We start from the raw sequence: 144,179 nt of genomic DNA, 5'->3' as shown, positions 1-144,179 counted from the left end.
TCAGGCCCACAGTTAATCAGCACTCAGCACTCCCACATCTTCAGGTCGAGTTAAAAGTGACTCATACCATGTCCAGTGCTATGTGGAGGGATATGGTTTTGGCTTGGACTCACCTGAACTCTGTGGGTTCCTAGCAGACAAATGTAAGCAAACTTCATGAAGGTCTCCATTATTGGTGTGTGGCTTTGATGTTTTCTGAAGCCTAGAGACTCCAACATGGAATGGTTATTTGGCATCTGAGCTGCCAAAAAATCTCAATCAGCATGCTGACTGGATCAGAAATCACCCACAAAAAGGACATTGGTGTCAAAAGAGGAACAGCTAACTTTCATAGAAAGCAACAAATTAATTGACAGTACGCTGGTGGCAGAAAAGAAGATTTTTAAAAACGTATTAGAAGCCTTGTTCACAGGAAAAGAGAGGGCAGTAGAAAGGCATCAGACAACTTGCTAGAAAAGCCTTCAGGGCCCCAAGGAAAAAAGTTACCTTTTTCCTTTTTGCTTAGAATTGAGAGCACCATCTGACAACATCAAATCTGCCTGGGAACTCTAGCCAAGAAAAGGGGAGACAGCCAAAAAACTCTAAAATGTTCTCTTTTAATAAAATAAAAGAAGTTAGGAGAACTTCGACTTTACTCATGGAAAATTTATAAACAGCTGGGGCTCAACCACTGTACAGTGTTGCTCAGCTTCAACCTGGAATTATGCAGTGAGCTGAGGTTATGGCAGAAAAAGGAAAATGTCTGATTTCCAAGTGTGTTCAGCTTAATGCAGTTTGTGCTACTTAAAGCTCACTGCACACCATGAAGTCCAGCTAAGGAATTTCTCAGGGGACCATTGGCAGAAAAGGTCTGGGATCTGTTTGGGGATATAAACCCTAAAAGGTCTGCTGAAAAATAATCAGCTGAACAAATTTCTACATGGTAGATATGGGTGTGACTCCATCCACTGTCGTTTCACCACCCTGTGCACATTATGCAGAGGTGTATCTGGAGTTTTCAGGGGAATAAAATTAGGATAAACCTACATGGCAGCAGAAGGAGCTTTTGCTGACATGGCATTGCTTGTCAAGAAGGTTGCATTTGGTAAATATGAGTGCATTGCTTATCTAAGCTAGTGAAACATTTTCACTTTGGCAAATACAAAGCAAAGAGTGGCAAGACAGTGTGGGGTTTTTGTGGCACTGATAGAGCACAGGCATAAACAATTTCTCCTGACAAACTGCACCTGTACTAAGAGGGATTCTTAGCAAGAGTTTGCTAACCTGCTCCTTGGCTGAAAGGTGTCTTCAGGATGATGGGCTTGTTAAATGCCACCAGTAACTACAGCTCTGGGGACTTTTGCCTGTTAGAAGCACGGATGGTGTCCTATCACACATTTATTCCCTTGATGGAAATCCTGTAACTGTAGTTGTTTTTTAAAGTTTTCCTGAGATTTATTATATTTAAAATTTCTAGATGTTTTCCCGTGAGGGGGCTCCTTCCCCAAGGGTTTCTGTTATGATCCATATCTGGACATCTCCAGCTTCAGCAGCAGAAGCAATTCTGGAGAAGTGAGGGCTTCACTGGCACCCTATTTCACCTTCCTCTTGCCTCTGCAGCCTCATTTGAGGGTCTCTTCCCCTTTGCCAACCTTTTCCTTTCAACAGCTGGGCTGTCTATTTGAGACAGTCCCTCTCTGGGGGGAGTTTCTTGCTGTTACTGAAAATCAGTAATGAAAATGTGTTACAGACACCACTGGCAATAAGCAAGGTTCACTTTCACTCACGATTGGTTTTAGCTGTTCCATTTTCAATGAAAATAATCTTCTCAAGCAATTGGATTATCCATGCAATTGAATTAAGGATCTGACTTTCAGTTCATCATTTAGTCTTGAAGATATTTTATTGTCTGCTGGGAAAATATTCTCTTTCAAACAGTACATACTTTCAAACTCTCTCACTGAAAGAGCATCCATAATTAATCTTCTTATATTTCATGGCATAAGATTCTTTCTCCATATCTTCTCTACTATACTACTACTAAAAACTCACTTTTGTACAAAGTCAGGTCCTGCTACTTTAAGTCAAGTGGTGTTTTGGAACTTTTATGCAATTTTTAAAGGTAGTTTATTACACCTAAACTTATCTAAATTACTTAAATGAAACTCCCAAATATGTCAGGATCTGAAGAGCTAGCTAAGAAGTGGCAAGGAAATAAAAGACTTACATTTACTTTAGATTATAGATAGGAGCATATTTATAAGCTTGCATAAAAATGGATTTGGTAACAGAAGAAATTCAGGATCGTTGATTCTTTCTGTTTTTGATCCTGAAGCATGCAATTCCCTGTGATCAGGATCAGTCACTTAATGAGACAGAGCATTCCAGGACAAAGCTAGAGTAAATGAAAAATGCCTTGGGCAGAGCACATCCATGTTTGGTTTTAATAGTAAGATGTTTTGATGGCCAATATGAATTACTAGTTCTGGGACACCTAATTGCACTTTGCTCTAGAATTCATAATTCCATCCTCAAGAGTTTATCATTCTGATTTAACAGTTCTTTATTACAATCAATCTCTTAATGCTAAAAAATTTTCTGCAGCTTTCTTGCCCAGTATAACATAAAATTGTTCTTGAACTTTGAGACAAACACTGACAATCTGAACATGTTCAGAGTTCAAATTCCAATTTATTTTCCTACAGACCTAAAATCCAGCCCTGGGATCATTACAAAACCAGCATATGGGTCAGAATGCAGGTGTATGTATGTGTGCATGAGTGTGTCAATACCTCCTGGTAAAAAGGGGAACTATTAAAAGATTAAGAGTAGAAACAGACCCATATTATTAAGTAGATTTCAGAAATTCTTGTCTGAAATGACTAAATTCTCATAATTTTAGTAGTGTTCTAAATATTTTAAGGAAGGGTTGAGTGGAAGCATAATAATATGAAATTAGAGGAGAAAAATAATGGTCCTTTAAAAACAAAGTGAACACTGAAGAGTTTCTCTTTTATTTGAAAAATATCATGCAGCACTGATATATGTTGTGGGGAAGAAAATAGGAGTTAAAACTTGTCAGGAGTGAATAGTAAAGAGACTTGAAAGGAAAACTTCTGTCTTGTTAAACAGCAGGCCATGATTTCATCACTTCCTTTGTTATGTGATCATTATCACCTGGTGCTTTGGAACAGCCTTTACTCATTAGTCAACAAATGATTATTAGCTACACAGAATTTTACAGGTATCCTGTAAACTTTCACCATATTCAAAGGAGGGTCAGTTTCAAACCATCAAAGCTTGCAAAATGCCACCACCAGTTTTAAAAGATGGTATGTTCTGTCAATATTCTCACTGGGGTCCAGATGATTCTTGTCCACGCACAGATGAGCGAGCACTCCAATGCTATAGATTTATTTGAATATTTTTTAGCATAACCTACTATCATCATAAAGTTGTTTTAATGTAGTTATTCATACTTTCTAAATTTTCAGGTTCAAAGTTGCCACATGAATGAAGTGAGGTTGAAAATATGTCATATAAGCAGTGGAACAGAATTTTGGGCAGAATCTTGCTTGATTTGGCAGCTCATTGCCCTTGCATAGATCCAGCATCAGGTTTCTGTAAATATTTAATCTTCTTGAATATCACATTTTAGGCATGCACTGGTGCAGTCTGCAATGCTTTTACATTATCTATAACTTATTAACTGCTGCAAACAACAGCCCTTTGAACAGATATTAGCAATTCGCTGCACAAATTTTTCATCAGGAAGCACCCTAATTTTGTGCAGAAGTTTGGGAGTGCAAACTGAATCACAGAATCATGGAATGTTTTGAGTTGGAAGGAAGCTTAAAGATCACCTAGTTCAAAACTGCTGCCATGAGGTTGCTCACTAGGCCATGTTGCTCAGAGCCCCATCCAACCTGGCCTTGAACATTTCCAGGGATGTGGCTGGTCTAGGGCTTTTTCCCAACTTGGTTACTGCTGTATTTGTACCCTAATCTCAGCTCTGCTAGAGGCCCTAAAGGATAAGGAGGGAAGTGAATAAACCCCCACACCTCAATATATCCTAATTTAAGGGAAATAGACAGAGAGCAGCTACTAGAAAGTTTAAACTGACCTGTGTGACAGTGACCACAGCCTTTGGTCATACACCCAGGATGCACTGTCCAGGGGCACTGACTGACCCAAAAGATCATCATTCCCAGTTTATTTCTAGACTTTTTTTGTGTTTCTCTGTGACTTCATATTTTCCTCTGTCAAAGAACAGCATGATGTTACAAAAGCAGATATTTTCTCCTGCTTCTTGCCACTACCTGTTGAGTTTTGCAAACTCTATTTCAAATAAAGTTCTTCACATTCTTGTGTGAGCAACAAAGGCCTTGGGATGAGAAGGATACTTTTAGCTCTTGTTTGTATAATCCTAAAATTATAGGATCTCTTGAAATAAAATTTTATTATTATTTCCTATATCTGAGGTTATTTGTCAAACAGAAATTTGAAACTGAACTTCTCTAAATCTTCCCAGGATCTACATGAAGTTAATAGCGAATCTCATGCATGTTTAGAAGAATTCACTGTATAAATAAGTGGAAGATAAAAAAGGCAATTGTTTCCTTCAGACCCATGCCTTGGACCATGTGTTTTGTTGTTCAAGTGAATTTTGTTGAAAAAGAATCCAATTAAGAGATAATCAGGAGTCCATTTTGGGAACAACTTTACAACCTTTTTTGTTGTCAGCAGTAAATATTTACGTGCATTTTTTTCAAAATATCCACATAACAATATTTTGAGAGGTTAGTTTCTTATCTATCCCAATATAGAGTCTGTTCCAACTGACCCAAGATACTAACACCCCAGGTAATCAAGATAAAGTTTAAGATCTGCTTCAGAATGAACCAGGTGAGGCTACACACATGCTTGAGTACATTATTGAACTGGAGCCTAACAAATAGAGCCATGAATTGTGAATTTCAAAACTAGTTCAGATCATTAGCTCTGTGGACTAAAAGTATAAAGAAGCACCCTAAAACAAGATCTATGGTTCTTGCTTATGTGCTGGTGATTTAATTTCCTTAGCCAGTCACCATTCTCTGTCAGGGTAAATATATTCAACACATTTTGATTTTTAAATCCATCAGCCTAGCAATGTACTCAGGGAACAATGCCATCCCTTTTGTAGGAAGCAGTTTTCATTTTGTAAGCATCTAAGATGAAAGCAACACATAACTCATTTAGGTAATGCTGCAGACAGACTCAGGTTAACTACAAAAGGCAGCTTGGCGTGTCACCCACAGTCTCCTGAATTTCTTGAGCTGCCTGTTTGCAGCCTGAGAGGCTTTGTAAACTGTGGGTGAAAAAGGAGATAGACAAGGATAACAGAACATTCTGTAATGCTGGAAAAGCACTTTAATAATGCTAAAGAAAAATCACAGAAAAATAAGAATGATTTTAACCAAAGTTGTCACTGGACAATTACATCACAAGGTATGCTGGTTGTATGTCACTTAAGCTATCTCTACTTCCTCTGCTTCCAATAATCTCTTCTGGCACAACAGAAATAGTGCAATTTATTTCACAGACCCCATACAAAACACAAATCCAAGTCATTACAGTTTGAATCTCATATGAGATAATGTTACATGCTAAATTCTCCTCACACCACAAATATGATGCCAGCTTTAACATAGTTTAGCTATATTCCCTTTTAATAGATCATGTGCTAACCATACATCAAACTTTCTATGGAGTTTTGTGGTAGATACTTGGAAATAGACAATTCTTTATGCATATATACTGCTCCTATTTTAGTAAGAAATTAAATAAAATTTCCTAAAGAATAACTTTCCTTTTGCTTCTGCAAGTTATGTGTCTCCTGGTGTTGTTACTGATAGTTGAGAGCAGAGTTGTGTGGGTTGAGCTCTAACTGCATATTCATTTGGGCTTATTATGCCACAGAGCAGTGAGTCATGGCTGAGGCTGATAAAGGCAGGTGCTGTACCTTCCTTTCTGCACTGAGATTAGTTTACATTTTAATTATGTTTTGACAGTATAGTTGGCCTTTCATTAGTGTTACAGGGCTGTAACATCTCCCAAAGGAGGAACCATAGCACAGTTTCCATCACATGTGGGTTTCCTTTGATATTGCTCTGACTGCACCATGAAGGAACTGAATTCTGCATTCAGGTTGTAAGGAGCAACCCAGCTGAGCTCCACAGGGCACTGCCTTCTGACAGCCAACTGGTGCTTTCTCCATCCCATTAAGGCATAAAGGGGTGAAAAATGCAACCTAAGCATCTGTTCAGGTTATTCATATGCAGACTGTGCTGTACATAGGTGCTGGAATAGTCACTTGCCTCAGCTGCTGAGCTCCCATCAGGTGCAGGAGCAGCCAGAAACTTGCTTATATATCACCAGGAAAACAAGAATAGCAGAACTGATGAGATGGGGAGAACTATTTGCTGTTACAGACAAGTAGCAGTACTGCTTCCTCTAGGTCTACAGAGAAAGGAGGTGATGCTCAGAAAGTTTTCCCTCTCTGGACTTCTGCTATGCAATATTTTTAATGGGGGCTGCTTTAGTACTGAGTGATCAAAAAGTCCAGCTCCATTTGATCAGCCTTGCAAATCTTAGAGTTTTTGGAGGGAGGAATGGTTCACCATATATGTAGATCCCAACTTTACAAATCCCAACCAACTTAATGAAACCCTCTCAAAAATACTTTGTTTTCCATATGTTCAAAGTAAATATCTATACTCTTATACTTGTATGGCATTTTCCTGCTGAATAATGCTCTTTCCCATCTTCCAATAAACATGTTGAATACATGACAGACAATTTTGTTAAGGCTCAGGGATTTAGATGGCAATACAACGAGGCACAAAATTATTTTCCTTTGCTTCATACTGCACTTCAAATTACATTTGATTAGACTGGATTTAGAGCTAAATACTGTGAGTTAAAAATTCATTTTGGAGAAGTCACACTCAATGCATTTTGCCCTTCTAAAATAATCTGCCATCTGTTGAATGCGTTATTAATAACTTTGGATTTAGGGTGTGATTTTTAACAATCGGTTGCAAGGAATCAAATCACAGCAGAAATTCCCTGACGCAATCTAAACTGCGAGCGGGACAATGGAAATCTGCATCTAACATTTGTCAGCTTGGACACAGGCCACCTATTGTTTGGCTGCCTGCACAAAGTTTGTGCTAGGCATTATGCAAAGCCTGGTTGTTACCAGCTGGGCTATCTGCAAAGCAGATTCTTTTTAAAGTATGCTTAAAATTTAAATTAAAAAAATGTGACTGAATTGGAAACAACATTGTGTTTGCATGAAAGCTTTGTAGTAATGCAAATTATGGCCCCTTTCAAAGGGTAGTATTTGCCAATTAAAACAAATTCTGTATTTTTAAAAAATTCCAAATAGTTTTCATTCTGAGCATGAACTAATATATTAAATGAGAGAGAAATTACACAAAAAACCTCTGCTCTCCTGAAGCCCTGTAAAATAGCTAATGCAGAAGAGCCACAATGGTGTAACAGGAAAATTGCAGCAGATCAGTGCACAGATTATACCATGCACCCTTACCTTCTCCCATCTTGCTCAGTGTTTCCTGTACAACTTTAAAAGGCTAATTGAGAAGGATCAGCATGTAGGAGGAAAAAAAATTAAATTAGTGATGACATATATGTAAGAGAAAAATATTTGAAATATCTCTAAGGAAAATAGGAACTGCATGCTTTTCTTCCACTGTCAAAAAAAAAAAAAATTAAAAAAAAATTGAGCAGTAGACACCTAAAAATGGAGAAAGATGAATTACTGCAGAAGAAGTACACAATGCTGGAGAGGGAAAGTATCTGCAGCAAAAATCAGTACAGCAGAAACAAAACCCCACACAATTAACATCTGCTTTTGCTTGGGCTTGACACCTGTCACAATATCAAACTCAAAATTAACATGAGAAATCAAAGGCAGTTGCTGTCTAATAAGAAAAGATGTGCAAATGAATGACCAGTTAGGTACCAGGAAAACCAGGGATTATTTTTATCTGTTCTTTTTGTAAGAGTTGTGAACAAATGACAGACTAAATCTTCAGTCGTTTTTTATTGTCTTTTATACCCACACAAAAAACATTGCTAACCCTACTGGCAAAATGGGAGGAGAGCCTGATTGAAAATAACCTGTTGACATATGGAAAAGGATGGAAAAAAAATGCTGCTGAGAAGCAGAAGGAACATCTGAAATGAATCATTTGAAAGCTGAGCATATGTAGGTGGATCTGGCCAAATTAGACTTTGCTAAAAGGGAAAAAACCACCCTTTGGGGGAAGGAAAAAAAAAAAAAAAAGGAAAAAGCAGAATGAGATAATTGTTAGGAAAGATAGTGCTGCAATACTTACAGAGAATGGAAATACTTCAGCTTACAAAGCAAAAGGCACGATTTAGTAGCCAGAATAAAATCTTCATCAGGAAAAAAAAAATAAAAAAAAATCTAGCAATTCTTTCTCTTGATCTTTGCAATTTTATTAGATATTTTTTAAAGCATATCCTGGTTAAGGTGAGGCAACCTGTTTGCAATATATTTGTCCAAATGTAAATTCAAAGCATGCTGTGTTGCATGCAGGAATCATTTAGTCAACTGCTCTATTAACTTGACCAGGTGACTGCTGATGCAACACTGGAGCAGCTCCTGGTTCCATGCCACAGGTGACCACCAGTGCCTTCAGCACCAGAGCAGCAGTACTGTACTTGACCACAGATAGAAAGATTTCCTTCTGCAGTAACCACTACAAAAAACTGTAAGACAACTGACCTAATTTTAGTTTCTAAAAATTCTTATTGGGTTGTTCTGAGAAAAAAAAATCAGCTGAGCATATATAGGCAAGGATATATTGGTACATAAATATTTTTGGCCAAATTTACTCACAAGGTGTCAGCTAATATGAAATTTACTAGAAGGCAAGAAACAGGATTTTTAAATTATTTCGTTCAGTTGAACTTAACTGTATGATTTTTTTTTGGTGAAATTTTATGTAGAGATTAGGGCAACTTCACATGTACTATGCATAATAATTTACTGAGTTGGAGCAGCAGTGATTGCAAATTACACAGCTACAGAACCTCCTAAGAATCCAGTTTGGATCACTGCATCTGGTTTCCAAAACAGTGGACTCTGAAAAGAAATAAGTTTCTTCTTGTGCTGTTATTTGTTATAAGTTCTCTGTAATTTGTTTAGAAAATTCCTTTCATACTGGCCCTAAACATTTATGACACCAAACAACATCCCTAAAATTAGCAGAGCTAAGTCTCATTTTCCAGACATGAAGCATCTGCTGCAGTCCTGATCTCTTCTGGCATCTTGAAATGTAAAATTGTTATCTAATGTAGTCTTGAACCCTATGATCTGACAAACTAGAAACTAGATCCTTTGAGGGTTTTTTTTCATTCTAGAATAAGGTCTCTAGATATTACCTAGCTAGAATCATATCCTTACCCATGTTTTGCATGGATAACAGATTTCAGGAAGGTGTCTGGTGCCAATTTTTTTATTATGATGTGAATTATAATCGTCTAAACCATCTGCACCAGTTATAAATTCTAAATATCTCTTTCTTTGAGATTTTTCTTCCACCTGCATCATCTCACAAGCTTAAAGTGCGTTGGTTTTGCTAAGCTCTCATGTGAAATGCAGAATGTTATTCTGTGCAAGCCTTAACTCACATTTTGAAATACCCAGGACTTGTCACACTATCTAATTTTTTTTTACAGTGTGAAGTATAGTTCTGCAGCATATGACAATTGAAAGACTTTCCATTTGGACTAGGCTTTGCAGGTCTGGTGTAGTCTTTGATCTAGTAAGAACCACTGTTCCTCTTGGAGGTCTACAGGGAGATTTTCAGAGGTCTCCATCTCATAGCAGCCATGTCCTTTTACAAAGCTGCAATTAGACCTTGCTCAGCATTGTTTGAGAACACTGATCAGCATTCTGCAAAGTGGGTTTGGCTCCAGCAGAAATATATATTTACACCAAAATTAATACAAATCCATCTTTTTTATATTCCACAGAGGATCACTGAGATGATCATAGCTCATGGTCTTGAATAGCTATTATGGTCATTAACTTGCTTCTAGACATCTGCATCACAGCTTTGGTAGATCACAGGAAGTGGTGACTGACTAAATTTGCTGGAGTGAGCATTCTTTCACATGCATTTTACACCAAAGCTAAGGTATTTATTTCCAGTTGAAAAACCCATTATGTCTGATAAACTCCATGAAAATCATTAGCACTGCACAGCTATACAGGAGAATTTTTAAAATGCATAAAGTATTTCAGGAAAAGAGTGAGTAGTTAACAGTCAGACCAAATTCAGCTCTGTGGTATAGTTCTTTGTTCAGAAACAGGCGTGACAAATAATCAAAATTTATAAATATCTAAGTTGATGATGCTTCCTCTACCACAAAATCTTAGTTTCCAAAATTTCAAATTGACTATTAGGAAAAAAAAAAAAAAAACTGTTCTTCCTTAATTCTTGGATAGGCAACACTTCACTGTCCCAGATGGAGCACTAGGTCATGCAACAGGGTGTTGGACTGTCTTAACAAGTACTTTTAAACTTTAACAGTGTGCATAAAGACTCTAGGCTCTCCTAAAAGTGTGGGAAGAATATGTCATATCTATCCCAGGAAATCCTAGCTCTCAAACCAGCTTTGCTTGCAAAATTTTTGTGGTATGATACCCAACGTGCACACATTGGAATAGTTTTGACCATGGCTGCTCCAAAATACATTAGTGTGGTGAATTCTAAATGACTGCCTTGTATTGCATTATTTATGATGAAGATTGTTTTCTAGCAATATTTGCTGGTTTTTTACAGGTGTTCTAGGTGTAAATCTCAATTCTAGTTGTCAGAGTAAATCTTTATATCTCAGAAATAATTTTGTCTTGCCTTTCTCTAGACCTCACCATAGACACTGAGTTTTCCTCATTCAGTAGTATTATTTATTTTACACGTTCCTTTATTTCTTTTGCTATCTTATTATGGCAGTATCTCTAGGTACAGAGCATGGCAGCACCACCCTGGTATCATTGTTACTGTAAAAATACAGGGTCACAATTCCAAAGCCAAAGTGGTTTTGATATGAAAAGGATAAAGACAAAAAAGTAGGAAACCTTGTTTAAGCAATAAAGGCAAGCTTCACATATTGTACATATTTACATCAGTGGATTGCCAGAGAAGACTCCTTGTGGTTGCAAAGAAACAGATGAAGGACATTACAGAAGTAAGAAATGTGAAAGGACAGAGAAGGGAATTAGGTGCTAGAAAATGGGCAGCAGAGTGGACAGAGTGAATGAGACTGTGCAGCTGAAAGCTGGGAAGAAGAAGCATCCAACAGCAGGGTCAGTGGCACAAATATTGAAAAGCTGCAGAGTTTTTCCATGCCCAGAGGTACTCAGCCAGGGAGCAGTAATGCAATGCTACATATGCAATTCAAATGGAAGGATCCTACAGGTAACATGAACTGACAAAATGTGTGAGGAATGACTGGTAAGGAGAAAGATGCTGTTTATTTTCCCTATCAATGACATCCTTTAGCTCTCTCAGTGGAAGCACAGCCACAGAGCTGATGCTTTGTGTCCTGGATTCTCACAGTTTTTCTGTATCTCAGTAAGACATTCACATAAACTTCTTGTGTTTCTTGCAGTTCTACTTTTAAAACATTTTGCTGTTAATGTTTCATCCAGGAAATATTTTATAAATCTCTCACATACTTTCAGCAAATGCTTGTGTACATTGGCTGGCTTCCTGGAATAGTTTTAAATATAATTCTTCTGAAGAGCATCTCCTTACAACAATAAAACTTCAATCTTCAGTCTTACCTTCCTAAAGTATCACATGTTGATCTCACTTTATTGATTGGCAAATCCCAAAAGGGCAATTCCAGAAGGCTCACCGTGCTATAGAATTATTTAAGAGATAGTTAATGTAGCATTGGTTGCTAAGATCTGCCACCTTAATTTCCAGTTAAAATATATGTTTAAAATTTGTTTTTCCTGGTTAGACACATCAGAACCACAGTTATTGCATGACAAGGACCTGGAAACCTGCCTGTAAATAGGACTTGAGGCACAACCTAAAGGGCCCTAAATGATGCAGATGCATACAAGTAGACAATCAGAATAATTCTGTGCCTTACTGCAGCCAGGACTTTGGAGCATTCTCAAAATTATCAGACTTACTACTTTGTACTGTCTAGCTCCTGCTCCCATTTCTTGCTTTATTGAGGAGCATCTGGGAAAGTGGCCAGGAACAAGCTGGTTTCTCCAAAAGAGACATTCAAGGAGCTCTCAGCTTCTGCTGGCTTCCTGAGACACAGGCAGGAAGAGGGCTGAAGGCTGCACACCTTGCTGCAGTCCTCTCCCACATAACACCTTTCCTGAAAGCTCCTCAGCCTCTCTCAGAGTCTGCCCAAATGTGCATTCATCACTCCTGGGTCGGGTGCAGTGACCCAAAGCAAGATCTGTAGGAGTCCTAAAACTAAACCATTCAGCAGAGGCATTTTAAAATCCAAATTACAGGAAAATAAAGGACTGAGACTGAGAAATTTCAAGCCCAGGAAGAAAGCATGGAGTTGTTAAGGTTTCAGCCTCCCCTCCAAATCTTTCCATGGTAGTCCAGTTCATGAGGAAGCTGTGTTTCAGCAGAGCCCCTGGCTGCTCTCACTCAGTTTCTCTGGTGCCAGTGAGTGTGGGTGCACATGCACAGCTCAGCCATGATCAGGACAAGCCTCCCAGACACTGGCTCTCCTGGCCATACCTGCAGGACATCATCATTCCAAGAAACTCAGGTAAAAGTTAACTTTGCAATGAAGTCTGCAACCACTGATCAATCCCCCACCTCAGATATTACATTTTTATTTTGTAGACATAAATTTCAGGTTGAAACTTTAAACTTCTTTTGAATATGGTCAGACCTTAAGAAGTATCATAATTGTAGGTGCTGATACAGAGCTAAAACACCTCAGTCAAGAATAATTTTTTCCTATGTTGAGTCTGTGCCATCTGCCTAGTCCTGGCAAAACTTGGCTTAGACAGGAGTCACTGGTGAAATTGAGCACATTGGAGGTTTTGGAAACAATGGTCCAGGTCTTTTACTGGAAGTAGAACAGGGTGGACACCACAGCTGTGGCTGTACCAGTCTTCATTTATCCACACCAGCTTCTTTGAACAAATGAATAAATTTCATAGAATCACAGAAATGCTGGGAAGGGACCTTAAACATTTTCTAGCTCCATCTTGTTTGCCATGGGCAAGGACACCTTCCACTAGACCAGGTCACTCAAATTCATGTCCAAACTGACCTTAAACACTTCCAGGGATGTGCAGCCGCAACTTCTCTGGGCAAATCCTTCCAGTGTCTCACCACTATCACAGGGAAGAATTTCTTCCTAATATCTAATCTAAATCTACCCTTTTTCAGTGTAAATCCTTTATCCCCTGTCCTGTCATTACATGTCCTTGAGAAAAGTCCCTCTCAGCTCTCTTGTAACCCCCTTCAGGCACTGGGAGGTCTCCCCAGAGCACACCAGCTGAGGTGCCCTGGATGGCAGTGTCCATGTCACTGACACAGGTGTGACACAGCACTGACCCCTCAGGAACAGCACTTGTCCCTGGTCTCCACTTGGATATCGAGTCATTGACCACAGCTCTCTGGATGTGACCAATCCAGCCAATTCCTTATCCACTGCATTCATCCATCAAATCCATTTATCTCCAGTTTGTGCAGGACAGTGTCAAATGCTTTGCACAAGTCCAGGGAGATTATGTTAGTTGCTCTTCAAGAAGTTGTGTTTGCTGTCACAAATTGCCTCCTTATTTTTCACGTGCCTTAGCAGAATTTCCAGGAGGATCTGCTTCATAATCCTGCCAGGCACAGAGGTAATATTAACCTGTGGATCCCCAGGTCTTCATTATTTTCCTTTTTAAAAATAAGTGTTATGTTTCCCCCTTTGCAGTCAGTGGGAACCTCATGGGACTGCCATGACTTCTCAAATATTATGGATATCCTATCAGCTTCATCTGCTGGTTGACTGAGGGCCTGCAGACTGATCTCATCAGGTCCCATGGCTTGTGCACCTTCAGGTGCCTTAGATGGACTCAACCCAATCTCCTGCAGTGGGTGGTTCTTCACTCTCCCAGTTCCTGCCTTTGCCCTCTGCCTTGTGGGTGATGTGCTTGGAGCAGTCGCCAGCAAAGATTGAGCAAAATAGTAACTGAGCACCTCAGAGTTCTCCATATCCCAGGTAACCAGATTTCCTTCTGGGGAGGGCCCACATTTCCCTTAGTCTACCTTTTGTCATCAACATACCTATAGAAACTTTTCATGTCTCTCTTCATGTCCCTGGCCAAATTTAATTCTATCAGGGCTTGAGCTTTCCTAACCTGATACTTGGAGGCTTAGACAATTTCTCTGGATTCCTCCCATATCATCTGTCTCTGCTTCCATCCTCTGTAGGTTTCCTTTTTGTATTGAGTTTATCCAGAAGCTCCTTGTTCAGGCATGGAGGTCTCCTGGCATTTTTTATTTACTTTCTCTTTGTTGGGATGCATTACTTCTGAGCTTGGAGGTGATCCTTGAATATTATCCATTTCTCTTGGGTCCCTCTTCCCTCCAGGGCTTTATCCCATGGTACTCTACCAAGCAGGTACCTGATGAGGCTAAAATCTGCTCTCCTGAATCCAGGGATGTGAGCTTGCTGTGCACTCTCCTCTCTGCCCTAAGGATCTTACATTCCACAATTTCAGGGCCACTACTGCCCAGGCTGCCCTTGAGCATCACGTTCTTCACCAGATCCTCCTCCTCCATGTGAACAAGGTCCAGAATAGCCCTGCTCTCGTTGGTTTTTCTGTCACTTGGAGAAGGAGGTTATCACTAACATACTCCAGGAAAGCTCATGCTAGAAATCAAGGGCTGCTTACAGCTATGTCTAGCAATGCAGCCCAGGAAGGACACACATGTGGATGTCACTAGTGGGAGGAGGTGAGTTTCCTGCAAGCCTAATCAAAGAAAGAGAAATCACACAATGTGATACCTATTACACTTGTGTGCTGTGAAACAAGGAAACACATATGCTTTGTACTCAGAGAATGATGTGTGAGCAGAAACAACTGTGCTGCAGCTCCTTGGTGTCTGCTCACCAGGATTCTGTTCAACACAAGATGATAACAAGTTAATAGGTATTTCCTGCTTAACAATTACATGAATAAAAAGCAGAGCAGCACATGCCAGACCTCAGCCAAATGTGGCCAGCTCCCAGCCAGGGAAATTTACCCTAGCAACAGATAATAAACCAAACATGAGAACAGCAGCACTGGTGACCAAAAAACTTTTTTAAGTAATGGAGACACTCTCTGTAGTCAGGTGACAGACAACTTCAGGATAGCAAGTGACTCCTCTGCACCTGTCAAACCAGCTAACTGAAAACCAAGAGAAAGAAAACATTATTTTCTCCTTTTTCAGGAAGAAGTACTATCTTAAGATACCTTAAGTTCAAATGACTACAGATGGGAGAAAACAGCTGCACCAAGAAAAAAAACAACTTCCATTCAGCCCCAAATCAACCAGTCCAGCACATCAATAATATCATCCTGGTCTACCATTGTGATTTATTTTTTGGTATCTTCAATACATCAAAGAAGTGATTTAAGAGATAGCATTTGCTGGAGAGATTGCTGCCAGAAGATGCATTGAGTGCTCTCCCTTAGACTTAACTGAAGCTGCAGCAGAGCCTGAAGCAGTGTTTGGAAAGGTATGAGTTGCCTCCCCTATGGCTGCTCAGTGAAAATGCTTGTGATATTAAGTGCCATTAACTTGTCACAGCTTAAATTCTTCAAAATGGCAGAGGGGAGATGACAGGAAGGGATGGAGGAGCAATCACTGCCCTCTGTCACTTAGGAAGATGGGAAAACTCCTTTCTGGATCTGTGAAAAGCTTCAGCTGAAAAAGTTTGAACATTTTATTTCAAGAGACTAAAAGTAAATATTTTGATATTTCATTTTGAAATGACATATTTTCTTTTGATAAAGGCTTGTGTCTTACAGGAAAGAAAAACATGCAGAGCATATCAGTAGGAAACCAAAGCATTATTAAAAAATGCTTCACTTCAGTTCTGGGGGGAAAAAAAATCACTACACGTCTTTTCATTGACATGTCTGATGCAATACTGGATATTATTATTTATGGGTTTTGTTGCAAAGAAAAGTCCTGAATATTTTTAAAGTTAAGCTCAATTGAAAAAGTTATTTCAACTATCTCCTAATTTAGCAACATGTCCATTACTTGCCAGATTTTAATGGAGACCTGAACAGTTGATTGTAGTGATATGTCACCTAAGGCATGCACATTTTGAGAGAAATGCCGTTTTCTTTTTTTTCTTTTTCTTTCTGCCTGACCTTTTCTCAGAAATAAATCCCCAAGCAGACCTTACAGCCCCTCTAATGTGTGACCCAATTTGGATAGCAAATCCCATCACTCCCATCCATCCTGCCCATATTGTCACCCCAGCTGGTGCTGCTGCTGAGCTGGGTGGCTCTGTGCAGAGCATCTGTAAGCAAACAGGTGGCAGGCCTAGGTGGGCTCAGCCCCCAGATTTCTTACCAGGAACAGGCAGAGCAGCAGGTCACAGTGAGGGGAGCAGCAGCAGCTGGGTTCAGTGGAAAGCAAGACCATGGTGCCACCATAAAATACCAGGGCTGCGTCTTCCAACCTGTGTTAGTGCTCCAGGGCAGGACTGTGTTTGATAAATGAGCTTGACAGACTACCACTGTCCTTCCTTCCCTCCCAACAGCTAAATGTGCAATATTAAAAGGACAATATAGAGGAAAGTAGGGAAAACAGAAAAACAAATAAGAGCAATAAAACCCCAGCTGATGTTCTTTGCTCAGGCAGAAGGATCCCCAACCACCAGTTTTCCTGCTCTGCATTCAGGTGTCCAGCTCCTTCCTTTGTGCTCTCTGGTCAGAAACAAAGCCAGTAGGGAGGACCCCAGTGAGACAGAGCAAGGACAGCACTGAAGTTACCAAAATGAGACCTTGGAGACAGAACCCGCTTTCGGTTCACTCCTAAGCTTATGAGTGGCTGCAGGCAATTTCCCAGGTCTTGATTCATTAAAGTCATTCCCCAGGAGCTGAGCTTAATTACTTCAGTGGGATTCATCTATGTTCTTAAGTATTTTCCCAAATCAGAGCCTTAATTGCTGTGTGCCTTTGCTGCCCATGCACCATAGGTCTAACGTTCGCTTTCTGCCGCGCTCTGACAATTGAGATTCGCCTGCTCCCAGCCCGAGCCTGCCCAGGGGTCCCTGGCTCTGCAGCCCTTTGTCTGATAAGGCTGAGCTTGCACTCGAGCTATTTTTGGGCCTTGTCACATTTCACACGTGTAGAAGCCATGCTCCAAAACCTGGTGGCCTTTGTGTGGCTTTTGTGTATCTAAAAGTGATAAAATAAGTTGATTGTTGATTTGGGAGCAAAGCTGCAAGTGTTTTTTTTTTTTTTTTCACTTTAACACCATCACAAATAGAATAATTACATGGCACTTTGAGACAATTTGCTGAAGATGTTCACACATTTCAAGAGGGTAAAATTACTTTATCCAAAGCAATTACAAAATAGCTAATTAGTGAAACTGACTGTGAGCTCTTACAAACGTGCTTTGTGGAGATGCTGCTTTTAGTGCCAGACAGCAAGCCTCCAGTTTATGAGTTATTTTCAGGTAATGAAGAAACTCTTGCAGTGCAATAAACATGTTCCTTTTTCTTAGCCAAGGTGTGCATAGATTCCAAAATTAATAAGTCAGTGCTCTTGCCACATGCCTTCCCTGCAGCCTCGTTGCAGCTTTGTCAGGTGAGCAGCAAGATAATCACTGGAGCAGCTGGGCAGGAGCTTTGTGAGAGGAGGGACAGGCACCTCCCAGGTGAACATGCCCTCTGCTGCACTCTCCCCTGTGTATTCAGGACCAATGGACACAGAAAACAGCTTTGGAAGAGCTTTCTAACTCTAATATAAGTTATTTTTTTCTGTCATATCCCTGCATGCTGACAAGAGACCTGTGGGTAAAAGGAGTTATCCTGGACCTGCTGGCTTTCCATGTGAGGCAGTGGGATCCATGAAAACAAAAGAGACTTCATTTCTGTGATTCATGTTTAGATTCTACGAGCTGATACAAGATGAACATGGACAAAATGTGTTGGCAAAAATACTGCTTTAAAATTCTACAGGGAGAAACAATTGCGTGTGAAGAAAAAATCAGTTTCTGGGTTGTTGGAGTTTTATTTTCATACATACTTATGTATGAAGTAATTGTTGCAGGCTGTGAAAATAGTCTTAAACATAAGTGATGGACAGGAGTGACATAGTTTTACAGAATTAATAAAATACAAACTGGAGAGAAAGTGAGTCCCTGGGTTTTTCTTTTTTTTCTTTTTTTTCTTTTTTTTTTTTTTTTTTTTTTTTAGAGAGCTGTTAAAGCAATTGCCAGCAGAACATTACACCTCAGTGTAGATTTAGGGACATTTTGCAATAAATAACTTTTATAAAAAATTCTGGTCTATGAATTTAGCACACAATTTTAAACCATCTGTGCACTGTCACTCTAAGACTGAGGTCTTACTTATTTGTGTATTTTACCCATATAATCTGGTGTAAGTGGGAATAGGAAGAAAACACTAAAGACCCTCCTAAAATCAAAGATAACACAGATATGCATTTTATTCTTTGTGGATATAAAATTTCTTTCATTTAATTTTAAAATCACATCCACATTTCGGGTCTTCTTCGTCTGTGTCATGAAAGCTAGAATTTATGTTTATACAGCTACAAAAGCATGGATATTTTGTGTATTAAACTTCATAAAGTAGAAAAATGGACAATTCTGTTCCTTCTGCACATATAGTTAGGGATGAAACTGGAATATACACGTGTGTTTTTTAGTTATAACTTCTGTTTTACAAATTAGCTTTGGATTGATCTTTCTCTTATAAATGAATGAAACTGTAGCAAATCTCTTTCAAGACCAAATGCTTTCCTGTGGCTTACTCTGTCACTTACAGGTATCTGATAGCACTGTGTTAATGCTGTAACTGAAATATAATATCATTATGCCAATCCAATCTCCAGATAGATAGCAAACTCATATTCTTAATAACTGGTAACTCCAAATGTGACCCCACATTTCTGAATACCCAAATTATAAGTAGGCAATAGATCTAAAGTGATTCAGTCTAGGAAAATAGAATGAGATGAACTAAAAAAATAATGGATTCTCAGGCATTACATGTTAGCTCTTACCAATGACATCTTCCTTTGCTGGTTCACCCATTGCTCCAAGCAGTTATGTAGCAACGTTGCCTCCATTAAAACATTTGGCTACCTTGGGTAGTCTCTGGACTAGTTTAAAGTTGATACATCTATCTTAGGCTGGAATGGAATGATTTTTGCCACCTGTCCACTGTTTTCATAAATAAGATCTCATTCCTTATTTTTAAATGTGTCAAGCAGCCATTTAAAAAAATATTTGGCTAATCAATTCAATCAAAATTTCTCAGTCGTGATGCATTAATGACTACATATTCCCACATATTTAATATACTCTTCCAGTTTAAAATCTTTTGCAGGGAGCTGGCCTTCACACCTGTCACAGTTAGAGCTACATCACATAGCATAGCTCACCTCTATTGACAACCACAGCATGATTTCCAAGCAAGACAAGTTGACTCGTAGACATCAATAGCAAACTATGGTCTGGAGGATTTTCCTCCCCATTTTCTTAATGTCTTGCCAGTTTTTTTAACAAGCTGTTGATAAGAAGCAATAAATCTACTCAAGTGCTGACAGGGACAATCCAGACAATTGTTTCTCTCTGACTGAGGTAGAAGAGGTTTTCTTGGTTTGTTTATTTGTTGAACATTATCTAACGCTTATTCTCTTCTGTATGTGAGAAATTTACTGTGTGTTGCCCTCTGGCAGATGTTTGAGACAGTGTCATCCTACACTAAAGCTGTATATTTAGGCATACAGCAGAGTCTAGACTTGGTAATCATCATTAATCTATGTGTCAGCCTGTGGTTTATGTGCTGCTCCAGCATAACAGATACTCTCTCCCTCAGATGGGAGACCCACTTAACCCTAGAACATCACTAAATTACACAGATGCTGTACCTGCTAGGTCTTTCCTGTCAGTCCTGGAAAAGATATAGCTCGTGCAGGTTTCACTAGGCCACCATTCCTGCCACCCTCTCCATAGCTGAGACTCCTTCCAACCCCTTTTCAGGTGGCCCCATCTTGAGAAAGACAGGTGGTAGCTGGAAGAAGCATCTCTCAGTGCCTTAGCCCTGACCAGCAAATGCATACCTCCTCAACACCTCTATAAATGCTGGGACAGATAAAACCATTCAGACTGAATGGTTTTTGTTCAATATGTCATTAAAATTATATAGCATCATGCAGCTACAGCAAACTCTGTCTAACAAGTACACTCAAAAATTACTCTAAGTTTCTACTATCAAAGGTAAGTAGAGTTGTTCTTCACCACTTTTAAAGTGTACATCCATTCTTGTGTTCCTGTGTTCATTATATTCTCTGATTTGTTGTAGTTAAACTTGTTGCATCATGGCCTTATCTGAGTTCACTGCCAAACCTGACCATCCTTGTGTCCTGCTGCCTCATCCTCTTTCTGTTTCCCACCACTTGCCAGAATGCACTACCATGGGATGCAAACTGGCATGAAAATGGTATGAAAATACACTAAGAAATAGACTCCAAATTGCAGATGCTTCTGAGAAGATAATTAAACTACAATGACAGCTGAACACTGAGAATAGACACAAAAATAAAGATGGCACTCTTTGACTTCTGCAGGAAATAAGAAACATTTTCTGCTTTCATTTCAGAGCATTAGAAAACATTCTCAAATATTTTGGAATGAAAGGCTGTTATTTCTTGGAGGGTGATATTTTCTCCTTATTCTAGGAGCCTGACTGTGCTGGGGAAAATCACATGGAAGGAGAGACTGCCTGATGGTGAGATGCCATCCAGACGGTTACACCTCACTGCCAGCTATGTAGACACTGTGAAATCTAAAAATGGGTTTTCCCCAAGTGCCCTGTTGGCTGCTAACCTCTTCTCTGGTGCCATCAAAGTGTGGAAGTGTTTTAGATTTACCAGCAAAGCCCACAGAGACTGAATTTCCCGCTGCTGCACACAAATAAATTGCCTGGAGGTGTGACAGAATTCAGATGGGTGGCCACCTCAGCCTGGTGCTCATCCTCCCTGTACTGGGAAACCCTGCACACACCAGACTGACCTGCAGGATGGAAGGCTGCTCCCCTCCACTGCTACATAATAGAATAGAATCATAAAATCCTAGTGTAGTTTGGGTTGGAAAGGACCTTTAAAGGTCACAGAGTCCAATCCCCTGCAATGAAAAGGGACATCTTAAAATAGATCTGGTTGCTCAGGGCCCTGTCCAACCTGATCTTGAATGTTTGCAGGCATGGGGCATCCAATACTTCTCTGGGCAACTTAATTCCCTACATTTGAAGGCTTAGAGCATTCAAAGGAGACTTAGGAGACACAAAGACTTATTGCTTTGTAATAAAGGGATTAGTACTAAATAGAACATTCATTAATATGCAGGTCTCTCACATCTCAGATAAAAGCTGTCCTCCCAGCTGCAGATTCTTATGGGCATTGACCCAAGATAGTAATAATGAATATATAATTAATCCATACAAAATGAAAGAGGGACAACAACCTGCATAGCTACACACCAGCAGTTAGGAGGTAGCAAAAGGCAATGGGAAAGACCAAAGGAAAAGGGAGGTTTGAACTTGAGTTCTTCTAAGGAAATGACAGAAATCTAAAGTTTTGTAACAGGAAATGATGATAATAGAGAAGATATTTTCTGTCTGCATTTTAAAATAAGGTCTTGGTAAGAGGTCTAACCCCTAGGCAGGAGGCACTTCTGAAAAGTGGAAGTCTGTACTCAGAGATGTGACTTTCCAGAGCCACTCTGTCCTCCACAGCATTTCTCCCTCAAGTCTCTAGGAATGATATCTCCTCCTTGGTCACCTTGCAAAGTTTGTGTGTTTTGCCTTTGGTGCTAAATCCTCCTGTACTCTGTAATAGCCTGTTGGTCTAAATTTGTCTGTAAATTAAACCACAATCAGAAAATTTAACAGGAAGGTGCTGCCATAATTCAAATAATAAGGAGGAGCTATCCCAAAATATAATTTCACTCTTTTTTTTTTAATGAGAATGCCTAGTTTTCTAATACCAAAGCTTCATAGCTGCAAAACCTAATTTATTTTTTGAATTGGTGATGATGACATAGTTTCATTTTCTAAATTAGCTTAAGTCTGTAGCATGAGTTCTACCATTTTCCTGACCATCCAAAGTACCATAGAACTAGTCCTACAAAACTGAACAGTCAGCAGCAAGGTTTAACCCCCATGCAAAGGACTAGCAAAGCATGTACAGTATTGCAGAATTTGCTATCACAGACAGGTCATCTCTTCTAAGTCGACCTTTTTTCTCTGTTTCTATGTACTGCATTACTGTCTCTCTCTCTCCAGAATGTGATAAAAAAATAGAGCAGCTATCCTCTATGAGCTTATTTCCTTTCTAGCTTAATCAAGAACAATCCTATTTTACTTTCCTTTTAGCTCAAATAGCAGCCTCAAGCTCCACTACTTTGTCATGCTGTCCTATAGCAGTCTAAATACTAAAAAACACAATTATTTTAAAAATTATTTTAGAGCTTGATCTTTATTTTAATAAAGAGTATGGTTTGGTTCCTATTTTTCACATAAATCAACTGTTATGATTTCCAAGTTTAATTTTATTTGGTATATTTACTTTTGAAAATACCACAGTGAAAGCAGATCAGATATCAGAAGCTGCATTCTGTTTCATCACCTTATAAATGCCAACTGCACATATGGATGTTCCATAAGCTGCTATCACCAAAGCAATCATCTGTAATGGGTTGCCTTGTAAACACAAGTTGTGTGTATTTTCCTTTCTGAAGTCAGGTGAAGTTCTTTCATCTCAATTCAGATGTGGTTTACTGTAAATAACTCTGATGTTGCTAAGAGACAAATTTCAAAACAAGTCCCAACTACAAAAGGATTAATATTAAAAATCTTAAATAGGTGTTCATAGTTTGTAGAACACACTTTAACATCCTTTGGTAAGGCCATGTAAGTTTTTATTTGTGGGAAGCTGATTTACCAGCACTGGCAGGTCAGAGGGCAATAGGTCTGACATGTTCCATGCTGCACCTGTCACACACCCCAGGGACCCCTGCCCTCCAGGAGCTGTTTCTCTGTGCCTGAGTGCAGGCTGCTCAAATCCAGAGCACTGATTCACTTGAGAGGTCTAGGGGAGGATCTTTTCCTACATGTAAAAATCGCTTTGTCTTCAAAAGAAAACATTAATCTCATTATTAATGTGGAGGATGATTTGCTGCAACGAGGCAGTTTAACAGGAAATATGGGAATTAGACACTGAAAATACATATATACTGAAAAAACAGACACTGAAGTCTGTCTGTTGCAAGGAGAAAAATGACACTATAATTTCCAGATGGGGGCATTATATGTTGCTTTTTGGTAAACAATCTTAAAAAGTATCCTCCCTCATTTTAGCCCTTCCTCCTTTTCCAGTATGCATGCAGCTTTGCCTGACCTGGGTAGGGAATAAGGAAGCACCTTTTGCCTGCCTTGGGGTAACAATGTAGATGCTATTCAGGAAGGAACAAACAAGCTTTAACCCTTGAATAAGATGCATAGTGACACACTGGTGGGAAAGACAAGAAAAAGATGAGTGAGTAATCTTTCTAGATGTCTGTGTGAGAGTCTTCAAGTGACAGTGCTTTATCTAACACCATTATAATAAGTACCATTCTTTGGTACCTTAGCACTAGTTGAATTGACATGGATGTGGTTTCACAAGACACTTCTTTTAATTTATCCAAAGGTGGTATTTGGTTCTCAAGAGAATGAAAAATTAACTTATCACCAGGGATTGGAAAGAGGATTGAGGCAGCAGAGTGCTGAGAACCAAAGGAGGTTTCCTGAAATCAGGCTGTGGGCACTTCAAAACTTAACAGTCCTGATATGCCGCAGGTTTTTTTGGAAGATGTTGTTCATGCTTGACCTAAATTTCAGACACAATTCATTTCACCCTGTAACTTTCTTCACAGAGTATAGAATTTTAACTTCAGAAACACAAACAGACATTTCAAAATTAACATTTGTGTTAGTGCTGGGGCCAGGCAGATAATATGGATGCTGGCCAAGGGTGGATGCAGATGCAACCAGGAGACCTGGGAAGACTCAGTTCCCCTGTTGTGAGAACAAGCACAGGGAAAAGGGTGTAAAGAAGCTGAAGTGTTCAAAGTTATGAGAAGGGAAAAATAATAAAAGAAATATAAAAAGTGGAGGAATGGGAGGGTCAGACCTTGTTGCCACAATTTTAATAACCTTGTCTATGGTAGCAGTAAAATTAATTGGCAGTGCATGAAATTCATGATGTTTGGATTGTCTTATGCCTAGAGAAAATTAAGGAGAGGAAGAAAAAGTGTATGCAATTTTGGAGTGCTCAAATATCACTACAAAAAGTACCTGGAAATACATGAGAGGTACATTCTCAACTTTTTTACTGTAACAACAAGCTTCATTTATAGTGTTCAAGTCAGTTGTGAAAAATGAGAATTTAATTAAGCCAAGTTAATAACATTGGATAGACCTGCTCGGAGAGACTTTCCTAAGCTTTAACAAACTTTGGTGAGCAGGTACTTGCAGCCACAGTGGTAGAGTGCTCACTACACTGAAGTCTGGTGTACACCAAAGTCCTTTGGCAAGTGCTCCTCTGCCATATGAAATGTTCAAGCTGTTTTGAATGAACAAGATTTCATGACAATCAGAATGAAACTAATTACATCTGTTTGATGGTAGGACCTACTTCAAGATAATTTGTAACAAGCTCCCTAGGGAAGTTTCCCCCTTTGAAGTGCTTCTTACTCCAGGGTTGCCTTTTGAAGTAGCTCCCCCTTTGGATTGCTTTTGAAGTGCTTTTTTCCTTTCTTAGGTCTTCTTTGAGTTCTGCTTTGTTGTACCTTTAACATTGGAGGTTAGCAGCTGAAGATCATTGAGTAGAAGGAGAGACTTTGATTTAGACCAGTTTCTCTCTCACACTGTGCAGGAAGACCTGCCTTCATTTCCCCAGAAGTAACCATACAGGGAGGATTGGGAAAGCTATTCATTCACTCCCTCACTGGCACCAGCTTCATATGTAAACTGGCCACCATCCAAACCAAGGTGGAAAAATGTCTCCAGCTGTCTAAAATGCTTTTTTTTCATGATTTCAGGGAAAAAAAACCTTTTTTCCCCCTTTCCTTTCTCCTATCAGCTTAGATATCTGATTTTCTCCTCTTCCTTGTGTGGTATAAGCCTCCACTTGCCAGCTGGAAAGCCATTAACTCTGAGTGAGTTTGTAAAGCCATTAGCTGTGAAAAAAATGGTTTGGAAACAACATTTTACTCTGGCAGTGAGAATTCCCATCACTAGGAAGGTATCAGCTCCCACACCAAGCCCTGACTTGAGGGCTTGGAAATGTTATGAACAGAGAGAAGTAAGCAAAGGTTTGAGGCTGCAGAAGGTTTTTGGGTCAGATAAGGCTGAGATAAGGGTGAGGTTGGGAGGCCTTAGCAGAAACACATGAGATCTACCAATGACCTGAGAGGAAACTCTCTATCCCTCCAAAGAACCCTGTCACTCTTCACTACATGCTGTATGCCATACTGTGGGGACAGATTGAAAGAGGAGATATTTAGACAAGGTATTAGGAAGAAGTTCTTTACTTCAGGGGTGGTTAGACACTGGTACAGATTGCCCTGTGAGGGAGCAGTGAATGCCCCAGCCCTGGCAGTGTTCAAAGCCAGGTTGGACAAGGCCTTGAGCAACCTGGTCTAGTGGAGGTGTCTGTGTCTATGGCAGCAGCATTTCAGACTAGATGATCTCTAAGGACCATTCGATCCCCTTAGGGTTCTGTGATTCAGTGATTCCATGCTGTGGCAGGAGCTAACAACACTTATGTTCTGCATGGCGTGTCCCACCAATTCTTATCCCAGCCTTTATGCCCCAGTGGTTTTGGTTTCCATAGTTTGGAAACCCCTTTTGTCTCCAGATGTCCTGGTGTGCAGTTTAGAAGCCTGCATCTACTTTCATCTCTCAGAGTATCAGCCAGCTGTGCAAATCACTGTGTCCCTGGGACCAGACATGACCCCTGGCTACCACTGAAACGGGGTCTGGAAGAGTTTGGCACTGCTGCTACCCCAAGGCCAGAGGAAACAGGGTATTTTTGACATGGCCAGAGATTGCTGAGGCAGGAATTGAAGACAGCTCCTCATGGTTGGGGTCTCTCCCTGGTTCATCTCAGGAAAGCAAGGGTAGGTAGAAAGGCATAGAGGCTGAGCAGAGATCTTGGACAGCTGTCCCCTAAGGCATCACTTCCCTTCTTCTTCCCCCCAGCCCTGTACTGCAACCTCCTGAGCCATTTCTCCCTCTTTGCACAGGCACAGGTGTGTGGTACTGACCACCCAACCCTCCACCACAGCCACACACTGTTGTGAGGGAAAGGTCTCTTGTGGTGCCAGTACAGGAGGGCAAGGTTAACCATGGAACTGGACCAACACTGCTGACATCAGGCACACTGCAATCTGGCCAGAAAGAAAGTATGGAATAGCAATGCACTTCTTAAAGAAAAATTACTCTTTTAACAAGACAGTGAGCTGACCACGTGTCAAAACAGCAAATGTTCTAGGCATTCACTAATCACACTTCCCCCAAGTAGTGCAGGCAATATGGAATTGGGCACAGCAGTCCAGGCTGTAGGTGTAAGAACACAAAAAGCTGGCTAACGTTAATTTAAGAACACAGTGCTGTGTAAACCAGATTTTTACAACTTACAAAATGTTTTCATTTTAACAGGGTCATAACTGAAACAGAAACAAATGTGGCCCATGAGCAAAGCAGTCCAAAAGAAGTGATAATTGGAAATTTTTTTGGCTCTGCAGAAAAATCAGGTTAAATTAAATCAGCAAAGATGAAAATACTGAAACAAATGGTAAAGAGAAAGATTAAGTAATATTTAAAATGACATGAGATCAGTGGCAATTCCTCTGCAACAGTCATTCTCATTATCATATTAGTAAAATACTAGTCATGGAAATGCCAGGGCCTTTGAAACACAGAAGGATCCTGACAACACCACACTGTGCAGCCTTCCCTTTTTTGTTATGCTGCTGTCTTCCATAACTCAGAACTGAGAATCTTCTAATTTGTCTTGTCAGAGACAATAATTAGCATCAGTATAAAACTGTAGATAAGTTGTGATTTTTCTACCACCATAATGACTATTTATTAGTTATTTCTGTGTTATGTCGTAGAAAGTTTAGTCATTAAGACACCTGGATTTAAACTGAAGCTTTAGTTTCATGTTATGTGTTTCCCAGTACTAGTGCTAGTGTCAGGAAAATATTTGCTCCCTGTCATTTGCTACTGTCCCTGCCTTTATGCACTCTCACTAGGCTGGAATGAAATATTTGCAAGTCCACAAGAAAGTCAGTGAAGTAAACTGATGCTTTTGCTTTGGGGGAGTCTGAAAAACTTATCATTCTGGCAACATCTCCAGAGAAAACTTCCTATGAATCCATAGCCTCAGAGATTATTCAACACTCTCCATCAGCATTTGTCAAGCAGGGATACATGTGTGTATTATGAATGAATTATCTGTTGTCAGGGAAATGATAACATTTTCTGGGCCACCCAGGCTGAGGTAGAGTTTCAAAAGCATTTTTGCATATCAAAAGCTAACATTGAATCAAGCAGCTTTTCACTAGCAAGAAGATCATAAATTGATAGCCTAATTAAACCAATTTTTAAGTCTTTAGGCTACAGGAAACTCCCAGTGTGGCATTTGCACACTGTTGAATTCCCAGGGAAGGCATGAGTTCACTGAGCTGTGCCCCAAGTCCAGGGGGATGGCAGTAGAGGATGAGTCTGTCAGGAGCAGGGCTGCAGGTGCCTCTGGGCTGGTGCCCAGCTTGCTGAGCAGAGGAAGGCAGGCTTTGTCCATCCTGCATCCATCCTGCGTCCATCCTGCGTCCATCCTGTGTCCAGCACCATCCCTCCCTGCTCCCTTCCGCAGCTCTGGTATCTGTCCAGCTCTGGACATCCTGCCAGGCCAAATGACCCAACTGAAACTTCAGACCACTCTTTACTCCCTTTCCTCCTTCTGGGATTAGTTTTCTGCTGCTTTAGTAAGTTAAATCAGCTCATGTAAAGCTCGAGGTAGGTCCAGAGCTCATGCAAGAGATGCACAGATGGGTGGTCAGGGGCAGACATGCAGATGGGGTATGCTCCTTGAATATCCTTGAAGGATATGCTCCTTGATTCTTTGCAACTGCTTTCCAAAACTAGAACAATTTTAAGAACTATTTCTAGCACAGCACAGTAAAACTTGTTTTATTTTTTCACCTCAGCAGGATAACCAGTGAAATGCTGCAATGTCACCCTGCACCAGGAGCGATGTGCAAAGAGGAATCCTCTGAGGAATGTAAGCCTTATGTACTCAAGAATTTTCCTGCCACTGAGGTGACAGGATCTCCTTAGAGGTCTCCAACACTGACAGCCAAGCTGTGGGGAGCAGACCATCACTGAGATCACTTAGGCAAACTCAGTGGCATGAAATCAGAGGACAGGGATGAGCAGCAATGCCGAGCATAAGGATGTACCAACTCACCTATGACAGCACCTGGTCAGCTGACAGATTGCTCAAAGTGCTGCTGTTGGCTGTGCATGCTGTCCTGGTGTCACTAATACATGATGCTGGAGCTGTAACAGCAGGAGGAAGAAGGACCACAGATCTTTCTGACTCACTGGCTGGGACTCGCCTCAAGTTCAGCCCTTCTAGGGTTTAGCACCAATTTCCTTGGCTTCCTCAGTCACTGAGCCATGGGCTCTTGCATTAACTGCTGAAGGGGCCTTGGGAGGCAGATCAGACTAGAGACCTGCCAGAGGTGCCAAGGAGAAGATCTATTTCCTGCTGATTCTCACATTTATTCCCATTCTGCATCTTCAGAACATCTGCACTGCAACACAAGACACAACAAAAGCACTAGTTAAAAGCAGCGAGTTTCAGAGCCAAACAAAGAGATCCTGGATATTTTCCTGATGATGAAATAATTGGAATTTATGAATTTGAGTTATTTCACAAAATGGTTCAAAATGCATTTGTTATTTGTCTCAAGGCATTGTGAATCAGCGAGCTGCTGACACAGACCCTGGGACACATCATTCACCCCGGCCATAAAAAGCTGCAGAACAAACAGCAGTGCTCATAAAGCATATCCACTGGGCTCTGGCCAAGCAGCAACTGTGATAAGGGAGGTGACTGAGTGGGAAAATTAGTTTGATTAACTTTATCAGCAGGAAGGTGAGGAGTGGAAAATCCCTTAGCAGGAGAACAAAGGGGCAGAGGTGATAGAGCAGCAGCTTGAAGAGCAAAGCAGCTTTGGTCAAAAAGCAGGAACAAAGGCGGGTGCCTTCATGGACAGGGCTTTCCTCCCCTCCAGCATCAGCCAAAGAAACAGGGAACTAGCTGGAGGAGCTTTTCTCTGTGCTTCAGGGAAATGATCATGTGGAGGCTGGGGAGAAGGGGTGCAGAAAGGGAGATGAGGGTTACTGGCCTTAGTTTTCAAACACATCTCTGGATTTTCCCACATGCCCACTTTCACTCTACCCAGAAACTTTTTCAGGAGAAAGAGTGAACTTTGTGGTCTATTAAATATGTCTGGCCATGTAAAGAGAAGGACAAAGAAGACAAATAATGCTAATGGAGTTGCCAGGTGTGTGTAAGTCCCAGGCACACGGCCATCACACAGGACAGATTGACTACACAGCACATAAAAAGACACTGGGGTCTCCCAGACAGTCTGAACTTCACAAATAGGCTCTGTGTGGTTACTCTGCCCATGAACTCACCACCAGCACAACTCATGCTCCAGTGTGAAGGTACCTTGTATTGTCCTGGCAGATCCTTGCAGGCTATTCTAAAGGATGCTCCAGAAAGGGGCAGAATTCCAGGTGTTGAAATCTGTTTCTCCTGTGCAGTCTACAATCAAGTTGAATTGTGCCAGAGTCCTTAAGGGAGCCTGGGTGCCATCTCATATTTCAAATTGCTTCAAATATATTTCTTTACACACCAAATCAGAAGTTAAACTGTAAATTGAAACACTAATGCTATTTCTTTGGAAATTAATGTTTTTCTGTCAAGAGTGCTGTGATGTGACTTAGGATGAATAGAGCATAATGGTCCATTTTTATGAAGACAAAGAGCACAAAGACTGTGCCCAAGAAGTATAAGAGAGAGGCTAAGAAAAACAAAAACAAATAGTGCCTCAGTGCACCTGCAAGCATGAGAGCACATAGCTTGAACATTCTCTCAGCAGACAGCAGGCTGACAGATAATTAGGAGGGGAAATTGTGTTACAGCTTAGCTAATTGCCTTTCATCAAGAAATATTAAATATCTCTTCCGACATGTGAGGAGCATGAAGCACAGAACAGGGAACAAACTCCTCCAAGGTGACCCACTAAGTGAGATAAGAATAGACTCCTCATTCCAAATTCTCACACAGACTGACCTGCAAAAATCCATCATGCAGTCACCTTAGCAAGGCTAAGGACATACCAAGGTTACTGTGGGGAACTAAAGGTTCAAGGGCACTCGAAAGAGAGTACTGTGACTATTGAGGCACCAGGCTCATGGATTTTTCAGACATTGCCATGGTAAAGGAGATCTTGATAATCATGATTAAAACAAGAGTGGACTGTAGTGCACTAGCATAAAGAAATAAATAGAAGCATAAGGAACAAATGCCCTGGGGAGCATGAACTTCTGTTAAAATGACCTAACCTGCCACAGGGGAAAGTGTGGCACTGTCCAAGGCAAACTCCTGCTCTGACAGATGTGCTCTGTCCCAAAAAAACTTTTCCCAGGCAGATTCCCCTTCTGAGGTATGTGGTCAGTGATGCTGCTAGGTTTTTTCAGCCAGTTGTCAGGAAAATATTTTTGTCTTTTATCCCGTACAAATGACCACAGCATTGCAGCCACTTTATTTCAGTACTTTTGAAAAGACATTTCACCCCTGAGTAGTTCTTAACTGGCCATGCACATACCTCACATCCGTTCCAGCTTGCATGTTGTTCTACAAAGAGAGCTTTTTTTGGCATAGTTCTGGTTATACAGAATAATAAATTCTGTACTCTGCCACTGCTAAGGGTGAATCCTGGCTTTGGGGACTGCAAGTTGCAGATAATTGGCAAAAATGTGATAGAACAAGCAGTAAAAGCAAGAATATATTCAGGACTAGGTAGCAAGACCCAGCAAGCAAGCCAGAGAAATACAGATGGGCAGGGTGCAGTTTACATCTCTGTGGCTCCTGAAGTATGAAGACATCTGAAGTACACATAGTTGCTCTCTGGTTTTGACAAAATGGGCATTAGAGGAATGTAAAAGCATCAGAGGATTGTAAAGGAATGTCTCAGGCTGGACCTTAAAGAGAACAAGGACAGCAGAATGACAGAGACAAATGAGAACAGTAAATGGCTGGGTAGAGCTGGGGCCTGTCAGCTCACAGGAGGAGGAGATGGGGTTTGCAGTCTCATACTGCTCATCAGATGTGGTGTGCACTGATCTGCAGCTCCAATCTGTTTTTGTAAATGCATTGCTCAGAGAGATTGTGAGCACATACTGCAGAGAGGGAGAGAGATCATTTATTCCTGCAGTGTCACTGCATGACACCACAAGGATCGTGTTCCTGCAGCACAGCCTCTTTGCAATACCTTTCTGCTATCAAACATCATAAATCCTTTTGATGAAGGGCAAGATATTAAATGTGGGGAGCTTAGCTAGAAATGCACTAGAAGTGCTTGGGTGGTGCTCCCTGCTTCCTGAGTTCTTTCCTGGGATGCCTGTGTAACCTTTCCTGGTGTCAGCTTTCCTTCAACCTCACGGTATCTTAGCAGTAAAATAAAATATTGTGGGGTGACTTCATTCAATGCCTTTTGCCTCTGGGAGTCTACAGTGAATTTCTCTCGAGTCTAAAGATGGCTTTCTTGGTGGATGGATGGAGAACAGGTGTACTAAACCACCCTGTTCTCCTTTATGTGCTTCATCCTAGAGTTGAAAGTGTTCAGCTTGGGGCTGTATGTCAACATCTCAAACCACGGAAATCTGACAGTCTGGGAATCACACACGCTTCCAGAATAATTGGTTAGCCATGGGGATTAGGCATGTGCTGTGGCTGGGAAAGGGACATACAGGGACAGACTTGGGGAAGCACAGATGATTTTCCAGGAATCTCTCAAATGCACAGGATTTTGTTTTGGGTAGCAGAGCTGGTGCTAAAGAAGGAAGGAATTTTAATGAAAGCATTGACTTCTGAGACTGTTCAAATGGTGAGTCCAGAGTCTTGGCTGATGCATCACTTGAGTTACTCTGGATTTGTCCAAGTGAGTACACAGTTGGGAATGCAGTCTTACCAAGAAGGATGGGAAAAAAATATTGTAAAGTAGTTCTTTCAACCTCTTTCAGTAATCTTAATTCTTGTGCAAAACCAAATATATTAGCATAAATCACTAGCACTTTCCATATTGACCCTTTCAGCTTTGCACTGGGCTGAAATAAATACAACTGAAAAGAGTTTTCAGAGGAAATTTCTGCCCCATGGCTACTAGTGGCTGAGCTTTAGCACACCTTGCTGTCCAGACTGCACATGAGAAGTTTTCCTTTACAGGCTGGCATTTTGCTGATGCTTGGCTCCTGCTTCTTAGCAAGCACCACAAAAGCAGGTGGCAGAATTGGAGTTCAGATGTTGAGGAGTTTGTTTGGCTTCAAATTAGCAATTAAACTGGGGCTTAATCAAGAGAGTGGGCAACCCTTTCACTTCCTTTTGTGCTCTACAGATGTGTGTCATTAGCAGGGATTTGTGTGAGGGAGTTGGGCTCTTGGAAATGGAAATGGAAATAAATAACTGCAAGTAAATTTCAGCCAAACACAAAATAACACAACAGAGCTCAGAAAATCCTGCTTAGAGATCATCTTTTTGTTTTTTCCCTAAAAATTAAATGAGATACAATGGGTCCTTTAGGGAATCCTTTCCTAAATGTAGCTTTAAGATTACTTCACCTGCATTAAAAGAGGTCCATACCTCCACAGTGGGCCAGCTCTTGCCTGACTGACAGTGAATAAGCTGTGTGGCTGTGCAGGGGTGGGAAATCAGGGATGACTCTAAGCCTTCAAGATCAGCTCAATCTTCAGTATAGATCAGAGAAGCCTGTTCTGATCCTGCTCAGTTGATCACCAGGGCATAGAAGTCACACACGTTTTTATCTTGAAATTGAACTGTGGGGATTCATTCTATTTGAGGAGAGGCAGAAAGCCGTCACCCCTGTGGCATTTAGAGACCTCTAGATAAATTTACATGTCTAGGTAAATAATTTAGCTTTCTAGATAAAATAATTTAAAGATTTACCAAGAGTAAAACCATCTGCTCATGTCTGATAAGGTCACACACATTTGCCTCATCAATTTGGACAGCATATATTTTTGAAGAGGCACACAAAAATTTTCATTTAGAACCAGCCACATTTAATGTAAGACTTAATTGCTTACATTAAATTTTCAAATGGGAGCACTTGAATTGAGTAATATTTTGAATGTTGATTTTCAAGAAAACTGAACTGATGTGACAGCACTGTTGTGCAAAAAGGAAGATGGCTAAAAATAGCTGTAGCACTATATCTGTAAATAAAAACCATGTGCTTACCACCTCCATGTCCAGCATGACTGTGGCAGTTCAAGCACATTTCAATGCCAGATGGTCTGTGCAAGCACAGCTTGTGCTGAATGAGGACTAGAGTCCCAGAGGTGAGGGAAGCCCACAGATGAGGGTGGAATTGCACTGCAGGAGACTGAGAGGAGTGATTTGTGCAGGGAAGGTGCCACTGGAGAGCAGAGATCAGCCCCTGCCAGGGAGTGAAGACAGTCACACAGAGGTGGGGAAGGCAGTGCTCACCCACCACAGACAGGTCTGACTGGGAAGAGGATGGCTGGAGCTCAGCTCCTGGGGTTTTGCTGTCTGTTCCCATGGTAGATCCTCCATGTGCCTTGCACATCTTTGGGATGTAGAACTCCTTGCTGAGGTGGCTCAGTGTCTCACAAAACAAGAGTAGGCTTTGTCCAGCATCAATCACCACCACACCATCCTCCCTCTCTACAACAAGAGCTGACAGTTTTTTCTTGCTTCACATCACTCCTAAGTCACTGAATTGTTTTAGCAGATGTTCACATGAAGAATGTTCACATACATGTAGAAACATACACAGACAGAATTGTGTTCATTACAGTGTTTGGATAATATGATCTTTTAATGGGAAAACTATTTGATTTCAGTTTTATTTTCATGTTTCCTTCTCTTATTGCTCACTGTTCAGGACATGACTAAGCCACCAGACTGTTTAAAATACTAAAGAGTTGTATGTCATATCTAATGATCTAGTTAATGATCTAACAAATAGATAATTAAAAATCCTTGCTGTACACATTTGCTTTAAGGAGATGGAAATTAGAAGCACCACCATTTTCATTTTTTGTTTTGTCTGAACTGAAAATATTCCACCTTCTCCCTCCTCCTCTTTAAACACCAAAGGAAAAAAAAACAACCACATTTCACTGTGTTCCTCAAAAGTCCCAGTACCAGAGAGTAAGGGAAGTTAGCTTCTGGTCAAAACCAGCTTAAAAGATTTATGTCATCAAATATATAAAGAGGGATCTTGGGGCAAGAAAATGATGAGTTGTAGGAAAGTGTTGGTTGTAAGAAAGTGTTAACACATTTATTATAGCTCTAGGGAAAGGTGTATTTTACATTCTTATCAGACCAGCTGTTAAACTACAAAGGCACTAAATTTTGCAACAGGTTTTGAACACCCAGACAGAGTCACATGACTGACACAATACTGAGTTGATCAGATATATTTTTAACTATCAAACATCTTGTTGCATTAGACACAAAACTGAGGAGTGTGGTCATTATGGCCTGCACACAACAGTGGTATTTCAGCTCGTATTAATTTTGTTGTCAAAGATACAGCTGTTGTAGGAAATATTTTGAATTTTTAGTACCATCTGGTGTGCTGAAAGAAGGAAAAGTGCTTTAAACTTGGCATAAATCCATTTTCTAAGTGGGTAATATTGGTGCTTTGAGAAAGGGGCTGTCAGAGCAGGAGATGAGAGGAGTTGTTTATTGGGGCTGTTTTCATTGCTCTATCACACTACAAACCCTACCCCACCCCAATTAATACAAACATGTTTATGGCTCTTACAGGGTCCTCAGAATGATTTGTCATTGCTAACTACATCTGCATTATCATCCTTTTTTCTCAGGGTACAGCATTTAGCTGTCCTGGGAAATGACAAACATGGGGATTGCAGAAGGCAGCAAATGGAGAGAGCTGAGACTGTACACTGAGGCAGTTTTAGCAGCCTCCCCATGAGATGGATTTGATGGCCCCTCTGTAGTGCCTGTACCTCTATTTGCCTCCACACCCTGTCAAGGCAAACAAAAATCTTACTGCTTTAACCTCCTCTTGTTGTGCAGATAACTGACAGTGAGATTTACCTTTGCCATATAATCAGAGAGAAGTAACTGAGCACCTGTAGGAATGTTAGATGTGTCTCCATTTAATGTCTCCTAGCCAGAGGAATCTCCTTTGGGGATGACTTGGCTCAGAGGAGGAGCAGCAGCTCTGATGCAATAGCACATTTCCACATGGGAGCCCTGAACTTTTCACTCACAGGCTCTCCAGGGTAACTGTGAACACTGAGACAATGTTATAACCACGGAAACTGAAGACAACACAAGTTAAGCAATTTGTTCCAGGGCAAAAAAAATGAGATGAAAAATCCCACGTGCAAATATTTTCATACAGTCTTCAAAAGTCCTTTTGAGCAAAACACAGACCTCAGTTTCCAGGTGATTAAATCTCTAGAGTGGACATTATAAGTGTCAGTTCAGTAAGGGGGATTTGGCAGCTGCAGGCTGTTAGTGTTGCATAAATCCTACAAGGTTTTGGGGAAAGTTGCTATAAACTATGGAGATCAGGAACCATGTGTGTGCATACTGCAGCTCCACTGTGGGCTGCATGTCTCTCTGTCCTGGATACTCAGAAATTGCATCACCCAGAGCAAGGGGAGTTAATGAGATCTGACTGCTTCTCTGTAAAAAAAACCCAAAAACCAACCAACCAAACAAAAAACCCTATTAATATTTTTTTAAGAATCATGTAAAAATTGTTTTCTTTCTCTTTCTTTCTTTCTTTCTTTCTTTCTTTCTTTCTTTCTTTCTTTCTTTCTTTCTTTCTTTCTTTCTTTCTTTCTTTCTTTCTTTCTTTCCATAAACTACTGGTTTTGTATAATATCACCTTGTTGCACCATTAATCTTGCCAAAATATTACTTTTTTTCCTGAAATACTACTAGAACCTGTTAGCATCATCTCTTGGTATTCTACAAGGGATTCTTTGTGCAGACAACTGGTTTCCTGAGACCAGACTTAACATCCTGCCTCTCTGTGGGATACTTTCTCCTTCACCAATACTGGGCTGTAATTTAACTTTATTGAGTCTACAGTTCAGAGAAGCTTCAACACTTTATGGTAAGCATATATTTTATTTTCATTTCTATTCCCCTCCTTTACAAAGCCATACTTTGGAAACACATTCTTCTCACACAAATTGATATAGTGGGGGCAGAGATGTTTTGAATACCACTTCTAATAAGCATTAGAACTGGATGCTCTTTCTCTCAGTTTTCAGTAATTTAAAGACTACCCAAATGAGAGCTCTATCACCACACCACAGAGTGGAAATAAAGCTCCCTAAAATAGGGCTGAGGTTCATCATAATTATCTCTCCTTGGAAAAATACTTGGTCTTGCTCTGTAGCAGCAGGAGACTATCTTGTGGTGATATGCCCTTCCACCAGCATTATCACTTAATTCCCTTCTTTTTGAAGGTTTTTATAGGGATTGGGTGCAGCTGTTTTTCATCAGTCCCTTCTTATTAGAATTTCTAAGAATCCTGATTAATTTAAAGCCTGTTTCTACTGCTGCTCAAGGAGATTGAACATTTTGGCCTTCTTTCACAGTAGCATTTAAAACATTGTGTGCAGTATTACAAATTTCCTTTTGTTGTTTTTGTGCAAATATATTCATAAATGTATTGCTAGTGGAGACATTTGTCTTATTATGAGTGGCTTAATGTTTTCTTTCTTCTTTCACTTTTTTAAAATTTCTTAAAATGTGTCTGATTTGTAGGGTAGGACAAAAACGTGGAGGAAAAAATTTAAGCTCTGAGAGAACTGTTACATACTAAATGCTAAAGATTGAGTAAAGCTAAAAATCAGATCAGTTGCAGTAACTTCCAGGACCTTTCATGGTTCTTCTCCAGCTTGTTGACTCTGAGTTTTCAAAGATTTAACCTGAAGAAATTCTTAGGGGAAAGGGTTTCTCCTTCACAAACAGTCCTGTAAAGGATTTAAACACCTGTTTGTGTTACTTCCCTGCTGAAGATATTTTGATCTCTCTCCTCCTGAAAATTGCTGTGGTTCTATTTGTAGCTGCAGCTGGAACCAAGGCTGAGGAACTGTGATCTCAGGGCCACCATCTGCCAGGACTTGAACTTGAGCAGGTCTCAAGGGCTCTGAAAACCTCCTTCTGCTATTCTGGAAGCAAAAGGGGATGGGCATGGCACAGTGAGAGAGGCTGAGAGAGCCATGAGGTGTGAGAGCAGGGCTGCAGTCAGGCACTGGCTCCCAGGGAAGGCTGTAGCTTTTCCAGCACACACTGCTACACTCTGGGCCAGCCAGAGGGTTTGTGACACCAAGGACATAGCCCCAGAGTGGTGGGGTTGGAAGAGCAGAGGATGCTGCCTTGAACACTCAGCAGGCTGAGTAAAAATGTCAAAGAAAAATTTTAGCAAGTGCTGAAGAGAAGATCTTGGAAAACTTGTTGCCTGGAAGCAGGGACATAAATCCTAAAAGATTATAAAACCTAAAAGATCTGTAGGTTACAAGCATTTCTAAAACATCTTTGTTTTGTTTGTTTGCCTTTTAAAAGGCAACTAACTGTCCTTAAAGAAAACCCCGAACAAATAAATAAAATATATAATTATTTTGTTGATTTCCTGCAGGTATAAGGAAAGGATAAGGAAATAATTTCCCTGTGGAATCTAAAGACTTCTGGTTGGGTCCTGTTTTGACTTCTTAACCTCATCCCTTAGATATGTTTCAGCAAATGTAAATTCTCTTCTCCAGAAATCCTCCTGATTGTTTAGCATGGCATGACCTTGTCCTCCTATAAGTCTTTTGAAGCATTCTCCCCATACTTTAAGAACATGATTTTTAAGCTAGTAAGCTCTTATATTGAGTGAATTCTCCCTGAATTGAGGAGCAAGTTCACTGTTTGAATGCCTGGAAAAATCATTCACAAATGCATTTCAAATGTTGGGGCTTTTGTAATAAATGATATTTCTGCTCTTACTTACTGTGGTTTCAAGGCAACAGGAGTTTATAGCAATAACAATGAAATTAGTACCCAACTGTTAGATAAAATGGAGAAATAGCCAAATTATTAATTAGGTGACATGATAGAGCCTGTATGCCTCAACCCAGTTGCCTTCTAGTCTAAAAATGTGTATATTGCATAACATTTCTATCAGTTTATTGGGGGAAAGGGTGAATTAAGGATAGAACAGTTTTCTTCTTTCTTACTGCAAAGATTATATTGCAAAGGCTATACACAACCACCACAAGGTTCTTGTTTTAAACACTGTTTATAGTTTCCCTAAGTGATTCATGTGTTTAGTAACATCTTGTTATGCAGGGTATCTAATCAGTCTCACACTGCAAATGTGTTATATGGAGAATACAAATTGTCTCTAAAATAGGAATAGGACCATGGGACTTGAGGACCTGTATCCTTCTAGGCCCCATTTGGGGTTTCTAACTCTCAGTAATATAATTTCAGCCTGACTTTTCTCCCCTAAAAGGAGTCTATCTCTTTTTTAAAGTAATGCCCCAAATGTCTCAGTGTTACTACAACTTGCATTTTCTCATTGGATTGCTCTCCCATTTTCACACTCCTGTGGAAACTACCCTAATAGTCACAGAAATGTGTAATACCCAATTTAACAATACATTTCCAAACCCATCCTGTTAAAATAGGTCAGAAGTTTACAAAATCAAGCCTGATATTTTTTCCCTTTTCAAAAGAGAAAATGTGACCCCTGAGGATGTTAACACATTTGTAGGACTTTATTTTCAACAGTAAAGGAATTAAATGAAAAATCCTTTCCCATATGGCCAGTAGTTAAAAAAAAATCAGAACTATAATGCTATCACATCTATGTTGTACAATATTTCCTTATCTAACCAGTTTCACCCTCAGGTAGTGATTTGATTCAGGTGTCTGAAGCAACCAGTGAAACTTGCTTAGAAAATCCCAGTCTTGGTTTTAATGGGTAGTTACAAAGCTGTAGCAGGGAATGGATGACTTTCAAAGTCACAATTCAGGTTTCCTTGTGAAGCAGATACACAGGCACAATTCAGAAACTGGTGTCCACAACCATGTACCCCAGACAATTATCTTATTTTGATTTCACTTATTTGGTTTTAAAATCCAAAGTTCTTTATTTTTGCAGCAGAATAAAAGTCTTGAAGAGCCTGGTGCAATGATGAGACCAGTGGGAGAAGCCTACAAGAGGTTAGAGAGACACAAGCATGGCTCAATTTACTGGTTCAAAGTGAAGCTGAAGAGACCCTAATGGTGAGAGAAGTTCACTGAGCAAGGCAGAGCTTTTGATTGACTGATATTTCACTCAACGGAGCAAATGAATGCAGTCTTTAATAAAACAGTTATGTTTCTGATAATGCCACTCTCTGGTAATTCAGTAAACTGTGTTAGCCAGAAGTTAGATCACAGTTACTTGGTTCCACAGTTTGCAGCAGGGATGTGGCTCAGCTCAGCTCAGTCAGCTGCTGATGGGGTGATGCAAAAGGGGACACAGCAAACACTGGGAGGTTTGTACTTGCTGTTGTAACACACTCACTGCTCCTTGCAGCCTTTGGCAGCCAGGGTTGTTAGACTATATTTATAATTCATGGCAAACTTTATTTGTCTATCTAGGTAGTTTTGGATTTTCTGCTGCTAAAAACAAAGAGGGACCATAGATGCAGGGCTAAGTTACTAACTGGATGTTTATTCTCCCTCCATCTTGTTTTACTTTGCTATCAAAACATATTTTGTTTCTGCTAATATAGAAAATTAAGCTGTAGTAATCTAAAGCCATTTACCCTGAATGAAACCATTCACACACAGCTTGAATATGCTATGACTTAACATAAATTGACTTCACACCTTTAGCTGATTGATTTATTTAACTTTCCCAAGTGACCCTGTGTAGGCAATCCAAAATGTTTAATGAGTAAAATGAGGACTGCCCTTCAAGCTGTATCTCTTACAGCCTCTCTCAGTCCCTATCCTGCACTTTTTCATTACTGTGCAAATGTAAATCCTTGCAAGGGGCCCAAGGCCAGCTTTAGCTCACTGCTTGGACAACACTTTGGACACAGCCTTTTTCTCACTGCCATAGGATCTTCATTTCCAGCCCTGCTGCTGCAGGATTCTGTCCTCCCACCCAAGCAGATTTACAGGGTCAGGTTTTCTGGTTGGTGGGCCAGGGTGTCCTCCTACATTACCCACCCCATTTTTCTTCTTTCCCTTTCTGACAAATTTTTCTGCTTCTTTATGGTGTTATGTTAATTTGGTATTTTTCCTGGAACCTTTTCCAACAAGGACTCTCACATTTCCTAACAACACAGCATAAAGCAAAGCCCTGATGTGGGAAATCTATGAGTGCCCCCTCTCGTCTGCTTTCCAGAAAAACAGCTCTGACATCTCCGTGGAGGGAGACAGGAATACAATAATTTGGCTTAATCAGTCCATTTGCATTTCTTTACAGACTGAAATGAAGTAAAATAGAGAAGTTCACAGCATGATAAATGTAGATGCCTGCACATACTTGCAGACTGAAAGGTTGGGCTGTCCCTTTCTGGTGTGAAGGAGATTCAAAAGGCATGTGTAATATTTGTTTTTCTCCTATTCCACATTCCTCAGTCTTTTCTCTGCAGAAGGAGAAATGCTTTTGGTATTGCTTTGATCAGAAAGATCATAGATGATAAAATATTCCCTTTTTTCTCAGCCCTGCTTGAACCTTGGGATTCACTTTTCCTTGTAACAGGATCTTCAAAATGGTTGCACCACGACATGAAGAAGTCTGATTTCCAGCTAGTCAGACCCATAAATATTAACACTCTTACAGCCACTCTAGAATAATATAGGGGAAAAAAAATCCATCCTTTTGAAATCTCCTAGGTGATGAGAATGGAAGTGGCAAATGGAGGCCACAGAAAGAACTAGGGGGAGCACGGATCCCCTGTGGTTACTATAGCTGGGCTGTCATCCTCAGAGCAAGTCTGCAGAGCAGGCTGTGCCAGGGCACTGAGCTGCAGGATGGCTCTGCACAGACAAGGCTGTGGGGTAGGATCCACTGGGAGCTGGATTCGTGCAATCTGCACTTTGAGAACAGCCCCTGGCTGGGAAATCATCAGCTCCTTGCAGTGAGATGAATGTGGAGAATATGGAGGGCTTGAATACAAAAATCCTAATCTGTGGGTTTAAATATTTCCTTCCCCCAAACCCCCTGAAATGGTTTTGTATCATTAACTGGAAGTCTGCAACACAGTCTGATTTTTGTTCTCTCTTTGCCTTGTTTTCATTCTCCTGCACAGCTTTTGGGTTGCTGGCTGGAAAGTGACCCCTGGAGACAAAGTTAATCTTATTTCAGGAACTGTGCCCACAAAACAGGGAGATGGCTGTTGAGTTCTGGATAACATTAAATTTTTAAAAAACTGCAATGCAGCACTGAAGTCTGTTTGGAGCAGGGTCACACTGGCAGTGACAGGGAGTAGAGGCTCTGATTTGCCAGGTAACATGCAAGTCCAATGCTCTATTTTCCTGCTAGCACATCCACATGTCAGGAGTTTGTCTTTATCGTTTAATCAATAAGGGGATGGCCTAATTAGCTGCAGTTCTTTAATTAGGCCAGCCAGGTGCTATGTTGATGTGGCCAGGCTGTGTTGGGACTTCAGCAAGTGTCTCTGCACATCTCTGCACTGCACAGAGCTGTCAGCTGGATGGGATTTGGGAGGCACCCTGCCCTGTGAGGGGTGTGGGCAGTGCTCATGGTGTTTGTTTGGTGCTCAGCCCTTGGCCTGACTGGCAGCCTGTGTGCTTTTTTCAGGCTGGAGTTCTCTCCTGGGGAAGTGAATGATCCTGTAGCAATTGGCAGGACCAAAACATATTTCAGGGCTTTGCCTTAGTAATCTCCAAATAATTGGCTCCTCAGTCACAGTTTCTGTCTCCTGGGTGGATTCCACCGAGGAGAGATTTCACGTCTCACTTCCATTATAATTGAGTTAAAATCAGTGATCTATGAAAGCAGAGTCCTCCAGAAATGGGGTTTTGATGAGTTCCAGAGGTTTGAGAAAGGATGGCTCTCCCAGGCCCACAGGATGGGCTCACACCAGCCTCCTCCTCCTCCTCCACCTTGCCCAAGTTACCCAGTGAGGTGATTTCACTTGTCTCTGTCTAGTCCAGATTTTTTTCAAGCCCTTCAATGCTAACATATTATTTTTATTTTCTTTACAGCTTTGTGATATTTACACTTTCCCAGGATACTCTTCCCAGATGAGACTGCACTGTATTGCCTTGGATCTCTGCCAGAAAGAATTACAGATGTTTCAAAGAAAATCTGCAGAAACCACGTGGCTGAAACAGAATAAATTATGCTTAAAATGAAGGAAATGTCCTAATAAGTGAGAAATGCTCCAATTTCTCTGAGAGCTTTTTTCTCTGCCTCTACCACCTGTGTTTATTTTGGTTTTTTTACTTAACTGTGTGGTACAGCAGATGGTTCTTTCACATGAAAAAATCTGCAGTAAGGCCAAGGTTGGAGAGGATTTTTAGAATTTCTGAAATTTTGTAACTTCAGAGTACTTTGCTAAAAATTACAGATGTGTTTCTTTGTCTGTACAACCAGAAAACATGGCTCTGAAGCAGCTCTGAGGATTGCAAGATGGAACACTTGACCCAGTCATCAAGCAGAGCCCCAAGCGCTGGCAGAAGCATCCCCATCTTGAATCAGGGGAGTGAAATGGGTTCCTGAACACACCTGGGTGACACATCCCATTTTCTGTCTGCAACAGGCTGTGGGAGACTGAGATATGAAGGGTTATCATGGCTCAGGAGATCGACCTGTGCAAAGCAGGGCAGATTTGCTGACAGTGTAAGGGGAGGTGACAGCCCAAGTGCAGAGGCTGCACCTGGTTTGTGCCAGGGAAGGAAAGAAGCAGATCCTGCCTGGCTAGGTAGTGCTTTCACCATGCCAATGTCCCCCCTTGCACAGCTGGCTCAGATGTGAAAACTCCCCTCTGGGGAAGTGTCAGGACATTCCCACAGAGACCTCGTCCCCTCTGATGGGGCATAACTGGCTCAGCTGCCCTGATGTGAGGGGCAGCTGCCATGTCATGTCTCAAACACCCATCTGTTGTATCAGATGATGTAAAACTCTCTACCAGGGTGGGTATCTGGGCATTCCAAAAACATAAACTTATATAAACCCATTGAACTCCTGTGTCTCATGGGCTTCCCCTACTCCTGATGGATCAAGACTGAGACCATCACTTCCACCAACAGATTTTGAAATTGCAGGAATCTCATTGCTGGGTCCACAGGCTGTGGTACCTTTGTATCCTTATGCTCTTTTTCGCTTCCTTTCTTTTCCTTACACATTTTCTTAAGTGTTATTTTTTGTGTTTTTATATTGCTGCATTTCTACAGATAATAAGCAAAATGGCTAAATACCTCCTTTCCATTTCAACCAAATAATTTTGAGAGAAACCTGCTGATCATTTGTCTCTAATCCACCCCAAGGGATCTGTCATTAACAAGAACCTCAGGTACCCCTGCTTCAGGGAGGGCCATAGCACACTCTGTGTTCACAGAGGAGCATTGCTCATTTTTGGTCCTCCTGTAGCTGTATCCCAGGAGAAACTGCAAACTTGAGTGATGTCTCATCTCCTTGCTTTCCAATGAGCTTTTCCCTTACTTAGCAATGCCCATTGCCCGCACATATATACACTCCAACAATGTAAAATACTTCTGACTAGCTAATTTTAGGCTTTTCCTCTTTTAAATCCACCTGAAAAGCCTGGCCCAAAGCCTCAGAAAACCTGGTTCAACAGAAGATGCCAGAGTTTTACACCTTCCTTGCCAAACCACAGCTACTAATCAAATATCTGATGGGATCATCAAGTCATACCAGAGAAAAGGCATTTCCACCCATTTCAGTCAGAAAAATACTTCTTAGATTAAAGTTTATCTGAAGGGGAGAAAAATATTTTTCTACACGTTTGTACTCTTCAGTGTATGATTTTTTAAATTTATTAGTTCTTATACTATCAAAGCTCAGGTTCCCTGAAGAACTATGAGAGTCACAGTAATAACATTCATGAGGTGAGGTCATCTGTCCTGTTATGGAAGAAAGCTGTAATTCCACTGGAATTTCATTATAATTTAGCATGCATTTGTGTCTGCTTATTTGGATAATGAATTGCATCCCTTAGGCATTTCATAATAGTTCTTATTTTTGTAATACTATATATTCTGTGTGTTTCCAACACCAAAAAAATCCATGTCAAGCAAAATGATCAAAACTGAATGAAGTTTCCTCAGTGTAATTTAGCCCAAATTTGAATTCTTTTCTAGCTATGTAGTTTAATTATGCAAACTAAGGACTCAAAGTAATTTTGCCATGTTAACAGAAAGGACAACTGATTTTCCCCATGTGAAGAAATGCAAATCTCCTCCTCTGCTTGGTTCCCAGACTTACTATATTTTTATGCATCTTAGAACTGTTGTACATGTGCACAGAGTCACCTCTCAGGATCTCACTGTCCTGAGTGTGGGTTGTAAATATGTTGTTTGTTTTTTGTAGCTCATGAGTAAGACATACTCATTGTGCATTGTTGGTTTTTTGGTTTTTTTTTTTTTTGCAACATGTGATCCCTGATTGTCTGGCCTGCGTTTGGGAGGAGGCTGAGCTTTTTCTCACAGAAATATTTGAAACCACTGAGTGGAAATGAATCCTGAGCCTGTTTTCAGTGCTCCCCATCCACCCTGGGGCACTGAACAGTGTGCCCAGTTGGGGCTCCTACACTGCACATGCTATCCTGTGTCACTTCACACACTGCAGCTATTGTGTCCCGTGTTGCCCTCAGCAGCCACAACCATGCCTTCCCTGGCTCAGCTATCACAGCCACATGGATTTTTTTCCCTTCAGACTCCAATAATAAGTCAATTAGGGCAGGATTAGCCTCTGGGAAGTGAAACCAGTTAGTCTCTCTCTTCCAGAATGAGGACCTTAAATGATCTTCTTGAACATTTTGATTCCTTTCCTTTTGCTTTTTTTTCTGCAATCCATCGAAACTCTTCTAATTAGCTGGCCAGCAGCCACCTATCAAGCCTTTCTCTCATTAACTCACAGACAAAACAGTCCTCTGTAGAGTCCTCTAGTGCCTTGGCTACAGCCAAGTTTGGTGTCTGGTAGAGCTGGGAAACAACCAACCAACCCATCCCAGCTCCAAAAACACTCTGCCTGACTCTGTGCTAAGTTATGGCACAGGAACAAGCTCATTTTCCTTCCTGGCTGACTCATTTCACTCCTCTAGCAGTTGGGAAGAATCATGGTGGAGATCTTTTTTATAAACACCAGCATGCCAGTGTTTAGAGAAGGGGACAAATTTCTGGTCATGATCTTCATTTCCTGGATTAAGACAGGCAGAAAAAAAATGTGGTTAGCCAATATAAATGAGTTTTGGCCTTTTTCTGTGCTAAAAGGTGAGCAAATTCAAAATATCAGTCAGTTTGCTGTGGCTAGAATGTAAATGATCAGCACCAGCTCATTGACATCACAGCCAAGCCTTGCTGCAATGTCAGGAATATCCAATCCTCCTCCTGTTTGCCAGCCTGATTTATGAGAGCAGTTGGATTGTCATTTGCTCTGCAAGACCCTTAGGGTTATGAATTTGCCCACTGCAGTTTCCCCAGGCCTCTGCTCCCCCAGGCACAGCAGCTGAGACTGGGAGGGACAGCAGCAGGAGAGGCATGGAAAGAGCCAGGGAAGCACTCCAGCTGTGAGCACAGCTGTGTGAGGTCTCCCTGCATCCCCTGCTACTGCCCCAAGCCATGCAGGGGCTTCTCCACGGCGTTTGGAATTTTTGCACTGTTTCATATGACATGCCTGATGCAGGTTTTGCTGCAGGGCCTCAGCCATCAGTAAGGAAGAAGAGGAGGTAGAGCATGACAACTGAATCTACTGGCAAATGAGTTTCTGAGGAGCTACTAAGGAAAAAATCTGCAAAGACCCTGGAGCCTGGCTGTGGACCTCTTTTAGATGTTTCCTCAGAGCCATAGAAAATATGCATCTTGTTTCCAAACAAATCACTGTAACTGGAATTTTGTTATAACATGGGCATTGATTTATCAATGAGCATACCAGAAAAATTTAAGCAAATGGCAGCATGGATTTTTTTCAAGCAAAACTTTTGAGAAAAGCTAGCTGTTTTCAAAACTGGAAATGCATCTTCTCTCTCAGCTTTTCTACCTGCTGGGTGCAAGGAGCCTGTAGATGTAGCTGGCTTTGCTTAGGACTGTGTTCTGAATTGCACACTCATGAATCTTCATCTTCTGCAAAATGCATCCTATATTTTAAAGTTAATAAAGCAAATATCTGTAGACAGGGAATGAGAGGCTAATGCCAGGTGGAGCCAGTAAGAGAGACAAATGTAGAGATGAGCAGGCAGAAAGCATTGGGGCAGTTGCCATGCACCACTTAATGGATTGTGCTGGCAGCTTTGCACAGAGTGTGCAGCAGCAGCAGTGCCTGCCAGGCTCCCCTGCCCAGCAGCTCCCAGCTATCCAGGCTGCACTGCCCCTGCCACAGGCTCCTCTCAGCATCCTCCTCCTGCCACTGGAGCTGTGCTTAACAGCCCAGCCAGCCCAGGCCAGGGGCCTCTTGATATATTTGGTATTTTAGAACAAAGCCATCATTCTCCAGGGTGTGCTGTAATGAACTGAAATAAGGCAGAATGTAAAGGCTGGGAGATACAGGCACTCTGCTGGAAAGCAAAGTCATTAAAAATAATGAGCAGTCTTTCACTTCCTTCTTTTTATTAACTTTCTGCAGAGGACAACCTGGCACTTTATTTTTAACACAGTCTCCACTTTACTAATATCTGTCAGACAGATGACTAATTTTTTTCCCACAACATGCTCCACAATATTTAGAAAAACCATTAAAAAAATGTAAAAACTGAGCTCCCCCCTCACAATTTCTTCTCCTCTGTATACCTCAGATAGCTTCTTTTTCAATAACCTTTCTGAATTCAGTAAATCCTGCTGCACTTTGTGGCAATCACATGAAAAGCAATGAGAAAGGTGCCACGCCCAGCAGCATTTGAAGCACGTGTATATTAACCATCAGTAACAATCAGTGAAAATTTGAATGAATGAAGTTTTCAATCTCTTCCTTAGGACACAGGCATGTCCCTAGCCACAGACAGAACCCTGGCTTCCTGACTGGGTCTTGGCAAATCATTCCTGTTCTGCAGAGCAGAGCTGAGAAATGTGACAGGATCCACCAAGAACTGCGTGTCTTGGGTGACTTCTGAAGTTGTTGCTCAGGCACAACTCCACAACCCTTAGAAAGGTCTGATCATCAGAAACCAGAATTGCTCTAGCAGCTCTCTCTTCTCCTATAACCACAGGAACCTTCAGCCCTAGTTGGAACCACAAGGTCAGATCCTGACCCCATTCCCTGGGCCAGCATCCTTGGCTCCTCTGCTCGTGCCAGCTGTCCAGGCTCGTAGCCCTTTGTAGGACTGAGGTACCAAGTGCATGGAAGGTCAAGCTTAGCAACAAGCAATGCTAGAAAATTCCATTGCTGTAATCAGACATGTGGCTCAAATCATTGCCCCAGATCTAAACAGCTGTTGAGCAGGATTTAGACTTCTAATTTACACTTGCAATTTGTCTTTGTTTCAGCTTTAAACTGGGGTGTTTTTAAAATTTATTACTGCAATCTACCATCCTGGCCAAGGCCTCCTGGAATGCTAAAAAGCAAAGCCTCTCCCCAGGCCCCCTTGGGTTAGGTTTGTCCCTGCTGTCCTCTTAGATGGGTTTTTAATTCCTGCACTCACACACAGCACTTCTGTGCTTGGATCACAAAAATCTGCCGTGAGGCCAGAAATGAATATTTCAGAAGGGTGTAAGATAAACTGAATGAAACATCAATATGAATAAGCAGCATATTTGTATCAGGCTTGAGAAGGGGGTGGGTGGGAAGGGAGAGGGAGCTTGCTGAAGATAGACAGCAATATCACACAGCCCTGAACTACCTGCTGGCTGTGGCCTGAAGTGCTGGGAGAGCCTCAGAGGGAGAGCAAAAGGAGCCATGAGCAGCATTTTAGTGCTCTCCTGGTCTGCCTAAGCATGTACAACCCTGTGCAGAGCCTCCAACTGAATTCAGCTTTAGAGGATGACACCCTGCAGCCACAGGGGCCCAAATCATCCTTTCCAAACAAGCTGCTGCATGGTGATTTGGGGTCTATGGTATAAAGGTCTAACAGATTTGTACAGGCATTTTCCTACATGACTGCAGCAAAGCTCCTGCAGTTCATGTCAGCCACGTTAGTCAGTATTTAGAGAGCTGCCATGATAACCTCTGCTGATCCCCTGATAGGAGAGCAAATATTTAAGTCTGGGTTGGTGGCAAATATTTGCACTGGAGTTGTGTTTCCCAGTTGTAACTGATAAAAGGAGTGCTGCCTTTTCTGTCGAGGAAGGACTGGTGACATTTCCACAGTGCCTTCCAGAGGGATATCTCTCTGAGTTTGCAGTCCATACTCTGGCTGGGTTTACAGCACTTCCAGCAGCAGCAGAATGGACAAGCCCTTACACTGGCAGCAGGTCTGCATTTCTTATTGGATGTTGAATTTTCCAATTTAAATACTTTTAGAATTTCCCAATTGTGTCTGCATTTATAGATACAGCTATGTATAAAGATATGTCTGTCCTGGTTGGGACTGAGTCAGATTTTTAAAAATCTTAAACTTTTCATGAGCAGCATAAAACAGCAGAGCCTTTGTTTCAGTCAGTTCAGTACAGAAGGCCAGAGGAAATTCAGTTAAGAGAAAAAATATTCCTTGTGCTTATGTATCATCATGTATTAATCGTCTTCCTCCTGTTCCACAAATTGCTTTGGGCTGTACTGGTATACAAGGTATACACCAGCTGAGGATTTGTTTTTGAAATCCCTGTTGGGTTTGCACTCCAGCAGGGCCTGTGCCAGAGACTATCTCTGACAGCTCAGAAGAGATATGAACTGTAATTGATTGTGCCCCTGAGAGCTTTTCTTCCTGTTTGTCTGTGTGTGTGCATGAGAGAGAGAGGGAGAGGGAGAGAGAAACTGTCTTTTATCTTTTGCCAAAAGTGGCTTTAATCCAGCACTGAGCTTTTCTTCTTCACTCATGTTCTGAAATGCTCAACATTATGTGTTTTCAGGGTGGGATCAGAGAAATGCAGCTTTCAGGGAACATCTTGCTCCAGAAATTTCAGAAAGAAGCCCTTTTTCTTTAGCTGAGAGGCAAGGGAGGCAGCAGCAGTGATGGCAGAGCTTAGGTTTGAAGACATGGAGGGAATGGCAGTGCCACACCACACCAGCCCTCTGCCATGCTGAGATCTGCCAGGGCACTTAGAGGGGTCACAGCTTGTCCCTTCTCTGCCCCTTTGCACCCCCTTCCCCTGCCCAGGTCCCTGTCCTGGTCCATGGGATGCTGAGATGTGCAGGGCTGCATTTCACACCAGCCTGCAGCCAGTGAGGAGAAGGCTGGTCTTTTCACCAGGGGAAGGACATGAACCACTTTGTCTGCTGCTGCATCTGCCCATCTTAATGCCTGTAAATCAGAATCATGGATTCATAGGATATCCCAGGTTGGAAGGAACCTCAAGTGATATTTGGTTCAACTTTTTGAGGGAAAGGGAGATTATAGATGGTAGTAGCACCCTGACCAATCACATATTGAAGTTCTCCAATGACAGGGGATTCTATCACATCCTGGAGAGTTTATTCCAGTAAATGATTGCTCTCACTGAAATAATTTATTCTGTATACCAGGATGAAACATCTCTTAGTTAAACTTGTACCTGGTGTCACTTGTCTTCCCTATGTGGCTCCTTGTGAAAAGAGAGACCCCATCCTCTTTGTAGCTGCCTTTTAAAGGAAGGTTATGGAGTTGTTCCTTCTGGAAGACATTCCAAAGAATATAAAAGATGGGAAATGTTTGGGAACAGCCAGAGTGGAGTGAGTGATGAACAGCCAGGTAGTTCTCTGTGCTGAGGTGACTGGGAATCAGACAGGGGGAGAGCAGGACATACTGCATAATGTTTTATTTGACTATAGCAAGGCTTTCTACAGTATCCTTGGAGCCAAACTAGGGAGACATGGGCAAGGCCCTTCAAATCCAGGATATGTAGAAGTTGATTCATTGGATGGTGACCAGCAAGACTAAGGATGGTGACCAGCAGGGCTTGTTTGGTCCAGAGAAGAGATGTCTTTGGAGGGACCTCATTCCTGTCTGCAAATATTTAACAGGGTTGTAGAGGAGAAAAAACCATATTCAATTTGGAAGTGTATAAGGCAGCAGACATAAATTGCAACACAGCAAATTCCAATAAGATAGCAAGGTAGGTTTTTTTCCTCAGTATGAGGGTAGTCAAACACTGGAAGAGGGTTCCCAGAGACAGTGAAATCTCCATTGTTGAAGATATTCAAAACTCAAATATCCAATGGGACCCTGAGCAACCTGATCTACTTGGCCTTCTAGTTGGAAAGACAACTAGGAATGAAGGGCTGGGGCTCTGAATTTTGTGTGGCATTTTCCATTCATATCTTAATTATTTTCTCTGCTCATTCTTGTATAGGGCCAAGAACTAGTCTCTGTGGGGCCTGTTAAAAAAAAAAAATAGTAATCTGTGGATGTTTTCTACAGTCACCTTTTCCTTGCTTCTGCTAATGATAAATCCCACTATGATTATGTCAAATGCCCTAGAGAAACCAAAATAACTTTATAATCTTTAAAACTTTACCAACCAACCTTGTTTTGCCAAACTTTCTGTGCTAAAATAGCTGGCAAAATGATTTAAGTGAATCTGATGAACTGTTTTCCATAAAGCCAGATAAAGTGGCATGGCTGATAGCACTGAGCTGCAAAGAGAACTTTTCATCAGTAACTGTGGTGTTTTGCCCAGGATTGATGGCAAGACCAGAAGCTTTTAGATCACTGTATTTATGCCTTTAAAATGATGGCACACATTGAGGTCTTTCTTATGGGCCTCTGGAAACATAAGCCAAAACTTTCCCAGCTGGATGCCAAAGACTGCACATTTAAAAAATCTTTGCAAGGGCCATGAGAATGGCAGATGCTTAAAAATAGGGCATGTTTATTTATGTGTTGAACATGGGTTTAGGCATCTAGCTTCTTATATGAAAATTACATAAGTGTGAATAGCCCAATTCCAGACAAGCGTGGTTGTGCTTGTGATCATCCACTTTGCTCATATGCAAAAACATGCTAAAAGTGGGTGTAGTCAGCAGGAACTCATACAGCAGGGCTGTGCCAGCAGGGGAGGGCAGGATTTCCTCCACCAGCAGGTTTCAAAGGCAGCATCAAACAACAGCAGAGGTGTGGAATGTACAACGTGAAGATACACCTGCATGGGAATTTGCCATGGAGCAGGTATGGGATGGAGATTATGTGGCATTTGAGAAAAAAACATACAGAGATGCAGGGATAGGAAGGGAGTGGAGGAGACAGAGAGACAGAGAAAGAGAGAGAGAGAATAACCCTTAAAATTAAATTTAAAGTGGAAAGACTGTAAGTCCTGCCAAGTTGTACTAAGCTACTGCTGAGGACAGGGCTGTCCCCAAGCTCAAACCATTGCACTCACTGCCACTTACACTGCCATCAAAGTGCTTTTCCAACTGGCTGCATTCCACCTCCCAGTCTAGGAGTCACATATTGCTACCAAAAAATCAGACTGAAACTCATATGTAGTGTTAAAATCATGAGCATATCACAGTCAGCCTGTGTTGGCTGTGGCCAGAATCCATAGGAAAAAATTCATAGCAAAATGTCTTTGCAGTGCAGAGGGTGGGAGGTGAGATTTTGGAGGCAATCTAAGTACATGCCTCAGCAGGGATGATTTTCCTGCACGGGCTCACGTGGGTGCATCATGTCTGATAGTCAAACAAGCCTGTTTGGAACAAGCTGAGCATCTGTGCACACCCTTGTTTTATCACAAAAGCTTTGGCTCCTGAATGCATAAATGATTTTTAAGTGGTACTTCTGGTCAGAAATGGAATATATTTAGAGACCAAGTTAATACTTAAATCCCTGAGAATTAGATGACTGAATACCTTTGAAAATCTGGTCATGTGGCTTTCAAGTCACTAAAATGCCTCTGTAAGTCTCAGCCAAAGGATGAACCTGATCTTGTCACCTATTGATAGAAACTCACAGGTACAGCTGGGAATGTATTTTCTTCACAATCTTTTCCAGGTACTTAAAAGGCTGGAGCCATTCAGTCTGTTAAACTCAGCTCCTACCTTGACCTAAATTAAGAGCTTGTATTTACAATGTCTCTTGAGAATGTAATTGTTATTGCTTCTAAAATAATAGGATCCTGGGAAACAACTGTTTCTAATACTGGACAATACTTTTACTCTTCAAAAACCAGCAGTTTATAAAGTGGAACACTTTCTCCATCTTCAGTACCCAGTTTGAAGACACAATTTCTAAGAGGCAAATTCTGCAGTTCAGGCCCCATTCAGGTTCTTCTGCTTGGCTGCCCAAAGAAGCAACTATCCCAAACTGACCACAGTTACATATTAAAAGAAATTCTAATAAAATATTTTAGGACTAAGTGTAAGGGACATTGTTTCCAGCCCTCCCTAGCATCTGACTTCTTTTAGAACCTCACTTCTTCCCTACCGTATTTGCTTGTGGTCTAGCACTGCTCTTCAGTGGCAACCTTATCATGCCTAATATACCATTCCACTTATTCATGCTTAATTCAGAAAGGAAGAAATCACAGAGGGTGGGAGGGAGGAAAAGGAAGCAGTCTGGCAAAGGGATGGATCAGAAGCAATAAAAGTGTTTTTCCTTCTCCAGCATCTAGGGAACTTATGATTCCTAATGTGGAAGGACTGAAACTTGCTATGTAGTCCTGAAGTTAATTTAAAATACAATCAACAAAATACTTAAAAAGAATGAACATCTGCCAAATGTGTAAGCCATTAAAAATGTCCAAAGTATATTGTATAAGCAGACTTTAATGCAATTGCATGATAAGAAAATATTTGGAGTTGCTAAGTCTGTACATAACACAAATCAAAATGTTAGAATAAGAATTGTTTTGTCACCATCTTGTGGGACATTAAGGTAACATCTGACTTGCTCCTGATTTCAGTTTGTGCGTTCAGTGTGTGCTGAAGAAAATAGTGAGAAAGTGACTGCTCTAATATTACACTGATGTAATATATGAACACCATACTGCAAAATTTCAGGTCACTTCGAGTGCACCTTAGGGCTCCTGCAGCTTTATTGTGCTGCTGAGCAAACTTTCCAATTTGTAGGTCAAATACTTCTCTCAAAGGGTGTAAGCAGATTCTTACAGAAGTTGGCACAGTAGAGGGAAGAGAAATCAGATTGCTAATGTAAACAGCTATGCCTTCTCAGAAAATATCTCTGCTTCAGCCATCTGATTTTAAATGGTTTCCTTAAGCCCTAACATATTACTTCAAATTCAGAAACTGTGTCTAGTCTGAAGATGCTTAAGAAATATGCTCCCTCTCTCCCTTGGTCCAAGCAGTTGGTGTCTGATGCAAACATTTCTAAGTAAATGTGAACCAGATGTTTCCTAACCCTAATTTGTGAACTTCTGTCCCAGGTTTCTATGCTGAGGTAGTGCAAGAGAGCTGAGCAGCAATAAAAGGCTCTTTGGGTAAGTGAGCTGCTCCAGACACCCTTCAGTGTTGCAGCACTTTTCTTCTTGTGCTTGGCCACCAAAACACAAATCTCTCTCTTTCTAGGGCCACTGAACAGCACCCACCATAGCAAAATACACACCATACTGTGTGTTTCTAGGAGAGGTGCCAAGCCTGTGCAGGCTCTTTATGGCAACCCCTCGGTGCCAGCTCTGCCCCTGGAAACCACCTCACAGCCAGCCTCCTGCTGCTGCTGTGATAGCCAAGCACATCATACCTGAGAGCTCTGTGACAGAGAAATCTAGAGTCAGATTGCATTTCTCAGCTATTAATAAAACTTCCCTTGAAATAAAAGCAGAGGATCTGGTGCTACTTTGTGCTATTAAAAACCATGAAGTCCCCCTCTCCCACAATTACAGACTTTTCTTCAACTTCTTAGAAATTTGAGATGTTTTTGTCAAGTGAGCATCCTCCTGCTTCAAAATGCATCCAGGGAAGTTTATTTAGCATGTTCCAATTTAGCATTCCTCTTTGCAAGAAGAGGAAAGGCTGGTATTGACCCAGCACAACACCATGCACTGGAAATATATTAGCAATAGTTTTATCACTGCATATCACCACCTTTTGCAGCAAATGTCTCTAGGAATGATGGTCTGTGGCCAAGGTGAAGTGTGTAAGCTGTCTGTGTGAGGAACAAGGAGAATCTCTGCTGTCAGCCTCAAGGCTGCTCCTGGGCCAGAAAATGAAACACAGCTGGGACATGGGGTGACCTCTGTCTTGCTGGCTCTGGCATTAAATTATTGACACATTTCTCGGTGCTATTTTGGCCTTTACTGTTCCTTGGACACTGTGTGGGCACATTTTGGAGCATCATGTGCCTGAGGCTCCCTGCAGCAAGCAGGGACCCTGCCTTGGAGTGGGGATTTATACCTATAGACATATGGAGATGAGCCATGTAATGCTGTGATGTGCTACTATGTAGTAGGGCAGATATGGCCATTCACTAAGGTAAGAGTTGAATTGATGCCTCCAAGACCTGTTCAATATTCTTTGTCTGTATTGAGTCACAGCTTCTTGATAAGAAGTACCTTTGACTCTAATGCAGGTATGCAGAGAATTGGATGGGAAATCATCAGATCATTTCCCAGATTTTACCAGCCTGTTACCTGCTCAGTGTTTTACAGTCCCCCTGTCCCAAAGGCTCTGGCCATATAACAAAAAGCACTCCAAGTGCCAAGCCTTGGAGCTGCACACAGGACAGCTGGGCTCCTTGACAGCACTGCAGGAAGAACCATGAGATTGATTCTGGGGAGCCAGACACCACAGTGCCCCTTGGTGATGTGGAGGCACGAGCTCTATGCTGACTGCTAAATCCAGGCTGGAAGCAAGCAGCTCCCTGCCTCCCACCTCATGGCCAAGCCCTCATGATGACAAAGAACCAGCACATTATGACTAGAGAAAGGACAGGGTCAATGAGCTGAGTGAGGATTGCTTCCCAAATGAACAAGCAGGGATTTTATATCTGCAAGAGAGATTCTTGGACATACTCTGTAGTTCAGCAAATGGAATCATCTTTTTTCTTGGAAGAAGATCTAGATTTAAGACTATCATCTGCTAGTTGAAGCTATATGGGCATGACAACCTATTTCCTACATGCCAAGAGGTCATTTGAATGTCCTCATATTTATTATTCTGATATCTTTAGCACATACTTGGCATAGCACTGATGTCATAATTTAGCTTTGGCTCATATGGTAAAGGCAGCATAAGTAGCAGCACAGTATACAGTTAGATCTTTAAAGCAAATATGCCCTCAGATTTGCATGAAATTTCTGCTTTTAAAGCAAGTGATTCTTGTGTAGCCATGGGGAATTTAACTGGCAACTTTTCAAATAGGACAAAAGTTTCAAATAGCAACTCCTGATGAAAACAAATACCACAAGAGTAACTATGTTCTACAATTTATCCTGTATTTCTACCAGCAATAGCACATTTTGAAAAATAACCATTTTGAAAAATAACCATGTGCTCTGTCCTGAATAAAATGCTAGAGGAAGGCATAGGCCAGGAACAAGCATCCAAAAAACCCCAAAAGCCTGAGGTCTCAAGCGTGGGGAACTGGATCCTCATACAAGATCTGTGCACCAGTGCAGAATTACATGGGCATTATTGGGCTTCAGTAAGGGCTAGAAGTATGGCCTGCTCTGGTGACTTGTGGAATCAGACCCAGAATTTTTTATACTGCAGAGTGATCATGCCAATTCACATCCATTTTTTGTAATGTACCACCTTACAAAGAAACCCAAACAACTTTGCCAGGTTAGTTCTCATTCTTGTGCTGGCTTATGCCTTTTGATATGGAAAATGCCACTGGCTTGATCAACAATGTAAATGTGGAAGTGGGTAAAAATATTTAAATACTAAAATACCATGTTGCTTGAATGTGTGTTTCTAGGGCAATATCATTAAAATAAGAGACCTTACTTTTTCATTGAGTAAAGCAGAAATTAAAAAAAATTAAGAACTTATGTCTCCAGAATAATTTTTTTTGTTAGAAAAGTCAAGCACACTCAAGAGGTATGAAATAATGTTTGCAGTGTATAGAACAAAACAGAAAAATTAGTTGAGCAGTGCAAAATTCCTGTAGATACATTTTTTTAATTAAAATTTTATAGTTCTTACAGCTTATATATAATTTAATATGGCAGTAAAACCACAACACTGGTAACAATGGTGAGAGGTTTGCTTGGATAAGGGCTAGGTAAGCTTTTCAGGTAGCCAGAAGCACATTTCCTTATTAAAGTCTTCTCTCTCTCTCTGCTTAAGCAGGGTGTAAGTTACTGCTGAAAACAGAGCTCCAACTTCACTTCCTTTGCTGCTTGGGAAACATCTCAACATTGAATTTCATATGAGGCAATGCTGTCGACAGCTGGTCAGACAAACACATTGCAGGAGGCTGAGCTCTCTGCCCAAAGAGTATCTCCCTTTTTCTGCCTGTCTATCTGCATTCTCCAGAGACCTGTCTCAAAATAATCTCTCAGTAAATATTTGGCAGCATGATACCAAATATTCACTTGTCCACAAAAGAAAAAGCAGCAATGACTCTCTAATCCTGCCATGGAAGAGAGGCTTCTAGAAGCAAAATAATGTGCACATTCTGGTCCTGCTTTTATGTCAGCACACAAGTTGTGTGGTTTCCCTTTGAGGTAGCAACTATAAATTTATTTCTTTTTCTTTCTTTCTCAGAAGTTAGAAGCGGAAATTCAGTTAAGGAACTGGAGACACTTTTCTGGCAAAGGTAGTAATAAATCCAAGACAGAAAACAATAATTGAAGGGCAAAAGAATTGTTAGTTAAATGCCTTGTAAACCCTGATGAAAGGGGCTGCTGGTGTCAGCCTTCCTAGCCCTGTCTGATTTGCAGAGCTTCCAGGAACACAAACGCTAGCAGGGCTGCTCTTTTCTTTTCTGAGATGTAAAATACAAGCTTTTCTGAAAGATGTTTTAAATATGAGACACTAAAAAGAAACTTTCTGCTCCCTGATTTTACAAGCACAAATTTCAATTTGTGTTCTGTGCAACCGCATTTTTAATTATTCCATCTTCCAAGAGTAAATTAAAAACCTCATGGATAATTATGAACTGACCATGAATGTCATTACCATGATCAATAAGTGACTGCTAGAGACAGCTGAAGTGCAAAAAAAAGGATTTCATCCTACAAGGTGTAAACACATGCTGCTGCTATGAATCACTCTAGTCTTCTGCAAATAGAAAATTCATGAGTTCTCCTTGAATGTTTCTTGCTTCTGTAAACTAGACTGCAAAATAAGCCCATACAGTTATTTCAAAAAAGGCTTTCAGTATTCATAAATGAGGGGTTTCACTTTCCAAAACAAAATAGTAATGATGAGCAAGACAGAAATAGCTTGTTTTATTTCAGCTGTTCAGAGAGAGGAATTCGCTGCCATTTACAGCCTAGATTCTCCACGTTGCATGCTTTGTTTAATTATGCAAATAAAATTTGAAAAACATATGTGGACAAGAAAGTTTTGTTGCAGGAACAGAGATAAAATGCACACACAGATTAAAGAGGGAAACGTTTGTTTGTTGAAAAGGAAAAGGTTCTGGATGGCAGCACAGAGTGAGACACGAGACAGATGAATGCAGGCACAGCTGTTCATGTTTAAAGGCAGAATATAGACATAAATACAGTTAGATCTTTGCTCTGCTCTGCTGCTACAGTATTTTTATACAATCAACTCAAACGAATATCTATCATAACTGAACACAAGGAGAAATTTATCAGAAACAGAGCACAGATTGCTCCTTTAAAGCCAGGATAAACAAAGTCCAGAAAAGCCTCTCAAGCTATAGTATTGCAAAATAAACTTAACTATGCAAAAGCAAACCACCTTCTGTGGTTGGCAATGTTAAAAGTCAGATCCAACTCCAAGTCAGATAGCTTGTAGTTCTGTTTGAACAAAATGCAGGTAGTTTACCCTGACTATCAAAGTTCTGCTCTGTCTGAAGGAAAGCCAGTACTGTGAAACAGGAATGCCCTTTAAAAGCAGTACTTTTTTTTCTGTGATCTATACAGCTTTTTTTCAAAGCACATCAGAAAGAGAGAGGGCCTCTCCTTCATGTTTTAATTAGATAACAATTATTGAGAGCATCCTGAAAAAATCATAAATGCTCAGGAAATGATGGCCAAATTCTATAAAAGTGAGACCATAAGCGGGTCTCTAGGATACAAATACTTCCCCAGAGTTGCCACTTTCTAGCCTTTAGAGGTCATTATTTCATATTGGTTCTGCCATGGTGACCTCCAGTTACACTTTACTTGCATCAAGTAAGATACCATGTAAATGTTCAAGGCATTTAAGTGCAGACTTTAGTATTTCATGTTTCAGTTTCTATAAAAGTAGAAATATGGAAGTCTATTGTATCATGAAAATAATTCTTGAAAAATGCTTTGACAGGCTTCTTTGGTGTGCAGTAGGAAATTGTTTCAATTTATAAATAAAGCCAACATGGACTAACTGCCAACATGGATTACTTTGAAATCCCAGCTGTGATGTTTATATATGATGCTCATTTTAATGTTCCTTATTTAGATATTCAGTTATCTTCCTTCAAAATTATTTTTGTAAATAGTTTTCCTTTATATTTTTTGAGTTAAAGTTAGAATTATTACAGCATATTTCTTATCAACTTATAATTGAAGTTCAGTTTTGATAGACACAGAACATCAATTTTCACATATCTATTTGTTTCTTTATGGAAACTATGAAAACAAACCCACATACTTCTTCCTAATCTTAAAGATTTGCAAGATGTAGAAAGCACTTGCAAGACAGTACTATTCTATTAATATTCTGAATTTCCCAGGAATCTCATATTTTATTGCAACAAAAATGCAAAGACACAAACCCCCTTTCCTGCTACATGTAACTTTCATTTCAAGCAGCCAACAAAACACAGAAGTTATGCTGAACATATTCCAGGTTACAGAAGGGGAAGAACACCCCAACTTTTCTTCATATTGTCAATTATGTCTTGCATATTACAGCCTTTCATTTAGATAAGAAAACACATGACTGTCCATCAAAAACCCGCACAGACACAGACATGTGCTGAAATCACTCGGTCACAACTCTGCCCACAAATGTAGGATTGACTGTACAACACACATGCTGCAGATCAAACACCTGGGCACACCCTGCTTCTCTGCAGAGGGAGAGTGGCACAACACACCAGGATGAATTCTGCTAGAACAGAGACCTCTTAGTGTACCTAGAGCCAAAGTTTCCATCTCCTCTGCTACCTCCCACATATCACCTTTGGGGAAACACGAGTAGAAGACATCTAGAATGAACTCACCACAAGAAGTCACAGATACTGTCACATGACACAGCAAGTGACATTTTGTTAGAGAAATGTGAGAAACAAGGTTTTTCACATCTAGCCTCTTCTTGGCACTTAATATTCAGATAAGCATTAAATGTGTGTGTGCACACAGAGAGGCAAGTTAAAGGCAGTTCTGTCACCTCATATGTAATGCTGCCATTGGTGGCATTGAAAAGATCCTAGGAGCTACCTAAGAAAGTGTTGTTACAATACCCTTTAGCTATTACCATTTATTATTATTTTTTCTCTGTGGAATAGTGGTAGGGCAGTTAAGGGTTTCATTTTAAGCCTGAACCCAAGCAGGAGAGCTGAGTGACAGTGACCAGCCATGGGGAGCTCAGCCCAGGGGCTGGAGCTCATGGCACTGCCATGGAGCACCCTGGCACTCTGGCAAGCATCTCAGCTGCCCAGTGGGGTGGAAATTCAGAGCAATTTCAGTTAAAGGATATGGAAACATCTTACTGCAAGTAAAACCCACGATCCTCTTTTTTGTTTACGTGGCCTCCTAACATGTCAGCATCACAAAGTCTTCAATTTATGCAAAGCTGATCATCAGGCTTATGTTTTTCTTGAATTGCCCTTGGGGTAAGAATTTAGAAAATTGAAATTGGGATGACTGATCAAGCCCTTTTTCCTCAAAAAAAAACAACCCCAAAACTAACAAAACAAAACAAAACAAAAGCCAAAACCAAAATAAAACAAAAGAAAAACAAACCAAAACAAAAACAAAATACATTCTTACACAGAGAAGTCACAAAATGTCAGAACATAATGATTATTTTTTCCCTGCAGTAAGACTGAAATTCTAAATCAAGGGTATAAGAAAGAAAATATGCAAAAATTTACAGTAAAATATAGTGCTGTTCTATGCAGAAGCTGGACCACATGATATGTTAGAAGCATAGAAATTACATTTTTGCTCAAAAATATATTTTATTATCCAAGAAAAACATGATGTATTGAATACTGCATTAGAAGTCACTTTGTTTGGCAGTGGATTCTCAGAGTGACTTTGTGGCAGCAGAGCTGAACACTTTGTAGCCTGTAAATGAGCTGAAAAGAAAAAAGTTCTCTTGGGGATAGAGGCAAACTGCAGTTGCCCTTCTGCCAAAGCAGCAGGCAAGGGACCATGCTATAAAGGCTTGAGTAAGAACAAAGACAGGAAAATTATTTCAGATTCCTACATATTTTCAGTTAACAATTTACAAAAAATATAGCCAAATGAGGGAGGATAATTGGAAAGAGCAGACAGACATGGAGTTCTTCCCTCTGAAGCAGGATTTGCTTCTACAGAAATTATCCCTGCAACTATAACCCCCAGTTATTCCAGTACAAGTCATTGCATACCACTGTAAAGAAGTATTAAGAATGTACTTATTCTGTGCATAAAGAAGCTGAAATGTTTTTGCTACATTTTGTACTTAGAGTACAATACCAACAAGAATCCAAATAAAAGCACCCTGGTACCATTCACACAAGCATATTTATTATATAAATATTTTATAAATTACAAGATTTTAATTGCAAATGTAAACACTTCTAGGAAAATAATGTTTTATAGTCTTATTAATGTTTACAACTATTATAAGGCACATAGTGCAAAAATACATTTCTGATGCAGAGATCACAAAATAATTACCTACATGTGTTATCTGAAAAGAAGCTGCATACACTTCTGTGGTACAGTATTTGTTTTAATTAATACATATTGCTAATTCATGGCTAACTCTTTGTGGGTAAAAATATGATATAGCTGCCACTTGATCTATCAATTGTACTGGCAAAATAAATATTTGGTTTACAGAATGCTTATGGTCAGGAAAAGCACAGGTATTATCTGGTGCATTGTAGTTATCTGGTACAATAGAATACATTTTATGCAGGTAGAAAATTTTATTCTGAATACCTGAGAGTTGGCTCTAAAACACATTTTCTTTATATGCATATATTTCTACAGTTCTGGACTGTAAAGTAATACAAACCAACAAATCAAAGAGCTAGATCAATTTTTAAACCTTGTAACTCTTTAAATAACAGATGTTAGAACTGTATTTACAAACATCGAAAAATCAAACTTAGTCAAAGATGGACACCAAAACCACTGTGGGGCTTGATGCTGCCTCTGTCCAGATTTTTCACTAAGGTTATTGAAAATTATGCTAAATTGGACTTTGAAGGATGCACACTACAGCCTTTACTAATGTGCCATTGGCCAGGGTAAAGGAATAAGGTGGATAAGGAAATTGTTTAAGCAAATACATGTTTGTGCAATTATACAGAAGATCCTACAGTAAACAGACTACACTGCTTTCACAGTATACTTGGATGAGAGGTGGGGATTTAAAATCAAGTTTTGAAGCAATTTGTTTCCTTATTTTCTTTTCCTGTACCCACAGCAAACCTAAGACCTGATGTTTAACATGTGCTACAGAGACTACAGAGGTTAAACCACACTTCTCAGTAGTACTGCTAGGATTTGAGCACCACAAAGAGTATAATGAAAGGGATGGGGAAAAATACTTTCACTGACAGAGAAACACACAGATCTATAAAACTATCTCAAGCATTTTGGCTATGTACTTTTCTGCTGTAAATTACTGACAGATAATCCTTACAAGTTGGCACAAAATTGGAAATATTGAAATTACCTGTCTCTTTATACAACAGTAAAGCTTTCCTTTCTATATTTTAGCACAATCTATCAAAAAGATCAGTAGAGTATAAATTTTACTGAATACTGCATAAAGAATTATACTGGTAAGTTACAGTTAAACAATTACAATTATGGCAAAATTTAGAATGTTACCCATGGAAGTAATCCCAGTGTAATTTGCTTATTAGTATATACTGCACTTTGAATAAATGTTTCTCCTTTAAAACCTGAAGATTTCTGATTGTGATTTATGCACTTGCTAGTCCACAAACAGATAATACAACCTTGAGTAAATCCTGAAGAAAACAGGAATTCTCATTAGTGAACGTTACAGTGATGAGCACTACAGACATGAAAAGATTAAAATAAATACATACAGAGCACCTACAATTTGAATGTAAATGGCAAATGTCCCTGCTTTGAGGCTCTCAGTACATCATTGTATTTGAAGTTGGAGACCAATAATTGTGTTAGGAACACATTTTCCACAAAATCCTCCACATCTTCCATATATTTTAGTACCATCCTGGGAATTAGACAAAGAGAAGAGTCAGTCAAGAAAAGCAATTGAAATCACAGCTGCACAAAAGGCTTTGTTAGCACATAACAGACCTTTTGACAAATCACACATAGAAACACTAAATCAAGAGACAGAAGCATTAGCAAAACAGGAATAGAGATCCTTTATCACTACCACTCTACACCTTGCTCCCAGGCCTTGTTACCATGCAATGTTGTTTTAAACTGTGCACACTTACTGTTCTTGTTTAACTGGTCATTTGGTTTCCTGGGCTAATAAATTTGGGAGTAAGAACAAAAAGGATCACCCTTTAGAAGGGTGATCTTGAACAAAATGTTTTTAAAGCATCGTCAAAGGTTCTAACAAACCCAATTAATACAACAATAACCTCTTAAAATCAGTTAAGAGAAGGGTAGGCAGGGAGTGCTGATCTGAGTTAGATACTGGGTAGTGTGATTAAATATTGCTGAAAAAGACTTAAATGGGTCAGAGACCTTGAATGTTATTTCTAATTCATAGAAATCACTGTAGCTTTCACTACAGTCAACATTTGTACCTCTTGTCCAAGCCATAAGAGCAGGTAAAGAAAACAGCATTGACTCACGTGGGATTTGTGTATGTCAGCAGTTGCATAGTTGCCCTGAGCAATCCACCTCACTGTACTGGATAATCTCAGACCTGTACCAGCCAAGTTAATGCTGAACTGTCCCTAAAAAAAAAAAAAAAAAAGGGAATACAGAGCTGATAAACCGAGTTCAAAGCACTAAAAACTTTACATTGGCATATTTACACATATTGGTTAGGATATGTCTAAACATGATGTACTCATAGGTGTGAACAAAATATGGGCTGATTATGCTGCATCACACCCTTTCTATGGATATTCACAACACAAAACTAAGTTATTCTGCAAGAAGCACCAGTTGTGCATCAGCTGATCTGTAGCATCTGAGTATGATGACAAAACTAACATCAGATGACTGAAATTATTTTTGCCCTTCTACAAATGAAATTTTAATTTACCAGAAGTACAGACTTACAAAAGGCAAGAATGAATCTGGTTTTCTTGAAAGACTAATTTTTTAAGATCCTGAATTTTTTTGGAAATAACTTGATCAAAACACAATGCTGTCTGTAAAGACAAATCACATCTAATTTTCAAATGTTTGCACACTGTCTAAGCATTATCACCTTACCATGTTCCATTGCTTTTTCAGTATAACAAATAACACAACTGAACAAGAACATAAGTGGATGTTAAAATAAATAACTATATTTTTAAGTGGAATGTTTTGCAACAAAAACCATTCACTACAGATATAGAAGCTATTGATTCTAAAACATTTGCCTACACAAATACAGACTGAAAACTAGCTTCAGTCAGTTCCCATGAGAATAGGAAATATATTAAAAGTAACAAATTGCACTGCCTTGATAAACAAACTGGGATACAGAAAATTATTAAATTGCATTCACAGAGAAGTGCAATATGCTACAAAGAAGTACTAGCTCCACAAAGAGCCTATGATTAGTTCAGGCAGCACTACAATCAGAAAATTGCACACCTCTGCATTATTCACTGAAAGCCTGGATTTTTGTATCCAGACCTAGTAATTTTTATTGCAAATGGTAGCTTCTGTGTTTTATTGCTTAATAATGTCATACATATATAAATATATATAGCTTTTATTTTGATGATTCACTTAAATTCCTTTGCAAAAAAATTCAGTTGTATGGCAGATTTATTTTGAGAGCACTTCTATGTAAAGTTGCCGTGCTTACAGCACTCATGTAACTTGGGATGAGCTAATAAAAACTCCTATAGATGGGGTAGGTTGCTCTTCAAGTATCCACAAAGTGGAAGACTTCTATTTAATGAAGGAGGAAATTCATACAAATGGTGTGCAATGATTTCCTCAATTAACAGTCCCAGAGTAATTTCTTTCAAAGTGATAGCATTTTGAAAAAATAAATGAGAAATGCTATTATAATTAGAATGACAGCTTGAGAGGTGCCTGACATATCATGCAGCATATGCAAGGCCAGGAACAGATTTCAAGGACTGAAAGCACAGGAATGGAAGCCTTTTGACTGCATAAAAAGTGTTAGCTTCAGTCAGAACTTATAGATGGAAATGTGTCAGTGCCAAGCCATGTCAGCAGAATGAGCTCCCAGCAGAAGCTGCACACAGCAAACAGATTTATATCATACTGCACCCAAAGGATTAGGTTGAAGGCATCTAATACTGTAATGAGCTTCAACAGTTTTGTTGTCAGGGGTTTAAGTCTGCCAAACCTAGGCACTTCATTTGTACATACATTGGACATAAATTGTCTCTGTGTCCACCCACATAGCTGGTTTTAAGATTAGGCAACCAGGAGAGATGGACAGCAAGGATTTACTTCCAAGCAAGTGTAAGCCAGTCAGTCTTAACTCCTTTATAATCAGGGAAAATAAATTCACTTCCAGAGGACAGTTGGCCTCATCCTAAATTGTCTAATACAGTAAGATAAGCTGAAGTGTTTTCTAAGGTTCACTAGTTCAGACTAGGGCTACATTTGCATCATCAAGGACAATGCAGTGTAAGAAGATCTGTAAAGTAAAAATTGGCCCAGAGAGCCCAATGTCTGCAGACAGTGCACAAATCAGGGATTTATTTTGGACTAACTCTTCCCTAGTCCCATGGACTGAATCCTCAATAGCATTAGAGGGTATTAAGATCCTTCCTCTGAAGCTCATTGTTGGCTTTAGCTTCATCCAGAAGAGATCCTGTTCATGTCTTTTAAAACTACTCTGATGTGAAACAACAACCAGCAAACTGGGACAACACAGAGATTAATCTAAAAAGCACCACCCAGTACAACTAGAACACTAATGTAGACATAACAATGCATGTAGAAATTTTAAAGTAAATTGCTAAAACGGATTGATTTCCTCTGGTAGTCTTCAAAGACATGAAGCATCAGGAGAGAAACAGAGAAAAGATAAGAAAAATTATGCAGGATTATAGAAAAGTCACTAGAGGAGATGAGAAAGCATTAGGGGAAACAAAGGATATATCACATCCAGAGGGAGGCAGAGCAATACATAAAACACACAGAAAGCTGGATACACATACATTGAGCCTACAGAGAAAGGGGGAAGTAAACAAATTGAGGGAGAAACCTTGAGAGGGGGATGCTGGAACAGGAGAGAAGAGAGTATGGAAAAAATTACCTATTACTGTTGTACACTGAACATCACAGAATAGAAGATTGGTTTAGAACCTAAGGATCTAAACAAGCCACACATATTTTTTTCCCTTATGTAAACATTTCAAGGGAGTAAGAAATCATAAATACCTGTGGACATCTGGCTGCACTGTAGCAATCTCCAGCTGTAGCAAACGGTACTGCTCTCCCAAGTAAAGTCTGAGCAAAAAGAAAATCTGTGGCTAGAAAACAGAAAATTATTCAACACAAACTGCTGCATTGGAAGTTCAGGCAGAAACAATGAAAAATGTGAATATGGATGTTTTATTGTTTGCTTTGGGTGGGGGTTTTTGTTTGCTGTTTGTTTGGAAGGGAAGGTTGTGGGTTTTGATTTGAGAAACAATGGTTTGAATTTTGGTTATTGCACCACTAGTCCAACCTACAAGTCCAGATTTCTCTCTGAGATATGAGTGGACTAGGAGGAAGATGGATGTGCACCTGGACACTGTGCCCAGTGAGCTGGTTGTGGGCCAACTTGCAGCTTCAGGCAGGGGCTTAAAGCACTGCAAGATTCCCTGTCCATTTAGATAGTGACTGCCAAAGTCTGAGAAGGGACTAGGCAGAGCATAGAAACGAAGACTTCCACAAGAAAAATAAGATGTGGACTAAAATAAAATGAAATAATGGGAACAAAACCATAGAAAATGAAGGTAGTTCGCATATGAAATATGAATCTGTGAGATTCATGCCACTTGACCCCTTGGGACAAATTAACAACTTTTGTTTGCCCCAAGATGGCACAGCTGGATCTGTAAGTGGATCAAAATAGTAATTTGATAATTGTGACCACATACAATTTCAACAGAATGCTCAAATTGGCTAAAACTAACAAAATGCTTACTTTTAATTTGCATTGAAGTGACATCAAATCTTATTTTGCTAAAAATTGTGAAGCCAGCTGCAAGGTAATCATTTCGACAGGCACAATCTTGCCTTCTGCTTCCATTGAAAGGACATTCATAAGGATTCTGCAACCTAAAGAATAGCAAATATTTAGTCTTCCTTTTGAGATTTTTCCTTAACATAATATCATGGTGAAAAATAAGTGTATTGCAGTACGCCACATAAAAAATATTAAACAACCTCTACTGAACAAGAAGCATAGCTTTTAATCTTGGCTCAACTGAAACACTCATGTGGATCAAAGCCATTTCTACCAAATCCAAGAGAGAAAAACATTATAATAATTTAGTACAACTAACATAACTTCAGGTTGGAAGTACCCACATTTCTGTATATGTGTTCACACACCTGGATATTTAAAACAGAAAATCAAGGAAAAAATCCTACTCATATTTCTTAGAAAAAGTAAGTATTATTTTATTCTTTTATTTTGGAAGGAATAAGTGCACTTCATAAAGTTACAAAACCACTTCTGTACCTGTATCCATATACTTCAGAAAAGTTTTCTGCTTGACCTTTTACCAATGTCAAATATTCTTTGGGATTCTCTAAGTGCATGCCTGAGCAATAAATCTGAGAGAGAAAATGCAACGTTTTAGCAAAATCTTTATTAGAAAAGTGTTATTTCATAAAAATATGTACTCATAAAAACTCATAAATATTAACAGTACCTTTATCATCCTTCCCTTAATGTTAAGTAGGTATTCACCATCCTTTCTAATCCCTTTTTTAATCTGCATATCTTTGCAGGTGGTAAGAATTTCACCTTCAAAATGAATGATTAAATCATATTAATATTTCAGGAACAGAGCTTAGTTTCAGGATTTAATTTTGCATAATTGCACTCCAAAAATATTTATAGCTTTAATATAAGTAACCTGGGAAAACATTAACTGCATAAAATCACAGCTATCACTTACATTCTTTCTCGTGGCAGATCCTTCTGGCATCTGGTTTTAAATGTGGCAGGCACAAGTCACTAGATAAGCCATTTTCAGTCATGCATTCTACTGTTCTCTCCTTTATCCCCACTCCACAAGGTGCTGAGCACTAGACATGGAGAGCCATTAAGAAAAGAAGCAAATTTAGAAAGAAGCAAAAAATTACCATCATTATGTCAGCAAGTTATTCTTGGCATTTATTCATGTTAGACACAGATATAAAAATGAGCTAGCACATCTGTACTCACTTTGGTCCACTTCCCCACTGTCCACGTAGCTGCTTGTGAGCATCCTTTGACATTACATTTGTAAATGTAAGGGGATGTCTCCACTGGGCATTCTCTGTACCCCACGGTCCGAAGGCCGTGGATGTGCCGGCTTTGAACAGAATGGATTCCAACACAGTACGTGATCCTCTGCTGGTGACCAAACCCACAGCTTTCTGAGCACTGAAATAGAATCCCAAGCACAGAACTATTTCTGTGAGAGTTTCTGTGACATTTCTGCATTACAGCTCAGATCCTTGCTCTGGCAGAAGCCTGCCATTGGAGGAGTGCCACCTTGGGCTAGATCATCAACACTGCAATAGTTACATGTGCAAGGAGCCACAAAGACCCGTGTGCCTTTTTCTCAGAGGTTCCAGAGTCATCCCCTCTCAGCTGTGACACATGCACAGGCATGCACACACAGGCAGTGCAGAGGTGCAAGGGATTAAAGCACTGATCAATCACTTCACTGAAATCAAGGAAAAGCTTTTGGGTTACTTCAGTGAGGTCAGCTTGCAAGAGAGTTTCCTGGGAACCAGCAAAGGAATTCTGTGGTAGGGGCACCTCTCCTCTAGCTGGTGATCATAGGTCCTGGGGGGTTAAGGGAGGACTCATAACAGGCTCTACAATAAATTGTGGCTGACATGGAAGGTCAGTGTGGAGAAAGTTTAGACAGCCATGTTCAAATGCAAATATACTCCTTCTACATTTTACAGCAATATAACATTCTTAAATATAAAGATATAAAAAAGATGTGTGAGCAGTACAATTAGTGTACCTGTGACAGTTCTCCTGTGAGCACAACGTATTTAGAGGGAGATACCCCGCAGATTTTGGATGATGCAGGCTTTGTGGCAGGATCACAGAAGCTTTCATCCACTTGGAGCTGGTTTTCATCCACACATTTAACTTTCCGGTATATTTCCTTTCTTCTAGATGACCCTGAGCACTAAAAGTGAGAAAATCAATCACAGTTTAACTAGACATTTACAGAATGAAGTTACCTATCGATTGTCACACACCAGTAAAAGCCAGACAGCAATACCTTTTGACATCTGCTATCAAAGTCAGACTAAATTATTCACTGAATCAGTTTTTTACTTTGTTTTCAAAGTTCAGGTACTTCTAATCAGCTGGGAAAAAAAATCAGCATATAATAACAATGACACTGTAACTGTTGGGTGAGACAGAGGAGAAAATGAAAATGTCAAGCCAAGATGATAGGTTGAGTGTAAAAGCCCTACCATGAAAAGGAAACAGACAGAAAAGGATTTCAGTGAAATACGAAAAGAGTAAGTTGGTCCTGAAAACAAAACAAGGGAGAGGGAGAAAGAGAGGGAGAGGGAGATGAAGAGGGAGATCTTGATTTTGACAGCTACATATGAGAACAGAACACTTGAAAGTATCTTGTATTTGCCAGCTTCCCCTCAATATAGCTTAACAAAGGTCTGAACTGCATTAATATAATCTAGGTTTTGCAGATCATCAGCCCATGTTTTACATATTAACAGCTGTCTCTTCTATAGCACTGTCTCTGAGACTTTAGAGTCTTCATATTCAAGGGAGGTTGCCCTAGAAAATTTAGCATGGCAGATAATTAATATGACGCAAATGCACAAAATGGTTTTTTGTTTAATGTTAGAAAAAGGCTCTTCTGCCCACCATTTCAGGTATTTTACATAAATTTTTCCCTTCTCTTGCCCCTCTTTATATTTTGCAAAAATAACAAAAGTTATTAAATTTTTAGCATGTAGAAAATAGTAATTACACCTTTAGAAATGACAGCCCTCTCCTGAAGGTATCTGTAGATTTTCCTAAATATGAAAAAGCATATTTAGTAAGAGAATGCTGAGTTTTATTTTCTTATCTTGCTTCCTCTTCAGTATGAGAATAATGAGATTTACTTTGCTTCTTATCTTTTCTTTAACAAGAAAAGATGCTTCAAGTTTTTAAGATGCTTTAAATCTTCCACACAAAACTTCTCATAAACACTATTGTCCAAAGAATTTTACCTCCAAGGTGTTTACTTCCACATGACATTTCTTCTGCATTTCTGTTCTTAAAAAGCTGCTCTTTAAAAAGATATTTCATACTAAGGATTTATTAAACATCTTATGCACTATGTAGAGACAGTCCTATCAATAAGTACCTGCTCAGAACTCCACCAGAGCTTTTATCTACAGCAACAGACAAGCAAATCCTGTCGAGATTATTAAAATAGAGTATAAATAAAGTCTTTTGTCACCGCCTGAGGAGTCTTCTTAGACCTGAGATGACCTCAGGAGGACATGCATTGGTGTAAAACCTGATTTTTCCCAAAGCTGCCAATGAGAGATTGCAGGAGACAGTTTTCAGAGGCTTCGAGGATTGTTTATTGTTTCTTGTCTCAGGAACTCTTTGCCTGGCTAACAGCGGTCTGTCCAGCCAGGCATCCAGGATGGAATCTGCCTGGTGAAGGCAGGGCTTATCTTATATAGTCTAAATTATGTGATATGTGTTTATAACAATTTTCCAATACAATAAAGTCTTGTTAAACGGTCCAGCTCTGACCCCATCCAATCTAAAAGTGCCAGCATGTCATCCAGCATGGATGACACAGAGCAGAAGGAGGAAGAGGTATCCACACCCCCAAATTCTCCATCTTGGCCACGTGTCCCTTATCACAAACATTCCCAAAAGTCTATTTATCTACGCTCTAACAACCTAATTTACACTTTACTAATTTTGGTGGCAAAGCAAATGTTTACAAATTTGCAAGATCAACAGTTGAAGGTCTGAGTTCATATCTTGTCATTATTAGAGACTGACAGTCTTGCCTGTTCTTTTAAAATGCAAGTACTACAGTACAAGAGAAAAAACCCTCAGCGTTTCAGGTAACAAAATCTTGCAAAAAGTGTAATATTCTGAGGACACTATTTTTTGCAGGTAGTACTAAGAATTTTGAACCATGAAGAGCTTAAATGCCAAATGCCTCTTTTCTTTCTTATTGGCCAAAGGAATTTCACTACACCACTAATAGGCTGAGATAAAAAGCCTTTTACCCCAGGCAGAAGCACAATTATGTCCCAAAGCCTTCCTACAGGCCCAACATCAATTATAAAGCTCATATTGTTCTATTAAACATGGCCAAAATGTGGATAGTGGTACTGTGTTTTTACCAATGTGGGGAATTATGTGCTGAAAGAGTGAGTGAAATGAAAAATACTGCAATGTGCTCAGTTACATACAATTTTACTAAAAATTGAGAGTTGTTTTATAAAATCAAACCAGGGAAAAGTCCAGTATTTGTGTCCATAAGACCATTTTCTTGTCCTTTTCCCACAAATCTGGCACCATTTCACTATTTAGACTAAGATGGCAAATAGTGATACTCCTGATTTCATTACAGAAGATAAGAAGTAAATTTTTTTAATTTACTGGTAATTTACAAGGTAAGATGAGGAAAGTCCTAAGCAGCTATTCAGTGCAACATTCAGATTAGCAAATAATTTCTGTTTTCCCAGACATTTATTTTTCATTACTCTTTAAAGAAAGAAAATGAAAATACAATTAAGTACTTGGTAATTTGTAAATTTCATTGTGATGTGTGTACTGACAATTATTCCCACTGAAGCAGTGTGTCATCAATATGACCATCTTGTATTTTCATGGAGAACATAATTATAGAAGCTTTTGCATACCTCTTTCCATCTGCTGGCCTTCCAAGAAGGACATCTTCCAGCTCTACATATTTTGTATGTTCGTGGTTTTTTCAAATGTTTGCAGTTGTCTTCTCCTATTTTTGCTTGCAAGCTGTTAATACAATGCACATCACGAAACTTCAAACCTTTTCCACAGGAAACAGAACACTGAAATGAAAAGTATTATTTCACTACTTTGCTAAAAACCTCAGAGCAATAAGAATACCAGAAAAAGCTGTGGCCTTAGCCAAAATGGGCTTGGCCATTATAGGAGTTTCTATATTATGACAACATCTGCTGTACGTGTTTGAAATTTCTCTGTAAGCTGTCTCATACTGAGCATTACAGATCAGGTGCCAAATATCTCTCACAACTTGTTCATTCATTGATGCCATCACTGAGAAATACCTGTGCTCAGCTGTCCATACCCATGCAGGAGACAGCTTGATATGTGATCTCACAAGAACACACAGCTCTAGCAGCTGCCTGTTTCCAGCATGTGTACCACTGTTTTCATGTGGGCATGATGCTTACCACAAGCACCAAATAAAGGAAAACGCAATATCATGGCTGTGTGTGTTTCCAGCTACACAGTCATGTTTGCTTGGCAACTCCCCTCCATGAGCCTTGGGTATGTTATGATACAGGGCAAAGAGACAAGAGAAGGGGTATGATGTAACATCACCAGTAAAATGCAGTCCTTGGAGGAGTGGGCTTGCCCCACCACCCCAGGATCCCATTTTCTCCAGAAAGAAATGGGATACAATACACACAGCTGGTTCCAGGGCCTGCCTTCCTTCCTCCAATGCCAAACTGACAGGGCTGCAGGTCTGCTGTGTGAAGTGCAACACAGAGTTACTTGATCTCCTCCTGTGATGTGTTAGAAAAATACTACACGTCCCTCTTCCTCAATGGCCTCCTCTGCAGAATAAACCAGGCTCCAGTGACCTCCCAGGAGAGGCCTTGTGGGGTGGGGACAGCATTCCAGGCTGAGAGCTGCCACCAAAGAAAGTCTAAGAGGTCTGCACTTCAGGAGGTGAGGGACGCCGGAGCACAGAACAAACTCACAGCACAGCATAGTCCCACTCTCTAATTTTTTGTTGCCCCCAACATTAAGACAACACTTTTCTGCAGATACACATCTTTGTTTATACACCTTGTGCAGACATCTTACATTCAACAAAAGTTTTATTTATTGCACAGGGCTCATGGCTGCCAACATCAATGGATTATGCAAAGAAAGGTGTTATCCTGCATCTCAGCCTTAGAAAGATCTTCCCATATCTGTTTTCACTAGATAAAGAATTACATGTTTACTTCTATACAGGGAGAACTTGATCTGAATTTTTTGAGTGCTTGGCCTGGTTTTTTTCTCTTTGTTGGTTAAAATTCAACTGAGTTATATCTCTGTTATATTTAAATGCCCTTATTTAATCTTTATAATTTGTGCTATTACTTCTAAAGAAAAAATGAAAGATTTGTGTGTTAATTTATTTGAAGCTATTATTAGCAGTTCCAGAGCAATGCCTGCCTCTCTTTTATAAAGATGTTCTACATTTGTAATTAGAATAAAATTATACAGGAATTAAGAGAGGGAGTTCAGAAAGGAAAATACCAGCTTAGATGCTAAAAATAACAGAGGTTTTATGAACAGTGATTTCAACTATTTCACTCAAATACTGTTTAGCTTTGATGACTAAAAGTAGCTGAAACCTAGGTATCTTAATGTAAAAATGCAGAAACACAGATGAAAGATACCTAAAATATAAAGGCAAAAATTCCTTTCAATTATTTTAAGAATGTTCATATTTTTAAAAAACAAAAATTATAGGGAATATAGTTTATCTTTTCAGTAATGTAACTTGCATAAATCATCTGATTTATTTTTTTCTTTTCTCTAAAAGACATTGAGTTACAAAATACTGCCAAGTCGTACCATGTAAATATTCACATTTAAATAACTTTTTTTCAGGGAGATTTTCATTCCATATTAACTTAATGTTATGTTTAAAACTCAAAAAGACATGTTCAATATGTTGGTACTGTATCAAAAAACATTAAAATCCTTAAAAGTATACAGAGACAACATTTCTGCATATAAATTTGCTCTCTTATTTCTTTTTCCATATTCATCAAGATCTGATTTGCAGTTTACATGTATCCAAACCTTATGTTGAACAGACCTTACACTGAAAAAAAGGACCATCACTCTGCAAAAAGTGATTCACTATTGTATCACTTGTATTCTCTTATGGGTTTCAACTAATGAGCTTTTCAACAGGGGATTTTTTGTGGGTTTTGTTTGTTTGTTTTTATTGTTGTTTTTTTGTTTTGATTGGTTTTTTTAGACTTAATTCATGAAAGAACGCTGATGTTTAAATAATTATATTCATTATATTAATATTCATTATATTAATTAGTTTTGCTCTGAAGGAATGAAAATCCTGATGCTTTTAAAAGCTAGAAAACCCCACAGATATTAAGCATCTGTAAACTTCTGCTTAAATATAACTGCCAAAATTTAAAATCAAATAAAGCACTAAACTAAGATGTGTCTCTAAGCAGCTTTGCTACAACCAAGTGCTTGGGGTACTGCACCTCCTGGAATTTCATGGAGTTGCTCCTGCCCACTTCAGAGTGGTTCCACAGTGCCAGATTCTTACATCTGCTGCAGTGACCATCTCCCACTAATCATAGTGTGAGGAACAGAAACCTAAATCTCTCTAAGGACCAGATCCTTCACAATTTCACTAGGACAATAAAATAAAATTTAGGCAACTGATTTGAGGACTGTTATTCTTATTACAAACATATCAGTTACAGAAGCACCTAGATTACCCTGAGCCACAGACAAGAACCTTAAAAACGTTATCTTAAAAAGTGCTAACAGTCTAATTCTACATGCATGCACAATCTCTTTAACAGACTGGCTGGCTCAGCACTTTACAAACCCATAAGGACAATTAACATCCTGAAAACAGATTTTCCTCTATTTCTACTAACAAGTTAAAGAAAGAAATTGCTCTAAGTGTACACTGAGTGCACAGCAGGTGAGTGAAGCACATTGCAGAACACAGTAATAGGTAATATTTAGTGCAACTGAAGAAAAAGAAATGCTCCAATTTTATTTTTTTTAACACATGAAGAAGCTAATACACTTGCCATGGATGTAGAAGATCCAGGATCATCAATGGAAAGTTCCAGAGGGTATATTATTCTGTATGTACAGTGTTCTCCTGAAATTTGGAATATTCTGGATTCATGCATTAGATAATACATTAAAAAAGGTTCTTAGAAGGATTGCCTCCTCCCAAAGTGCTTTGGCATCATAAGCAGGCAGGTTCAGCTGTGCTCTTTACTGCATAGTAAGCCACCTTCAGCCAAAGAAGACTATTTCAGTCAATGGAAGATTCTCATGGGAGATTCCTGACAAGTAGGTAAGTGTTGCCTGTCCTCCATTACAGAGAACAAGTATCAAAGACAGAACATCAAATCACTCAAATGCTGAAAAAAAAAGTTTCATCAATATCAGGAGGGGAATGGCTTTACATTTCTGTAAGGACAGAGCATAAACCCTGCTCAGTTCCTAGAATGAAAATACAGATTCCATAGAAGATCTGAGTGGGATTTTGAACTGCCTAAAGGCATCTAAATTCAGCTTTCAGGGAGATGTCTTGCACTGACCTCTATCCCCACCAGCCAGTGTTTCCTTTAGGGAGCTGCATACAGAACACTGACCTAAGACACCTGCCTGCCTGGCTTTCCTTCAGCTCTGTGATGTCAGTAAGAAGTCAAATTCTCACTGGTGCAGGAGCAAAGCCTTGTTCTGTGCTCAGGAAGCCACTCCTCTCAGTGCACTGAGCCCAAAGAGCATTCCTTACAAGGATCAACTTCACCCTCCATGAGCCTGTTCCTTCTGGAAGCTCCTAACACGTTATTACATGCTCTCCATGGAATATGGTCCTCTCCCTCCCTTGTATGGTCTTCCAAAGGCTTAACTCTCCTGGCCTGGGAAAGTACAACTGCAGTAATTCTGGATGCTTGACCACCCTCCACTCAAACTTGAACGTGGTCCTTGAGCATGGTCCTCATGGCTCAGTTTGTCTATAATGTGGCTTCATTTCTATGACATTCCACACAATTGGAGGTTTATGGAGAGTGAGCACAATTTTCTATATATTTTCTGCAGACTAACCATGTAGGAAGAAAAAATCCTTAAGAACGTTAAACCTCAGAAGAAATATGAACATTTCCTCAATAAAAATGCAAACTGAAAAAACCCCATCCTGTAACCTTTTTATACAGAAATTCTAGCACTTGTCTCAACATTGGATTAAGTAATATTTCCCATATGTCTTGCTCTTTAAAAAACATAAATCTGCAGTTAAAAGCTGGATTTCATTACTATTGTTCAAAGTCATTCCATAACACTGGTAACTAGGATTCATCTGTTTGTGTTTTCTTCATAGTAATAAAGTTCTGTAAGGATCATCCTGACAAAACTCATGCTTTCTGTGGCACAGATGGACTCTCAAACAGGCATGCCATGCAACTTCACTAAAAGCTTTTTGATTCTTTTGCTGTTATTATTTCATTGAAAATTTGAAGACCTTGTATTAATTGGTGGATTCTGTACCAATTTTGCTTAATCTTTTCTTTAAAGGAAGTGCTTTGTGTAGTTTAGCTGGTAGCCTACTGGGCTTCTGGATAGTGAAAAGCAGACCAGTAAATGAAAAGCATGTAATAGCTTCTTTTTGTATTCATTGCCAGATATACAGACTTAAAATATGAGTGACTAGAAGATGATAATCTTCTTCACAGTAGTTAGTGCAAGCTTTTGGATTTTTGAGCAAAACAGCGTTGAAAATACATGGATATTTTAGTTATTGCTGAACAGTGTCACACAGAATCAAGGCTAGCGAGGAGGCTGGAGGTGCAAAAGATTTGAGGGAACACAGTCCAGACCAAGAAGTGTTGTGGTCAGCAATAAAAGCCTTGAGGAAGGAGGAGGAAGGAGAGGCATGTGGAGTGATGGCATTTGTGTTCCCAAAAAACAATCACACATGATGTACCCCTACTTTTCTGGGGATGGCTAAACACCTCTCCACCCATGGGAAGTGGTGAATGAATCCACTTTTGCTTTGCTTGTTGGTGCAGCTTTTGCTTTGCCTATAAGAATTACTTTTCTTAACCCATGAGTTTTTCTACTTTTATCCTTCCAGTTCTCTCCCCCATCCCACCAAGGGGGAAGGAGGCAGTAGTTGTGTGGTGTTCAATGCCTACAGGGGCTAAGTCACAACAGCAGCACTGAAAAAGGATAAAACAGATTATGAATGTCAAAAGGTATTTTCTTCCTTTTTCCGCCTTTTTTGGTCAGGAACTTCTGTGACTGGTCAGGAAGTTCAGTTTAAAACAGGATTAAATATGGTAGTTGCTTGTGTTGTCTGGCAAACTGCATTTTGGTGATACCTAATTGGCCCAAAAGGTTGTTTGGACTCTTAATATTCTAGGAGTGGGATTGCATAAGACATTAATAAAACAATACTTTGAGCACTGATTAGTTGAAAATTACTTTCAACTTTTCATTTGCTGTATTAGAACTAGATTTTCTTGTGTCAACCTCCACTGCTTGCTGCAACTCCCTAGGGATTTTTGTGATGCTTGGAGCAGAATATTTTTCAGACAAAAGCATTCAAAGTGTTGTTCATTCCTTTAAGTATCTTGACAACTGTTAAGAAGCTGTAATTAGATCCTGGTGAATTCCTTGATTCAGTCAGTAATTCTTCACTACAACAAGTACAAACACTTGATGCACCCAGAAAGGACCAAGGATCAAACCTTCCATTACTCCTGAGAAAGAGTGGATTGAACTCCAAGAAGCACATGTATGATTTACCATTACATCTAAGTTATACCTATGTAAACTATAGAAGTTGCACTGAAGATATTTCTAAGTTTTCTCTTTGAGTACGACTTGATTTCAAAAGTTCAGTGTTACATCACATTCCTCTGTTGTCTTGAACGTCTTGAAGATGTCTTGATTTGATTAAGTCCTCCTCCTGCAGTCTGTAAATCTGCTTTGCCTCTTATTCTGACTGTGCTTTTGCAGCTATAGAAATGGAAGGGAGGACTTACAGACATCATCTAATCCATGATGCTGCTCAGTTTGAATCAGCTATCCACAGACCATTCCTGACAGCAGTTTGTCAGTCTTGTCTTCAATGACAGGCATGCTACACCCTCACTTGCATGAGGTTCATCATTTGCTCTTTCCCAGGCTTTAGGCAGAGACAGATCAAAAATGTGGATATTCTTCTGTTCAAGCTCTACAGTGAGACTTCACAGAACAAATTTCCAGTTCTATGCTATGAAAAAGGCATAATTTTTACCTGTTGCAAGTACTCTCATCTAAAAAATACAGATTTGGATTATCTGTCTAAGACTGAATCCTCAATGTACTTGTTAGAGAAACCTGATAGTCCTCTCTGAATCATTGCTACACCTGGACTATGGTTTCACAATCACCATGCCTCACCTTAATTACTAAGAATAATTTTTTCAGACTCTGAAATTCATTTTTAACCAGATCTTTATCCATCCAATATAAGCAATATATTGCTGTGAGCTGTCAGGATACTTTTACAAGGAAACATGTAGGCAAGCTTAAGAATCCCACAGCCACTTAATTCAAATATATGAAGAAAGCCATTCTCTTTCCTCTGTGACTGGGGTTATTTATAACTAGATTCTGCAGATTGTTATCATGTCTTTCTCATTAATGTTGGCCTAAACTTCATCCAGAAAGTATAACTGGATATTATTTTTCCATCATGATTGCAGTACTTATGACAACACCTCTTCTGTATTCAGATAGCTTTCAAGTAAGAGTACTGCTCTGAGTTAAGCTTATTTATAGTGTTACTCAAAAATATATATTTGAAGACCACTGTTCAGTACCCCTCCACAGCGATTTCACCTCAATTACATGTAATTAATTTAAAAACTCACAAGTGTGGTGTAGTATATATGATTTTTGTAATGAAAAGTACTGTTGAAGGTCAGTTCTCATTATTTTTTACAAGGGAAATTTTTAAGTTTACATTTCAGAAGCCAATATCTTCAGCTCAGCAGCTCAGGAAGGACAGGCCCTGTGCAAAAGAAGTGCCATTACCTACTGCCCTGAGTGGGATGGACCAGAGGACAATCTGCTCCAAGTATTGTCATCTAATACTAGAATTTTTAAACTCAGAAACAAAAGAATGCAGTGATCCTTTTTTCTAGCCAGCCCAAGAGAGACTTTTTATTTTTTTTTCTTCTTTTCAGTCTAGTTACACATTCTGGCTGTGTAACAAGCTGAGAAGCAGGCACACACTAAATTTCTACCATCCACATTGATTTCCAGGGCTTCCAGGTGTGTACTGGGAATGTTACACCAGTGCTCCACACAGTCTCAGTGTGTGTGCAGGAGCCTCTGGAGTGCACAACCTAACAGCTGTTTGCAAGTGGCAGCTGAGCACAGAGCCTGCCATGACACTCAGGGCATCTAACCTGGCCACTGTCCCCAGCCATACCTTTTCTGCCAGGACTGAGCACTTTGTGCTCCATAAAAAAGCTGCTTCTCTTGGACTCTTTTTTAGATAATTTTGCTTCAACTTTCATCTTAAGGGTAACAAAAAACTCCTGAGTAATCATTTTCCATAAAATAAACGTAGATATACTTCAGCATGCTGAAGTATATCTATTTAACAGATGGACATAAATGAGGAGCTACATACATCTACATACAAACACAGAAAAAGCAGGAATGATGGAGGAATGAAGAGGATTAAAGACAGATTTTAGGACTGATGTGGATAACAGGAAGGAAAAACTGCTGTGAGAGGATATATCTGGCATCTATTAGGAATGTGCTATTCCTCTTAAATATAAAGATGTTCTGATCAATAAAAAGTCAGAACTATCAGCACATACATTGAAGGTAAAAGGATTTCATGTCTGAAAGAAGTCACACTCTGCTGATGATGCTGAGAAACTTCAGATGGTATTTTTTTTAAGTTGACACCACATGGTCTGAATTCTTTTGTCCAGTGCAGCTGGCAGTATCCTTAATGCCAGAAAATGGCAATCTGCCTGGATGTCAGATGAACAGCCATACTCTTTTCAGCTGTTGGAAAAAATCAAAACCAGAACCCTTGAGATTCCACTTAAAGATCATCTACAGAATGCCTTTTATTCATTCCAGTTAGATTTGTGAGTAAGTCTTAATTTGGCCAACCTTTCTGACATCACAAATACTATCCATTTCTCCAAGTTCAGAACAAATAAATCAGATGACAAGTTCTTCTTTGAAAGCCCTATCGTCTCTTTCCCCCTCAGGATGAACACCACTATTCTCCCCATCACTGCCTAAAGCCTGACATCCTTCTTGATGCCAACTACAGAGCATTTGAAAACCAGACCATGCTCGTGGGCAGACCCCCCCATGAATTACTATGCTCAGCTCCCCACCTACTGTGATGCTCAGACAGGCTTCACTGTGCCATGCATTCCTACACTGTCTACATGTATCTCTTAAATTTATGAGACTGAGCTTTTCCAGTCAGCAACCTTCTCTTTGTTCTACCTACACGACTCACATAACACAATTAGACTTTCAAATAAGCTTTTACCTGTTACAATAACACAAGAACAACAGATTATGAAGATGTTAATGTGGGTGGAAATTTAAAAATAATAATCCTATTTTCATGAGTTCTCATTTAACAGTGGTGACATATCATACACTATCTCATTTAACTCTTCCTTTATATATTCTATTTCATCTCTCAATTACAGTAAAAATTGGATTGTCTAGTTATTCTCCCTGCTTTAGGTGCTCCTGATTTGAATCCTCTTTGTCTGGTTACCACCTGAAATTCAGGAAATCATGAGGTTTCTGCCTCCTTTCAACAGCCATTTGGCAGGCTCAGCTACCTCATGTGCAGTCAAATTTGTCAATCAAGATTCTGCAAGTATCTCTGCTAGGAACTTCACCATCAGCCCTCTTTCAAGCAACATTGAAACTGTCATTCATTGCAGTATATATTAAAACAATGAAAAGTATGATCAAGTTATTAATTGCAGGAGTGAGAGAACAGATAAACACTGTGTTCAGCCAGCATTCCTGCAGCAGCTTATCTGGTATGTGTACCTTTAATCATCTTTCAGTTGAATTATAGATACAAAAGACAGATGACTGAGACAAATTACAATTAAAAATACAGGAACATTAATAAAATAAAAAGCAAAACCAAAAAACCAACATCCCCAACAAACAATTCTGCCTTACCTTTCCTTCTGAATTCAGTGGCAATTGGGAACAGAGCTAGACTCTCATTAGGTCTTTTTGAAAATCTAATATATGAATATAAATTTGTGTCAAATTTACAAAATTGCAGTCCAGCTCTGTGCCTTTGATACCTTCTGCAAGAGCTTCATATGGGCACTTTCACTACTACAACACTGCAGACCAAATTGCTGACTTGGCCGGGCTTCAGCAAGACTCATCATTCTGCACCCCACAGTCACATAGCACCATTTAACACTTCTAAGCAATTACATGAAAGCAGCAGCAGTGGAGACAGTGAGTAAAGTGCAAGCATCAAGAAAGAAGGGTGGCAGAAATGGAGACAGAAGACCTTAAGGAAACCCACCAGGATAAAAAGAAATGCAGGGGTTTCTCTCTGTTTCAAATAAATGGATAAATTTCTGGACATTTTTTTCAAATAGAGAGCAACAGATGTATCTGTGTCCATCCAGCAGCTGTGTTCAAAAACCTCCATAAAAACCAAACAGAAACCTGAAATTAATCCATTTATTGCTTCCAAACACAGTTTAACAGACTCTATCACAGCCTCCTGTGAAGCTAGGGAAAACTGAACAAATGAACAGGATTGACATAAACTGCATTCTCACTGAAAAGCAACTTTGGCCCCCTGAGAGGGACATTTTGTTCACAGGTCTTCACAATGAAAGCTGGAGCACATTTTTTAATATGATGGAGGATCTCTGTTATGAAAGCTACATTTCCACAAAAGGGTTGTGTTAAAAAACAGTTAACAAACCTTTTATTGTAATATTTTAACTATTTAAAAATTCATATTATTATCTTAAGGGATAGGGTCTTTTCAATTAACCAGTTACAAAAGTAAGTAGACATAAGATAGTTTTATAGTAGTAGACTAATTAGTTTCAGCTGAGTTTGTAAAAATCTAAATATGAGCAAAAGGAATGCTGGATCCCAGCAAGTGCAAGCTCTGATTTATCACTTTTAGTCATGTTAGCAACAGTAAAAAAAAAAAGTAGCTCAGAAATGAAAGGAATGACAAATACATGAGCTCCATGAGCATTTCTGCTCTATAAAAAAAATTACTTCATATCAGGTCAATTTTTTCATTTGATTAAAATCTAAGATTTTGTATTTGAACTTTAAAAAACTGGAAATACAAAGCAATATATGCTGGCACAATACAGTATTGTCAGAAATTTTTTTAACTTCTCAGAAGCATAGAAAATATAACTTTTTCTATGGCACTTGACTAAATATAACTTAAAGAATTAGCACCCCCCAATTTATATTAAGGATTATTTTACCATGAAAATATGAGTATATTTTGGATGATAAATGCAACATTTTACCTACCTTCACATGTTGAAATCCAGTTTCCCTTCAACCTAAACCATTTTTCTGTATATTTTCAATTTACTAACACTTCCAATATTACATTTCCTTTACATAAATATGAGCAGGCTGAATAAATATGAAGGACTGATTCAGCAGGAAGTCTGGAAATCTAAGTGTTTAATCCTGCTGTCACTGAAGTGAAAGGACCATAAAATAGATGTATGCTAGGACAAACACTGATCAATGGAGCAGGCTGTCTAGGGGACTCACCCACAATTACTGGTTTACAAAGAAAGGACACTTGCAATACAGAACTACAGAACATATTGCTCATTTCCTTACCCATTCCAGATAATACAAATGTTTATGCATTGATCCTCACAAATGCTTGGAAATGCTAATACTTTAATATCTGTTTAATAACTTTTAAGTCTGAGTTTCAAAATCACTTTGAACCAACATTTATGAGTTCTGACTGGGGTTTTCAAAGCTGCCACATACATACAGGCAACTCAGAATGATTTTCACAAGGATCTGACTACCTAGAACCCTCCAGCTTTTCTGAAAGTTCTAATAAATACATCAGTAGCTTCACATTCCTTTCATTCCCATTAAATGGCTGTATGTATTTAGACATGGTATTACAACTCACCTGCTTCTTTTCCCCTTTCATTATATTCTAGTTGTTGAGGATTTTTGTGTGTGTGTAATTTTATTATTAGTATCATTATTTATTGCTTTTATTTTGACTGTGTCCCACTCTTACTTGTCCTCTTTCTAAATGAAAGGTCTGAAAGTTCTGCAAACCTCTTCCTGCCAAAAGTGTTTTAGGAATGTAAAAAAACATGTTATGTCTTTGAGATTAAGAGTTGAGCATTATATTATGATCCTCATTCTTCTCTCTGTTTTGTCACTCACTAAGTGGGAGAGGATTGGGCCAGCAAAAGATTCAGGAGCTAGGATCTTTTAGCTCCACCATCAAAGACTATGTGCCAAACATCTATTTCAGTCGAACTGGTCAACAGCATCAACTGCTGCTTTTATCAGTAACAATATTTTTTTGTGTTCAAACATCAGAGCTTTCCCCATGAAAACAACGTCAATAAAGTATCATATGAAGTTAATTTCAATACACAGGTTAAAGAAAACCCTCACTTTCAGCAAAAGTGGTTAGTGCTTCTCCCACCCTTTATTTTTTAAGGGCTTTAAACGTTAACATTCCTTAATAAAGAGCGCAGTAAATATAAACAAAAAGCCACACAACATGCATGAAAAAGAGGTGTTAAAATGCAACTGTATTTCACAGACACAAGTCACAGTCATTGAATTAAATTATTACACATACATTATAACTTATTTATTATTTCAAGCTATACAGGCAACATAGCACCAAACAGAAGAAATTTCCTCTCAATGAACATTACACAAATATTTTGTTCTTGAACTTAGGAAAGAAGTTTTTACTTTCATTTTTATAAGAATGACCTTAAATAAAATTCACTATCCCAAGTCTGTTTTATGACATTATTTGGGCAGTGACATCTGCTATCAGTTATCTCTGATAAGATACCCCTCCAGCTTTCAAAGTTTTAAAAAATGAATAGCAGATGCTGACATTAAGATTTCAGGCAGTAGGATATTAATTTAATGTGCTGTATTGGCAATGAGGTATTTTGGAGTTCAACATTAGGCAGCAGCAGAAGTAGAGGTAAAAAACTGAAGGTGGTTCTGAAAACCAAGTTCACTGATTCTGAATTCCCTTTTAATATAAAAGATTACTTTTAAAGATATAAATACTTTTTACACATTAGAAAAAGTGAATGAAGGCACTTATCATACATAGCAAGAATTTTTGCATTAAAATGAGAACAAATAAATATTTTACTTATGCAAGTTTGGCCTGCTTCTGCTCCTGGAGAAGTCAATGGGATGCCTGGCAGTAACAACACTGGAAGGGAACTGGGACTATTTCTAAAAGAATAGATTCATATACATAATAGTAGATTTCTTCCACTACTGCAAAGACAGAATTACACCTAAATTATTCTGGAGCAAATAAGTAGAAAAATGAAGCACTAGAAAGACAGTCACTTTGAAGAATATTACATTATATGTCTGAAGGGCAGTAAGAAATGGCAGTAACACAATTCTGAGACTTAAGGGTAACTTTGAAAATCATACATTATTTTTATGCCTATTTTCTCTGACATCACAAGTAATACTTATTAATTACATACAAATCCTAAGAGTGAGGAAAAGAAAAAGAATTAAAATCTTTATTTTATAAACATTTCAGACAAAATATAATTATCTTCTGTAATGAGCTATATCTATTCTTTCTAAAGAAACAAGAAAGGATGAGAACCAAACATATTTCAAGTTGAAACATATCTGGTTAAAATTTTCATGATAAAATTAGGTAACTACCAAGACTCATACAAGAACTGGTTGTCCAAATGAAATGCAAAACTTCCAAGGTAACATCAACTGCTACCACCAACTGCCCAAGCAGAAACCTTGCTGTTTGATGCCTGGATCTTCAAGGTTATTTGCAGGCACTGAAAAAGTACAGGGATCCAAAAATAAGATCAAACTCCTAAATTTATCTAAATTCTTGCTGTCCAAAAATGTGAATAAACTTTCCTCACTATGCAAAGCCTGAAGTCTTCCCATATATGAATAGCTTATTCTATTCCTCAAGTGTAGTTCCTGCCCATGCTTCCTAAAATCTTTAGAAAATACATTAACATTAAAGGCACAGACCTTTAGAATTTGAGGTTTACCTGCCTCAGATCCATTTGGACAACTGCAGAAACCAGGAACAGAGCAGTACACAGCCTTTAAGCTTTGTGAGGGTCAGCTCCAATAGCCACTGACAGACACTATAAAGCATCACAGCTAATAAACTGCAGAAAGCATCAGCCAAAATTCTGGCTTCAAATCATAAACTGAACCTCCCTTGCAAGGGCCCTTTTGTGCATTACAAGATATGTTCTATGTAAATTATGTTGTGTAAAATTAATCAACTGTAATAATAAAACAAATATGCTTAGAAGGCATACTGCTAGAAGTCCTCTGTTGTTAAATATATAGCAATAGCAGTGGAAGAAGCTACAACCACATAATAGTGGAGCCTGGAAAAGACTTCCAAGATCATCTAGTCTTGCATCACAGCTTCTGCTTAGGATTTAACACTGGAATCCCACTAGCAGACATAAAAGTTTGATGCATTGCTCACCTGGCACAGAAATATTACTCAATACTTCTGTGAAAAACATAAATAGTTATTTGTCTGGTTCTTGCCATCTTATAGAGAATGGGGTAAGTGTAGATATGACAGGCTTGAGGACTTCAGCAGCCAGAGAGCATCTAGACATTAGCAGTTCCCTATATTAGAGCATATTCTTTGCCAGAAATGTGTAAGATAAGCAGGGCCACGATCTATGGCCAAACTAACAAATCACTGGTCAACCACAGCTGAACAAAGCTGTTTGTACTAGGCTACAACAGCGTTCCTGTGACTAAAGCTTTTACTGCTCCTTCCTAATAGTCATCCTTAATGAATAAATTTTGCCCTGCTTAAACAACAAACATCTAAGTCTCTGTGCTGGCAGCATTCAAACTAGCTAAATTACTAAAATGTGGCAGCATATTCAATATGTGAGCCTGCTTTTATTTTCTGAATCTGCTACATTTGTTTCTCCAGTATGAGATAGTGTGAAGTTAAATCTTTTATAGCTTAACTACAGAGCTTGCAATCATAGATAAAAGAAGCCTCTCTCTCTGATATATAGAACTCATTCTAAACTTATTTTTGAAGGATTAAAACGGCTTTTTATGTCACTTGAGAAACAAACCAACATGAAAATCTTTATAAAACTAAGCCATATGCAACATTCACAATACAAGATCTTACAGATAATCTATTAATGTAGGGCAAACTGAATTACTCAGGGAATGAACAGGTTGTGAATTATTCTTGATCTAAAAGGAAAACAAATGCTGAGTTCAAAGGCAGTTGTGTGCTGAATCCTGCTTGTCTTTCTCAGCACCTGATGAATGCTAATTCTCAACTCACCACTAATTATTTGGAAAATGGCTAAATAAGATACTCTGGTGTCTGCTAAACACAAACCCTAAACTCTGCTTTGCATAGTGGAAGAAAGAGAGAACTCTGGTAAACCATTAAATCAAACTGACATTTTGCATTCTCTTTGCAATTAATTAGAATACTTTATATAAACATTAGCAACTGTTCTAGTTGAAATTGGACAATTTTTTTTAAAATGCTGCCACATTCATTCAAAGAAACAAATTACATAATTTTATTAATTAAAAAAAACCCAAGTAAGTGTTGTCCCAGATCATCTCCCAGGGATGCTAATGACAGATTTTTTGTTGATTTTCATGGAACCATATCTGGATCCAACCTCCTTTGATTGCCATTATTCCCCTTAGAATTTAGCACAATAATCAATATTGTCAAATTCACAGCTTGGGAATTATAATGTATTCTATATTTCAGAGCTTGCTATGATTACTTCAGTATGTTAATAATCTGCTAGTAGCAATTTTAAAGATTAATGGTGATTACAGTAGGCATTTTTACACATCAATAGACAGTGACATGTAGACAATAACATATTATAGTTACATACATAATTATACATAGATAACTTTAATTAGTCCCTGTTTTAAACTAATAATATAAACTTTTATACACAAATGTACAAGTAATATAAAGTAAAATGTTTGATGACAGAGTATAATATAGATGGATGTGAGATTTTATACTTAAATATCCTACAGGAAAATAGTTACGCACTAAAATGTTTAGGGTGTTTTTGCAAATATAAATATGTAGATAATACTACAGCATAATTTACAGCATAAAATTTTAAATTTAAACACGTATCAAACTGTAACCCTTCAAAATGGAACACCTACTAGGTGCTGTTTTCAGTTATGATGATTTCTGTTAATTTTCAAAATATTATCTATGATGTTTTACAGAGCATGATACTGTTCCCACTGAAGGAAATGGCTGCTTCTCATTTAATTCTATGACTGCAGGAACAATTTCTTTATAAAATTACATAGACTATATTCCACATGCATTATTATTTCACTGTATCAAATAAAATGACAAAATCTTTTAAAAGACGGGGGAAATAGAGTGACAGAAAGAACAAGAAAGCAAAAAATATTATTGAATGCTATCGTACCGATTTCCACGGTCCCCGATGCCAAGAAACATCACCAGGGCAAGAATGCACATTACACTGTGCCATGTTAGGTGGCTTGTCTAGAATTTCACAGTTTTGATCACCCAACATTTGGCCAGTGGGAAGCTGACAAATCACCAGTCTTGTCTTTATTCCATCTCCACAAGTCTGAGTACACTGAAACACAGAATTTTATATAGAATAATTTTATTAATAGAGTCATCACATACCATCAGATCAAAAGATTTAGCAATAATCAGTACATCATATTTTTTACTATGTCTATTTCCATATTCTCTGTACACTCTATTCAAGAGTAAGCACTTCAAGTCTAATCTCATGTAACTCTCTCACCAAAACCTTTACCAAACTATGTTTCTATGGTTTATCAAGTGATTTTCTGCAGAGTGTCTCAGTGACAGACACTCCACTAAGGACAAGTAATTGTGAGAATTAATGTGCATGTATATCTTTCCTTAGTAAGAGGAAAAGATGGAAATTTTTCTTAAAAGTAGTTTTCCCTGTCAGGCCGTGACAGAAAACTCAGATACTGGACACACTTTTACAGTCCAATTTATACAGACTAAGTGTAAAATACTTATAGTATGTGTTTTCTGGGTTTCAGTTTGCCTGTAATACCAGTTCTCATTCCTTATGAGCTCTTAAAACCAATCTGTAATAGTTCCAACCTTTTTCTTGTATTCTCAATGATTCTGAATTAGAAGAAACTGCATCATCTGCATGAACTGTATCCCAAGTCTATGGCTATGGACAGAAAAAATATGACAAAAAATTTAGACTGACCTTGAGAACTGAATGGCTAAATCTGGCCAAAAAAAGGAGAAAAGAGGTAAAATAAAAAAAAGTCACTTAACCAATTTTTCGTCTTTTTTTCAATTCCAGTAACTGATTTTCAAAAGTAGTAAAAGTGGGCAAGAATCACAAGATGTTAGATTAGAACAAAAGCAGAAATAATGAGCTTTAACTCTTTCTGTAGTGTTGGAGCAGGGATGTGTGGTCAAGATATGACATCACACAGCACAGAGAAACTATTCTTTGTCCAATAACATCAAATGTGTCATAAAAATGTTCTAACCCAGGCACAACTTTTAGATGCATGATGCTCTCTCCATATTTCTAATTTGCAACTACAACCCAGTAGCTACTTCTGCTTGGAGTTACTATTCTCAGTATCTATGAAATTACTTGGAATAAAGTTTCTCTACAGGTTCTTATGCTCATTTTTTTCTCAGACTAGCTATTCCACTGTGGTGCTTCCTCATACAATCCAGCTTTTTGTAACAGAATATAATTTTCTGTGTCTCAAGATACATGTTGCACAACAACTATATGATTTTTTGATGTTGTATATCCTTAGCCTCACACAATACGTACTTCTTTTGGTTGTATGTTTACACTAATCATATTTCCATTTACATTCCTCATATTTCTGGATTTGATCAAAGAATAAAGTTTAGATAAACAGGCTGAAACTCATTCTTTTTAAATTTTAAACTCAAATAAGTAAAAACAAGGTGTTCAGTTCCACCTACAGTCACATAATTATGTTTCTGCTTCTAAGCTTATGTGGCAAACAATGTTCCCCTTTGTAAGCAAAATGCTCTTACTTCTCCCCAGTTCCCAAAGTTCCACTGTGGGCAGGGTCCAGAATCACAGTGTCTTGACTCTGAAGGTTTTGTTGCCTCATCACAGTGACTGGAACTTCTTCCTTCCTCATCTTGACATACTACAACTCGGCGGTGAAATCCACCTGCACAAGTACTAGAGCACTACCAAAACAGGTAAACATACATTTTGCCATTGCATGATCAAAGAAATGTAAAATATGTGGGTTAAAACAGCTCTGTCTTAAACATTAACTTTCAAAACTGAAATTTTCAAATAAAAATTACTACTATGTAAAAGTATTTTAAATTTGAAATCGTAGAAAAATTACACTTAGAATTCTGAATAACAATAAGAACAAAAAATAACAATACTTTTAAAAATAAATGTGCTTCTCTTTTGACCAAATCTGTACTGCAATAACATTTCTAGAAATGTTGACACACATGTGACAGGACAAATTAATATATTCTAAAAAAATTTCTTACTGCTCCCCATGGTCCAGTTCTCCATTGATATCCTCCCACAGAAGGATGGTTCCACTGGTTTGAATTGTCTTGTGGAGGGTGTATTGGGAGGTAACCTATTTCTGGAAAATGGCTTGGATGGTCATGTGTTTTTGGAACATGATGATAAACTGGTGGACATGGTGGCATGTTACATTCTTGTTCCTTAGGAGGTCGGCCTTCAGGATCACAGTAATTCTCATTGATTTGCTGATGATAGTTGACACAGATGACTTGTCTTGTTACTATTCCACTGTCACACGTAACTGTGCACTGACCAAAAGATTAACACAGTGCTTGTCACAGAATATTGATAATTTATAAACAAATAAATTTATATTTACTTTTGACAAGAACAAACATGCACTTTGCTTGGTGCAATTTCAATCACGCTTGTAAAAAAAAAAATGAACTCTCAATTTCTAAACACAGACTAGGCCAATAATCTAAATACACACATTAAAAAAATTGTTGCAATTAATACTTACAGGGGACCAATTTCCAACTTTCCACTCTCCACATGGGCTAAAGCAGCTTGAAATTTCAGCAGGTCGTGGTAAATGAGCACACAAAGATTCATCTGCTATCTCTCCATGAGCATCTCTACAACTCACATAGCGAGCACGATCACCCTTCCCACAGGATGCAGAGCACTGTCAGTGAACAATTCAAGGTCATCACACTTCAGCAGTCTAAAACAAGATCATGCAAGCATCTAAAATACTAACATAGTTTCTGTTGGCTGAAACTGCATTGCACAGCCCTAATTTTCATGAAGATTTCAGTATATACAAATAGACAGCATTTAAACTATAACATGGAATAATTACACAGTTGCAAGTAACAACAGAAATATCAGTAACTTCCAGAACACTTTAGTTGTTACACAGGGATGCAATATTTACATAAACTGTTAAAATAAAAACCGATATTAACAATCTGTTTGACATTATGGTTTGTATTAACAGATTCCATTGAGCCCCTTCTGATGCCTTTATAACTGAGAAGCTCAAGGTGGACTTAATGAAGAACTGCTGAGTAGCCTCAGTTCATGCATCCTTTACTACTATTTAGTTTAAAAAGCTGTACAAAAATATAACTGCTTTGTTAAATATCTCAAGGGCTTAACAGACACATCCACATTTTACAGAAAATTTTAAATTTTCACATTGCAATCAAGTAAAATTAATTTTCAACATTATCGAAATAAAAACCTTGCATTGAAGAAATTGTATGTAGGAACTGTTTTATTAATGCTTATTTTAAAAAAAAGCAGTCAAATTAGACCTTTAAAGACTCCAACTGTTTAGTATTACTATTCACATAAATGATTTAAATAATATTTTAAAATCAAAGATGTTCTCCATACTTAGAAACTGATCAATTACATTTAAAAAAAAACTTCCGAATGCACTGTCAACCAGAAGCCCAGCTCCTAGAATTCTGCTTTATTTCCTATTTTTTTTTTACTGGTTGAATTTGAAGCACACAGTTTGCTGGGAATGTCTATCTGCTCCTTAAGAAACAGTTTCTTTTCTTAAGAAAATATTAGAACTCCTTTTTAATCTATCCCAAGCAGATTTCAGTCTGAAAAATATATTAATGAAAGCTTAATGGAAAAAAGGGTGAATGAGTGAAGGACTGCTCTGCAAGGTGTGACTGCTACAGTACATACTGGGGTCCATGATCCGTATCTCCATTGGGTCACCTTCCCCACATGAACTAGAGGAAGTGAAGTAGTCCATAATTTTGTATTTTCTGGACAAGAGGGCAATTCACACTCCTGTGAGGGTGAAAAAAAAAAAAAAAGCTTTTGGAATACACATTTCGGAAGAGCCAAATGTAATTCAATTAACATGTAAATACCATCTTTCACATTTTCCTTGGAATTATTCAAAGGCCTTTCATTGAATTGCTTTGTTTTGTTTTAAATCAAGTGTCAAAGAAAATTTATTTGATCTTAAAACTGCATTAGTAATAACTAATAATATCGTTATTAGAGAAAGAACTGTTTTGGCCAACTTCTTGGAGAGAAGAAGAACAGACATTACAGTGTCCTGCTTCAGAGCCACAGGCAGCACAGAAGGACCAAGCAAAGCCTGTGGCTGTGCTATCCTCTCCTTTACACCTCCAGCTACTGACAATATAAATCTGCTCAGTTTCAGTCAGTAGCCAAACAGGTACCACAATTGAAAATGCAAAGAATACTCAAACCCAGTGTTGGCTCATCTAAGTGGAAATAAACTATACCAATTAACTAGCTTTTATATTTAGAAGTATTAAAGAAGCTGGTTGGGTACTATTTATTAAGGATGGCTATGTCCTTACAGTATTCTACATATTGGAGCTTCCCCCACTGCCAAATAATCACAGGTCTTTGGATTCCTTGAAGTCTTTTATTCCAATCCCTCAATCACATACCAACTTCTAGCCATCCTTCTTTTACTTAATTCCCTAGGCAAAATCTGGTGTTTGTGAAGCACAGCATAGTTTTTCAGTACTTTTTCTCATTCTAGAAGTGATTTCCTCCAAGTTCCCACACAGTCAGTAGAAAGCAGTTGTATTCAGACACTTTTGACAGAGAAGTGGAGAGGCATTTTTACTTACTTGGCTGTCTGTAGGACGAGTGGCAGCGCTGCACTCCCGCTCGTCGCTCAGAATGAGCCGGTAGGTCCCAGTAACGCACCTGACCGCGCGCACCCGGTACCCGCGCCCGCACGTCACAGCACACTGTTGGAGGCAGAGTTCCACCACTTGAAATAGTGCTATTTATAATCAAATTCATTTTTAACCACACTTTAAAACTCTCTCCAGAATGAACAGGAATGACTATTGAGATGGTGTTAGCTTCCTTTGTGGCAGACCACCAGGTACTTAATCAGCGTCCACAGCACACCAATGAACAGTGCTCGTGCAGGACAAAGGCTTTCTGTCTTTCCCCTTTTCTATCCCCTGCAGTGAGTAGGCTGGGAAGGAACACTGCCAGAACAGCTGATCTGACCTGATCAAAGGATCATTCCATGCTCTATAATGTCATGCTCAGCAATAAAAACTGATGAAGAGAAAGCAGAGGAGGGGAAAGGGAGGAGCAGGGAGTAGCTTCAAATGAATCACTAACTGCAGCTGTTAAATGTCTTTCCCTTCACTGTAGAGATTGACCAGAGTGCACTCAAAGAAGCTATCTAAAACATTAGATGGCTGAAAATATTATGACACAAATCCTACCCCTATCAATGTGGTTAAAGAACATGTACGGTAAAAACCTTGTTGTAAATGGATATTACCTGGTGGTACAGTGGAAAAACTGCAATGAAAAGTTGTGTTCCAGTGCCATAGATTACTTGTAAAGTAAATTACTTGTACAAGCTATTTCAAAAAATTATTTTTTATTCATAAGAATTCTATCATGAGACTGAATTTATTTAACTTTTGCATTTAGCTTATAGGAATGGAAAGTCATCACCTTGTTATCACAAGATTACATTATGTTAGATAACATTGTGGTTATTTCTAAGGTAAAAAAGTAAAAGAAATGCCTAAATTAAAAATATATTTAATTTTCAAAAGTATATTTATTCTGTGTTTTAATAACAGGTTGTATGTGAAAAGATAAAGATCAGCTGCTACTTGGTTATGACTTCCCACTAACATATAAGAAACAGTGAATAATCTCCTGTTGGTTTGAGTAACCTGATCTTATAAAAGCCTCATGAAGTTGAGTACCTTATTTTTTAAAATTAATTCTCATCTATTTACTGATAAACATTTCCTTCACAAATTAATTCACTTTCTTCTAGTGTTTTAAATCCATTCTGTTTCACATTAAATGAATGTTTTATGAGGAACATATTTTTCAACAGAACTTTCACATAAAGAGAGCAGATTTTTTATCACTAAAGGTAAAAACAACATGTTACAATAAAATACTATGTCCTTTTCCCTGCCTTTATTAGCATATACATTTCTATGAGTGATTGAAGTATATTGTAGATTGAAGATTTATCTATATAAATTGAAGTATATTGTAGATTGAAGACTGATCTATATTAATCAAAGCTACCACTTGAATATGCCTGCTTACCTATAAATATTTGGTCTTTTACCAGTGTCATTCATCTGAACAGTTTGCTACCCTCATTTTCATTATTCTGGCTATGTAATGCAGTGATGTGCAAAAGAATCTTTGATATTAAGACTCAGGATCAATTACTATTTTAGGCATTTAACTTAAATATGGGTGCTCCTAAATTACAACTTAGCCATTAGGACCCTGCAAACAAACATGTGAATCAGTTAAACTAAAACAGCTGCTTAAGATTCAACTAAATGTTTAAAAAGTATAGTTTTGTGATTGCTCATAGCCTGAATTACAAAACAAGAAGCCAGGAATCCTCATGTACTCACTGATCCCCAAGGCCCTACTTGCCAAGATGCACATTCATGAAGTTCACACGGTGCTATTGACTCAGGTCTCTCATTTGGGTTACAGAAATCATCTCTCAGCTGCTCATCATTAAGCTGACACCAGACTTGACGATGCTTCATTCCTTTGCCACATGTCACAGGACACTGTAAAACCATTATAAAATCAGTTTGCAGAGATATGAATCTGCATTAATGGCTTCAATTTCTTTTAGTAACTTGTTGGATTTTAAAAATGACATAAATAACAAAAAACTTCCATGAATGTAAGAAGTCAAAAAAACCCTATTTTTAATGAACTTTTCATTTCCTGTTAAGTTCAACTCAAATGCTAATACAAAGAAATTACAACTAAGATTTTAAAGCTAGAAATCATGAAAACTATGTGCAGACAATTTATTTCCAATACAATAATAGTGCATATATCACAGCCTTTCCTGGAAAAATGTTTCAACTGTCCAGATTCCTTTATATCCATCTAACCCATAATAAAATTAATATAATTCTCTTAAACAATTTTATAGCTCTCATTACCTCATAAAAAAGGAAGATGTATTACTGCAGATACATTTATGTATCTTCACTACCTCATTTTAATGTAACAAAATTAAGGAGAAAATAAAAGCTAGGAGTATCTTACAGAAGTTCTCATGCCATTCGTACATGTGTGATGTGTATCAGACAAATCATAGGACTTCAGAAGTTGCATAACCATGTGGCTCAAAATAAAATAAGACACCCTAAACACTTAATGGAGCTTATTTTAATATTGATGACCAGGACCAAATGTACTTTAAGTTTTACATAGTTTCATTACCTCACTCCAGTCAGTAACTGACCAGCTTGGACATAAGAATTCATTGCAACTCTGTGTTACAACTCTTGGAAGTTCCTGGCATTCTCTGTCAGGAAGATGACGACCCAAGTTGTTCATACAGAAAGCTTCTCTGGTTCTGATACCTCTTGCACAGCTCCTGGAACACTGTGGTGTATAGTTGTGAAACAGCAAAAAGAATGCAATAAAACCAGGCCAAAATACACTATCAGTCTTACAGGTAAAACACGTTAATGATTATGACAGAAAAAAAGTGTCCTCTATTTAATCCACAGGATGTAATATGTTCATTTGAGATAAATTCAGCACTTTGTATAACAGTTCCAAGATAAAACTCTTAACAAAGAACAAAACCAAAATTGTACAGAACTAAATTATTAAGACCGTAAATAAAATATACACCTTTAATTACCAAATCTTTGCTGCTGACATCCAAAACCAAGCTACAAACAAGCTACCCATTCTTATAAAAATATAAGGGAGTTGCTGAAATATAAAGGTTGGTATTAGCTGATTCTATATATCTGTGTTTGTCAAACATTGTTTCCTTTTAGTTATTAAACAAAAAAATATATAGAGGAACAAAAATTTGGTATGAATGCTAACCAGAACTATAATGGTACAAAGTTTTAAATCTGTACCTCTGACCATTCTGTGTAGTGCCAACTTCTTAACATACAGTCACCATGGCAAGGCTCTCTGGCTGGTGGCTTCTGTTGATCAGCACAGTACTTATCATCCACTGGAGCACTGAGTCCTCTTGCAGCAGAGTACTTCATGCAGTGGATCTCAACAGACCGATGTCCTGGGCCACACTTTGATGTACAGTCACTTTTGCCAACACTGTGCCACCTAAAATGACAAACTGTTGTAGAAAGCTAACTGTGTTTTAAAAAATATGACCATGGCAATTAAAGCACTGAGAGAATGTGCCAAGAATTATAATGTAAATATAGATATGCATCTTAGGGAACAAATAAAGCTGTAAACTCTATCTCATGACTGGATTTTCAAAGCAACATAAAAGATTTTGACTCATAGGCTTAAAAGAACTTTTCAAATTTAAAGGATCTTTTGTCTTAATCTCCTAGGTGACTTTGAAAAATGTATGCTATAATTCTAACTCTTCATCCTCCGAATATTTTAGTGTGGGCTATCTTGGAGTGCAAAAACACAAGTCTGTTTCAAATTAGTTCCAGTTGTGGGTACAATTCTGGTGGAAAATGTATTTCATGCAGCAATAAAAGTTTTTGTGCAAGAATATATAGAACAGATTCACAATTCTAACAAGAGATTATGTATTTTACCAATAAAAATTAGAAAAGTACCCTAATTCTACGTGGAGTTAAAGGTGTAAATATCATGTATAAAGCCATTACACCAACAGATTTGAGAAAAACAAGAAAAGATGGGAAGGATGAGGAAGGTAGAGAGGGATGGAGGGACAGAGGATAAAGCAATCTGAATTAACTTGTTTCAATGTCTATCAATAAAACCATATAAGACCACAATGACTCCATCAGTTAGGAACCATTTTTACCTTAATTCACACTCTGTATTACACTCCTCAAAGACACTTGGCACAGCAGGTAAAAGTTCACATCTTTGATCAGACACTACCACATGATCACTTTTACGTATACATGTCATTCTTCTCCTTCGAATACCTTGAAAAAGCATCAAAATAAGTAAATAAAGGGTTAAAATAAAACTGCCTTACGGATTCCATTCATCATGTAGGAACTGAGATACCCCATTGACACCAATTGTTGTACACAGAAGGTGTCCAAGCAATGCTCCTTTGTGCAGCTCACTACATTGCATGTGGAGACCAACCTTTCCCAGTCACCTTTTCTGCCTCCCAGCTGTCCTACAGTGGTGTCACAGGATATCAACTTCCAGAGAAACTACAGAAGTGCAACAGCCCATTACATTTACATTTATCATCAGGCTAAGTATTCCAAACGCACCATTTACGTCCTGCTAATTAATATAATTCCTAAACCACCATGTTAACATAGACGCTGTGATCCTTTCCCTTACAGAATGAGAACATTTGATCACAGGGTACCTAAAAGATGTGGAGTTCTGTGAGAAATACCACAACTGACAGCTTCTCTAGTACATCAGCATGTATACAGCCTGACTCAAAACCAGAAGAAAGTCACCATCACATATTTTCAGGCTTTTCCAGCACCCACTAATAGGAGTATTTGTCAAAAATCTGTGTACATACACTTTTATATTTACACATTTCATAAATGCTGTGGCTTTATTTTTATACTCGAATGGTTTGAAGAGTAACAGTTTAAAATACTCAAATACATGTCTTTAAACAGTTTTATCCCATGATAGCAGATAATCAAAAAAAGGTAAATAAATGAGTATGAAAGACATCAGACAAATCAGTGATCACCTGGAAATGGTACAATGGAAGCCTAATGAATATTAATAGACATACAATACCACTTTATAAGAATGTATTAGATTGAATTCAACCTTTTATATTTAATAAACTGCTCCTATGTCTCAAAATGTAGGTTTAAATATAGAATTGTACTGCATAAGTACTAAAAATAGCAAAAACAAAATCAGAATCTGTTTGTCCTTAAAGGTTCCATGAACTTAAAGTTTACTGAGGGTAACAAACTTCTTCCTTACAAGTAATGATCAAAAGTCAGAGAACTTAAGATAAGTCTCTTCCTAAATCACATTAGATCTTTGGTTCTGGTGAAAAAAATACTTCACAGTACCTTGGCACATCCTGCTGCAGTCTTGCCAGGGTCCATAAGGATTCCATGCAAACAGGTCACTTCTATCTTCTATTGGGACATTGAATGAATAACGCACATCAGGGTTGTATAAATTCCCTACACACAAAACCTTGATTGAGATAAAATGATAGCTGTTTTTCAGTGAATTTGAACATAAAATTATGACCATAATGATCGTGTAGGAAAATTTCAAACTTATGAAAAAAGTAAACATGCACCTGTAAGGTTAGTTCTTCTTCAACTCTATCAGTGCTGTTAATTCGTTCTATTGTATTGTTTGAACCATTGTATTCGAAAATGGCTCCTTTTATATTGATTTCTCTTTTGGACATGCTTACAACAAAATTTCCATTCAAGATAAAATTTCCATGGGTATCTGATAAAGCTGTAAGTGAAATAAAATATTGGAAATATGTTTAGTTAAAAGATTCTATCAATAAAATCTCATCAACATGTAGCTTTTTTTTCAGTCAATGTAAAAAGTTGTATCTAACAGTTCAAATCAATGAATTCAATCCTGATCATCAGTAGCTTTCACCTGAGCAGTGGTCAAGGATTTTCTAAGCCATGGATTCTTTATAGTAATTAAATAATATCTGTTCTCCTAAAAGGCTGACTGCAGTCCTGACTTTTCCATTTGGCTAGGTTCTGCTACTGCAGAAGGAAACAATAATGATTGGTATTTCTGCCCTATTCTACAGCCCACATCCTTGTATTTGCTACAGCTACGTCCAGTGAAGTGGGTTTTAAAAGTAAGCTTGAAAATAAAAATAAATTATTAAGCATTTGTGATAGTAATTGAATACAATGATCTATTTGCAATAATAAAGATTAATGACAAGTTAAACATTTTGAAAATAAGGTAAAATTTGTAGTACAAGATGCTATTCAGGCATTACTACATTTGAAATGGAAGCTGATGTCGGGGTGAGGGTTGTTTCTGGGCAATAGGTGACAAGGAAAACATTTTGAAAATTCTGAAGTTTGTTAGCTTGGATAACAACAGAAGAAGAGACAGAAGGTAAATATGCTTAAATATTTTTAGGCACTTCGATACAATGTACCTACTGTGAAATAGAACAATCAAGATTTTTTGGTAGGATGCACTTATGAATTCTTTGTTGCCTACACACACCTGCAAAGATGACCTTTCTTCTATTTATGTACCAGACATAATAGAAAAAGAGAAATATGACACAACTGCTAAGTTTGCTGGTGGTCAGACTGCTTTGTTTATAAACAAAGTGTATGTTTCCAAGATTTAAAACAACAAATACCTGCATTATTCCTGAGTTCACTTGTGGCATTCCAATTAACATTATGACAACAAAATAAAAAATTGACAAATGATGCAAGGTGTTATAATTATTCTCTGATGAATGAACATACTCATCTAAGAACTAGAAATCTTAACAACATCTCACTAATTTAGATGCAAGTTTTCTGAAAACTAGTATCTACAGAGAGACTCAGGCCAATGAATATAAAAAATAATTAGAGATTTTCTGCAACATCTTTATCAGACTTCTCATAATATATATCCAGAGAAGATCTCTGTCAAAAGCACAAAACCCATCCATCAATGTTGCACACAGGAGGCTTTTACCAAGGTAGCTGTCATCTTCTGGTTTCCCTGAGTAGCTGTGCTGTCGAATATCAATGTTTGTTGCTCCTTTGGGAATATTTACTACAACATTGTAACCTGCAAATTAATTATATACAAAAACAGTCAAGTATTAGTAAGTATGAAAATACATTTTCATTTGCAAAACCCTACATACAACCAATACTAAATGCTTTCACATGTTAGGAAGTGTTGGGTTCTGTGTTCAGATATGAGAATTAAAACTTTTTACCACTAATAGGAGCTCAATCTATTCAGAAAAATCCCTAGAGAGCAGAACTACTCTAGAAAGCAGTCAGCTATATCAAGAGGGATTCAGGAAACACTGTAACTGCTCAAAATTTAAACTTTTACAAAAATCTGGGTAAGCCACTTAAGATGAAATATCTCCATTGCCTGTTTATTAGATTGAGGTAGCTCTTCTCTCACAAGAGTATTTCAAGACAGCACACAAAAGAATGAGTCTTAAACACTAAAACACTGCCATTTTGCAGTTCATCCACATGCATAGGTAGATACAGCTGTTAAACTAGCCATGCTTGGTTCACCTTCTTCTGCTTAAAATACTGAGTGCACTCCAATCAAAATACAAAGCTCCACAAATGAGTCACCATATCTTTAATATCTTCAAGTAACATTATGGTAGCCTTGCCATCAGGTAATAAGGTGCATCAAAATCTACTTTTTAAAAAAGTCGTGCTGCACATAAACCTAAATAATCTAAACATATTTCTCACCATGCTAATCATGAATTCAAAATGATACTTACGGCTGAGAAAAACTGAGTATGGCAAACATTGGAAACAAGTAATAAATAAAAACATGCAATCTGAGGTGTTAATACATTTTTTTATAGTTTTTTCACCTATTTCACTGTGCTCAACAATATTACTGTGGCTTTAGTTGATGCAGCTCTGTGGGTAAAAAATTAAATGGCAGTATCCTTTTCATTTTGTACCAAGTTTGACTGGGATAGAGTTAATTTTCTTAACAGAAGTTGGTAGGGGCTCTGTTTTTGACTTGTGATGGAAAATGTGATAATTTAGGGATGTTCTAGTTACTGCTGAGCAGAGCAAGGCCTTTTCTGTCTCTCACCCCACTCCATCAGTGAGGAGGCTGGGGGTGCACAAGGAGTTGTGAGGGCATACAGATGGACCCCAGCTGACCACAGGGATATCCCAGACCATACGGCATCATGCTGAGCACATGGAAGTGGGGAAAGAAGGGGGGATGCTCAGAATGATGGTATTTGTCTTCCCAATTCACTGTTATGCATGACAGAGCCCTGCTTTCCTGGCTGGATACCTGCCTGCCCACGGAAAGTGGTGAAACAATTCTTGCTATGCTTTGTGTGCACGGCTTTTGCTTTACCTACTAAACTGTCTTTTTCTGAACCATCTGAGTTTTCTCACTTTTATTCTTCCAGTTCTCTCTCCCATCCCACTGGGAGGTAGTGAGTGAGTGACTGGCTGTGTGGTTCCAGCTGGGGTTAAGCCATGATAAATTTCATATTTCATTAACTTCCAAGTACTTTTAATCTATTAAAACTATGCCATGCATTTACATGAAGACTTCATCTCATTACAGGTCCATCACATTTACCAGCTGGGGGCAGCACTGCAATTGCAAATTGACAAGATGCAGGCTCTGGATAAATATACAGTTTGGCCAATCTTTCAGCATGCTGGGAAGAAAACCAAAACACAGTTTAAAAAGCCCCTCATCTCACACACTGAAGACCTTGTGGTAATAGAATAAAAGAAGACAAAATACAGGAGGAAACTATAAACAAAACTGCATAGCATGTTGTCAAGGATACACAAAGAGAATAAATCAAATACTAGGACACTAAGAATGACCATTGTTCAGAAAAGCCTCAGATACTCTAATTTGATGCAGTAATAATAGCCAACATAGTAATAATGTGTACATAATTAGATTACCATCTCCTAAAATGGAAGCCAAGTAAATTAGTACTTTGCTGTAACGAATTTTTGATTATGTCTTCACTACTGTTTACACAGTTACTGACAACATCATAAGTGCATGAATATAAGCACAAACCACAGGCTGCCATTATCAATTCCAAATTCTGCCTTAGTAAAATGGCTCATTTCACTTTGAAAGGGAACAAAATGAAGTTAAAAGAAAAAGATCAAGTGCACATACTTAGCTTGTGATCTTAATTCAGAATTTTTTTTGGAAAATAGTATTTCCTCAGACAATGCCTTTACTCATTAGCCCAGGGATGTCGTAGACCTCCCATGGAAACAGGAGTTTTAGTGATCAGCTGATTACATTGTCTTGTTTACATGGCTGTATTCCTACTTGAGCACACCTTGATAATCCCAGCATACTGTTCATTGGTGTAACTCAGTATTACCCCTTATATGCTATAATTCAAGAATTTGAACATAATTTAAAACATTCCACAAACTATAAAACCAAATCATAACTCAAGGTTTTCCTCATCCCAAAACATGGGGGCTTTTTTCCTATCCAACTTCAACTTGAAGCAAATAAGTCTGTGACAATGGAAAGTCATTAAATAGGAGAGAGTGTCAGTCTTACCATATTTGCACAATGGAAGTTTCACACAATAGTCACTTGACTTACAATAAATGTGAGTGTGACAGAATTCATGTGCTATCTATATGCAACTTCTTTGGACAGACACAAGAAATAATACATGCATTTGTGTGGGAAGGGTAGCTGTATAATTTTTTGGTAATTTTGATGGTTTGTGACTTATGCTAGGAGAAAAGAAAATCCAACAGGATACTTGGCATACTTTCCTCTTCAGCAGCAATCCCTTAGTTCTATGAAGATCCTATCTGGCAGCTCTCCAGGTGTCATTTTCACATCACCTGTGGTCTCTTTCAACCAGTGAAGTGGCATGAAGGAGCCTCTAGGCTGATACTAACCTGGAGACTTCTATCCTGATGTTCTATGCTCTAGCTACTTAACTGCACTGCTACACACATACAGTGGTCTCTCTATACTTCACAGAAAAGACTACACATAGAACTATCAGTATCTCTGTTAGAGAAACTATATCAAGTAAATAAAAAATACCGGGGTTATTCAGAACTTTCTCATTCGCTACCTGTAAATGAGGAGGGAAAAAATAGTTACCCCTGTTCTCTGGAAGCAGGAGGCTCACATTTCACAGGATGTATTTTTCACTCTAGGAGAAAAGGAACCTCATCAGCTGCTCACAACACAAATTACCTGCTATCCCTTTACACAACCAAAATGACACTGGAATATGTCCTTCAGGTACAAGGTTTCAGACCAGAGAACACAAAGTACAAAGCAGGAAGCATTCATCCTTTTAAAATACTTTTACTCTAATAATTTATTTTAATTTTGGCTTTGACCTTTAAGGAGGTTTATTCTTTTTTTTTAACTTGAGTTACTTTATTATAGTGTTTACCTCTGGATCCTTGAAAGGGAATGTGACTGAAAAATCAAAGGTACTCTTTGTTGATAGAGGCCCTAAAGAACATACACTGAAATCCCGCTTCCTTAAATGTAAATAATAATTTCTAAGCCATAGTGAAGTGCACATTAAGATTAAAAAAAGGCAAAACAAACATACCATAATGAGCACTGTTGAAAGTACCTGTAAGTGTCTTACATGAAGAATTATCACCACCACAGATTCCACATTTGTCTCTCCTTGCCTTCGAATTCAAAACATGATCACAGCCTGCTTGCTACAGCAAATAATAAAAATAAAAAGGCCCTGTGTCACTCAGACCAATGGCAAATAATGAAAAAAGTAATGTAAGTTTCCCACTACCCCAAAATATTGTTGTTCACTGTATATATCTAGTCTTCCTTGGCAAAACATTAAAAGCCATCAATGGTTTTGGATTCTGCAATATAAGAGCAAAATAGAATGGTCCCAAGACACTCCATATATCAAGAACTACATAAGAATACGTACCAGTACATAAAGATTTTGTATAAACGGTCAACACAATTTACAAATTTTAATTTATATTTACATTAAAAGTCTTGGAAGTCTAAAAGCAGTATGTATATACACATGGTCATCAATTAATTTAAATTCATTATATTCTGTCATTTCTGAAAAGAAGCAAAGGAATACACATAGATTGTGCTGGTTAAACTAACTTAAGCACAATTTTTGTCTATGTATCTTTACTTAAACTTCCATGAAGTTTGAACTATGAAAAACATAATTATCTTGCATTTCCTCTTTATTCTACCATATAAAAATAACCTATATTTTCTCCTCATTCTGAATTTGATCAGTTTCACTGCAATCAGCAAAACCTCAGTAAGACTTGACAAAAAAGTCTGGAATGGTTAAAATATAGCACCTTGCTTCTCCCAACAAAATCTTGTGGCAAGTGCCATAGCTGCATAAATTAAGCAAGAGTGCTGAATTTATTTAAGGGTTAGTTCCTCCTGATATTACAGTAAAGTAATAATTACCTAATCTATCAACCCTTGAATTCTCTACTATTTAGTTCTTTGGTAGGAGAAATACAATGCTAATAATCACACAATACACGTCTTTCCTCCTTTTATATTAATTTTGGATCAGTTTCTCAGTGCTCACTTGAACAATATTACTCTTCCAGATATGAGGCTTAATGAGGCAAGACTGTGGGTCTTCAGATTCAATATATGTTCTTAACTTAATTACTTCCATTTTCAAATCTTTAATTTGATAGGTAATAAAATTAGCTTAAGTGAACTCAAAACACCATATTTTCAGTAATGTTTAATTGTATTAGTATTGAATATCTACTTTACCACCTGTTAAAATTGATTTTAATAATTAATAAGTTGATTTAAATACCCTGCATAAGCCTTGAACACAAAGGTCATTGGTTTCTGCTCCACAGGGAGTACCATCAGCAACTCTGTCCTTCAGCTGATAGTAGGAAGTTGTTCCAGCAACTCGGCAAAAAAGTTTACAGCGATCTTTCATAGAAACTGGAAAGAAAATCCAAGAGGTTTCTTGTCTGTTTTAAAGCTTTATTTAAAGCAACACTTTCATTGTGTTATTTGAAAAAATGTGTAATTACTTACTGCCACTGTATTTTGGAAGCCAGCGAACAGCAGAGGTAAGACCGTTGATATTAAAGTGTTTGCCATCAAATTCAGAGCACTGCTGCTCCCGAAAATCTTTTCTGCCTTTTGGACATGAATCAGTGTTACAGGACCGAAATTTCATCCTGCGACCAACACAGTACTTTCCTCCATTTCTTGGCCTGAAATAAAGGTAAATGTAAAACCCATTTTCTAAAATTGCTGTTTTCCATGATGAGCAGCCTCAGCCACTGATCTAAAGAGGAAAATCTGACACAGCATTCTGTCAGCTGACTTACACAAACACTGAGCTTCTACTGTGCATTCAATTATACCCAAAATAAACCCAATCCTTGTAAAATGCTGTTGCTGAGGTAGTAATCTTGCTACGGATGTCAATTAATGTATTATTATTTTTACTTGTCTTACAGCTATAACTATTTTGCCTGGGTAAAAGCACGAAAATTTTTAATACTTTTATCAATTTAGCTGAAATTACAGTCATATTTTTACACAAGCAGCACCTTTCTCAGTAATTTGAAATTATTATTTTACAGAGTGACAAAGAAAGAAGACCATTAGCAGCTGGCACAGTCTTTTCTGCAGCTGTAATATTGGTTTCACTTTGGAGATCAAAAAAATAAAAAGAGAAAATTGTGGGAAATACCCCATTTACAGTAAAGTCTAAAATACATTTTAACAGTTATAAACCCTGACACAAAATTATTCAGAATTAGTAGGTTCTTGGGGAAGAAAAAAAGAACAAATCAACAGCATATTGATACTATCAATCACTACAGACTGAAAGAGGCATTATCTAATGGCAATCTAATCTACTGTGTCCTACTCATCAGAGAAAATAAAATAACCTGGACCATTTGATTGAAGTTCATTTATCCTACTGATAATATCAAGCTGACATGACTTCCTAGAAAAGCCCTGAAACTACTCAGGCACCAGCTGTGGTTCTACTTCCTGACAATTACGGGTAAATTTCTCCTTGACTTTTATTACAGAGGAAAAAAAAAACACACAGTTATTAAGTCAATATAATTTTTTTTTTTTTTTTCTAAAGGTAAGTTTTAAATTCTTCTGTTATAACTAGTGTCCTTGTGGCAATGCTGTGGAAAAGCTTTAAATCAAAGCAAATCAAGACTTTCATTAAAGAGATTAATAGGGGATACATATATTTATTTTTGCAGCTCTTTCTGCAAAGAAAGCACCTATTGTTTAAAGAAACCTCAACAGTTAGAGTAAACCTAGAAAAAAGGACCCTGCCAAACTAAGTTTTTAGAAACATCTGCAAGAATGGATAATACTGCTGGAAAGACATGAGTAATCTTAAAGTCCTCTACATATTTGAGTCTATAAACTTATCTCTTTCCAAACATGACTGAAACAAGCACTTTTTGTTGGTGCTTCAAACTGATTTACACAGCCCACAATATCCCTATTTTATTTTGTGCCAATCCGTAATTTTTTAATATCTTCATGATATAAAGGTAAAACACATTGAAACACAATAAAAAATGTAAAACACAATTAAAAAACCATACTCTGGTCGATTACACAGCCTGGTGGTGCTCTTGATTCCACCTCCACAAGTTCTTGAACACGAGCTATAAGGTCCCCATGGTCCCCATTCTCCATCTACAAGATGCAGCTCCATTTCTCTGCTCACACAAATTCCATGGCGGCAGTGCTGCACAGTTGAAAAACAAAATAAAACTCATAATTCAAGAAAAAGGTTACTGTATATTTAAGGCACAAAAAACCAAAATTTAAGCACTTGCTACTCTTATCTGGATCTGGGTATTTTCTAAAATGTTCGATTTCCTTCATGATAACTTATCCAGTAGTCATGCTTTTAAAAATGCTATCTAGAGTTCTTTGATCTCTAGGAAATCTATTGGATATTAAATATTTATCTGTCTTGTCACTTTATCCAAATATATCTAAAAGATCTTGAATTCCTGATACATTTTCATCATAAAGTTCAAAAACAGGTTTACAACTGCTTTTTATGTACAAGATTTTTCAATCTAAGTTTGAATTCATGCTGATACAAAAAGTGAAAAGTTATAAGAAACCACCAAGAAAATCAGGGTGTTTTGAACATCTCAAAAGCTAACTATCTAATGAGATTATTTGGAAAACGCAGACAAGCATTTAAGACCTTGATTAAGTAAAGCAAGATATGCTATAGATTCATTCTTATATTCAGACTTTCACACTTATAACAAAAGGTGCAAAATAATTTAATTTATTTATATGTTATGATTTTTTATTTACTACTAATTTAACAAAGCTATTACCATTAAAATTGAATTAATAGTTAAATTTTAAAAAACTAAGAGACATTATTAAGAAGTCAAGACTGCAAGCCTATTTTGTCATGGTCATGTCAGTTATGAGACTTCACCACATCGTAACTGTAAACTTTTATTATTTATAGAAAGTAATTTCCTTTTTTTCCCCAAAAACATCAATCTCTTGCTTCTAAGTATTTACTATCCCTGCTCCTGACTGCAAATATGTGTCCACTTCAGTAGTTATTCAAGAAGTACATGAGTAAAAAGTGTAAGTAAGAAACTTATGATTGGTGCATGTGTGGCTTTTTCCAAAGAATCCACAGGAATTACCAGGACTAATCCTGCTCATGACTTACAGCAGGTGGAATTATAATTCACTTGTATCTTTTAGAAAATCCCAAGTGGTATATTTGATCACAACACAGTGGAATAGTTTACATACTAAAATAGACTATCTACGAGATACTATAATTTCAGCACTATATAACCTGCTGACTTCTATGTGGAAAATGTGTCAACTTCATCCTTGACTTCAAACACCTTCTGAGGCATCAATGACTACCCTCATCTGGAGACAAGACACTGGCCAGGACTGAATACATGGGGTCAGTGCTCATACATAATAGAGAGAATTCTTTATTTTAGATGCCTGTTTTCAGACTCAGAATTAGACTGTCCATTAATTAGGTTTGTTGCCAGGAGGGATTCTGCTAGTTATATTGACAGGGAGTGGCTCATTCCATCTTTTCCTGCAGGAAATATAGTATATGGATCAGTCACTAGAGCAGGTTCTATCAACTCAACTGTTTGTTATTTCTGAAGCATAGGCTTTGCCTCTGCAAGATAAAACAGTCTCAAATTACCTTAAACTCTAGAAGGATAAATAAAGTCTCTGGCACACAAAACAATTTAAGAACCTCTGATACACAAAAGATTAAATAATAAAACAAGAATTAAACCTCCTTGTTTTTACAATTAATTTCAACATTACATACAATTTCTTAAGAGTTATTATAAATTTATTGTATAAACTATAAAGAAACAAACTTTGCTGAATACACAAAAATTGAGTGCAGTCTGTCTGGATATAGCTGACTGGCACAAAACTCAAATCTTGTTCAGTGGTTTTATCACTGCCTAAAATAACTCCTAGATACCATTTTACCTAGTAAGTATATGGTTTTGTTGTACTGCTACTTATGGTCACATGCTATCAACCATTTTCTTCTCCAAATAAGAATTTGTCACAGAATGAGATTCTCTTTTCAGGTTTCTGTCTGAGTTCCTAATCCAACTTGATGATAAAATTGTCTGCCTGCATAATTTCTTGTCACACCAACTCTTGCATATAGGCTTTTAAGCTCTGAATGCCTCCCCCTAGGAATCTGATCATTCTAGGTGATTCTCAAACCCAAAGCAAACACAGAACAAAAGCTAGACCTTGGCACAGAACTGTGCAAACGATCCAGTCAATTGGCCAGATCATCACTTAATGCTAAAACTAACGCTTTAACTTAAAACCAAAAAGCCACCATTATTTCACTGCATCTGAACTGCCACTGGAGTGCTTACTGTTAGTTTGTTTTATTTTTTTTTCAAGACAGCCTTCAGGTACTTTTATATCCAAGCCTTCTAGCACCTAACATCAAATTCCTAGCAATCAAAGGCAGACTTTTTACATAGTCCATCCACAAGGTAAAGGAGGAATATGAAGAACTTACCTGTTCAAGAACTGTCCTTAGCATCTTAGGAAATAATTTTTTACACTATAGGCTGAAAAGTCTAAATGTTCCTTCACAAAATGAATACTGCATTCTAATATAGACAGTGACCTAGCAATTAGATTCTTCTTCCATCCAGAAAAACATTTACAATAACTTCAAGGGAGATTTCAAGAAAGAAGTTGTAACACAAAGCTTTATACCCACAACAGTATAATTCTGATCCATAAAAATGCAAAGCATATGCTCACATCTGGGATTTTAATAGCTTATTCAACAAACTTGTCTCAGCTATTATTCTGCTGCATTCCTACAGAAGTAACACAATGAAGTCACAGTAGAAAACTCCAGCACCAGACACGTTCCAGATGTTCCTCTGTGTTGTCTTGAATCATGGCTTCACTGAGAATAGTATGATATATAGAGCTTTCATAAACTTAAATATAATTGCTAACAATTTTTTCTACATTTTTATGGCAAATGTAGCATATGCATCATGTAAAGTGGGTATCACTTCCAAACCTACAGATTACAGCAAGCAACAAGGCTTCTCTAGTCAAGATCAACAGTTGGTTTTCTGTCAAAATACCTAGAAATACTTCAAATTTGGAATCAATAAACCTATGGGTTTATTTGTTTTCATCAATAATCTCCTTATAATAAGCACTTTGAGTCTTTCCTATGGATTAACCTATGACTTGATAAATTGATTTTGAGAGCTTCCAATTTATCTCTTACTGAACTTGCTAGATTTCTAGGAAGCATTCCTTGACAGGCTATGCTCAACTTTGACTGAATCAAGGACAGTGGTAGATGCATGCAGAACAGGACTAGAGCTCCTCTGAAATCAAGTACTTCCTACACAGCCCAAGATGAGAAGTGGGACCCTAAGGCACATAAAATGAGCAAAAACCAGAGCAGTTAATAAAACGAGCAAACATGGCAGAAGAAATAGAGCTTGGAAAGACATCTAACTGAAGTTGTCACCAAAGCATCTCAGGTCTTTATCTTTGTGGCATGGATTCTCAGATGAGTCTACATTTATTACTCAAATGACATTTGCATTTTTTCAGTGTTTTCAATTTTTTCTTGGAAAAAATCTGCATACTTTATTTCTCCCTTGAGACTTCTAATTTTTCTGAAATTATAGCTCATAGAAAAATACTTCACAGAAATCCCAGTTTACAGAAAAAAATTATGGTTTGAGCCCATACTTAACTCTGTTCTTACAGTTCAAAAGATCTGCTGCTGCTTTCCAGATGGTGAACATACTTCCCTATCCCCAACTCTGATAAAATCCATCTGATTTTTTATACTTACTTTACATATACATACACATAAAGTGATTTATTCTTTCAGATTCAATATCTTCATGTATTACATTCATAAGGTAGTCAAGCTATGCAACAATTCTTAATAGTAATCAATAAATGGGCACTACCTACAAGTGAAGGACAGTAGACTTCAGAATTAGATGGGTATTTTTTCTACTGTTCAAAGCTTTGCCTTCCCATTCCCAGTTGCCCCTGTATCCCTGTCTTTTATGCCAAAAGGACTAGGATGAAATCTTAATTTACTCAATAGCTATTCTGAATATTTTTAGATGCCAGCCCAATATACATTACATATCTACAGTGAATAGAATTGATTAACATGCCTCTAAAAGACAAAAAGGCACATGCTTTCCAATTCAACTGTTACTTGTATCATGTGAATTCCTTCTTGTTGTTAAAGAGATTTTTCCAAACTTCAGTGACAGTTGTTTTTTTCCAATGTTTAAGCTGCCATTATGGAGAACACAGGGATATCCCCAGGACATGGAAAAGTTTGGGTCAGAATCATACAGCTACCTCCTACCTCTCCATTCCAATACTCATGGAATCAAGAGAATATGGGCATATTTATGTACTCCTCAGGAATCCAGGAAGGATTCAGGGTGCCTCAAAAAATAATAATAAACCATTTACACTGTATTGGATATTTTTGCTGTTATTTTCACAGCAATAAAGACTTGTTACGAGAATGCCACTCCTGGAAGATAGGTGGATTCAACAACTTTTCTTCTTTGGAGGTGAGTGTTTTTTGATTCAGATATGCTTCACTAAATCCAACTGTTAGAGCAGTCCATAGAGCAAGATCCATTAATACAACACATGACATTTGAAATCTGAGCTTAAAATGTTGATACTAAAACAAAAAAAAAATGCCTTAAATGGATCTTTTCTCTATCCATCACAATAATGGATATTTGCAACAGCAATAATGTCGTAAATGCCAAATATAAATCAATTTAGCTTGCTGGAAAATATTAATTACAATTAGTAGTTACCATGTCTTATGCCCATTAACATTAGCAGCAACTTGCAGTCTGAGCTTGAGAAGAGCTGTCCTTTAGACAGGAACAGATGACAATTTGTCAGATTAATTAATTGCTGTTCTTTCTTACATCTTTCAGAGGTAATGACTGTAATTAGCTCTTTACTTCCTAGAGAAAAATGGTTCCACTGCACTAATTACATAAAATAGGGTTTTGTATTCTTATATAAAAGAAATCCTCTGATGTTGGCAAATTAGAGTCAATTTAACTGAAGATTACAAATGAAGTTTACATAAAAGATGAACTTCCCTTCTGATGAGTGGCTGACTGAAAAATGGGTTAAACATTGTAGCACCAACGGCAGGCATAGGCTATAATCCACTACAGCCTTCAAGTAACTTCTTCTAATCTTGCAAGACAGAAAGAAGCCATTTAAGACAGTTTACCCACTACATTTGTTATCCATTAAGGTACTATTTTCAAATTCCTCACTAATATTGTCTTACCAAACATAGAATCTTTTAGGATTAAAAGTTATTGGGGGAAATTTAGAAATAACTGAGTGAAATGCAGCAGCCTATTATACAAAGAAATTAAATTAAAATTTTGAATCATTTTTCAGCATATAAAATTACTTAAAAAAAAATTAACATTGCTCCCACAGGCCCTGAAGCTGCCAAAGCACACTACTATACAAAAGCAGCTGAACATAATAAACCACCCACACTTAAGATAATCACTGTCATACCTGACCATGTAAAAAAATCTCAAAAATATTTATTCTCACAACACCCTGACAAGAAAGAAAACACTTCTGTTTACTAGGTGGCAAAGTGAGATATGAAGAAGCCAAATACTAGCCCAGTAAAGAACGTAAGCACCTAACTTCTATCCAATTCCCAAACTACATATAAATCCAAAACTAAAAGCCTCAAATCCTCACTGGAAACTGGATACAACTAGCATCCACCACTATTTCTGTTTCTATCAAGGTTCTGTAAGTGCCTGGACTACATCTACTAATTAGATATTCATGACCCTTATGGACAGCCCAAGGAAGGCTATATTGTCCAAGTTTACAAATCAGGATCTGCATTCAAAGACTTGCAAATGAGAAAGCAATGAATGGCACCTTTATTACCCAAAAACTCTTTACCAAATAAACCAATGAGCAGAATATAGGAAATGCAGTTTCCACTTCTTTTTTTAATCTGTTAAAGCATTCAATCAATACTTCAAGCAGCCAGGCACTCTTATACATTGGGGTATAAATGAGAAGAGCGCTCCTGTTTTTAGCACTGAATAGACTCAAGTATCCTGAATTATGTTACAATAGGCAAGACAGAAAATGAACACAAGTGATAGGTGCTTAAGGTGCCTGCTGGAGTGGGTGAAGAGGTATTGACACATGCTTTCGTATTTTCTCTGAAACAGATACAATGCAGATACAAATAACTACTGAGACCAGATGGCAACGCAGAGACTCCTTCTTTCCAAAAAAGCATACACCTGTACCTAAATGACTCATTCTTAATTTGTTCTGGTTCAATAAACAGACTCAACAAGACAAAACACTCTTAAGGGATGGCATATTTCAGATAATTCTACTTTGGACACTACTGATCAGGAAAAAAACAACTTATTAGGCATGAGCTGAATGCTTCAAACAGAAGGAAAGATGTCAACTTTCCCCTGACCTCTTTGACCTACTTTTAACCAGTGTGGCATCTGTAAACTTTAATAATTATTCTGAACAGATAAACTGTGGGTTTTTATATCACATAATTACAGAATTAAGGGAAACTGCAGGTAAAGTCAGGTAGACAACTTTCACACAGTAAGTATTCTATAGGCATACTATTGCCACACAGTAAGCACTGATCTTTCCTACCTGCACCCAAAATTGCAAGTACAGAGAAATAAAACAAGGCTTACCATTCCTACACCACAAGCTGTTCCATCAGCCAAAGGCATGTGCTGAGTACGACAACCCTTGTGAACACCTTCTGTGCTAGTGCACCACAAGCGTTTGCATTGTTTCTGAAAAGAAAACCAGATTACTTTTGTTGCACCTGCAATACCTTTTTAGACATTAGTTGTGATTATTCTTATTTTCTCACACTGTGCAGGCTTAGTGTTTGCTATTGTACTACCATTTTTCACAGCTAAAACCCCACAAAACCAAAACAGATTTTGCTTAAGGCCAAGCAGCAATGTGGAATATCTGAAATTGATCCCATCAGATTAATAGATAACTTCACTTTCCACTTCAGTAGAAAATTTTATTTAAAAATATGTAAGAGGTTACGGTTAATACTATGCACCACAGTTTCCATATAAACCTCCAAAAAAAGAGTCTAAGTGAATTTAATAGGAATTAAATGTACTGACTAGAAAATATGGCAGAAAGCCTAATTTTCAAATTGCTAAATTTGCAGGAAGTGCTGAAATAAATCCCTTAAAGTTGTTGCAGGAAACCTTAGTTTATGCAGCTTTAGATATTTTAAAGGAATTATCACATTCATAGACATGGAAATCAAAATGAATGGAAGCTACCTTCTATTGCTATAGATACCTCACAAGTGAAATTGCAATGCTGTTTACTGAACTCTTCCACTTCAAAACAATGTAACACAGGATTTTACTTATTTCAGGATAAAATTATTCCCAAACTGGTAATTTTCAGTAATTTTTGGTAAAGATTGAGCATGACTTTGTCTGGTTTTCACTCACCAGGTAAGGGCATACTTGTGACCCAATACCAAACGTAAGCTCACACTGCTTGTTGACATCATACATTGACCCAGGGAGCTGAGAGGAAAGATCATATGTTCCTCCACTAGGTTTGTCTAGGAGGCATTCACCATAACCAGTACTGTTGTAAAACAGGGACAAAATGTGAATAAATCACTCAGTTCATTGGGAACCTTCTCATTATTCACAGAACATACATGCATATCTCTGTGGACTTATGGGTTTGCACACCTACTTGCCTATATAATGGCTTTAATTGAATTAATGAATAATGAAATTTATCAGGTCACTTGATTTTTCTTTTGCATATTTTGCATTTATATCCACCAAAAAAATTAAGTTTGGTTTCTTCCCATTTTTTCAAAAAAAGGAAAAAAATTGTACTGTCTAAATTATACCCATCCCTTATTTTTAACATAAAAACTTTCAAAAATAAAGGGTGCTTATTCTAACCTACTAAAATAATCCTAAAGGTATTTTCAATAAACAAAACCACTACATTAAAAAAACCAAACTTCTAAGCTTTGCATGTTCAGTGCAATTTTAATAAGGTCATGATTCACCGAAAAAGTAAAGGCATGTATTTTTCTGGAGGACTAAGGCCCTACAAGTCAGTGGTTAAACCAAAGAACAATTCAAAAACTATATTTAAGCAATACCTTTAGAATACTTCTCAAAAATAAATGAAATTGGTAGGGGGAAAAAAAAAAAACCAAACCAAAAAACCCCCACTCCAAACCACAGCATTATATTAAAACTCACTCAAGAAATTCAGTGATATATTTTTGACTGCATTTTGACCAGGTCCATGGACTTGTATGATAATTTAAAGTTGGAGCCATCACATGATATTGATTTTTAATTCCAGCTTCTTTACATTTAAAACTATCATCATGAGGCACATTAAACCTAAAAAAAAAAACCAAACAGATAAACTCCAAAACAAATTCAGCAATAATTAACTGAAACTCTGCTGTCACAACAAATGCTTAGGTTTGAGTTTGAAAATGCATTAAAATTTAATGGGACTCATTCTTGGCAATAGGGACCTTTTGGCAATAGTTATCTTTAAAATGCCTTACATAATTATCCCCTTATCCAACTACTCCTGGTTATATAGTGATGGGTACAGGACCAATTTTACAATTAACATAATTTTTTAGCTTACCAGAAAAGTTCCAGTGTTTTAGGAGAGTGCCACTTTAAAGGAACAACCCATCTCCTCAAGTGAATACACAGGCCATGGCTGGTCTTTCCACAGCATGCAACCCCAATACTCACATCATAACTCTTACCATTCAGTAACAAAAACTGAAGAGCACATCCATACCATACTCAATGCAACTAACACACCATCTTATTTTACTGTCTCAGTTCAAGTACCAAGACAAATAGCATGTGTTCAAGTGGACTTGCAGGCACATGGAAATGAACAAGCTAGCTACTGAGCTCTGTAACCTACAGAACGTTACCTACACTGTGGCATGCTCATGGAGCTAGAGTATAGCACCTTTCTGCCATCACTGATGAGGTATGCTTCATAAAATAAAATGCTGTCATCTCCTCTTATTTTTCAGTGTAAAGTATTTCTCTTTGTGTTACTCTAGTGTATTCTGAAAGGATCAAACACAAGGAAGAATATTTCTGTGTTATATTAACCATTGTCTTTTCTTAAAGGTAAATTCCTAACAGGACTAGAATATACTTAGACTTAATAGGACTATGTTGCACTACCTAGGGTATGTCCCAGTGGCCCAACCAGTTCATATGACAAAACAACAGAATTCATCTCTTTGGACAGTTTTTCCCAAAATTCAGGAGAGTGACAAAATTCACAATTTCTTTACCTGGCTTACTGCAAAAGGTAAAAATAATGACTCTTCTAAAAGGACATATCAGACTGCACCCTCTTAGAAATGCAAAGTCCACTGCTGAAAATTTGTCATATATAAAAAAAAATTTAAAGAAAAAACATTACCTGCCAGGAAATAGGTACTTACACATGTCCAAGCTCATGTGCTATAGTAAAAGCAGCACTCAGTCCATTTTCTTCACTTACAGAACAACTGCGTAGAGGGTCGCACATTGTACCTAGCTCTGCTAAACCTGCAAAAGTGAATCCTTATATAAAAGCTTAAGGGAATGAATTTTCATGTATTGCCATGTATTACAGTGAATGCTATGGCACTCAAGTTGAAAGTCATGCCTCAAGTATGCAGCAAATTTACACAAAAAGTACACCAAAGTACATGCCAAGAACAGCAATCAGCAATTGAAACCATTATTTTTGTCTGTGTGCATTGAATTTTCTATCTATTTTCTGATTTATTGTTAACAGATTTTTCTCCTCACACTGATATTCTCATATATAAAATCATACTGATGAAAAAAGAGTAACTCACCAAGAGTATCACACTTCTCTCTAGCTCTGCAGATATCTTCCCTTGAAAGAAAAGATTTATTTCAAATCATTACAGCATATAAAAGAACATTTTAAAAGTATTTCACTGTTGCTATACTAGTTACAGCAATTGCAAATCTGATTCTCAATTTTTAATGTTACAGGCTATTCAAACAATTTATATTCTAGTGAAAGAAGTAATTTAAATTCACCAGACAAAGCCCACAGTACTGCTTTTTATCTAGCATGCAAAGAATAAAAATTTATTACGTTCTTTCTCTACAATGCAGAAGGTAGATACGAAATGATAAGTATGAAATGATGCTGACAAACATGCAGATTGCAATATACTTGAAACTTGAACACTGGGGAAGAAATTAGTGAAAAAGAAGAGCAAAAAAGAGACTATTATAAAGAATGAACATCAGAACCCTCAGTGAGGTGACTGGTGTCTGATTATATCAGGAGCTGTCTGTCACTGCATCCCTCAGTTGACTCTATTACAACACTCCTCGTTTATCACATGTATGTACTATAGCTAAAGACTTAATTTCCTTGCAACACTTTCAGGTCTAATTAATTTTTTATCATCTTTAATGGAAGGATCATTAGATGCTTATCTATCAACATAGCAATGTCAGAGTAATTGCTCACATATTGATAATCAGTGTTTTGGAAGGTCAAAATAGTGTTATTCACTTCTCTATGAACAGTGTCAGTGGAATGTTGAAAGATCATATTGTAAAAACAAAACTGAAGCATTTGTCTCACCTATCTGAGCAATTGTGGCTATTTTAGATACTGTACCTAGTGATGAGAACAGCAGTATCATGATGAGAAGGGTGAGTATCATCCACAGTGTTTTGTGCTTGTTGCCATAAGCAAAAATTACGAAGAGTGGTAGCTGCATTAAAAGTGATAGCTGGTCCTTCCTAAGAAAGAAATGGCCAAAAACATCAAATAAGGACTTTAATATTCATGCACTTACTACATTGCCATTTGTGCTGCTAATCTGCAAAGTAGTGACTTGAGAATGGAAAGAAAGTCAGCGGGACTGCACACAAGAATTCCCTCAGCAGATTTGTTTGATGGATCAGATCTGAATTGAGCTACAAATCGTCAGTCATAAGAACCCATTATTCTTAACAATGTATGTGAGCATTTACCATGTGTTAAATATTAGAAATATACAGTGACAAGACATTTATGATAAATAAATATTAAATCCATGTATTTGAAAAGCAAATACTTCTTACAATCTTAAAATATTACAGCTATTAGGGCTGAAAGCCTTCCATCGAAACCCTCATAAAAACTGCCATTTTCCTGCCATTTTCCATGAGCATAACCACACTTTAGGTAGTTCTGCCATAAGCTTTCATATACTATCTGATTTATATCAGTATAAATCAACCGAACATGCTAATAGAGAGACAGGAAAATAGAGACATTAAATACTGGCCCTGAAGTCTGACATATTGTTTTCTATTTTAAAACAAAATTACATAGTTTAAGAAAATATCATATATTTAAAATTTTATATATTTATTTAAAATATTATATATTTAAATTAAAAAATTTTAAATGCAAGTTCATGCATTTTTTTTCTTGTATAAGAATGCTATCTTCTAAATATTTCTTTTTCTTACCTGTTCATTGTGAATTACAATTAATTTGACAATAACTATATTTATAAGATTTCCAATAGTTGAATCTTTATAGATTGCTGCAACCTAAAAATAAAAAAATAAAAAAAATTAGAGCATTAAACTCACTTGGTAACTATCTCTTTTAATGAACCAAACAAATTACCAAAGAAAACCAAGCCACTACACAACCAGTATCTCATGCATCCAACTGTACCTTCTACCCAAGGACAAAGTCACAAAAAAAAGGTTTTCTTAGTTAATATTTGAATAGCTTCAATTTTATATTCGTTTCCAAAGAGACAGACACCATGTTGAAATACTAAAGTAAAAACACTTGTTAAACAATTTATTTCTAAAATATCAAAGAAAGGAAAAAAGTAATGTTAATGCGACTGTGAGGCATAAGCTGCTTTATTCAGATAATTTGTAGAATTAATTCCTGAAATATTAGTTTTAAAAAGCAACTTTGAACCAGTAAGTTTTTACCTTGCTTTTAATGGAAGCTGGACTGAGTTGTAAAACTGTATTGAAAATACACATGACACATACAAAGGCATCCTTCTGCATCCATAAAATTTGTATTTGTATACCCAACAGGCATTTTTATACATACTCTTGCAGACAGATAGTAAAAATCATGAGTCAATTCCATACACCAAAGTGAACTACTTTGAAAGTCATTTTTCCTAAAAGCAGTAAAAAAGTTTACACATTAGAAATAACAGCTTCAGATACCTCATCCATGTGAATTCTGGATTAAAGCAGTAGTCAAATGACAGCCTTATGTAAACGAGAGCTGCCACCAAACACAGAAATACTGCTTTTCTTCCCTTCAAGGAACTGATCCAGCTGCAAAATTATTTTTTTAAATCACGTAATACTGGTCAATATGCTCTCATTTCTGGTGCAGTCTCCAACACAAGTGCTGACAGAGGGAAAGGGGAAGAAGAACAGACCTATTTCAGAAGTCTTTTGAGACACTTGAACTGGCTCAAATAATTTGTGAAACCATAGCCTTTCAGTATAAAAATTCTATTTGCTTGAGGTTAAGTAATACTATTAAAACTTAGAATTGACAGAGCACCTTTCTCTAAACTGGAGAAAACACAATGTGCAGCACTGTCCTTCATTCCTTTGTTGACAAACAAGCTGGAAGTAGAGGATTCAATGAGTAGGGGAGAAGCCAGAGCTCCAGAACCCATGTGGAGAACACATTTCAGAGCACTACAGCTATTGTTTGCTTCTTTCCATACAGACGCCTTTCTTGATTACTAACCAGCAAGTATCCAATGACTCTTAGGTGGGAATGAGGAACATCTCTCAAATACTTGATGAAGTGCTGAATCCACTGGGCATGGATAAACTCAGGAACCTTTACAAAAAGTATCTGAGATGCTCAAGAACAATTTAGGCAGAACTTGAGTAGAATAAACCACCATTTTTCTAATATCAAAATTACCACAATCAAGCTCATAATTTGTTCTTATACTTTGAGATTCACTTCAATAAACTTAGAAAGGATATTTCTGGGTATTTATCCTTCCCACTGTCTAAGTATGTTCCTGTAGGAACTGCTGTCTCACAGTAACGCAGTTATCACATCCATCTCAACTCATGTAACTAACAGGGAATAAATTCCATCAATAGTCAGTTGAGAAGGAGAAGGGATGAACTGTTCTGTAGACATGACTATCTAGAGCTATGTATGTATTTAAACATATATTTTCATACAAGACAGGAAGAGCAGCTATTTAATTTCTTCATCCCCTTGTTATGGAGGGAGACGAGATATTTCATTTTCAGATGTATGAGGCTAAGGCAGATTAATTCCAGCCCAGCTCTTTCAACTTTTATTTCTCTTCAGCAAAGAAGAAACAGAATATGGGTCCATATGGCATTCCAAAATCATGTCAGAGAAGAACCTGAAATGAGATCAGTGAGGATCTTTGGCTTATTCCAAGGATTGGAAGACACTTGTTACAAGGATTGATTCTAATATCATTTAAGCTGATACTAGAGGCACTTACAACTGACAATTTGTTACAGTATAAACATATACGAGATGATTACATATGTATAGCATTAACACAGACTTCTTTCACTGGACATGGTTGTTGCAATTGGCCTTGTAGACCTTCATGAAATTCACAGGCCCACTCCTCAAGCCTCTCAAGGTTACTCTGGATGGCATCCCTTCCCATAAGCAACTCAACTGAATCACTGAACTTGGTGTCATCTGAAAACTTGATGAGGATGCACACAATTACACTGCCAGTATCATTGATGAAGATATTAAAAAGTGTTGGTTCCAATATGGACCCTTGAAGGACACCACTCATTACTGGTTTCTGTTTGGATGTTGAGCCATTGATGATAACTCTTTGGAATGGCCATGCATTCAATTCCTTATCCATCTAACAGTCCATACATCAAACCCATATCTTTCCAATTTACTGGCCAGACTGTAGTAGGGAGGCTGTAGTAAAGGCTTTACAGATGATGCAGCAGAGCTCTTTCCTTGCCCCTGATGCAGTTACTCCATCACAGAACGCCACTAGATTAGTCAGAAACATCTCTTAATTAACTGGTAAATCAGTCTAGTTAATGTCTGGTTTTGGAACAGGAAGCTCTGAAACTCAGGAACCAGATGCATTTCATTTCACTGGCTGTCAAGTAACAAGCATGCAGGTCATCTGAGGGAGCGACCCAAACAACAAAAACCAAAACATGAGCTGTCCAGTATTCTATATATATATCAGGTAGACTAGGCAAAGGGATTGAGAAATGAATGGGAGAGTTAACTAGGTTCAGCTAACACCAAACAATGCTTGAGTGCCTAAGCAGTGACTTTCAACCTTCAGTGCAAAACTAGCCTTAAGTCTCCCAAATGCCTCCTCTGCTATAGTAGAGATAAATTCTGCACCTGGGTGATTAGAATGATCTAGGCAAGGAGTTGAGGCTGAAGCCTTCTTGTATCTAAAACTTAGCAGTTCTTGTTCATGGTTGTAGTAGTACTTATACTGTAGTTGACGGATGTTCCCTACATACATTAATAGTTCCTTGAAAAAATTATTTAACTGCTGTGCAAGTGCTTTCTGTCAAGGTTATCCTAACAAAATCTGGAAACATAGTGGAGGCAAAGAAACCAACATAAAACAGAGTCAAGAGTCCTCCTTTCCTACCTTTTAGCCCAATGTCCATTTAAAACATTTGAGTAAAAGTGTATCTCCAAAACACAAAACCAGTTACTCATACCTCAGAGCAGATGCATATTTGAGAAAAAATATCTCATTTCATGCCTGAAGAGAATCTATTACAGGACTTTCAATAGCTTATCTGTGCACCATCTGAATTATGTACTGGTTATCTATGGAGAATAGCTGAGGACTGAAATAATGTTAGTTAGATGCCAGAGGTCAGCAGCTCCTGCCAAAATCTTAAACATACCTGTTTCCATTATGAAAGATGCTAAATGTAAAATAACACTGCTCTCATTAACCCTATGTTTCCATCAAACTATGGATCCTTTACCTCATGAGCACTTTCATGACCTCTAAACATTTAGTTATTACACTGCTTTCAAAAGATCAAAGAACAAGACTGTATGCTGATAACAAGACACCCTTACCAGCAAAGTTCAGTATACATTCTCAGCATGGTTGAACCCATGTGAAGAAAAAAATCCTGAGAACTGATAACCACAATTCAACCTTGTTTACCTAAGGAACTAGGCAAACACAAATAATCCAGAGACTTGAAATGATATAATGATGCAGGGAACTATCAGAGATCTGGAATATAAGATTCCTATTTTTCGTGAAAAAAAATTAAGATTAGTACTCCCTGCTCCTGTATTCTAAGGTACCCCTCTCAATCATCTCTTATTGGAAGCATTCCTGACAAAAGGATGATGAAATGGGATCGGAATTTAATAGAATACACCATTTCTTTACAATTTCCAGATCTACTTGCTTTACAGTGACCTAAATACAGGCTTCAGAGACGTAGGAGGTAATAGCCAAGAAAAAGTGAATTTAGTTTCAAAGAGATTTTTCAGACTCTTAAAACCAACCTCTGCACCTGAGTATAGCAACAAAGAATGGGGGAAAAATATATATATATATATATATATATATATGAAACTAGTTACACTTTAGTGGAAGGATCACAGTGTTCATTTTAATGGAATTTTGAAATACTATGTCAGACAGCAGTGGCTGCCAGTCAACTGGCAGCCACTTGGTTACAAAGTTCAGTTTCTCAAGACATGCCTATTGCAACTGTCCACAAAAGTGTGACTGTGAATAGTGGCAAAATGCCATATTTAGAAAAGGTGATCATAAACAAGCAAGTACACCTAGAGGCTGGAAGATAAGTAGATGATAAATCCAAATCCAATTGGATGCATCTTGTTCAGCTCTTTTTTTCCTTCCTTTTTTTCCCCAAAAACATTGTATCACAAGACCTCTTTTTCTTTCCTCTTGTCTGTTACACACAACCATGGTACCAAGAAAATACAAACATTCATATCTCCTGAAAGAAACACCTTCAGGGTACCACTTCATAGCTTGTATGTCTTTTGCAGGCTCCAAAATCTCTTATGTATTGCTGTAGTGCTGAAAGCATGTAAGATACCCCGGATCTGGGAGATTTCTCCTTCACCTTTTCCAGTGTCATATTGGTTCCATCATATATTTCATAGGACCCAAAAATTGTCTGAAGTCATGAGATATATGAGCAGTTACTGCTTCAGTGAAAGAGAAAGAGCTGTGTTATTTCTGTTGGTGCTATTCCTATTCTGTTGCATGCACATTTCTGCACAAAACAAGTGGATCCTAATGGCAGCAAAGACTTCTTAGGCAAATTTGCACAAGCACAGCTATGCCTCAGACTTACAATTTCTTCCCCCTAAGTGTTAGGTCATCTACTGCCCCCTCACCCAAGTCCTGTTCAATCTACTATCCCCTGAGTTAACCAAGTAGAAGTTCCACATGTCACCTACCGGAGTGTTTTAGTGGAGGCATAAGGAAAGAATACATCCCTTTTAAAGGCTGGGTTCCCTTTTGTGTCAGCTTTGGCTAGGGTAGAACTAATTGTCTTCACAGTGGCTGGTATGGGGCTGTGTTTTAGATTTGTGCTGATCACAGGATTGATAATATACAGATGTTTTTGTTATTGCTGAGCAGGGCTTACACAGAGCCAAGGCCTTTCCTGCTTCTCATACTGCCACACTGGGGAGGAGACTGGGGGTGCTTGGGGGGTTGGGAGGAGACAAAACCTGGACAGGTGACCCAGACTGACCACAGAGAGATTCCAGACCATGTGAAAGCATGCTCAGTGTGTATAGTGTGAGGAAAGAGGAGGAAGAGAGGGATGTTTGGAGTGATGGCATTTGTATTCCCCAGTAACCATTCCATGTGATGAGGCCCTGCTCTCCTGGAGACAGCTAACACCTGCCTGCCCATAGGAAGCACTGAATTAATTCCTTGCTTTCCCTATTAAACTGTCTTTATCTGAACCCATGAGTTTCTAGCTTTTACCCTTCTGATTCTCTCCCTGCTCTTGGTGGTGGGGGAGTGAACAAGTGGCTGTGTGGGGCTTAGTTGCCAGCTGGGGACATCCTATCAGAATGCCTGTGTTCTATCTTGCCTCTAACTTGTAACTGAGATGGGTGTAAAGATATCCCTTTAATATTCCAGTAACTCAGAAGATGCTAACACTCATGATCATCACCATCTACAACTCTTCAATGAAAATACGTACCACAGTTACAATCAGATGATATCAAATGCCATCATGTACAGCACAATGTCAATGCATCCTTCCTTTCAGAATCTAAAAGAAACTACCTTAAAAGATCACTTCACAAGGCACAGCCATAGACAGGCTTCTCTAGCTCTTAGAAGCAACTTAGAGAAACATGAGTGTTGCTTGGCAATGTCTCCTTATTCTTTGTTGCTATTATTATATGAGATGAGTCCCAGTCAGTTTAAAGCAAGGTCTTAATCATAAATGAAGAGTACCAAGACTTCACCTTAGGAACACCAATTGAATGATTACTACAGAAGATAAAGCCATAGAGACGAGTCTGAACACTGAGTATCTAATCAAGAACAACTACCATATAGACAAAAACAGTAGTAAATAGTACTAACAGCAGTGAAATGTAAAGACAGGCAAGTATGTCCCTGCCTACATACTGCAAAATAGAATCACTTAGGCAGGAAGACCCTTAAAATCAAGTCCAACCAAACACTGCCAAGTCCACTATGAAACCCCTTCCCTAAGCACCACATCTGCACATCTGCAGATCTTTTACTTACCTCCAGGGATGGTGACTCCTCTGCTTCCCAGGGCAGCCTGTCACAATGCTTCACAACACTCTCCATGACATCATTTTTTCTAAACCTTCCTGGTGCAGCTTGAAACCATTTTCTCTGGTCCTTCACTTGTTACTTGGGAGACAAAACTGACCCCCAACTCATTACAGTCTCCTGACAGATAATTGTATACAGTGGTAAGATTCCCCCGGGCCTCCTTTTTTCCAGGTTAAATTCAGCTTCCTCAGCCACTCCTCACATAACTTGTGCTCAAGACCCTTCATCAGCCTTATTGCCTTTCTCTGGCCATGCTCCAGCACCTCAATGTCTTGGAGTGAGTAGCCCAGAACTGGACACAGCATTCAAGGTGCAGCCTCACCAGTGCCAAGTACAAGGGAACAATCACTGCCCTGGTCCTGCTGGCCACATTATTTCTCATACAAGACAGGATGCCATTGACCTTCTTGGCTACCTGGGCACACTAATACCTCTGTATTAGTTGGTAGACCTCAAGACATAGTGAGGTATCATTATGACATTTATACATGATATACAGGCACCCTGGAGTTGCAATACAAGGACAGTCACAATTAAAATAGAAGGTTTTATAGCCCTACAGATACCCGTTTGTCAAACCAAGTAAGGAGGCCAGCTCAGAGAATTTATATGAATGATACTTTGAAAATAATTGTTTCCAGCTATGTAAATTCATTGGTGCATAAACAAATACCCACTTTCATTTTAACCAAGCCAAATGCACAAGATTATGGGGTTTTATATACACAGAAGGAACATAATAAGGTATATTCTTGGCTTATGCCAAGAAAAACATGCCTTGTGCTGGCTTTCTAGATTTTACTGGATAAGAGATAAAAAGCACTGAACATTCCTTTAGCTCTAATACTAATATAATGATCTGAATGAGAAAGGGGCAAAATAGACCACTGAGGTTTAAAGGAACAGGTATAAGGAACAATATAATCACCTTTAAATTTTGAATGTAATTATATTCATTGTCTTTCAGATGGCAGTCATACAAATTAAATTATTAACCTACAAACTATTTAGGTCTACTGTCCATTTTTAAATTATGACTATAGGCAAAATCAGTAATGCCAAATATTCTTAAAGGCCAGGATGTATCTATGTTTTCCCAGTGTGCTCTGGAAAGATGAACTGTTAACTATTAGTATGTATAGTATGAGTATATTATGAATTGCAGAGAAAGTATAAGTTTTAAATTCACCCCATACATATTAAGATAAAATAATTTGTCTGGTTTTAATGATGGGGCACATTGGTGCACACAGTCTTTCTATATAGAAAACACTTCATGATCAATGTTGATTATGACAATGGAGAAAAAGAGGATAAACAAGACTCTAACTAGAAAAATCTTTTCCTGTTAAGACCTGCTACTCACTACCTTCCATTTCAAATGTCAGTAAAAGATAGTAGCCATAAAACTTCACTAAAGTTTTTGTCTTAATGAAAATCAAAATCACCAGCATTTGGCACCACATTATAATAGTACTGTTTTACCATGATACAACATCACTTTATGGTTTCACAGTCTCACTGCAAGTTAAATTGATCCAAATTGATATTGTCTCAATCCTCTCCTTGAATGCATGGCAGGCCCCCTCCCATGCTCTACTTTAGCACTCACATGACTAGGCAGTCAGCCAAGTTCACAATCTGAGCTGGCCATCACAGCCCTACCACAGGTGGTTTTACATGTCATGATTTCTTTTCAGAAAGGCAAGATTATAAAGTTTTTGCTGCAAGCAGACTAAGAACAGACCAACTAGTTATTTTATTACCAAATGAGCTATATAAGCAGTACAGTACTTAAAAGGATGTCAATAATCACGTTCTCAATTCACAAAATGAGGACAGTACCTCAAAATATTTCATGGAATCAAATTTCAGGTGGTTTAGAATTTTATAGTAAACTCCAGTGTCTTAATGAATTATTTCAGTTGCTAAGATCAAGCCTTCATGTTCAGAGCTTTGAACTTTCAGAACATAGTCTAAGATAAAGTCCTTCAGTTACTGAATCAATTAAGGCAGTGCCTACTGCCTGCTCTGCTGATACAATTCTTGGAGGAACAAGAAGTAACAGTGCAAGTTAAGCAATTACAATATTCTTATTGTTTTATTTATTGCTTCACATTAAATAATGCTGCTCTTTGTGTTGAAATACAATTGTTTTTCATTAAATCCTATGGCAAGGGTACTCCTTTTATCTTGAAGTACATATTTCATTCAGAATAAGAAAGTATTTCCAAGATATAATGTAAGTAATGTGAATACTCATATTGCCAACATTACGCAGTTTTAAAGAAATGAGAAAATGCATTCCAGTTCCAGTTCAATGGGATTACTTGCATGCTGAGAGCTAAGCCTTTTCAGGTTGAATTGGATGAGTGACAAGACACTTAAAACCCTAAAAATATTTAGCAGTATATTTCAGTTCTTATTTTCCACTCATAAAACAGCAGTAAGTTTACTTTGGTGGCTTTGTTGATGCTAAAAAAAAGCCTCAAAGAAAATAAAAGAAAAACAGGCCAGGATTTCAAAGGTACTTCTGGGAGCTAGATGTCTAAGTTTCATTAAAATTTAATGCAATTTATATGCTTAAAGTTTTTAGGTTTCTTTAAAATCCAAGCCAGAACTGAATAACCTTAAAAGTTTCAGAATTATTACAAGAGTAAAGAATAATGCTTGATTCACTTAAAATGTCAGCAACCTGACAATTTCCCATAAGACAAGTTGCTTGATGAGACACAAGTACCAGTAAAATTTATTTAAAAATACAGATTCAAAGCTATCTGTATAATGGCAGTAAGGATAAAATTTAAAAGTTTAATTTCTTTCCTTTATATGCAATCAAGACTAAAAATGATTCTACTTCAAACACTATAAGGCTGTGGGTCAAGAAATGACCCACCAGTATACTGATAAATTCTAATGCAGATACATAGCAAAGAATGGTCGTGATTTGTTTTTCTATCCTTCACATTTTTTTTACTAGTTTACTGAAAAATAACTGTTATGAAGAAGAAGTGACTGAAGCCTGTATATTCATGCACATTATTTCTTCAACAAATAACCCAACTTTAATTTATGTTTATGTAATCTCTTTTAATTATACAGAATTTGATCAAACCAGAAGACAGGAAAGTTGCAGAAAAGAAAACAACAGAACAGAAATAATTAAAATTCCTAATACTTAAGAACTTACTTACTATTGACATCAATGTTAGTACATAGTGCTGTAAATTCTGTCCATGGTGACGAACCATTTTGGTGTCAGCTGTGACCATCACTTCTACATATCTTGGATAGGAAAGAAAACGTTTTTTCCTGGAATGTGGATTGCCACCATCCTCTATGGAGAGGTTATTTAAAGCATACTCTAAACTGAGAGATTTCTGTAAAATGCTGTTCTCTTCATTTAAACTGCTGAAGGTTGGATGTAATAAAGTGCTCTTCAACTCTTCCTCTGTAAAGTAAAAAAAATATTTATTTTTGAACGCAGTTGCTATATAGTAAAAAGGCTGTCCAAAATAGGAAACCTTATATTTATGATCCTATTTCCAAGTGCAAGAATGAAAAAAAAAACAAAAAACCACAGAAGACTATAACAGGAACATCAAGTGAGATGTCTTGTATATTTTTATATAGTTCTACCATAAATTGATTATTTATTACAAATTAGTTAAGAGACAGCAATATTACAGAGTTCCTAGAATGCAGTATAATCCAAACAGGAAGGCTGGAAGGAGACAAGCACTGCAGCTTAATCAGTACAACAAAGAACACCAGTCAGTTAAACAAAACAGATTTTTACACGCAAACTTTCTGGCTCCAGCAGAACAAACAGAAACAAACTACATCCAACTCCTAAATTCAAGTCCCTACTGACTTTCAAATTTACATAACATCATATTTAAATAAATATGGAGTTTAACTTCATAAGCAAGTACACATCAAAAACCTTAAGTGACCTCTTTGAAAGTTTTGTAAATATTCATTATGTAAAATCAGGCTCTAAAGGAAATACACAATGTACTCAAATATCTCCAAGCTAAGTACTGTAATACTTCTAATGACACTGTACAGTCCAGCCACCAGAGGCTTCTGATGCCTGATACAGAAAAACCAGTGCCTTTACCAGAGTCATCTTAGCTCATATAGAAAATACTTAATGACGAGGCAGATCTGAATTCTCACTACTCTCTAGAACTTAAGCAGCTAACTCGACACTCCAGCTCCTTCACATGAAACCTCCACTGTCTTCCTGGAAACTAGATTTCCCTCTGAAAAAGTAGCACCCAAAGGATATGTCTCCTAATAATTTTGTTCAAATGACTTAGTGACTATAGCACTGACCCAAGATTCAGAGATCATACTTCTGTCACCCTCAGCTTGAGAGGATTTAAATGTACACATCATTCCATTATTCAAGGAAGAGACACCATGGTAAACTTCAAGCTACTAGTCTACCTTCCTTAAAGTTGGGGTAAAATATGGCCAGAAAGATAAACAGTAGAGACAACAGCAAGCACTTTACTGAGTAATTGTTTAAAAATCAATCACAAAATAAAGCTATACTGTGACATCATTAGCACTAACAATACCATGGAGAGAAAGAAGGGACTGGCTCTGAAAAGGAACTACTTCAAGGGTATCCACATATACTCAGTGTTCAGACAGACTGAGTTTGATGCACTGAAGGGAACTGGCTGAAGCAATTTCATATACATAATCTTTACTAGGTCACAGAAGGTGTCTGAAATTGCAGAATACTGGCAAAATGGGAAATAACACTTATATTTAAAGGGAGAGTTTAAAGATTGTCTAAATTTATGGACCAAACAGATTAAGAACAAGTCAAATTAATTCTGTTTACAAACACCAGAAATCAACAAGTGAGTAAGTATAGCAATCAGATTTATCCAAAACATATTCTGGCAAACTCTGATGAGCTTCCAGTATTAAGGAAACAGAATTTATGGACTGAGGAAATGCAATAAATATCCTATCCTGGCCTGAGTAAGGCATACATCAGATTTACACAAATTCTTTTTATTGGCAAATTAGTTTTAGAAGAAAACAGTACAAAGTGGACAAAATATTTGGAAGACAATTTTAGAATTATCACAGCCCAATTTCAAACTAAAAATACGTATTGAATGCTATGTTCCTCCATATCCTCTGTCAAGTCTCCCTTACTAGAGAAACTCTCATAATTTCCACGTAGTGATATAAGTTGTTCCTCTGTGAAGAAAGGATATGAATAACTTTCACAAAACAAAATAAACATCTGATAAGCCTATGTGAAATAAATGTGTAGGTTCTAATGTCGAGAAAAATTATTTACGAAATAAAATCTTGCTTTTTTCCTTTAGTACAACTGACATTTGAAAAAGGCAGAATGAAATTTAAAGTACGACTATACCTGAAACTTCACAAGGTTTATGGGATTTCTGATACTCTCTTTTAAGTTCCCCATGCCTGTATATAAGATGTGGTTTGTTATGTTCATCTTCATGTTCACCTCCATCCGCATTCATCAGAGGTTCTAAAATGTATTCACCATCATGTGCCTTGAAGGTGCCCATCTGAAAGTAAGAGAAGTAATTGAATTATTCTCCACTGGAAAAACTCATAAAAAATAATTCTGATTGAAATAAAAGCTATTTATGATAATATTTTGAAGTTAATGATCACACATATACATGTGATATGGGGGAAACTCCAGTGAAACCTGGAAGGTAAGGCAAAAGAAGTTTGCTTTCAGGGACTTGCCCCACCAGAATAACTCAATTACCTTGCATATTAACAATGTATGAAAGGTAATTGCTATAAGAGTGATGAAGCAAAGAAGATCACAAAAATAAATAGAAACTCAGTATAACCATACAGGACCAGTTGGGACCTGTGAAAAAGGAGAGCAGAAGCTATCAAGATTTTCAGAATTTGACTGCTGTCCAAATTTTGGACTGACTTGTTGCCTTCTGTCCTTAACATAATTTATATAATATTCTTCTTCTAATATTGCGTTTTTTCCATAGATTAGAAACAGTGTTAAAATTATATTCTTTTTGAAGATTTTTGACTGGAGCACCACAAATTCAAAGTTGACACCATTAAAGTGTTTTTCTCCTTGATTCCTCCAAAACACCCCCTTTCCCTGGCCACCACAGACACACATGGGTAACTACATGGGAACCACAGTAACTTGATTACTAAGAAAAGCACTGGCACATACACAAAGAACAAAAATTAAGCTCCTTTCCCCTAGCCCCCTGCCCCATAATCCTTTCAATTATGAAATCCTAAAGCAGACTCTCTTTTTTCTCACTGTACTTCTAACTGAATTCATAATTTCCTATGGCTTAAGTACTTCATCTCAGGAGACTATGAGGAGGGAAAAACATGCAAGAGTTTCATCAAATTATTTTCAAAATTTTTAGGAACTTCCTTGCTTGAGCCAATTAAACACATCAAGTGAGTAGGTACACTGCATCCTGATAGATGTATAGCCAGTAAGGCATAAGACTGACCAATAAGACAATAGCAATAATCTACATAATACAGTTTAAGAGATTAAATGTTCATGTCCACCTTGAAATTCAGGATTACAGAGAGAGTGGCAGAGCAGGATAAATGAGAACAGAAGTGAGAATAGGTTGTTTTTCAAACAACCTACTTTTAAAAACTCCTGCAGAACTAGTTTAGTATCCAGGGTATTGTACTGGAATTATAATATCCCCTTGAATTTAGGATCCTTCTAAACAGTTAGCAGTTGTCAATCTGTAAGAGTCTGTTAGTCTGACACATGCATGAAGCCCATCTGCAGTCCTGCCTGATATATAACATTATTAGAGCTATTGTCAACACATTGTGGATGAATCCTCTTCACCAATTTTGTCACAGAATGAATAAAGAGACAGCTAAATAGTACTTTCATTTCAAGACTGTTTAAATCTAACTCACAGAAGCAATTTTCCCCCTCAGTTTAATTCAAATTCTTTGCAAGTAGTCTTCATGCTGGATCCTTTATACATTCAGTTTAGCCTTCTCACATCCACTGTTTCCAGGGCATGTAATTTGTAGAGGACAGTAGATCAAGCATACCAAGAACAGCCTGGAAAGGGCTTCAGGAAAACAGATATGCCACAGCTTGTCAGTGTGTCTTAAGGTACAACGTTTTGGGTAAATGACAGTGACAGACAAGAGCCTGTCACTCAGGGACAAAGCATCAATTCTTGTTAAGATTCATGTTTTATTACATATATTATTAAAGTCCCAGCTAACAAAATGTCATAAATCTGACTCCATAATTTTTGTCAACACTTATGTACTAATTAATTCTTTTCTCCTGATATACCAAAACCCATGTTATTACATAATAGATATTTAAAGTATGTTCTTCTAGATTTAAGCAAGAACTTTATTGTTCCTGCATTATTCCCTACATACATTTTATTTCCCTCCTATTCTTTCAGACAGGTGGAGCAGATAATCTGGATTTGTTTCTTCAAGGGCTTTTCCAACAGACAGACTTTTAGATTTTACAAAGGGATGGCTTCAGTTACAACACATAGATTATAAGAAAAGTAACTCAGAACTAATAAGGAAAGAGTTCGTTCTACATTCTACTCTAAATTTGCAAAATATCAGACTTTACTGGAAAAGAACAACTGCAAGAACAAGGCTATATTCTTTTTCTATTATTTCATGCTAAAAATAATAAATAAATAAATATAAAGTAAAAATTCCTGAACACTAAGACATACATTTTTGACTGAGTCTCCTCACTTCAAAACCTCACAACAGACCACAAATTTACAGGCCAAAAAGTTAGGACAGACAGCTGGATGAGCAGAATCCTCTATTATAACCCATGGGCTCAGAATTATTCTTAGCTCTTTTTGTATGTCAAAAGATTAACACAAGATGGTACAATCGTGTCCTTAAGACTGGAGAGCCCACCTTTACAGATACTTGGGACAATCATTTCAGAAAAATGGAGTCAAGCTGTCAAGCCTCCTTTTGCTCACTCTTTGGTCCACTGATTGTCACACAGTATTGCACAATCAATGTCCTGTTTAGATATAGAAAAAACAGCTGAGGAAAAATCTATAATGCAAAAAGCTTTAATTCTTTCTACAATAAATTAACTTCTCTTCAATAATGTATGGGTATAAAGCAATTACTACCACTGAGTAGTTATGAAGGTCTCTTACCAGCAGTCTATGACAAATCTATCTCCACTGAACTCACTATGCTGTATGTGAGAAAGAGCAAAATTAAAGAGATCAAGCTGTGCTCTCTCTTGAGAAGAGAATTTGCTATTTGTCATGCAAAGCCAAAGAAGACATTGAACTTGTAGCTACCCATTCCAATCCTCTAAATCCACCATGAAAACACATGCTTCACTCTTCATTTTCCTAAAACTTGCACATACAAAAATTCAGTCACCATTTACATTGTCTATTTACAGTCCTGCAGTCAGGAAAGTGATACTTCATGTGATGACAGATTCTGCTGATACAAAAGGAGCTATTGCTGCATCTTGGACACGCAAGGAAAAGAGATGTGAGATCCAAATAAAGAATACTTTAGGTAAAATGAAATAAAGAAAAGTCATTTAGATGTACACAGGCAGGTTGCTAAAACAGCAGCCCAAGCATTTGCAGGAAATTAAATCAGAAATTAACTGGATTTATTTATCATCTGTAGATGCCTCTTAAATCATCTAATAAGAAAGCTGCCTGAAACATTCTATTTCTGTTCTTCAGATAAAAGACCTCTTCAGTAGAAGTAGAGTACAAAATTGAAAACAGTCTCTTGCACATGATAAATAAGTGGTCCAAAGAAGGAGCATATGCATATGCATATGAGAAAATTTATGAGAAAGCCCACATGAGAATGATAATTTATTTTTTGTATTTAAATTATGGATGATCTAGACACTTTAGATTAAATCAAGATTCAGGGGATCAACAAAGCTACTCACTATATAGTATGACTTAGTGTTTTAAAGTGGCTTAAAACTGCATAGTCTTAACCAATATTAATTCTATTGCAAGAGTTATAGAAGTAAATATTGCAATATTATGGTTAAAGAATGTACCATGCCCATATACAAATTACATCTTTGTCTATAAAGTTTGCACAACACATGGAAAACATAAGGGACATATAGCAGATTTCATAAATGAGGAATTAATATGTCCAACAGCATAACTGGAATGGTTTCATAAAAACTCTAAAAGAATAACTAAAGCTCTGGAAAACTCAACTCTAAACTGGCAGACTGTATTCTAGGTAAGCTCCATTCCTGTGCTCAAGTACTTCTCATCCCTTAAAGTACAGCTTCTTAACTCACTTAAAAATCTGCAAGTACTTTACAGCAAGAGCACTTTAACACTCAAAGTAAACTACAAAATCCCTTCCTTTTATATTATTCTCTTCTCCATTCAAATCTCTTGAATCATGTAAGAATCCCTCCCCCTTTTTCTTCCTGCTTCACTGTTACAATATTTTATGATGAAAGACTTAAGAAGCATTGCTTAATTAAAGAAAAAAGTTTTAGAGTGATCATAGTACATATGGAAAAAGTATTTCTGCTAGAAGATGATTCAGCTAGAAACACAATAAGAGATAGCAGTTCAAGCTGATGTATTAAGATCAGAGCTAATATAATAGAAATAAGAGAACAGTACACAAGCTAAGCAGCAGGGGAGAAATAGCTAGCAACAATTTTTTTTGGTAGGATATGTTTTCAGAAGTGAATGGAAGCAACATTACTTCTGAAGTTCTTAGAGAATGAAATGCTAAAAGTTTGTTATAGGCATCTAACTACATCTTACAAATTCTGTGATGTTAAGATTGCATGAGCTGACTATAATCTCACCACTGAAGGAACTGATGGGGCATTCACTTATGGTTGGAAGTGCCCTCATCTGCAAAGACACCGAAGCATTGGTTAGATAAAATTTCTTCATTCCAGACTGAAATTTAATTCCATGTAAATGCTTAAATGGATTTTACCTGTTTGTATGTTTAGCCTACACCTTACCAATAACCATATGATAACCAGGAGTTTCTAAATAAAATTAGCAGCAAAAACAGAGGGGCTCAATAGCAGACAACTTGTGAGAATGTTAAAAAAACAATCTCAAAGCCTCCTGGAAACAGCATTGATTCATGGAAATTAATAAGATTCATTGGAGTGGAAGGAAGAGAAAGGAGTCATTTATTTATTTTTTATTTTATCTTTATTTGCAATTCACAGTGAACAAGCTAGACAAGCCAACTAAAAATACACATAACTGTAGGTGTAGAAGAAGAGATTACAGGCGACCTTGCCTTGATAAGCCACAGTTTTACTAATTACCGAAGAAGAAGAACAGCCTTACCCTTAATGGGTTGCAGCTATGACAAATAAAGATGAGTGTGATAAAAGGGGTGGGTTGGCTCGTCAGGAGATCTTGGATGTAGGGGACCTTGGAGGAAGAGAAGCCCTGAGGAAGAAGGAATGATCCACAGAGGCACAAAGAAGAACAAAACAAGGCAGAGAGCTGCTGCAGTAGAAGCTCTGCTGTGGGGTCAGTCTGGGTGTGATGGAGTCAGAGCTGCTGCTGGAGCTGCAGTCACAGCTGAGCTGGGTGCAAGCTGTGCTCAGAGTCTGCAAACCAACACTGCAGCCACAGCCCAGCAGGAAACAGCCACAGTCAGAGTCTGCAGCTGGAGCTTGCTGTAGTAGAGTCAGGATGGCTGAGCTGTAAAGAAGAATAAACCAGGACCCTTTCCATGTTGTTGAATCAGTCTGTGTCTTGGCTCATTTCTACCCCTGAAGAGAGGTCTGCTGCAACACATCTTTTTTTAATAGATAAATACATGGAGATTCCATTACAGAAAAACAGTTATTTTGCAACACCTGCTGAAATTGGCAAAACAGAATGTATGTATACATAAAAGGATTTTATTGTTTGTTTGGGGAGGGAGTGGGTTGTTGACTTTTGAGTTTTATGGGATCTAGTTTTAACACCCAAACTGTCATCAAGCTCAGTATTCTGACAGAACACAGGGGGGATCCGTACAGTTTATCTTGGAGGAAACTCCATCGTATTATGTTGCCTGTCTCAGAAAAGTCAAGCACATTTACATTTCCAACTTATCTCTGTTTAAAAAGAACTTCTTAGTTCTGATGTTTTTAAGTGGATGCAGAACCACATTTTTCTCTCACTGGGAGATGAATTGCTCCATACAGTCCTTTTGACCTCATAAGCACTGTTACAGGCAGTTATCACACAAGCCATGGTTAGATTTTCACCTTAGTGAGCCACCAAGTTAGCTACCCTGAGCACTTCTGTCAATATGTGCACTCCCAGGAGGTATTAGCTGTTCTCAGTGTCTGGCTTTGCTACCTTAAGCTTGCCATTTTCTACAAGAGGGTATGTCTGAAACAGAATGAGAATTGAGACTACTGCAGATACACTATCTCATATGGGAAGCCTATCTATTCCCCGAGAGTACAAAGTTTCCCGAGATCCATGACACCTGACTGTTGACTGCCACCAGGGACAGGAAGGATTAAGTTCAGACAAAAAAAGAAAACCCACACACACAACCCCCTCCCCACACACCTATTTGCACACCAGTAATTTAGCTTAGTAACAGGAAAGGGCCACATATAGTGTACTCTGCCCTCCCCTGACACAAACTTCTGTGTACTTCCCTGAAATTTAATGAATGTGTGTGTGTGTGTATATACAGAGATAAAAGTAAATTGAAGTTCCTTTGGCTGCCCAGAGCATACCAGCAAATTCACCTGTGTCACATAGATCTAAACAATAAAAGCAGCAGTTGAGATCAAGCTGCAGCCATCAAAACAATTTATTTGGCAAACATATGGGCAAAGAATGTGCCCAAGTAGCCACCAAGGAAAGGCCACTGACACAGGATGTGGGCAGAAGGCAGGCCAGCAACAGCTGAGCACCCTAGACATAAAATGTTACACAGGAACATCAGTCTGTTGAAAGGACAATTCCTGCAGGATTTTGCTGGTGAACAGGTAGGCTCATACTCAGGTCTTACTGCTTTGGATAAAACATTTTCTGTGACAGAACTTCAGCTGTATGATCTGCAACTCCACGTGTCTTCTCAGCTTACAATTGCAATTACCACCTGCATTTGCTGATCTGTACTGGCCCATGTGTGAAGGTATAGTATCAGTGGAAATATGTCCAGGAAAAATTTATATATAAAGAGCCTGAGGAACACATACTGGAGAAATTTCAGGGTTTTCAAAACAGCTGTAGCGGGGACCTAAATTGTCCTTTTACTTTATAACAAGCCAAAAAGAAAGAACATTTTATCTTAAACTTGCAAAGTAAAACATTTTACTTAAAACCACTTAGTAATGGCCAGAGACAGAGCAAAAGCTCAGGGTTATAATGGAAGCACTGAAATGCTTCCTGTTGTGCAGAGCTGGAGTCTCACCTTATATACATGTATGACAGGAGGAAACAGAACTACTAAGTGGAAATCTTCACATCACCCAGCCAGTTAGTAGCAAGACTTTGTTTGCTCAAGCAAGAATCAATTGCTTTGAATTGACGTTTTAACAGGATTCTTTTCCTAGGTTATGATGGAATTGGTACATTAAGATAAAAAACTATGAAATCCAGTATGTGCCTTATGGATGCTCATAGCATTATAAATGTAACCTGAATGCTGAAATGATCCTGCCTTCCAGATTTAGAAAGTAACTCTTTTGAAGTGACAACTTAAAAGTTAAAGCATTTACAACCAGTTAAGTATATTTTCCAGTTATAAGAAAACAATATAGCTTCACTCACTGAGGTTGTTAGTACTAAGGAGCACAAAACCAGGGAGCAAATATCTGAAGTTTGTTACCTGCACTAGATCTCCACAAGAAACTAGATGCTGGCTACGCTAGCAGCAGCTTCCAGCATGTTTTTGGACTTTGGATTGTTTGGTTTTTTAACCAAACAATAAAAATCACAGTTTTTTAAGACATATTTCAGGACTGTTTACTTTTCCTTAAAAAGAGCCACTTTACTCATTCATAGCAGCAGACAGAACTGTTTCCAAAACCTCTCAGAAAGGTGATCTGCTGACCCATATTAATAAAAAATAAACACAACCTCCTGTACTGAGGATTGAGAAGATCCACACTTAGGTTCACACTCTTGCCATACATCAGAAAAAAGTAAGTCTGATGTGCAGCAAGGGAGCATTACCAAAGGGCTTCCTTGAGCTGCTGAAGAAGGAACCTGTCACACTCCAAAGCTACATTAGAACAAAGTGGTCCTGCCTTCCTGGACTGCAGGAAGCTGACAGCTGGCAAATCCATGCAAGAAGAGATTCATGAATACTTTCCTACTCCTAACTGCCAGTCAGTGAGCATGTGAAATTGCTCTACACATGAGAGACACCCAAAAGAATGTATTTTCTCCTTCTTTCTTACCTTTTCCTCTCTCACAGTAGTCACATAAAACACCTTTGGCACGTCAGCGTTCTTCTAGCTCACAAAAGCTGGTTTTAACTATCCTCACCATCAGCCAACACCCTCCTAACCCCTGAGAAAAAAATACCAGTTTTTTCAAAAGACTAAACAAACTGTTTCTATAGCATTCATTCAGGATGATGGAAAAGGGAAAAAAAAAAAAAAAAATAAGAAAAGAAAAAAAAAAAAGCTTTCTTTAGCTTTCTTTAGATGGGTCCTGCGAGGAATTGAATTCTAATTAAAATAAGGAAGCTATCATCATTTATAAGACACTTCATTCACTGGGATTAGCTTGTATTTGTCATTAAATTCATAAGCCACATGTTCTCAAAAGTTAAATGATTTTTAACTATCTGAGGGTTTACCCTTTTCATTTTGCTGTCTGCATAACATTTGAAAGGTCTCTTTAGTCTGCATGCACCCAGGGACATCCTCAGCAGATCCTGTGTTTGTAGGAAGTTATAACTGACTAATGCAATAAAAGGAAAAAAGATGGAACTTAAGAAAATAAAGTTAAATAAAGCATGAAATCTCAACTACTCTAAAGATGCAAGAAATATGCCTCTATGTGATCAGATGCTCAGCTAGGCACCCAGACCATCACTCCAAATGACCTTCTGCCTTTGATGGATCCCAAAGTTCCCTAATTATACACTCTCTCCTTGCAATTACTACAGACTCCCTGCTGACCTCCTAACCTCCCTGTGCCATTTGCACCCCTGAACCCAGGGCATGCTCTGAAATGTAACACAACAAAACTGCATACAGGGTGTCAGGAGCCATTAAGCAATGCTCCATGGGTACTCTGGGCTGTACGTGCCCTTAGCACACGCAGGAAAAGGCTTAAGGGAGGGTGAAATGGCAAAGCAGAGTGGAGGGGGACAACACACTCAACCTGAGAATGCAAATAAGGAAAAGAAGGAACTAAAGGAGGAATGAAGCTGTGAATTAATGCAGTCAGACTTTGGGAGAGATGGCTACAGGATAAAGTGAACACAAGTACCTGGTTTCAATTCACATGACTCAGGCACATATCCAGAGCAATTATAATTTCCTCCTCCACAGCTTTTACAACATTGGTCAAATATAAGCAATTCCCTTATATAAGCAAAGCTGGAAGTAAAATTACACCTAATAGTTCAAAGCAGTATCTTAACTTCCATATACTAAGCTCAAGTTCAGCAATCCTACAAAGAGAAAGGATTTTACTTAAATACTTACAATATACTTAAAATACTTAAATACTTACACTTAAAATAAATATAATGCAAGGCTACTGAGTCACTAGCCTGATCTCTATCTCTTGCTCCCAATAAATAGTATCTTACCTCAGCAGCAGTCGGACTTCAAATGTTTGGATGCACTCATGAAGCATGGCACTGTTCATTAAAAGAACAATAACTGACTAATGTATTTTTGCAGGTGCATTTGTTGAATGCACAAACCCATTAAATTTTAAAAACTTTGAGGACAAAAACGTATTTTTACTCATTTTTGAGGGTAGTCCCATCTAGGAATAGGGAATGCATTCAGGGAGGACAAGATCTCATAGGACAATTCTACCTGGTCTGTAGTTCCCTCTTTGCACATTCATTCTTCTCTAAACTCTAAACAAAGAAGTTTTCTCCTTTGGCAGCCACACAGGGCAGAAAACATTTGCTTTGAATCCATGAGGATGAGGAAGAACATTAGCTTGAAGGTTCTGAGTCAAGTTGGAGGACCCTCTGTGCAGTTACAGGCAACAGCTCTCTATGACCACCACACAATCCCTCCAAAGACTATCCAAAGGCCACACACCTCAACCCAAAGACAAGATGGTATATATCCAAATACCCAAGAAGCACAAAGAGATGTGTCTCTCAAACAGCAGCTATTTCTGGTTCTCTCTTCTATCCTGTGTATCAACTTCTTTTAATACACATTAAACAGTCCTAAATACATCCAACCAATTGCATTCTATTTTGTGTAGACTACTAGAAAGAGCTTAGAATATGAAGTTGGATTTTCTTAATGTCTCAGAAAAAAGAGTCAACCCCAACTTAAATCCACAGTCATATTTACAATGCTGTACTTCTAGAGTGTGCATGTCACACAATTTGTCCTTGGCTTTTCAATAAGCAGTGATCTGGCAAAGCACAAGGTACCAGTCTTCATGTTTCCAGGCACAAAACTATAAAATTTAGCAACACAGTACAACTGTTTTCAGACATAGTTTCAGACATAGTATGTTACTATTTCTCCATTATCACTCTGGAAGACATAATAAATGCTATCAAGGGATAAGTACAGAATGTATATTGTTGCAGTTTTGGTTTGTCTATTCAATTCAGTTCTTAAGAAGTGTTTCACAGACACACTTGCGCTGAAGTTAGGAAATTTCCTACTCCTTTTTAGCAGAAATGTGTTTAGAACACTGCTGTATGCATAAAGGTATGTTATTAGGATATAACATACCTTTACAGTATTGTTGAAATTTGAGGAACAAACTGATCAACACTAGCTCTTCTCTCACCATCTCAACTACCATTACCCCTCACTCACAACCACAATATCTGTTAAGCTACAAACACATAACTGATGCCAACTGACAGCATCATTTTATCAAGTCAATAGCTTACTGTGTTTCTAAGGCATGCTTTTTCCTCTGTTATAATGCTCTGGGTGTCAGGAGTTACATCAACCAACTATATCACTGGGCAGAAACAGATCCTTTGAAAGCTGCATTTGTATACCCCACCAGAGAAGTATCATCATGACTGCACACTGCAGATGCCAAGACATTTCATGACCAACTACTTGGAATGATGCCCAAGAATTTCCAGCTTAGCTCTCCAGCAAAGGCATCCCACTACATTTCTTTCAGAGAGGAGAATATGAATGGAGACAGGAAGCAGCGACCAACACGCTTACCAAACCACCGCAGATGCTGAAGACAGCCATGTGCGTCTCCTGGGCATTGACATGCCCGCGATAGAAGCAGTGGCGCAGGTCAGGGGACGGCTGCTTCCGCGGGGCGCCGACGTGCACCACCGTGTACTGAGCAGCAAGGAAGCCTGCATCAGCACTCAGGTTGAGCTGGAAGACCTGCCCGTATGCTCTGAGCTGGTAATGCGTCCGGAAAGCAGCGGGCTCCAGCGGCGCCTCCAAACTCCTTTTCCTCCTTCTGAAGTGATGCGTGTGCGGGAAAACTTCTCCAAACTCATTCACTCGGACAGGTGTGATGATTTCATACGAGGAGAGCTGCTTCACCAAGGTCTCTGCAATAGAAGGCAGGAGCTCAGCATCACTGCAGCAACCCCTGGCTGGTATCCGCTCGGCTCCCGGCACGGCGCCCCGGCCAGCCCGGGGTGCGGTGACAGCCGGGGAGCGAGGGCAGCCCCGCAGCGAGCCCGGCCCCGGAGCGAGCGCTGCCTCCGTCCCGGAGGGCACGGCACTGGGCCAGGAGCCCCGCGCCGGTCGCCGCCTTTGTTGCCGCTCGCTTACCTTGCCCGGGGTGGAAGCGGAGTCCCCACGCCGCGGTGACGAGCAGGGCGAGGGGGCACAGCAGAGCCGCCAGCCGCCTCGCCCCCCGCATGGCTCGCTGCGCGGCCGCCGTGCCCGCAGCGCCCCCGGGCCGCCGCCGCCTCAGCGCCCGCCGGCCGCGCGGGCCGGCCCCGCTCCGCGCCGCCCCTCCATGCGCCCCGCGGCCCCGCACACCCGCGGGAGGCCGCGCCGCGCCCGCGCTCCCTCTCTCCCGCCCCCCGCCTCCGCTCCCGCAGCTCGCTCTCCGCCGCCGGGGTGGGCGAGGGCGGCCCTTCCCGTCCCTTCCCTGCCTCCGCCTCCCGTGCCGCTGCCCCCGCGGCCGGCGGGGCGGCGCGGCGGTGCCCGCTGCCCTCAGGCGGGGCCGTGCCCGCGCTTCCAGCGGCGGGGCCCCGGGCACGGCCCGCCCCAAGCGGAGGGCAGCCCCCCTCGGGGCCCGGGGGTCTCGGCCCCATCCCGCGTACCCCGCACTCGGGAGGTGTCGCTCCAGCCTCAGGACAGGCTTCTGGAAAACCTGGCATTCCCACCGGGAGCGGCAGAGGCCGTGCGGCGGCAGCCAGCGGTGCCAGTGTCCCGCAGATCCAGCGTCACCCAACCGCAGCCCGGCCATCACCTGCCCCTGCCCCGCAGAGCCTGACACCGCGGGATTGTTCTGGTTCCAGGTCTCCTGCTTAGATTGTCCTGTCTGGGCAAAGTCTTCACGAAGCTGCTTGTCCCAGCATTCAGGGACCCCGGCATCCCTCGCACAGAGTGCGTGGATTATCTGTTTCACCTGAATATTTTTTTCCTGAAATGGGGGAATGAGCTAATCCGGCCTTGCGTGAAGCTGTGTAGTACTGAAACAGTTTCACTGCTAGAATAAAATCATACATCCCTTGTCAAGAGTCCAGGATTGTAGAAGGAATACCTGGATTGTTCCAATGTGTATTAGTATCCAGCATAATCTTGACAATATTGAGTCTTGTTGGAAATACTATACTTTTTCTTGAATACTCAGGAGATGGAGGCTCTCTGATGGATATTAAAGTGTTCTCTCTATGTGGGGTCACTGATAAGCACAGTTACATGAAAAGAAAAAAACAACTTAAAATCTGAAGGGTTCTGAAAGTGAAAGCAAACAAAAAGCTTATGTCTCTAAATACCACGAATATCAAAGAAATCCAACAAGAAGCAAGAATTTCAAACTATTTCTTTCAATCTGCGTACACTAGAGAAGACTGATCATGATAGGTAAACAGAACTCCAGTTCTGAGGATTGGGTGTGAGAAAGAAGGTGGGAGGAGAGAGGTCCGTTCTGCCCACCAGAAGCATGAAGATACAAGATTCATTTCAGTACCCCGAGATGTCCTGCTGCAGAACACACATGGGCAAAGTTGAGTAGAGCAAAAGTAGAGAAAAGTTTGAGTACTTTGATTTTATTGACATAAAATGTACAAAAAATAGTAAGACAGTAAATTGAAAGAAGCAATTGTTGTACATGCCTCAGATTTCTCCAGCAAATTAGAATTTTCCCATTTCTTGGGTCTTACTCATTGAAGCAGCGAGTTAACTCTTTCTGAGTCAACTTAAATGGTTGTCTCATACAAAGCAAATGGGCACTATTTCATTACATGGAAGCAAATACCCACTGATTCAGATGTGATGTTTCACTTATTTATGATTTGCAAAATTATTTTTTGTAAAAATAAAAAGAAGCACTAAGTCTGCGAAAGTTTTATTGTAGACCACTTCAAAGCAAATATAAGACCATTCATTTTTTAAACAGTGTATGTATTTTAATATTTTATGAAACATATTTGCTTCAAATGCAAATATTTTAAAAGCAATAAAATTACTTTTCTTAAATCTCATTTTATTGTGTTTAAATTTCCCTATATTTTTTGTGGGAATGGAACCCCAGCTCTTCTATGGTAAACACTGAAGGTCTATCTCTCCTTGAAGATCGACTGTTCAGAACAATTTAAAATTGACAACCTTCATTCAGATTGACACATGTTCCAGTAGCTTCTGTCAGTGCCATAGACAAAAACCAGCGCCGCTTTTTTCCAAATTTTTAACTGAAACAAAAAGTAAATTTCCAAATAAGAATCTGGCAATTCAGGCGATGTGAGGTCTGACAGTTGAACACCTTTTAGCAGCCATTATTCCTTCAAAAATTGCTGAAGCTCTACAGGTATGAGCACAAGTCTGATTTTCAAATGCAAGATAGGTCAGCTGTGCAGGAGCAAAGGACAATAGGGCAGGGGATTAAGGCAGTTCTGTAGTGTTCATGTTACCTGAATGGCTTTGGGCAATAAGCTGCGGTCATTCATTTGACCTCTACCCATATGGCAACAGTTTGAATCTTGTGAGGAGCAAATATAACCCTGTATATCAAAGCA

The 144,179-nt window shown here is 38.4% G+C and overlaps 1 protein-coding gene across 1 annotated transcript; it reads right to left on the bottom strand.

Annotated features, from left to right (window-relative positions):
* Positions 1-63,380: 63,380 nt before the first annotated feature.
* On the bottom strand, positions 63,381-141,853 carry ADAMTS20 (ADAM metallopeptidase with thrombospondin type 1 motif 20). Its single transcript, XM_056514409.1, has 38 exons — positions 141,763-141,853; positions 141,190-141,536; positions 130,192-130,354; positions 127,976-128,232; positions 118,405-118,488; positions 117,563-117,687; positions 116,757-116,797; positions 116,355-116,460; positions 115,117-115,263; positions 114,334-114,475; positions 113,536-113,640; positions 106,807-106,952; positions 105,251-105,432; positions 105,018-105,154; positions 103,782-103,899; positions 100,163-100,258; positions 98,775-98,941; positions 98,536-98,665; positions 97,323-97,449; positions 96,424-96,634; positions 95,765-95,929; positions 94,930-95,094; positions 93,133-93,255; positions 92,201-92,308; positions 91,014-91,178; positions 90,508-90,798; positions 90,022-90,183; positions 88,394-88,570; positions 72,506-72,673; positions 69,604-69,774; positions 68,808-69,008; positions 68,539-68,668; positions 68,290-68,384; positions 68,097-68,191; positions 67,557-67,690; positions 66,806-66,897; positions 64,069-64,173; positions 63,381-63,470 (listed from the first exon to the last, which is right to left on the bottom strand). The coding sequence occupies exons 1-38, from the start codon at positions 141,851-141,853 to the stop codon at positions 63,381-63,383; spliced, it is 5,559 nt and encodes a 1,852-aa protein (XP_056370384.1).
* Between the last annotated feature and the right edge of the window lie 2,326 nt (positions 141,854-144,179).

This window comes from Oenanthe melanoleuca, chromosome 1A, assembly GCF_029582105.1.
Source record: "Oenanthe melanoleuca isolate GR-GAL-2019-014 chromosome 1A, OMel1.0, whole genome shotgun sequence".
In the NCBI taxonomy this organism is placed as follows: Eukaryota; Metazoa; Chordata; class Aves; order Passeriformes; family Muscicapidae; genus Oenanthe; species Oenanthe melanoleuca.
This window is presented reverse-complemented; position numbering and strand designations above follow the sequence as displayed.

Bases quoted from the DNA above. Each gene is read 5' to 3' on its own strand.
- ADAMTS20 (XM_056514409.1), bottom strand. From the start codon at position 141,853: ATGCGGGGGGCGAGGCGGCTGGCGGCTCTGCTGTGCCCCCTCGCCCTG. The intron at 116,798-117,562 runs GTACAGTATCTA...TTTTCTTTCAAG, and splicing joins ACTGCTGTTCTCATCACTAG to GGAAGATATCTGCAGAGCTA. The intron at 95,930-96,423 runs GTACAGATTTAA...TATACACCACAG, and splicing joins ACTACACAGAATGGTCAGAG to TGTTCCAGGAGCTGTGCAAG.